Source organism: Bubalus bubalis, chromosome 1 (genome assembly GCF_019923935.1).
Source record: "Bubalus bubalis isolate 160015118507 breed Murrah chromosome 1, NDDB_SH_1, whole genome shotgun sequence".
Lineage (NCBI taxonomy): Eukaryota > Metazoa > Chordata > Mammalia > Artiodactyla > Bovidae > Bubalus > Bubalus bubalis.
The window spans coordinates 119,121,357-119,243,252 of NC_059157.1; the positions used below are offsets into that span (position 1 = coordinate 119,121,357).

Here is a 121,896-nt window from a genome sequence, read left to right on the forward strand (position 1 = left end):
GCTCAGACCTGGGTGAGTTCATGAGGGGAGAAGGGAGGGGCGCACCGCCTGGCCCCAGGTCAGTGGCGTCTTTACTGCAATTGTTTATTTCACTCCATTCCTAGACCTCTCACTCTCTGATCGAGTCAGGTGTGTGTCATGTTTGAACAGAAACAGGTGAGAAGCTGCCTCTAATGTCCAGCACGCATTTCTCTGAGCCATCTTCAGTGAGCAGTTTGGAGCCTATATTCCATGCCTTCTGCCTTTCTTGTTTGCCTAGACCTTGCATACCAGCTCATTCAAGCTAATCTGAGGCTCATGTATGCCCTCTGAAACTCATATGCCCTCCAGCCCAAATATGGGACTTTCAAAATCTCACCTCACTACATACACTCTATTCGTGTTCACTCCATTCTTGTACTCCTTAGCCCATCTCACTCCATTCCACCTCTGGTCCCACAAAAACCAGGACCCTGTGACCATATGATATATTGCATCATAGTCAACCCCACGTTTCCTTTTACAGGAAAAGTAAGTAGCTACAAGCCTATGTGGTTTAGAACAATGGTGTGACCTGAATGATTGCCTTAAACAAAGCATTAGAAAAAGTGCCTTTCTCTTAAACCTGGTAAGCTATGTAGTTCTAAGGTAGAGATCAGATTAGAAACACTACAGCTGGAAGACAAGTCACACACCAAACCCACAAGCTGTGTTAAAAATTGGAAGTGCAGAAATGAACAGCGTATAGATTATTTGATTGAGAGAAGCATACATCACCCAGTATATCAGAATCAGAGGACTGTGAAAGGCTGCTGCTGCTAAGTCACTTCAGTCGTGCCCGACTCTGTGCGACCCCATAGACGGTAGCCCACCAGGCCCCACCATCCCTGGGATTCTCCAGGCAAGAATACTGGAGTGGGTTGCCATTTCCTTCTCCAATGCATGAAAGTGAGAAGTGAAAGTGAAGTCGCTCAGTCGTGTCCGACTCTTAGCGACCCCATGGACTGCAGCCCACCAGGCTCTTCTGTCCATGGGATTTTCCAGGCAAGAGTACTGGAGTGGGGTGCCATTGCCTTCTCCAGACTCATATAACCCATCCTTTTAAAGAAAAGGTGATATTTTACAATAAGTGAAAATATGAATTCTTTTAGAAAGAAACTTGTTATGACACTTCTGGCAATAACTTAAGAGCTTGAAAATTTCTCCTAAAATAGAACATATTCTGTATAAAATATACACGCTTTTAGATTCAGAAGTGAGCTGACCTGAAAGTAAGGAAAATCACCAGATTTTCACTGTGGGATGCAGAACCCACAGATACTAATAGCTGAGCAGAGAACTTGAACATCTACAGATTTTGGCATCTGCAGTTGGTGCTGAAATCAATCCTCAGGGGATACTGAGAGTTGACTGTACTCTAAAAAAGGCCCAGGCATTTGTGGAAGAAGACTAAATAGAATTCTAAACACAAGAAAATGTAATTATTATAATTAAAAACTAAATGAGATGAGAAAAAAAGTAGATGGACATTAAGCATGAAATTAGGCACACTGAAGAAAGACATTAGTGAACTGGAATATAGACTTAAAGGAATATGCAGAGTACATGTGGAATCAACAGAAAAATAAAGTGCCAAAAGAAAATGATTGTAAACCAAGAATTGTAAACCCAACTAAAATATTACTTAAGAAAAAGAACAAAACAAAGACATTTCCAAACAAATAAAAACTGAGAACTTTTGTTATAAACAGAATAGTTACTAAAGGAACTTCTCAAAAAGAAGTAATTCAGAGGAAGAGGACAGTCTTTCCAGGAAGTGCTGAGCTTCAGGAAGAAATGATTTTCCATTTGGAACAAGAATTCCTTAATTAGTTCCAATTGTGGAAGATTTATATACAGATTTGTGCTACTTTGACAATTTTAAATGTAGTTCAAGGATATGAAAATAAATGTTAGAAGTTAAAGATTTTATTTTGCCACTTATTCATAGTAAATTTTTAGTTTTTTTTAAAAAGAGGAAAAGAAAGAAAAAAGAAAATAAAAAAGCAAGTGATATCATTTATAAGAAAATGCGTGTTTGAAAATACAAACTTATAGATTGGGAAGGAAGGAAAAAAATGTGTCTATTTAACAGCATTGAACAATCTGAAAATTCAATCACTTTTGCCTTAATTCAATCCCTCATCAGCCACATGTGACTAGTGGCCATTCTCTGGGATATTCCAGACACATAATACTCCTGTCATGAAGAAAGTTCTACCAGACAGCACCACCCTAGCACGAAACAAGGGCTCTGTCTCCTCACCTCAAAAACTGAGATAGTTTCCATCTCACAGGTTGTTGGTGACTATTAAATACAATGATGTCTGGAACAGAACAGATGTTGAGTAAGTGATGGTATTGCTATGGTGGATAAAAAGGACTCAGCAATCTTGGCTATTGGGATGTCCAGATGGTCCTCAGACTTTCACTCACTCTCCATGTTACCTTGGCTAGTTACCTGGGACAGCTCACTTCCCCAGCCTTGGGCCTTAGCACCCTTGTCTGGAAAACACAAGAGTTGGGCCAGATGCTGTTAATCAGTTCTGACATTCGAAGAGCCTATTAATCAAAGGACCTTTCAATGATAAATGATTAAATATTTTTTTTTCACTTTATCTCCTGCACAATAGGGCCAAATCATGCAAAATGTAGAGAAAAGGAACCAGGGGATATACATTTTTTTTTCTCATTTTTATGAAAGGTCCTAGATTTCTTGGTGAAATGTAACAATTAAAAATGATTCGCTCTTTCAACATAATGAAGAAGAAAGAAAGAAAAGTCAGGAGGTTGGCGGGAAGGGAAAAAATATGTAAATTCACAGGTTGACTCAACCTGTTCCAGCTGGCAGCTGGCGTGGTGGGGCTGGGGGACATTTGACCTCCATACATCTTCTGAACAAAGTGGGAGGGAAGGGCTTCCTGCCATCCTTTGTCATCAAGCAGGCCAAGCCTGGCTAATGGGAACTGTCACCTGGGCCTTTCCAGGTCAGAAACGAAGAACAGCAATTAACTCCTCTTGGAGGCTGGCGGCCCTGAGCTGGCCCTGCTAGGCCAGGTAGCTAAATCATTAAAGACACAGTTCTTTTCAGTGATAAATTGTGCAGGCGCGTGAAACCCGCTGTTGGCCATTAATCTGGGCTAATCAGGTTGAAAGTTGGGTTGTTTTATTTAGTAATTAACGGGTTATATGAAAAACATGATCCATGGCCTGGGGAGTGTCTATAGAGCACTGTCCTGGCAGAGAGAATGGAGGACCGCAGGGATTCTCCGGAGAGCCGCGCAGCCTGATGCAATTACAGCCATTGGCAATCGCTGAAAAATGACCCTGGCCTCGTATTGACACCCAGGAAAGAAACATTCCTACCAATAGCACAGGGGAGTCCTGAAGGCCGATAATTGCCCTCTCTCCCCTACCCCTCACTGCCACCGGCTAAGCCGGACGCCAGGTTTCAGAGATGCGTTGTGATCTTTAGGCACGCGCCACTCCCTGTGACTGTGGACAGCCTGGGTTTAAAAGGGGCTGGATAGAAAGTGGGGCCCTTTGCAGAAATGCAGCTCCCAGAAGGAAGTGAGGAAGGGGAGGGTGGGAGAGATGAATAGTTCTGGCTTGACATGTTGGCCTCTGGTGCTCAGAGATGACCAAGAAGGAAAGTCCACTTGGCAACTGGTTGGATGGACCTAGAGCTTGGGACTTGTGCAAGAGGTCTGGGCTGGGGCCGTGAGCCCAGAGACACTCATGGTCATCCAGAGAGGCTGCATTGAGAGCAAAGCGCAGAGTCCCAGCTCAGGGCCCAGGATGTGGCCCAGCTAGGGATCAGTGCCCACCTACAGTCCAGTCCCCCTCACATTGTTCCGCTGCCACTCTGCCTCCAGGACTCCCTCTTCCACATGTGCTGCACATCAAATCTCCAGGGACCAAGTGCTACTACTTCTACCTTCTAAATTCTCCTTCCACCCCCAGGCCTGCCCTCTGGGGCAGGGCACCAGTGCCTTTGCTTCAGAGTCCAATGCAGTAGTTACTTTCAAGTCCATTTCTGTTCTTACGTCCTTTGACTCAGTCTCTCCCATGCAATCAGGGTGATCTTTCTTAATTGCTGCTGCTGCTAAGTCGCTTCAGTCGTGTCCGACTCTGTGCGACCCCATAGACGGCAGCCCACCTGCCTCCCCCGTCCCTGGGATCCTGCAGGCAAGAACACTGGAGTGGGTTGCCATTTCCTTCTCCAACGCATGAAAGTGAAAAGTGAAAGTGAAGCCGCTCAGTCGTGTCCGACTCTTCAAGACCCCATGGACTATAGCCTACCAGGCTCCTCCGTCCATGGGATTTTCCAGGCAAGAGTACTGGGGTGGGTTGCCATTTCCTTCTCCAGTTTCTTAATTGCAAGTTCGCCTAAAACCTTTGGGAAGCTACTGAAGGATTTAAAGATAAAATCAAAATCCTTAACCAGGTGGCCAAGGTCTGGCACGATATCGGGGCCTTGCTGCCTGTCCAGCCCCTCTCCCCTCACCCTCTGTGACCCAGCCACCCTATGCTTCACTTCTGCCACACACCTACCTCTCGGATACCTTTTCCCCTTCCCACACCACGTTAGCGCCTACTGGACCTTTGAGTGTCAACTGGAACCTCTCTTCCGGGGTAACTCGCCTGGCCTCTCAAGCTGGGTTTGGAGACCTCCTGTGATTTCAGCCTTGTGCTTTCATGGTGCCCACCACTCTGTGGCCCTTGTCTGCTTCCTTCTGTCTCCCTCCAAGCCCTGAGAAAGCAAGGCCCACACCCATTGTGCTGTTTGCTAGTGCACTTCCAGCAACTAAAATTGTTCCTGACATAGGTGCTCAATAAAATCTGTTGCATGAATTAATACAAAAATTCTTTGAATCAGAAGGCTTCTTGGAAGACTTAGTGTATAAACAAGGAAACTGACCTCAGAGAAAGCCAATGGCATACTGGGTCATGTGGCAAATTAGTGGCGGATCTAAAAGGGATTGAGGGTCTCCTGACCACCCCAGGGGTCTCTCAGGCACTACCTTTCAATTCACATCTTCCACAGCTTTTCCTTTGGAAGATTTACTATTTAAATTCCTTGCAGAAGGCCCTTGACCTTGTGATCAACTTCAGCAGTTCCTCCAGATGAGCAGCCTGTAAGTGGGAATGGCTGACATTTGACGTAACAGCAATGACCAGAAACATTTAAGGAACACTTCTGAAAGCTCATGCTAACCTCCTAGGATCTTCTGGAGGCAGTTCCATTGACAGGTAAGAGGGAGTGTTTTTGAGCCAGAAATTTAAACTTAGGTTTAAATTCTGGCTCTACCTTCATGAGCTGTGTAACAGGGGATAATTTATTGGATCTTTCTGTGCCTTACCTTTTTGATCTATAAAATTGGGATATGGGAATTCCCAGTGTTAGGCCTCGGTGCTCTCACTGCTGTGGCCTGGGGTTCAATCCCTGGTTGAGGAACTAAAATCCTGCAAGTTGCATGGTAGAGCCAACAAACCAAAATGAAACGGGATAATAACACTAACCTAATAAATTATTGCTAATATCAAGTGCAATGCTAAGAATAATGGAAGATGGTGTTTCTTAAGGGCTAGATGCTATGCTAAGTCTTCTATGTATCATATCAATCTCCAGTATATTAGTGTCTTGTCTATCTTCTATCTATCTCAACATCTACATAGAATGACATACTACTCTTACCCTCGTTTGATAGATGAAAAAAAAAACACAGCACAGAAAGACTCAGAAATTTGCCCAAGATCACAGAGTCAGAAAGTGGAAAAGCCAGGACCAATTCACTTCTAACTACTGCCCCCAATTTCCTGTGAAGCCCAGTGCCTGAGTCACGTGCTCTAACCATGTTTCCTGCTATGAGTAGAGGCAACACCAGAAGGAACAGTTGAAATTGCATTTTGTCAAGGGCTTGGGTCATAGTATGTGCTCAATAAATAGTAGCTTGTAGGATTGTTATTAGCCTGAAGAGTCTGTGTGTAGGGAAGTGTTTCCTACTGCTTCTACCCTTTCTTTAAAAGGGACCTAGGAGCCCTTGTGAGGAAATCCCATTAGTGAATTAGGTCTCTTCAGAGCTATGGAAGGTATTCTGTTCATGAAAGGGCCAGTCCTCAATGGGTCAGGAGTTCTGGCTTCCACCCAACTGCTAAGTCAAGATGTGCTAGACTCTGGTTTCATCTCCTTACAGGTCTGAGGCTAAGTCTCAGGCACACAGACCTGATGGAGTGCCAGCTCAAAATGCCCAAGGTGCAGCCAATGGAGCCCCCACAGGACTGCAAATACCCATGGATGTCAACTGCAGAACATGCCCTGATGGCCCCTCTGCCCGTCCTGGGCCAGCCACACAACAAGGCAGACACTCCTACACTCCTACTGTCTCCTCCATCCAGAGGTAGCCTCTCCTCTAAAATGTGCATCTCTTGTTGGCCTTACTGCCTGGCTGAGCAAGGGAAGGGACCAGCCTTGTGGTTGGTCACTCAGGCGTGTCCAGCTCTTTGTGATCCCATGAACTGTAGCTCACCAGGCTCCTCTGTCCATGGAATTTTCCAGGCATGAATACTGGAATGGGTTGCCATTCCCTTCTCCAGGGGATCTTCCCGACCCAGGCATTGAACCTGGGTTGCCTGTATTGCTGGCAGATCCTTTACTGGCTGAGCCACCAGGGAAGCTAGTTAGGTCCAATTTCACAGGAACATCCCTGGTGCCGTTCTTGGCAAAGTGGGGAGTCACTGAACCCCAGAGATAGAAGGATGCTTGCATGGAGATCTTCTGTAAAGGTAGGTGTTATGGTATTAAGGTTGAGACCCTGGCCTCTGGAGGCATCCTGCCTGGGTTTGAGTCTGGGCTCTGCCATGCATCAGCTCTGTGACCTTAGGAAGGCTTCCTCATTTCCCTGTGGCTCCCTGTTCTCATCTGTACTAACAGGAATAATAACAATACCTACTTCCTAGAGCTCTGTGAATACTATGTGCAAGAACCCACCAAAAGCACAGTTGATCGTTGCACAACTGCAGGTTTGAACTGCCTGGGTCCACTTATGTGGATATTTTTCAATTAGTAAATACAATAGTACTCCACGGTCCATGGTTGGGTGAACCCACAGATGCAGAGGAACTGTGTATGCAGAGGGTGACTGTAAATGACACACAGATTAACACCCACAATTGACTGTTCAAGGGTCCATGGCATTTCGAATAGTGCTTGGAACATTGCGATTACTCAGTAAATGTCAAATTCTTTCCCTCGCACCCAGGGCAGGAATCCTCACTATGACTAATGTGCTGATTATGTCCACTTAACCACTTCTAATGATGAGAAGCTCATTGCTTTCCAAGGTACTTCTACTCTTGCTGGACATCTCTGATTATTGGGTGGCCCTTCCTTCTCTATGCAGCAATTAAAAAGTGCACATAAGAAACCTATATAAAGAAAGATATCCAAGATATATATATTTGGCTTCCCTGATAGCTCAGTTGGTAAGTAATCCACCTGCAATGCAGGAGACACTGGTTCAATTCCTGGGTCAGGAAGATCTGCTGGAGAAGGGATAGGCTACCCACTCCAGTATTCCTGGGCTTCCCCTGTGGCTCAGCTGGTAAAGAATTCGCCTGCAATGCAGGAGACCTGAATTCGATTCTTGGGTTGGGAAAATCCCCTGAAGAAGGGAAATGCTACCCACTCCAGTATTCTGGCCTGGAGAATTCCATGAACTGTATAGTCCATGGGGTCACAAAGAGTTGGTCATGACTGAGCAACTTACTGCTAATAATACTGCTATATATATTCAACGAGAAAGATCAAGTTGCAGAACAATACATGTATTGGAATAAAACTAGGATTTGCCCTGCTCAGCCCTAAGACAGTTCAGTGACTGATGAGAAACATTGGCCCTTCCCTCAGGGTAATTGCACTGCCTCCCCTCATGGTTTTAGGCAGGAGGGCAGGCTGGTAGGTAATGGAGGAGAGTTTCTCTTAGGGAGGTTCTGCTGATTAAATCTCCTGCTAAGTCGCTTCAGCCGTGTCCGACTCTGTGCAACCCCATAGACGGCGCCCCACCTGACTCCCCTGTCCCTGGGATTCTCCAGGCAAGAACACTGGAGTGGGTTGCCATTTTCTTCTCCAATGCATAAAAGGGAAAAGTGAAAGTGAAGTCGCTCAGTCGTGTCCGACTCTTCATGACCCCATGGTCTGCAGCCTACCAGGCTCCTCCGTCCATAGGATTTTCCAGGCAAGAGTACTGGAGTGGGGTGCCATTGCCTTCTCCAATTAAATCTCCTAGCTGCCTGCTAATCCTGTCTCAAAGAGGGTCAATCCCAGAGTTTGACCAAACAAAACTCACAGGCCACAGGAGTGGTTTAGATCATTTTTAAAATGAAGCTCGGGATCCAGACTGGAATTCTTGGATCTGTCATTTGAAAAATTCCCTAAACTCCTAAAAGTTGACCAAACATCTCTCGTGAAAAACTTAATGCGTGCTGTTGGTTGTTGTTTAGTTGCTAAGTCATGTCCGACTCTTTTGCAATCCCATGGACTGTAGCCCTACAGGCACCTCTGTCCATGGGATTTCCCAGGCAAGAATATTGGAATGGGTTGCCATTTCCTTCTCCAGGGGATCTTCCCAATCCAGGGATCAAACTTGTGTCTCTTGCATTGGCAGGCGGATTCTTTACCACTGAGCCACCTAGGAAGCTCCTTAATGTATTTACATCAGGACAACCCCAAATCATCTTCTCTTTCAGGACACTCCAGGGGTCCCAGTGAGAGCCTCCTCTTATCCTCGGGTGATGGCCAAGGCCCATCCACTGCACCAGCTCCCTCCCTAACCACAGAGGAGTCAGATTTCCTCTGTGCAACCACTACACCTGTGAAGGCTTGAAATGGTTTTACAACCAGTCCATTCTGAAGGAGATCAGCCCTGGGATTTCTTTGGAAGGAATGATGCTAAAGCTGAAACTCCAGTACTTTGGCCACCTCATGCGAAGAGTTGACTCATTGGAAAAGACTCTGATGCTGGGAGGGATTGGGGGCAGGGGGAGAAGGGGACGACAGAGGATGAGATGGCTGGATGGCATCACTGACTCGACGGATGTGAGTCTGAGTGAACTCCGGGAGTTGGTGATAGATAGGGAGGCCTGGCGTGCTGTGATTCATGGGGTCGCAAAGAGTCGGACACGACTGAGCGACTGATCTGATCTGATCTGATCTGAACCACTTTACTGGGGCTTCCTTGGTGGCTCAGTGGGTAAAGAATCTGCCTCTGATGTTCGATCTCTGGGTCAGGAAGATCCCCTGGAGGAGGGCATGGCAAACCACTCCAGTATTCTTGCCTGGGGAATCCCATGGACAGAGCTTGGCAGGCTATAGTCCATAGTATCGCAAAGAGTTGGACACGAATGAAGCGACTATCACAACCACTTCATTAGTAAGGAGAGAATGCTCATCTTGCCTACTAGCTCCACTTTGTAGGTCAGTGGAAGTTTGCAGACCTGGGCCATGTGATTATGCAAACCTCCATCATATTCATCATTCTATTCAGTTTTACAGTAAACCCATATAGGAGGTCTACTTGATCCCCATTTTACAGATGAAGACGCTGAGGCAGAGACAGGGAAGATTAACATAAGTGCACAGGCAAGCTTGCAACCAGGTCTCCCAGCTCCTCATTGCATGTTCTTTCTGGTCCCACTGGCCCCTTTGCAGTTTCATCCTTGCTTCCTATTCTTGTTCCTAAACCAATTCCTCTGCCCTCTTCCATCTACCATCCTTTGCTATCATGGAGAAGAGAAGTCTTTTAGGAAAAAGGACATCAAAAGAAAGTAAGACAGAACAGAACACTATTGGAAGCTCAGGACACAATAGCAGCAAATATAAACATAAGGCTTGTTCATCCTGTGACAGCACCAGATTGTCAAGTCTGATGCTCAGGGTCTGATGGAGAGTAGAGACAAGGTCCTCCTGATGCTATGAACTGGGCACTCTGCTCAAGGCTTAACAGAGGCTGGCTTTTCAGGAGGCTGCTGCTGCTGCCTAGTCGCCTCAGTCGTGTCTGACTCTGTGTGACTCCAGAGACCGCAGCCCACCAGGCTCCCCGGTCCCTGGGATTCTCCAGGCAAGAACACTGGAGTGGGTTGCCATTTCACCACAATGCAATTGAAGCAGAGGTTATGGAGATGGCCAGGCCTGCCCTTGGCCCTCAGTGCTCACCCCGAGGCCACACAGGAGATTTAGAGCCCTTAAGCTGTACTTTGAAGGCTGGCAGGATAGCCACCAGATAAAGGAGGCAAAGCCATGGACCACCACAGCAGCATCTCTCAGCAGCATCATTTATAATAGAGAGAGAGAGGACACCAGCCCCCAGGCAGTCCCTGTGCTTACAACTTCCTGCCCCCGGCCCCCATGCCCAACTCAGGTCCTCCACATCTGTAAGAAAGTGCGATGAGGCTGGTCTGAGCATCCCCTCATGGCTAGCTGGGACTGTACTCTGCAGTCTCCACCTTGGGATTGCCCTGGAGGGTGCCCGCTGCCCAAGGTAGACCAGATGACTTACAGGGACTGGCCTGAGCCAGCACCAATGGACCTGGGTAGGGAGGTGCCCCAGAGGGTGCCATCTTACACTGTGGCTGATGGAGACTGCAAATGGGACCTGTATTTTCTCTGGAGCATTTAAGCAGCTGAAAGCCCTAGACCAGCCTGAGAATGGGAAAAGTACCTGTCCAGCAGGCTAAACTTCCCAACTTAAAATACCAGCACACTGGGCATCCTAAGGGTGTGAGGTGGGGCTGGAAGCTCTCCCAAACTCCTCCTGGTTGAGAAGGTGAAGGAGGAGAGGTTTCCAGCCTGTCTTCCTTTTCGGCAGGTTTGCTCTTGGGCTTTCATTCTCACATCTGTGGAATGAGGGCCTGAAGGAACTTTCCAGTCTCTCCAGCTCTGCTCATCTATGACTCTAAACCCCACACCCGGACTTCCAAAATGTTGTGTCCGTCCCCAGACACAGTAACCTCAGGTGGACACACATGAGATTTTATCCTAGGGAGAGGCCGCTGCTTATCAAGGGTTTCCCAGCATCAAAAATGAGAAAATACCCTGTTTTTCTGTGACAGCCTAGAATGTGTCCTTATGGCCCCCAATTCAGCTGTACTCAGTTACTGTGTGATTTAATATAATAATTCAAGTTAGAGTTTTTACCTCTTTCCTTTAATTCTGCCAAAACTTTGCCTGGAGCACCCTGTAGATTCTTCCAGGTCTAAGAGCACCTGTTTTAGCTTCTGGTGCCAGGTTTCTTCCTGTTTCCCAGATTCCAGCAGCTGAGGTATGTCTTTTTTTTTTTTTAAAGGATATTCATAAACTTTTTCCCCCTTTTTTAAAAGTTGAAATATAGTTAATTTGCAGTGTTGTGTTAGTTTCAAGTATATGTCAAAATGATTCAGTTATATATGTGTAATTTAAATTACATATATAATTATATATACTTTTTCAGATTCTTTTCCATTATAGTTTATTACAAAATATTGAGTATAGTTCCCTGTGCTATACAGTAGGCTCTTGTTTTTTTTTTAAATCTATTTTATATATAGTAGTATGTGTCTGTTAATTCCAAATTCCTAATTTATGAAGATAAATTAGAATCATCATAAACTTTAAAAAATACATGGGAAGATGCATATGTAAGCAGGTACACGCAACCATACACATCCGTCCAGCTAATGTGCCCAGTACGCTCAGCGCAGGCCCTGCGCTGGGTGCCAAGCCATAGCCTCATGAGGGACGTGGACAAAACCTGCAAACAGAAACCATAAAGCAACGTCAGGACACGCCCCGTGCCTTGATCCTTGGTGCATTTGGAATTACATTTGAACCCAGAAGACATAATGCTCAAAGTGGAAAACTCATCTGCCAGTTCACAGGGCTGGGGGCAGGTCACTGAACCCTCGCTGGCAGCCGGCAGAGTCTCCCCTCCCACTGACCCGCCTGTCCCCTCGCTCACTGCTCTGATCACGTGCGGCTCCCTGGGGACCCCATTGTCTGCACAGATACGCTGGGGTTCATTTGGGAAACCCGGCTCTGGGAATGGAAAGGGAGACTTCAACCGTGACGTTGGACTTCTGTACCAATACAACTGTGTTTTGTTTGGGAGTTTTGTCTTTTTTCAAATAACACTACACAGAGAACCCTAAGAAAGTCCCCAGGCCGCGACAGACAGACACAGCATTTCCTTTTATCCCATCAGTCAGGGGGAAAAAGCGAGAAAGAGGAAAGAAAGGGAAGAAAGGAGAAAGGAGCCCCCGAGAGCCCCTTCCATGTCCTTCCCATCAGCCACGTGGGTTTGCACAATTAAATCTCAATAGCTCCTTCCAGGGCTTTGTCCCCTTACTGCCCATAAGAACGGTCACTCTGGCACTCAGTGACTCCCTGCTCCACACTGCAGGTCTCTCCCCAGCTTCTCCTTCCGGCTGCACCCAGCAGACTGACTCCGTTGGAGGAGTGTGTGGCACTCCCCACCGCAGGGGAGCCCACACCAGGCACGGAGCAGCCCAGGTTCCAGTTGGGAGAAACTGCCAGGCCCTGGAGAATGCAGAAAGCAGGCCACTGGCGTCTCTGGCCTTTTATGTGGCTGCAAAGAGAGTTCATCCTGAGTGGAGTCTAGTTTATAGCAGAAGTAAGGAAATGGTTTGTTTGGGGCTTTTTCCTATTAAGGACCCATCAGGAATCACATGCATTCACAATCATCTAGCATTTTCTGTTTTAAAAACATCCTGAACTTTCAATTTATCTGATAATAAAATTAAAGTCATGAAACTTAATACAAGATGTTTATTTTAAATCTGAAGCTATGGTTTCAAACAGGCCTTGGCCCTAGTTTGGAAAGAAAGAGAATTCAGAAGAAGGAGTGCAGATAGTTAGAAGGAGATCAAGAAGCTTCTCCGGAATGGATTCCCCACCTCCCCCTCCACTTCCATCCATCCTCTTCCTTTCCTTTGCCCCTTCTCCTCCTTCCTTGACTCTGTGGGTCTCTCTCTCAGGATCTTGTGAGTTCCACCACCTGCACAGAGCATTCTGGGGTTCTGTCCCTACCCCTCCTAGAGCATCTTCAACATCACCACAGCCCTGGGTACAGTATTGCACTCCATACCCACTGATGCTGCATTATCCCTTCTCTTCTACCAGAGTGGATTTGCCTACATGGCTTAACCATCGAAGACCAGAACTGCTTGCTTCCTGAAGGCAGGGGTGGGGTCTAAGATCCCCCTATAACCAGTGGCCTGCCATGTAATAGGTGTCCGGTGTGTCTGAGCAGACCTGCAGGTGAAGGAATGTGATGCTGAGTCTCTAATAGCTTGGCTTGGCTGCTTGCCACCCCAGACTCCACAAGGATATTGGCCGAGCTGGCTGGAAGCTGCTTCTGCCAATTTGTTCAACAAACAGGTATTCATTGCTATTCATTACATAAATACCCCCAATGAAAAATAACTCATTTAACCTTAAAATTCACATGGGGAGGCAGGATGGACTTGGAACGTGAGTTCACAGACCTTGAATTTGCTTTCAAACTGACCCACGCCACTGCTGATACTATTTGCTCATCTGTAGAATGGAGCTAGTAACAGCATCAGCCACCCTGCCTTCTTCTCTGTTTGTGAAGAGAATGTCTGTGAAGAGCACTTTGCAAAGAACATTTACCATATAAATGACTGCAAAGCAAGGTTCCCTGTGCTGGGAAGTGTCATTCTGTAAGCCATTGTTCTCAGTACTTAGAAATAGATTTGAGAATTAACAAAATTAAAGACTTGTTTTTAAAAAAGAATCTATATATGAAATTATGATCTCTCTGGTGCCAGGGGTGGGGTGGGAGGACATTAGGGAAGGGAACTGGGTGGATATGAATGCGAAATGGTAACCAGTTTTTCTGGAGCCAAGATAACGAGTGGGGTAACTTTGGACATGAAAATTGAGGCCATAGGGGCCTTGTGTGCATCTTAATGGAGCCCTTGAGGATCTCTGAGCACAGAAGTGGGGTGCTGTGAGCTCTGACTGGTCAGTGTGGCAGGACATGTTGGATGGGGAACAGAGACACTGGAGAGGGCTGGCTCAGCCCCACACAGCAGGAAGGGGACTCTGATGGTCACTGCCTGGGCTGGGGAGCGGGGGCAGCCGCAGGACACCAATGCTGGGTTATCTGTCATCCCAGGGCATCCCCATCCATACATGGCATTGAAGCTGCCATGGCTTGTCTGTTTCCCACACTGAGCCATGCGTTCCTTGAAACGGGTGTCAAGCAACATATGTGCCCAGCATCTGGCCAATGGAAGGTGCTAATAAATATATGTGTGGAATGAGAGTGACTTATATTTAGTGAGTTAGTGAAGTTGGGGTTTCTGCTTTGTGAGGGAGCTATATTTTCAATAATGTGGTCCCCTGGACCTTGTCCCCCTCCTCACCCCAGGATGGATAAGGCTCTGGGAAGTTTCCAACTGCCTCCCTTCAGACATTGCTTTGGCCCTTCCCATCTGACATAGGTCCCTTGGGAACACTAGACCAGGCTGGACCACAACCTACTCTTCACTGACAGCCATCAGGGCCAGATTTGTGGAGTGTCAGCTCTGCACTAGACCCTGGGTGTATGACACACATCATCTCATTTAATTCTACTTCATCTTTATGGAAACCTTTTAAAAGGGTTAGAACCCCATTAATTAAAGGTAGGAAGTGAGACTCAAAAAGTTCAGTAACTTGCCCAAGACCATACAGTAGACCAGCAGACCCAAATTATCATGCTGTGAACTCCTTAAGGTGGGATTGCCTTCTGTTCTCTATCCCCTGCACCTTAGCCCATGCGATGCAAGTCTGAGTGTCTGTTGAATGAATGACTGAGACAAAGTTCTGACTCCTTAGCTCAAATGTGCTCTGAGCCTTCATTGCCTCACGGGGAAATAACATGAAATGGATGGACTTGGTATGAGGTTAAAATGAATCCTGGCAATATGTTTGGTAAACAGAGCGGGTATGGAAGCCATGTGCTTTCCAGAATTCCTCGGATCCCAGATTGTAGACAATGCTCACACATATCCTTTTGAAGAGGTTTGGCCTTCGGAGCTCAACTCACTTCCTGTTAGGGCATATTTGTGGGTCTGATCTGATTCTCAAAACTGGCACCATCACCTGCCACCAGGCAAAACTTCCAGGAGAAGCTGAACAAACTCCCTTTATTTCCACAGCATCTGAAACCTGCTCACCAGCCCAGTCCACCACCCCACCCTGACCATACCTCCCAGCTCCCCCGTGGCCCTTTGTCAGGGAGCTCGGAGGAAAGGTTAACCGAAAGGGGGCCATCTTTGTTGCCAGAACAAACTAGCGGTGGCATTGCCATCTCTACCTCCCTGGCTGAAGTTTCAGCGGCTGCGGCCACACAGAGCAAGCTTTGTTCTTTTGTGAAAGTTCTAGTCCCAGTTTTGCTGCAGTGTTGTGGAATCTTCAGCGGGCCTTTGTGACCAAAGAATCCCCCCGAACAATAGGGACACTTCCTCCAAAGAGCCTGCTCCACCCTGGAGGGAGAGCCAAGGCTCCCAGGCTGCCTGGCTGCCCAGCAACTGTGGGTGTGGCAAGTTCCTTGAGGCCTGGGAGAAAAGGATAGCTTGGCCTCCACAGTGTCAGGCCTTCTCTTAGGCCAAGTCACAACCCAGAGGGAAGGCTGCCTCCAGCCCTCACCAACTGGGGCCAAAATCAGCCGCATCCACGTGGGGACAGAACAGGAGACCTAGACTCAGCTGAACTGTTTCTTTAAGAAGCTGGCTTTTCCTGCCTGGGGTAGCTGGGTCCCCTCTTGATCTAGAATCCCAAACGCATTCATGACCAAACAGAGAGTTCAACAGGGAAGGTAAGGGCAGAGAAAAAGTGAAACTTTATTGGGCATTTAATGAATGCCAGGTGCTATGGGAAGCACTTAAAAAAAAAAAAAAAGAAAGACATAGGGACTTCTTGTTTGGAAATTCGCCTTTCTACAATGAAGAGAAAAAGATGATCAAGAATAGTTCTGCCATACAGTTTTATACACCAAGTCTTTTTTTCACCTTATTAAATTATCTACTCTATTTAAAAAAAGAAAGGAATTCACCTTCAATGCAGAGTATGAAGGTTCGATCCCTGGTAGGGGAACTAAGAGCCTGCATGACATGGTGCAACTAAGACTGAGTGCTGCAACAAAGAACTGTGCACGCTGCAGTGAAGATCCAGCGTGGCCAAAAATAAATAAATAGACACACCATGCCATTTGTTGGAAGGTTGGAAGGCATAACATAGAAATGATGTCATGTGATCACAAATTGATAGGTATAATGCATTTTTCTATCAAGACATAATAATTAATATTTACTAAGTACTTACTACATCCCAGGTATTCTGTTAAGTAATTTATCAGCATTATTTCATTCCATGTTTATTTTATAAAGAAGGGACTATTATCATTCGTGTTTTGAAGATAGAATTTGAGGTTCAGAGAGGTTAAGCAACCTGCAGCCTATAAGCAGTGAGCTGGGATTTAAATTCATGTCTGTGCAACAGAAACACTTGTATTCTTTGTTTCTTTATTGAGGTATAACTGACATACAATACAGTGCACATATTTAAAGTGTACAAGTGGTAAGTTTCTGCATTTGTGAAACCATGACCAAAATGAATACAGTGAACTCATGAGTCCAAAAGTCCCCTTGTGCCCTTTACTTTCATCCTGTCCCCAACCACCCTCTGATCTTCTTTATACTAGTTTGCAATTCCTAGAAGGTGGGGTTCCTAGCAATATACAGTATGTCCTCATTTTTAAAAAAATCTGGCTTCTTTCACTTAGCATCATCATTCTGAGATTCACCCAGGTTGCATGCATGCCCATTCTTTTTACTTGATGAGTAGTATTCCATTGCATGAATAAACCAGAGTGTGCTTATCCATTTCTCGCTTGGTCGACATTTGGGTGATGTTCAGTTTCTGGCTGTTAGAAATAAAGCTGCAAAGAACATCTGTGTACAGATCTTTATTTAGACACAGGCTTTCATTTCTCTTGGGTAGACACCTAGGAATGGCTAGAGCATATGGTGGGCTATGTATTTAACTTTCTAAGAAACTCCCAACTGTTTTCCAATGTGGGCTCAGGCAACTCTTTTCCCCTTATGAGACTCAGTTTTCCTGATTGTGAAACCAAGCAGTCCTTCAGGGCCTTCCCAGGGACAGATACCCCATGTCCCCTGCCTCCTGTTTGTTAGAAAGCTTTAGCCTCCTAAGTCTGAGTTCCAAAGAATAAATTCAATCAGAAGTGAAAAAAAAGCCAAGACAAAGAACGGTCAATCAAGACAGAATAATACTAGTTTAGTCATAAAACAAAATCAAGGACCTTTAGTTTCACCTCAATGACTATAGAGAATATCCTTAGCCAGATCCTTGGGGTTTTTTTGCAGATACTAAAACCCCAAGTATGTGGAAGAAGTGAACTGTATGCTGACCACAAACATGCAGACTCTAGACCAGTTGGAACCAGAAGGTTGATGATATTGTTATTTTAATAACTTCCAAAATACCACACTGTTACCTCACCACCAACCAGTACAGAAAAAAGTCCATGAGCTGATCAGGCACCCTACAACCCTTACCCCTAATGTTGCCTTTAAAAACCCTCCCTGAGAGCTATCAGGGAGATCAGGTATTTTGAGCATGAGCTGCATGTTCTCCTTGCTTGGTGTTTCGCAATAAATACTGTACTTGCCTTCACCACAACCCAGGGTCTATAGATTGGCTTTGCTGCACATTGGGCAGCAGACCCAAGTTTGTTTCTTTACCTGAGAAGCAGCAGAACCCCTAGCTCTGGCACACTCTCTGTAAGCCTTTTCCACTGCCTGCCACCCCAGCCCACCACCGCCCCTACATACACACACAGAGGAAGGCTTCAGGAATGTAAAAGGAATAAGATATCTGTCACACAGCAGAGTGTATTTAGAGGCAAGATTCCAGCCTCCCTTCTCAGTCTCCCTGGTACAGTTTTCAGATAGGAGAATGGATCAGGTCCAGGACCAGAACACGTCAGGTATACTCCACTGGTGAAGAGAGAATCCTGAACTGACCTATCTCCTGCTGTTTCTGGATGGTGGTATAGAAGGAGGAGATGCAAAGAGGCACTGGGCAGGGCAGCCATCTCTTTCTTAGAACATGTCTCCAACCTGTGCATGGACCCGGGGTCACAGACAGTTCTCCTGTGCACAGCCCATCTGCCTCTTTAGTGGAGCCACAGACCACACACTGGCACTGGAAGGGCCCCAAGAGACTCAGACCAACTCTGTCCTTTAACAAGGCCAACCCAGATGCCAGAGTGCTGAGGGCCTTGCCCAAGCTAGGGTGGAGCTGAGATCTTTGCACGCTGCATTGTAACCACACCCTGCTGGATAAACACATAGTACCTTGGCTTCAGATACCAAGGGAAAGTTTCAGAAGCATGAGGTTCAAAACAGGTGAAAGCAGTTCGTGTTAGACTAGGATAGGTCTTCCCAGGTGTCTCAGTGATAAAGAATCTGCCTGCCAGTGCAGGAGCCGCAGGAGGAGCAGGTTTGATCCCTGGGTTGGGAAGATCCCCTAGAGGAGGAAATAGCAACCCCCTCCAGGATTCTTGCCTGGGAAATCCCACGAACAGAGAAGCCTGGTGGGGTCTTCTGGGGTCACAAGAGTCAGACATGACTTAGCGACTGAGCAAGCGAGGATAGGACAGGTTAGGTTAGTGGTCACCCTTGCAGGAGGCGATCCCGGGAGGGAGCCCAGGTGGGCTGTGGGTGCCAGAAACATCCAGGCTCTTGACCTGCTGGGTACAGGATGTGGCCGTTCCCATCAAACTGGACAGGTGACATGGTCCACTACATTTCAATAAAAATGTACTTTTAACAAACGAATGAAAAGAGACAGGAAAGGCAGTATGTGGCCTGAACATTGTCGGGCTGCCCCATGGCATGGAGGGTACTGTGTTTGGCACCCCCAGCTGTGCCCCTGGGAAGGGGCTGGAGGGCTGGCCGCCTGCACTTGTTGGCAGAGCAAACACCCAGGCCTCTGAGTGCACTGTCTCCTCTGTGTACACAGGGTGTTAGGCCAGGCTCCGCCGAGCTGCACTTCAGGGTGACAAAGACAACAATGCCACCATCTCGTAACTGTCAACAGCATCACTGTGCTCAAGGCTTTGTTCCAATGTTTGCGGAGCCAGAGGGCCAGGTCGCCTGTATGATATTGACTTAGATGCACCACTAACCAGCAAAAGAAGAGTGCCCGGGCCTGTGGGCTCAAGCCTGGGGCCTCTGGGATGTGCGTGGCCTTAGGGATGGTGCAGGGTCCTGGAAACCCCACCAGCTGGCTGTTGTTACTATAGTTACTGTTACTATTATCTTCCCAGTAAAGCAGGGAGTCATGAGTTTCCAGACTGTTGTGAAGACGCCCTCAAATCCTTTGTAATCCAACCTGCCAGATTTGCAGGGAGAGCTGGAAAGATGAAGCATATCTGGAACTGAAGTTTTTGGAAAATGGCAGTGGAAAGTTTTTCATAAGAAGTTTTCTTTTTTTATAGGAAAAAGAATTCTTCTTTTTCTCCTTAACAGGATCACACTCTATAAATGCCAAGCTTGTTAGCCTCTAGTCGAGTGTTTTACTGCTCCCAGTCATTTCTGAGTGAGACACTCTACCACTGACAAATACTGAGACCGCTTTGCAGAAACTCGTGTTGCCAGGGGAAGCCCCCGCTCCTCTTTGTGAGCCCCAGGCCTCAGGGCCGGCCGTGACCCGTGACCTCTGGCTCCCAGTCTTGCTGTCAGCGGGAGAAAGCGAGGGGCCAGCCTGTGTCAGCTGGACGAGCCAGGGCCTGGACACACCGCCCTGGGGCTCTGCTCTCCACGAGGTGCTGACCCCTTGCTGCAGGTGCCCTGTCCCCCGGGCGGCCTTGCTGTCCCGTCGGGTGACCAGAGGCTCAGACCTCTCTGCTGTCTGAGAGGGTTTCTCTTCTTCCCATTTTGTCAGAAGAGCTCTCACTCCGTGCCCTGCCCCTCCCTCTGCCTCCAGGCCCACACAGTCAGTGAGGCCTTCAGTAACCATTAATTTAGCCAATTTCCTGGGCCCCACCGTTCCCCAGGGACCCCACTTTGGTGGGCAGCAGCGGAACAAGACGCCCTGCTGTGTCCCCTTCCCTTTTAATTACACGGGGACAAGCTTCCTTGGGCGGGCTTTGGGAGGCAAGCCCCGAGCCAGCCTGGCTGCCCCCTACGAAACAAAGCACACATGTTCCAGAGAATTCCCTCCTCGCCTAATCCGGGCTGGGAAGAAAAGGGCTTTTCTTCTTGTTGTCAAAGGGGGTCTTCGATGCTAAGATACCATTTTGTGTCTCAAGTCATGTCACGGGACTTCTGCCTGGGCCTTGCGTCTGCTCTTTAGAAATGAAAGACACAGTCCGTGCTTCACCTCAGGACAAGTACCACTCCCCGCCAGGCCCACCCCAAAATACAGGGGCTTGGGGGCCAATAGAAGCAGGGAAACCTCCCAACTCCCGCTGTTCCTTTCTTATCCCAGCAATCTCGGCTTTCTGGACTATTTGCCCAAAGGATGAGTACGGAGGGCTGGGCCTCACCTGCTGATCTCAAGGGTCATGAATATTCTTATAATCCCCTGGAAAGAAGGACCCTTTCATTAAAGAAGCAGATTCCCCCTGGTGGCTTGGGGACCTGCCATCGCTTCCTACCTACCAGCAGCCTGCCTCCTCTCTGCTCCATGGCCTATGGGTCCCAGCTGGCTTCTTCAGCTTTTCCAGAGGCCCGGCTCTGCCGCTTTCCATTGTGAATCCATGTCCCTATTTTACAGGTGAATTGAAGAAAGTAACAGCAAAGATATTACAGACATGCAACCTGATGCCTAGAAAGGAGTTGGGTTCAGGCCCAGAGAAAAAGAAACTTCCTGCATTGCTGATAGTCACACACACTTAAACGTTTACACTTTACCTTGTTTGGCAAGAGGATTGAAGGTAGGTTTTGGAAATATCCGAGAAAATTCAGATGAAGAACTCAAAGATAAGTGCAGGGGAAGTAGCAAAATTAAATCAAGGCAGAGTGAAGTCAGTTAAGACATGTAAATGCAAAGTTCCATTCGTGAGCAAGGCTCAGCGGAGAATTTAGCTTCCAGCTTCCTAGCAGCCAAAGAAAAGGGAGAGAAATGGTTGACAGAAGGTCAGAGTACATCAGGCACTCAGGGGAAGCACAGGTCTTGAAACTGAGGCCTGACACATAGACACTATTGATACTATGTATCAAACAGATAACAAGTGAGAACTACTGTGTAGCACACCAAACTCTTCTAGAGCCTCAGTGGTGAAGGGATGGAAGGAAACCCACAAGGCAGGGGACATACATACATGTCTGGCTGATTCTAGAGCCTCAGTGGTGACCAGATGGGAGGAAACCCACAAGGCAGGGGACATACATACATGTCTGGCTGATTCTAGAGCCTCAGTGGTGATGGGATGGGAGGAAACCCACAAGGCAGGGGACATACATACATGTCTGGCTGATTCTAGAGCCTCAGTGGTGACGGGATGGGAGGAAACCCACAAGGCAGGGGACATACATACATGTCTGGCTGATTCATTTTGCTGGACAGTAGAAAATAACACAAAATTGTGAAGCAACTACACTCAAGTAAAAAAAGGATTCTAAATAAATAAAAACAATGTAATGTAAAAAAGAAGAAAAAAAAAAAACAAAAAAAAAAACGAAAGAAACTAAGGCCTGAAACTCTTTGCTCCCTACCCCATCCCTGGGAATGGCGAGATGATGAGTCTTCAAACAAAAACACTATGTACTGCATTGAAAATGTCATGTCTGGTTTAAGTTTCCTTAACCTGTGCTTTAAAATGGTTGAATGTACAACTCACACAGCAATGATTACTTCACTCACTAGACTTCCTTCTACTCTTGCCATTGTATTTAAAATATATCCTGCATTCAGGCTAAGCAACAAACAATTCTTATGGGGTTGGCATTGCTGCAGATATTTTAAACAAAGGCTCTGATCCTATCGCTAAGCCTTATAGTACAAAGCAATCATTTTCAAAGTTTTAATCTTTTAAAAAGTACTGTGCATGCCAAAGTTTTTGCTGATATGGGTTTATGTCTATTGATATTTAATATTTGATATTGATATATTAGAAACTGAAACATAAAAAATAAATATTTACTCTAATAAATTTTAAAAAATAAAATGATTCCATGTTTTAACATAAATTATATTTCTTATGAAAAACAAAAGAATGTAGTGACAAGAGTAGCCTTCTAAAAGTCCTTTGCAATCCTTTTAAATATCCAGCTTGATAGGAGATAAATGGATTCTTCTATCTGCTTCTAGATTCAGTCTGTTGCAATATGTTGCTTTGGTTGAAGGCGGTGAAGAAAACTTGGCCTCACACAATAATGGGATGAGATAAAACAAAGAGAATGGGAATAGCCTTTCCAGGTAATCGTGCAGCTTCCTTGATGCAACACCAACGCTTGCCAAATCAGTGAATGTATCCTCTGTGACATAAAACCCCTTGGTCCACCCCCTGCTTAGAGAGGAGCTTCCCGCCATGCCTGTTCTAGAGCTGATCAGAAAATACTGGTTTCCTTGGTTATGCAGATCTTCCGACTGACACATTTCTTTTGACAATAACCAAAAAATCGCATTCCTGGATACCATCTTCCATCTCATCAGAAAAACACTGAGAAGCTGTCAGACTCGTAATGTTTTTCCAAATTCTCATTTTGGCTTAAATGTGTCAGTTTTACCGTTGGTAACCAATACAGCAGAGGTTTTCCTTGAAGCGGCAGGTTCCCTCTTCTTTTTGAGAAAATATCTGCCTTATGAGTCAGCCTGAACTACCACAGTCTATTAGTCATTCTTTTAAGCAAAATGATATTCCTTGAAGAAAATGACAGTTTCGGTCCTAAGTCAAATAATTGCACAAGTACCTTTTATCAATATGACCATCATATTCTGGATTGCAAACAGTTTTTTATGTGACACTCCTAATTCGTCACAGGCTATTTAAAAAAATGTACTTAAGGGTTGAAATTAAATAAAGCTAAAAATCAAGAAAATACATTGATAACATAGCAATACAAATTAATAAAATGATGTTTACTATTTCATCAAGTCACTCTTTAACTGAACTAGCTTATTTTTTTGTTTTAAACCATGAGTGCATCTTAGTAAAGATGACACAGCACCCACTAGGACAGGTCGTGCCATTGTCTTGATTCATGCTGAGCGCTGTTACCCACACCGCTTTCACAGAGCCAGTGAATGTCGACATAGTGAAGAGAAGAACCACAATACCAGTGCTCTTATAACATCATGTTGACCCTGTGATTACTGAAAGGAGGTCCATGGACCACTCTCCTCAGCTGCTGATGTAGAAGACTAGGCATCTAAGACAGCAGTTACTCTAGAAGAGATTCCAGACACCAAAAAGGAAGAGGATTTCCCTCTGAAAAAGGTTTGTATCTTGAGCATAGCTCTGATAGCTAAAGGAATTAGCAATGTATCCTGTGTTGCAGTGATAAATACTTCAGAAATTTAGTGCTAGAATCAAGTTATTTGATTAAGGTTGGACAAATGCTTAAAAATAAGCCAATAACTGAAATGTACTCATTTCATCACAATGACTACCTTATATTTTAAAGATCAAGTGAGATAATAACTCTGAAAGCCATATCCCAATTCAGGGCAGTTTTATTTAGAAAAGGCAGTTTTATATCAAAATAGTATCAAAGGTTTTTACACATGTCAGCATTAGAAGGACCTTCAGTGAACAGCCAATCAAATCCTCATATTTTACTAATGAGGAAATTAATAAAGATGCAAAGGACATTCCAAATTATAGCAAATCCTGGTTTATGGCTGCATAAATGTTTTTTTGCCTACTGAAGTGAAAAGTTAATTATTTATACGAGATAGCAAATGAAAAAACAGAACACATACATGTGCTCACAACACATAAACTTGAGTAAACATACAGATAGCAGTAAATGTTACCATACCTTATACATAACTCAATGTCTACATAATACGTTTAATAAACATGAAAAGTTCACTCATTTACTTATTTAATATTTGTCACGTGCCAGATGTTGTGCTAAATGCTAGGGATAAGGAGATCCGTAACACTCGGTGTCTGCCCTTAAATATCCTCCAGTCCCATGAAGAAACGTGTGGATGAAGCAGCAATCCTAGTGCACTATGCTGTGTCAAGACAGACACACGTGCGGGTGCCAACGGGAAAGCAGCCAATTCAGGTGGGAGGCAGGGAGGAAGGGAGGGGGCACAGAAGCCTCCCAGAGGAAGTGGTGCTAGAGCAGGGTCCCCAAGGATGGGATGAGAGTTATCAGAGCAAAGAGGACATTCCATCCTGAGCAGTGTGTGTGCAGGAAGGCAGGCTGATTGCAGGAAGGTCTGTGGTTCTCCATATGGATGTGGGCTGAGTGGGGTGACTGGAATTGCTGGAGAAATGGGCAGATCCCATCCCCTGAAGAGCTCTGTGTTAAAGATTTTGAACTTTATTTGAAAGTTATCTGGAGACAGATTTAATCAAAAATGGTCATGTTTGCATTTTAGATTCTTCTTTCTGGCAAGAGTGTAAAGGATGCTTAAGAGAAGTGAGAATGAAGGCATGTGGCGGGAATAGAGATGAGCCGTGGGGCCATCTGAGGTGTGCAGAGACAGGAGGAAAGATACTGAGGTTAAAACTGTAGACATTGATGACTAGGTCTGTTGTTTGTATCAGAGACAGGGGGAGTCCTGGGTGTTTGTCTTGGCAGCCATCACAGTGCCTGTCACCAAAACAGTGAAATCTGGAGAAGGGATAGGTTTAATGAAGAAAGGGGTGCTTGCACTTTGGGCAAGTTGAGTGTAAGACGTCTAGGGTACATGCAAGTAGGGAGCTGGAGCTGGTGTTTGGTATGGAGAGAGAGGAACAGGATGCAACGGGAGAGTTTAGAGTCACAGCAATGTGGCTGGAAGTTGGGCAGGTGGGAGGAATGGAGGCAGAAAAGGAGAGTTCCAAGGGAGCACTCCGAGAAAGGCCCACCCTTGGGGGGCGGGGTGAACAGTCCTGACAACCAGCAGCCATTCTAAGATGGAGGACGAGGAGAAAGTGGGGTCACAGAAGGACAGAAGTCAAAGAAATGAGTTGACAGGGAGAGAGAGAGAACAGATGTCACAAAGTATTAACTGGCCTTAATGAGTCAAACAAAATAAGTATAGAAGCGTTTGGGGGGATTAGCACGGAGAAGCAGTGGTGGAGGCAGTGATGGCATGGAGGGGGGAGGCCCAGCTGGCAAAGAAAACGCCAGCTTGGAGTGAGTTAAAGGAGGAATATGGCGGTGATCTCTCTTTCAAGGAGCTTGGCTGAGAATGAAAGAAAGATAGTGTACAGTTTACAGATATATAGGGTTCACGGGAAATGATGATTTATTTCTAGATCCTGGGATTCAAGGACATTTTAAAAGTTAACTTGCTTTATTTCCAGATAACTAACTCTACACAAAGTATTCGGAAGACAGTAAGTTAAAGTGGTGGTATAAAATGGAGGATGAAGTGGAGGTATAAAGTGGTGGTATAAAAGTGGACAACGAAGGAAAACGTGTTCAAGTTAGAAAAACGTAAAAATAGCTAATTCAAGCAGGCATACTGAATACAATGCCCCAAATCCAAGTTTGCTTATACTCACGTGATAAAGCATGGCCTGTTAGCAGGCCCAGTAGGCAATACTGAGCCAGTCCCTTTGTGCCCCCGGGAACATGAGGATTCATACAGCTCGCACTGCGCCCTCCCAGACAGCCAATCCACAGTCTTCAAAGACCTACTGGGCCCTACTTCCCTCCCATGTTCCAGTGCAAATTAAGCTCGTGCCCTTCCCTCTGGCAGGTTAGAGATCTGGGCGTGAACTGCCTCCTTGGCAGTCAGGGGATCCCAAGACTGGGCGGCCCGGTTCCCGGTTCCCAAGGTCTTCGGTGTGGTGAGGTGCGGCAATGAGTCCCAGAAATACAAAAATGTTCTATTTGCAAACATTCCGGAGGGAGCTGGAACTTTCTTATCTACAACTCTCAAATGCCTGCCTTCTGAACTCACAGCCTCTCAAACTTCTCTGACGCCCTTTGCCAACAGCAGCTTCAGCCTCAGGCTTCCTGCTAAGTAGGCCATTTCTAGTGGAGAGGCAGTTTCCAGGGCGGTGGTTAACTGTACAGACACAAGAAGCCAGATATCCCAGGTGGAAATCCCCACTTCACCACTGATGAGCCAAGCAAACTGACAACTTGAACAACTCAGAGACTCCATTTCTTTTTCTTCCCCTCCTATCTATAAAAGGGGGGAAATACCAGAATCTAGCTCTCAGAGCTGTGGAAACCAACAGCGTTCATGGAGGTTAAGGGTTTACAGTAGGACCTGACACATAATCAGCACTTAGCAAACGTTTCTATCATTATTTAGGAGGATTTAGGGAAAACCTTGTACCCAGTTTGGAGGCAAATACGATGCTTTCCACTGAAAAGAGAATATAATCTGGAAAATGTCCTGTCCTGATTTAGCTGGACCAGGAGACATTTTTCTCTAGATTTGGGAAAACATTTTTAGATGCCAAGTGTAATCAATGGCAGAAACTCATAGGCCATCTGGGCTGGAGGCCTTCGGGAGCATCCCAGAGGAGGAAGGGGCTCTGCTAAGGCCACCTGTCACGGGGGCACAGAGCATGATTAGAAGCACAATTCTCTGGCTGCATGGCCTGTTCTCTGCCTTTGCTCTCCTATATATAACACACAGGTTCCAGACTTGAATGTATGTGCTTGTCGGGGCCTTGCCCTTCTTAGCAGCTGCCTTCTTTCTGGTGGAATTTCTCCAAGTAGAATTCTTTTTCTGGAACCAGTGATGAATTTTTGATTACAAATTCAGGAAACACACACACACACTCAGTATTCAATAGACTTTCCTTTATAACAAAGCATGCTTTAGTGAGTGAGGTGGTTTTATTCAACCTGTGCCACAAATAATCAATACAAAATACTTATTTAATACCAAGATTCTAGATTACCTCCTCCTTGCGCTCAGTTGTGTCCGACTCTTTGTGACCTGCCAGGCTCCTCTGTCCATGGGATTCTACAGGCAAGAATACTGGAGTGGGTTGCCATTTCCTCCTCTAGGGGATCTTCCCGACCCAGGGATCGAATCCGGGTCTCCTGCATTGGCAGGCAGATTCTTTACCACTGAGCCACTGCGGAAGCCCAGTACCTACCTCCTCCTCAATAAACCTTAAAAATAATGTGCTCTGAATACTCAGAATTCACTGAAAATATGAAAAACTGGCATGACAAGTGCTATGAGGTTCACCAGTGTGACTTTCAGAATTGAACAGTTTGATGTTTAGAATGAAAAGCTTTTATGTAAGTCTGTGCATCTTGTTCAGTGGGGGTTTTCCCTGAGCGCTGACTTGCCCAATCATTCTGGAAGTAGGGCATCCAGTTCTCCTTTTATGAATATACCTGCCTCTTTGCCAGGCTGCTCACAACATGAAAAGGAACTGCCATTTCAGAAGAGTCAAGGAGGGGAGGGAAGGGCTGTTTAGCACATGGCCAGCTCATCCAATACCTGCACTTTGTTCAAGGTTCTGTGCTCAAACTTACCTGGGATCCCAGAAAGACTTGGCCAACAAGCCAGTCTTGGGACTGCAGGTAGCCTCTCTGAGCCAGAGTTGAACTGCTGGTAACATACTCCCTTTAGTCCAGCCGCATCATCAGAGAAGCTCGAGCTCTGTGTATCTAAATGAAGCTAAAAACCTATGCATCTCTAAGAATGACTAGAAATCATATTATTCTCAGAAGCCCTAGTAATACTGTCACTCAAATCCATTGAGGCCAGAGGTGAGCATAAGGTTACAGTTTAAATCAGAGATTTCAAATGGTGACCCGGTAGTGTGGGTAGTGCGTTATAGATGTTTCAGTCTGACTCACACAGTAAGATTCTTAAAATCAGCTGCTAACATTTCAATGGAAGCTTTCACAGGACTCTCAGGATCCCCAACTTCTACAAAATGATTGGCTTTGGTGGTATTACATCTGTGTCCCCTGACATAAATCTTCATGGAACAGAAACAATACTTCCCTGGGGAGTCAGGAGGCAAGGGTTTCAGCTAGACCACTAATTGAACAAACTGCTTCTTCTCTCTGGGCCTCTTTTTTTCTTCTACTTTTTTTTTTTTTAAAAAACAAGAGCTATTGTTGTTCTAAAACTATAATTCATTTTCTAGATAAGCAAAGTAAATCTGAGGGTAGAAAAAAAAAAAAAAAAAGATACAATTCCTCTGGAAATCACACCATACTCTGTACAGTTAGCCAGGTGGTAGGAGGTTTTGAAAATGTTTCAGAATATATATAACTGTTAACACAAAAGATTATCCGAACTATAGGCACTGGTATATAAGTCATGGTAACTCAAAGAAAGAGGAAGCTATTTTTAAAGGACGAGGTGCTGGGTCTCATACACTCGGGAAGATGGAAGCTGCCCGCCACCAGATGCTGAGCATGCAGACTTGCTACATATCCATCTGCCATGGAAATTTCCCTGCTTCCACATTCTCATCTTGTCGTTCTGAGGTTGAGCATGCCACGCCTCGGCCGTGGAGGCTTTCTGCTCTGGTGGCTTCAGACAAAGATACCATTAACTCCCCAACCTGCAAGAAAATTATTTGACACAAAGGATTCCAAAATGTCCTCCTTTCCCCCTACAAGCCTGCAAACAAATGGTACAGGAATGAGGTCAGAAAGGAATCCCCCGCCTACCAGGCCCCTGAATTCATTTACCTACCTCAGAGCCCATTCAGGGGAAGGGGTGGGACTGGGAACAAGAGCCCCTTGGAGGCCAAGTGGAGTTTGGGGGTCGAGCGCTACATTACAAGATCTGACAGGCCTTTGCCAGCCTTCAGCTTCTTTGTGTCTCTCACATAATAGAGAAACACAAACTGAGCAGCACACGATCTGTGGTTACACCCTTGGACTGAGCACATTCTTTGCAAATGCTAATAGTATTGTAGCATCCTGTCACCCAGGAACACAAAAAAAGGATGTTGATTTTCACATGAACCAGAACACGCCCATTGTACACAAGTTGGTGACCAACTTGTAGTATCTGCACATCAAAAGCCCAGCCAATCACAGGGCACACAGCTGGCGAACTGCACCGATCAGGCAGCCTGGCCCAGAGAATGAGATCCAAATGCCCTGTCCCCTGCTACAGTGACAAAACACAGAACTTTTGAAGTGAATGGGCCCCCAGTTTCAGGATCCTGATTCAGTGGTGACCAGAGCAATTAGTATAATTAGCAAGAATGTCAGTGTCTCAGACATTTAAAAAGAGAAATCTGAATGTATGAAAATGGGAGTGGCCTCATGCTTCTGCTGAGAGTCTTCAATACAGCAGAGGCTGCAGAGGGCAGGGATGTTTAACTAGGCATTCCCACTAGTGGTTATCAGAGGGATAGAGAAGCTTGCAAGAATGTTGGCAGCGAAGTATTTATTATCTATTTCTATTCTAATAGTCCTGGGAAACTAGAAACTCTCAGGGCAAGAAAATTAAAGAATATATAAGATATTCCTGAAAATAAACTTATTAAAGATTGCAAAGGTTTCTGTTATAGCTTTCTGAAAGTGTTTAAGGCAGTCAAAATTTGGAAAAATAAAATATTCAATCAAGGTTTTGAAAACACGTTAAAATAATTCTGTATCTTAATAGTTGGGCTAACTCAAAAAGAGGATCTGTAGAGGTAAAATGGCAAAATTAACATGATTAAGATGTTGAGGGAAAACTGCAGAGTATTCATTTCCATTCCTACCACTTCAAGGTCTGGGATAACCCTGAGATTAGAACCCCCTCTGAATCTCAATATAACCTTGCCTCCCAGGGCCCTGTAGGGAACCACATCTCTCTGCAGGGCTTTCCATTCTCATGATGCAGCAGAAACCTCATATAGTTAGGGAAAGCCACCCTAGGGCATTTCTGTAAAGTTAGCTCAAATTGCACTTTCTAGGTATATCAGTGCCCTAATATACTCAAAATTTATAAATAAGTTCATTTTCCTAAAAGTATTTTTGAGAGCGAGCGAGCATGCTTTGGACAGTGGCTTGTATGTAACCAGATCTGTTTTCCAGTTTAGACTCTTATTCACATGAATGGCATTGGTTACTTAAAACTTTTCCAAGCCTGTTTTCTCATTTATAAAATGGAAATAACCCTGCCTGTGACAATGGATGCATAACACAGGATGTACTGGTTCCTTTGCTTTAAAGTTCTTTCTTCAAAATTTAAAAGGAAAGTCAAAGAAGTTTCATGGGATTAATCCTTGGAAAAGACAGAAGAGTGGCCTAAAGGGTTTCAGGGGGTTTCTAGATAGATCCCCAAAAGCTCACAGCCAGTGACAGTCCACTTCCCTGCTGTCCTTTCCATGGACACTAAGAGTCCTTCTGGGAGTCCTCCTCAGGATGTGTGGCCACCCCTGCAACGCTGTAGACTGAGGTGGCTGCACACTTTTCCTCCGAAACGCATCAAGCACCACCTCCTCCCATTAGTGTTGCTGCTGGCAGGGGGAGGCACGTTCTCCGAGAGCCGGTGTGTGCCTGTAGTCCCAGCTACTCGGGATGCTGAGGTGGGAGAATCATCTGAGCCCAGGAGTTCCGGGCTGTAGCGCACTATGCTGATTGTGTGTCTGCACGAAGTTTGGCATCGATATGGTGACCTCCCGGGAGTGGGGGACTACCAAGTTGCCTAAGGAGGGGTGAAACAGCGCAGGTCAGAACTCCTGTGCTGATCAGAAGTGTTGGCTGCATACCACCCGGAGCACCACTGACTGCAAGTGTGAGAACTTTTGACTTAAGCCCTCTAGGCAAATACAGTTCTTAATGGAGAAACAGTTAAGTACGGCATTTTTGTTAACGACCCATGATTACTTCTGTGTTAAGATGTATGGAAAAGAGAGATTAAAAATAAAAATGGAACACAAACTAAGGAAGCAGAGAAATGAATAGGTTCATTCCTTAAGAGATATGTCCAATATTTCCTGGTAGCTGAGGTAAAAAAACAGGTGAAGTCTTGAGTTCTCTTTGACAGAAGGGAAGCAGTGTATATGGGCTTCCCTGGTGGCTCAGACAATAAAGAGTCTGCCTGCAATGCAGGAGACCCAGGTTTGATTCCTGGGTCGAGAAGATGCCCTGGAGAGGAAACAGCAACCTACTCCAGTATTCTTGCCTGAGGAAGTGCATGGACGGAGGAGCCTGGCAGGTGACAGACAGTCCATGGATTCACAGAGTTGGACATGACTGAGTGATTAACACTTTTAAGCACTATATGCTTTGCTCGGGAGTGGGAAACTTGGCTGGTCCTGAACTATCTAGTAATCCTTAAAGAACCTAAGTGTTAATTGAGACATGTTATTTTACTTTTGCAAAAGGTGCTGTGTATTTTCTTCAAACAGGTGCATCATAAAATATTTGTGAAAGCAAAGGGCATAATATTAGATAAATTAATGTGAGTAAAGGTAAGTAGTTCAGGCAGTATTGCTTTCTGATTTGGCCCAATTTTCAGATAAACTTTAGCAAAACAAATGAGAAGATGGAGTTAACCTATTTCCTACATACTTTCTCACAAATGTTAGAAGTCTCACAAGCTTTTGGCAAGTGTTAGATCATGTATACCATGACCATAATTTTTCACAAGTGGATAAAATTCTAATTCTTGTATTGTTGCTATGATTTAGTTATTCCAAGAGACAGTTTCAAAATGGACATTCTTCTTTGAACTCTTAAGGAGAGAAACCTATATTCTAACTCAAGCATAAGACATGCCTCTCTGGAGGCTGCTGGCAGTTTTCATTGGATCTTCAGTGGGGTCTCTGGCCTACAATTTTTTAAATGACTTTTTGCAATTTCTCAAATACTTGGATAGGAACCATGCTACACATAAGTTAATTAAAAACAAAACAAATGATAAGAATTGTTTACCACACAGAATAAGGAACTGGTTTACAAAAACATTTAAAAGCTGTAGTTACCCCGGTCAGTGACTTGACCCCAAATAAACCTTAACACTGATCCTGTAGAATGTGAACAAAACCCACACGAAGGCTTCACAGGGTGATCATATACACATTCTCTGTCAAGCTGGTAACTCAACTCTCACTTCAAGATACACACTTAACCCACTGCCTTATGATGTACATCTTTTCTCAGCTTATTTTATAAAAGTGTCTTTAGGCTAAGTATCACTCACACTTAAACTCTGGACACTACTCTGCTTTTTAATCTCTGACAACTTTTATAGTACCTGTCTTAAGTTTTCTACATCTATCAACTTAGTCTAATATGTGTAGAAATTATTTATGACTTGTTATCACAAGTTGAATATTTTATTGTTTAAATTTAAATAGCAATTATTATTTTAAAACACACTTTGTAATTAAATAATACATCTCTATTATTTATAGGCATATGGTAGCTACTTCACTTTGACAAAGATGCTAATTCTTCAGCTGAAAGTATTGGCAGAAAACAGATAAATTACCCTATTAAGTCTTCAGGAAGCAAACTCTTCAAACTTTGACTTAGGAAGATCTTGAAGTACACAAAGGATGAATAGCACTGATAAGTGAAATAACTGTTAATATGATTGAAATATGTCCTTCCCTATAAATTTTCTAAAGGAATTTAAAGACTGTCTTAACATCTATTCACCAGAAAATATACCACACTCCAGCGACTGTGTGCCACTTATGGAAGCAATCGTGACTTTACAGACTCTTCCTGGTTTTGGCTTTAGCTAACCATGTGAATCAGGGAGAAGATACATCCACACTCTGTCTTATTTTATTTATGTATCTAATGATCACCAAATCTTAAGGTCAGCTGGTAAAGAATCCACCTGCAAGGCAAGAGACCCCTGTTTGATTCCTGAGTCGGGAAGTTTCGCTGGAAGAGGGATAAGCTACCCACTTCAGTATTCTTGGGCTTTCCTCGTGGCTCAGATGGTAAATAATCTGCCTGCAATGCGGGAGACCTGAGTTCAATCCCTGGGTTGGGAAGATCCCCTAGAGAAGGGCATGGCAACTCACTTCAGTATTCTTGCCTGGAGAATCCCCATGGACAGAAGAGCCTGCTGGGCTATAGCGCATATGGTCGCAAAGAGTCAGACACGACTGAGCAACTAAACACACACATGAGCAAAGTACTGGAAAAAATTCTATTTAAAAAAAAAAAGGGAGTTCGTAATTGGGTGGTGGATGGAATGCAGTGATCTTTAAAGTTCCTTCTGGTTCTAAGACTTAATGATGCCTTCTTAGGCAGCCTCATAAATGACTAAACAGGTTAGCATCATCAATGAAAATGATGGCCTTGGTAGCAAAATGCAATTAAAAACATTTAAAAAAATATATTTTACCAAAGAAAACACCAAAGTGTATTGACAAATATCAAGACATGAAAAAGCATGGTTAGATCATGAATTGCAACTATGCAATGTGAGACATGTGAAAGTCAAGCATTCCAAGAAGAGCCACATGTTAAGAGGCTTATTAGACCATGAATTTGGTTATACTGTGGAGCCAATTATCATCCTGGGTGCATAAGTTTCTCTCTCTCTCCCCCTCATTATAACAGAGACAACTTAAAAGATGATCTCCAATAACATGATTTCAGTGTCTTTAATTACTCATCTACACCAATGATTTTAGATCAAGCACAGGCAAAATATAAATTGCATTAACATCTACATATAGTGTGAACGTTTTAAAAAATAATACAAAGTTCATTCATAGTGCACAAATAAAAACAAGGCTAAGTTTTAAATATTTAAACACAAAGCCATGATTATTCAAAAGGTAAGCATATTTATAAGCACATTTCTATATTGCTGAAGTTCCTGAAACTATAGCATGTACCAGCTTAGAGAACCAAAACTGTAAAAAAAAAAAACACAAAACTTTGATCCCCTTTATTGGAAAACTAAAATGTATTTTTTTTAAGCACATAAATACATCTAAAATAAATAAAAATAAAATTATTGACTAGTTAAGGGATTTACCTTTTAAACCTACACTCTGAATCTTAATATCATATGCAAAATTCCCAAATTATAAGGTCAGGAAATACCACTCTGCAATGTTCCCTACTCATTATTACACTATTCATTTGTATCTGGAGGCTAAATAATTTGTGGGAAGGAGTGTGTCAGAGTCAAGCCTGGAAAGGGGATAATACAGAGAAAAGAGGACATAATTAAGCAGCTAAGAAAGGCTGACTGCTCCACTTGTAACCACAGCTCAGCTGAACTACGGTTCAACCGTGAGGCTGCAGGAGCCGCTCGTTTCCCATCATTCACTGCCTACATAGCTTCATTTCTTAAATTGATACCTGGATCGAGTACATTTTAAATCTATTTACAGTTGTTCAGTCTTCAGTACAGAGCTTTGTTCATTCTATTCCTTGCAAATTCTGTGGTGAAAAACAAAATGATTCTTGGTCTCATTAGAATTTAACTTTTGTACATTGAATTTGTTTCTATTTGTTATATTTTTATACTTTTGCATAGTGATTTGTTTACATTTGAATCATTTGTGATTTTTGAACTACTGACACAACAGTTTACTGTTAACTGTTGAGAATCTGAGGGTTTTTTTTTTTCTTTTAAAACATCCGATTTTAAGAAATAGCTTTTGGGTGGGGAGGGAAGCATGCTTAGTGTGAGATCAGCCATAAAGGAAAACAATATACAATCCATGAAAGAAGTCATATTACTGAGTAGGACAGGGAAATGTCCGGACTCTAAAATGGGATTTTTAATAACATTTTATTATTTATATATTTAAATCACAAATACTGATCTCAAAGAAATGGAGACATCTCCTTTAACCACCCCTTCTTAAATTTATAGAAAGAGGCGATAAAAGTACTGACTTAACATCAGCCTTTTGCTTGGGGGAAATCTGTAGAAATACAGCTGAGTGCATTTTTCCCTATCCATAGCTCACAGAAATAAACACGGTCCTTTTCCTTTTTAAAAATTTTTTAGCAATACATTCGTAGTTGTAAAGTTGCTGTGTTTTACAACTGCAAAAATATGAATTACTAACTGAATGATGTCTGCTTCAGTGAGGGTATTTACCCACTGGCCAGCACTAGTTGGAGGGAGTTAACAGTACGGTCACTTCTTAACCTCTGTACAGAACATCAGGGCACTCTGTTCCCTCTCCATTCGCCCACCCACTCACTCACTGTCCCTAGGTGTGAAGGACACAGAAATGTTCTCAATGACTCAGCTCCCAAGTAAAATACATTGCTACTCTCTGCTTAAAACTGCATCTACATCCTATCAAACAGTATACAAAAGATAATTCCTGAATTTTCAATTTCTGAAACATTTTGTGGTATCCTTTAACCTTGCATATTGTGTCAGATCTTGATAGAGATCACAATAAAGAATGTACTGATGTTAAATTTAAAAAAATGTGGGAACTGTTACCAAAACGTAATTCCAAGAAACTTAAAGTTTAGTAAACTGTAAAATAAAAACTGTCACAAAATGGACACTTTTATTAGAATACTAAAGGTGTAATGAAATGGCAGCAAGAAGCAGAGTTAAATGGCAAAGACATTGAAAGTCAAAAATGGCCTATTTCTTTGCTTTAAAGTCTTTTAGCCATTACAAAATATTTATTAAAAAAAAAAAAATGAAAATGATGTGAGGATATTACCGTAATTGAACTGCAATGAATTAAACTTTATATTTTTCTTTAAACATCCAGAGAAGAAGGGAATGGTCAACATAATTCTAATTGTTGAAATAATTTAAATGAAATATAATTCCATTTAAAACACAGTTTTATGAAAGAAGGCTTTTCCTGAGGCCTCAATGAAATGTTCGACAATATAGTCAATTGATTATTCTTAATCTTCTCCATCAAAATCCGACAGCTCAGTCAACAGGTAAAAAAAAAACAAACCACTGTCAACAAGAAAGCCTAGCTCAAGTATAAAACATCCAAAATGAATGAATTCAAATGGATAGAGAGAGTACAAAAACACCAACTGAAACAAACAGGTAAGCTGCTACTGACTTAGCTTCTAAAGCGACTTCTAAGCTGTCAATGAAGGGTTGAAATCTTTCACTGAATGTACACAGAACTGTAATACAAATTAACCTATTTGAAGAGTTTTTCTGTTAACTCACTTCCTTTCAAGTAAATATAAACTGAGCTATCCTGGTCAAATAGCTTCTGTACAGAGAACACTGCAGATACAGACAATAACTCAGCAGGTTACCATCATTTTATATACAATTGATAGCCTTTAGAAAATTGCCGTAAGTTTTATTTCAAAACACCTAACATTCTTTCTCTGGAAAAGAAATTACATCGAGTAACGTTGGCTAAAAAGTTAGTTGAACTTGTGCCACTAGAAATGAGACAACAAGCAGGAGTGCAAGTTTCTTATCTTCAAGGACAGCCTAATGGCCACACCACTTAAATTATCCCAATTTGTCACTTAAATACAATAAAACAGAATGTTAATGGCATTTCCACTGTTCTTCCATTCAAAAGGCAGCTGACTGTTAAAGTGCCTCTAACACACATAAATTATTTTTATTCCACGACTTTATTTTATGTTTAGAAAGGCAGAATAGCAGAAGGAAAAAAAAGGCAAGACAAAAGACTTTTGAGTTTTCTTTCTTCAGATGTATGCTGAGGTGATTATATGATGAGTAGGATTCTGTAAAAATAAACAGAATTTTCATTGGTAAATTTAGGTCTGGGGAGATAAATGTAAAATTTCTAAGTAAATTTTACTATTGTATGATCATAAAAATATTGAAGCTTAACTGCCTAATTTGCTAGCTTTATTAAATTTGAAATATCCACCAGAACAATAAAACAGTTTTATCAAATATGATGTATGAATCAAAAAATATTGGAATTCATCTTCACCAAGTATCAGTTATTAAAAATGCTCAGGCTGAGTAACTACATGCATCTCAAAACTCACTGAGAGGAATACAAATTCCTTAAGATGCCTGGCAACTTTTATTAAATGGTCAAAATGAAGCAAGGCTACAGTTTTGCCAGATTTATTCTTTTACTTTTTTTTTTCTAGCCTCGCCTGTGGCATCTGAGATCAGTTTCCCAACCATGGAACCTATTGAACTAGGCTCCCTGCAGTGGGAGAACAGTCTTAACCACTGGACCACCAGGGAAGTCCCAGATTTATTCTTTAAAGTGGATGTGCAGGATACAAAATAGATCATCTGTCCAACTCACAGATAAATATAACAGTTCACAGAGCCATGAATCCCAAGGGGTGGCAAGTGCCCTAGAGAGCAGAGACAGGTAGGGAACAAAAAAAGCTGGGACTGTTTTCCGGTACACAACCTGCCTCGTAGGACTGTCTCGGCCTTCACCTGGGACAAACACTTTGGTAGGAAAAGGCATGTTCCTGGCAGCAACAACCACTCCAGATGTCACAGTGACCAGCTTAGGTAAGTGACACTGACCTGGTTGGCTCTGGGCTTCCTTATTTCATTAAAGAGATGGAAATGCATCTGATATTTTTAATTGGGTTTCTGTGAATTCCACCCCCCAAAAAAAACTATATTTGTAAACAAAAGTATCAAGCAAACTCTGATGCTTATGAAGAGAATCTCCAAATCCAGAAGATTCTCAAATGTTTCTAACATTAACTACTGATAGTAAGGAACTATGACAATGAGGAAGACATCACAACATTTCATGGTTTTAAAAGAAAATTCTCGTACACTGAAATTGTATAAAACGTTTATGAGCACAGACACTTAAAAATACTGAATTATTTTTGGCCTGTGTGAAAGATGATTAATATTTAGTTTCTAGACACATTTTTGTATACATCCATATACCTGTCTTAGCTTATGAAAGAGAAACAAAGTAACAAAGCATTATTCTAAAGCTTTCTACTCCTTCCTCTCTCATTCATTGCTGGTGTACCGTTTTATGTGATGCTGGTCTGAGCTGTGCTTCCTTTTTCTAGCTTGCTTTCTCAAATATATTGCCTCAACAGTACAAGAAAATAGGCAGTCTGATTTAAGGGCCTTTTCTGGACACAGTGCAGCTAGGGAGAAAAACTTTCACATGTCTACTCCGTTAACTTCTGTGTTGCAAGCTGTTTACAGAGCAAGGACTCACAAATAAAGTAATTAAATATTTTAAATAAGTGATAAGGTCTTAATTATAGCACTTTCCCTTTCTCTTCTTCAATAAAATACTTCCTAATTATATTTTTCCAGCAATAATTAGCAATTAACTCTGCTATTAAGGGAAGTCTTCAAATATAATATTTTATTAGGCACTGCTTATAATGCCACACTACAGAATTAGACAAGAGCCCATACATTCAGAAGAGTCCTAAATTCTACAGCTGTCGAGTTATTTTAAATTAAAAAAGTTTATTTAAATGTTTTTAAATACTGAAAATAAGATTAAGAGCAATTATTAAAATTTTTAGTCAACCCAAAATAAAAAGCTTTGCAAGTGAACATATATGTGATTATTCATTGAATACGAACAATGAGAAAATGAGTGCAACAGTTCAATTCTTTATAAACAGAAAATCTATGAGCCACCAGCATATCATGAAATATTTTAGCTTTGTTCACCTTTTTTCTGTTCAAAATGAGTTCTAAGGGATATTTTTAGTTCAGCCACAAGGCGATCAAGTTATTCAAAGGAACATCATACATAAAAACTGTAGAATCTAGTTTTGGAAATTCCTGCTTAATTAATTTAATTACATTAAGATTATTATTAAGGAGTAAGTAGGATATAGTTAAGTAGAATGGTAAACTGTTAAAGTAAGTTTTAAATATAAATGTCAGTACCAATGCAGTAAGAGGTTTTTTTTACTCACTTATTATAATTTATTTCTCCTGATGAAGAGCTTCAATAAATGCATCAAGTTTTTCTTGGATTTCTCTAACTTTTTCTGTAGATATAAAAAGATAACAAATTAATTAAAAACAAATTTATTTCTTGACGGCAATGGTTTGGGATACTTGAACTACTTAGGAAAAGGGGAAAAATTACCTTCATATGACATACCATCTGATATCCAAATGAAGTTCAAAGAGATTATAGCAGTAGCCCTTCTAATAATTTTTTGGAAAGGGGAGGAGTGTAGGGGACAGATCCTTTTGAGAATCTAATAAATGTTGCAGATTCTTACACAGAAAAAGGCAAATATAGATATAGATACACATACAATTATGTGTATAATTTTAAGGAGTTGTTAAGATTCTCTGAGGTCTAACCAAGTACTCACAGTTAGCATTATCTGGAACAGAGGAAAATATAAAATAATGAAACCAAATTTTTTAAAATTAGAAGAGAATACAGGTGAGTATGTAACTGGCCTTCAACTAGAAAATGACTTTCTAGGTGTGAAGTAATAGGAAGAGTTAGAAAGATCAACCAATATGACCACATTAAAATGTACACTTTATATGTCAAAATGTCCTAACACTGAAAGACAAAAAAGAAACTATAGGAAGTACCTTCAACAAAAATGAAAAAGGCAATAACACGTAAAAAAAAAAAAATGTACTTTTCTTTCTGTGAATGAGGAAGGAAAATTAAAAACACCTGAGCCACTGAAGACAGATTTATTTTATTTGATTTCCGGTTTTCCCTTTAGGTGTTCAAATAAAATCTACAAATTCTCCCTGAAATATAAAAATTTCCTTCAAAATGTATTCACATGGCATGCCAATCTCCTAATATTAAAGGCAGAAAGAGTCATGAGTTATTCTACTTAAATACTAACTTAATCATGTAGCTCCTATTTTAAAACACAGGTTAGGCATGCTATTGAACTGTGGTGCTGGAGAAGACTCCTGAGAGTCCCTTAAACAACAAGGAGATCAAACCAGTCAATCCTAAAGGAAATCAACCATGAATATTCATTAGAAGGACTGATGGCTGAAGCTGAAGCTCCAATACTTTGGCCACCTGATGCGACTCATTAGCAAAGACCCTGATGCTAGGAAAGATTGAGGGCTAAAGGAGAAGGGGGGGATAGAGGATGAGATGGTTGGATGGCATCACTGACTCAATGGATGTGGGTTTGAGCAAACTCCAGGAGATAGTGAAGGACAGGGAAGCTTGGCGTGCTGCAGTCCATGGGGTCACAAAGAGTCGGACATGACTTAGTGACTGAACAACAACAGTAAGCATGATAACAAGTACTTTTATCCTGTTAACATAATATGTTAGTGAGTCAAATTATCAATTAAAGTGAAATGACTGGTTCAAAGTTGGTGACCTAAAGGCAAAACTGCAAAGCCTTCTACCTTCTATTCTTACTCTTACAATGTTTATTCTTTTTTTCAGCTTTTTTTATTTTTTAAAAACTGAAATATAATTGATTTACAACATTTGCATCTTTTACATTTAAAAATAAATAATCTGCAATCGAAGATATAAGTATCCTTTTTTATCAATGAGACAGCATTTGTGATGAGTAGCCAATAAAAACAACTGTTCTTTTGGTAAATTTTTGTTAGCACTGCAGGAACTCAGCATAGCCCACCAGAGTTGTATATAAAGAATGCAATGTTTTCATTTTCTTCTTCCAGTAATTTAGAACTTCTAATTCTTGGTATTAGACTGAGATGAATACACACCAAAAAAAGCCAGGGCAGAGGGATCCCCTATTATTTTAAACAAAGTATTTACTGAGAAAATATGTTACAGTTAAATGTAAGCAAGAATTCCTTGCTTCTATCTAAAAAAATCAGATTCTTGGAAATTTAGTTTGTACTTTTTGTAGTCTGTTTTTTTGTGTGTTTGTTTTAACTAGCAGTCATACCAGTAAACATCCTTCCTTTCACAAAAAAAGGCCATATTTTTTATTTTAAAAATTATTTCATATAGTTACTTAGAACAGTTCACCTATCTTCTTCACTGAACATTTACAGAGTTTCAGATACTATAGTTCAGTTGACGACCTTCTTTAGAGGAGGCTGGGAAATAAGGCAACAAAAGTTTTCTAAATCATCTCATAGAATTTTGGAAATGGATGAGGTCTTTAAAAAATCATCTAGTTTAAATAGCACAAAACATGGAAATCTCAAAGAAGTGTTCAGAGCCTTAGCAGCTCTCTAAACACTGTACTGAGAACTACTTCTACGTGGGAAAACTGTATTGTATGAAGGAAGTAAATCACAATCTATCTGCTCCATCATCTGAGTACAATCAGGCAGCTGAAGGGCCAGCTCTATCCATCCTTTGCCCCGTCAATGACCTCTATGCTCAGCTGGACAGACTATCTGTACAGTAGCATCACTCACAAGACACTGTTCACAGAAAGATCTACTTGTATTGACAGAGATCAAGAGCCACTCTGATGCATGTGCCTAACAGTGGAATCTGAATCAAATTCAAATTCTTCTAAAATTCAAGATAAGTGATGTTTCTCATAAAGTTTTTAAAAAACTAATTATATATGAAAACCTACAGAATAAAAAGTTACCAATTATCCCTTTAAAAAGTTGTTTTTACAAAATATTTTACCACTGGAACATCAAGACACTGTACCTCTGTGCCCTGAAACCTCAAGAATAACACAAAGAACACTAGTAAGTAACTAGGAAGTAATGGGAGGAGACGAGAGAGAAGAGGATAGAGGTAAAAGTTGAAAGAAAAAAGAATAACTGTGATAAATGTTTCCTTTTAATACTAAATTGGAAAACTCATTTCTTCATTTGTTCCTTCACTTATATAATGTACTTACTGAAGTGACATGGGGACATATGATACCCTGCCTTTACGAAGAATTCCTTGCTTACCTTCTACCTCTAAGTCTGTAAGTGTCTACTATGCTTTGTGTGATTTCAGATCCCACATTTCATTTGGTCCTCATATAACCCCACACGTTTCACTGCCAAAGACGAGGCTATTAAGCCTGGAGAGTTAGCCTTGTCCACCTTCCTCCAATTCAGAGACACATACCAGATCTACTACCATATGCAGATTCTAAATGGTAACAAAACAAATGCTATTATTGCAAGTGTATTTGTTGCAAGTTTTGCCTTCTGCAAAACAAGATATTTTGATAATAAAAACAGAAAATAAGATAGTTAACTGAGAACCTAAGTAATTCTGTGTCTAGGAATGTCTAAAAAATGTATATTATGCTATCATAATATCAATATTATGATATGATGAGTATTATTACTTCTTCCTCTTGAGATTAGATCTATACACATTTGGAGAGACCCTTGGAGAACAATATTAGGGCAGGAAACTGGACCAAAAAAGCTCAGCGTCTTCAGTGTCTACAACAATGTCTGACTTACTATACATGCTCAATAAATATTTGATAAATGAAGTTACCACAAGTATGGCATGGAGAATGACAGCTACAGGTTATCAAGAAGGGGAAAAGAAGCACTTAACATGCTTCCAGGATGTTATGTCAGGATCACAAGAGCTAGAGCAAGAGAAAAAGAGCTAGAACAAGAGGCAGGGTACATGTTGACAATGAAGATCAAGGAAAGATGGTGGGCTCCCAACAACACGGAAGAGAGAATACTCAGGTCTTAGAACACAATAGCAATTGGTGGGGGAGTGGAGGGAGGACTTAATTATTACACCTTACTTAAGAAGGCTAAAATATGATGACTATATAAGCACACACAAGCATGATTTCAAGCTTTGCAAGGAAGTTATATTACAAATAATAAGCAACATTATTTTCCATATTTGAATTAATTTTAAATTCTGATGTAAAGTTCCAACAATGTCTTGTATCTGGCTGCACAGAAAACTGAGTTATGCATAAAAATCAAGTTGGAATGTTAGCAACTAACACTTTTCACTTTCTGATCCTTCAAATTAATGTCTCACTATTACAGTGTTTTCAAATCCCCAAATCTTAACAGTATTTAATTTATCAACATTAGAATTTACTTTCCCATGGAAAAATGTGTATATATTAGCAAGGCTAATTATAGAGCAAACTCCTTTTTCTATTAAATATTTGCATTAAATATTTACATAGCTAGAGAATTCTTATAAATTTGTGATTTACTTGATAAACTAAACCAACTCAGGAAGAGATTAACAAACTGCTATTTCTGTACACTGAAACAGCCAATTCCACATGTAGTGAATACGGAGTCTACTTTCCATTTATCCAATGTTTACTTAAAAGATGAACAATTTCAAACATCAATTCATTGTGCTTCTTGATTGAGTCATGAATATTCCCATAATCCCCAACTCATAAACCATCAGTCTCAGTGAATGAAGTTCCTTCTCTTTTTTCTTTTCTTTAGATGACTTGACACCCATTCATGTTTAGGGTCTCTTTATCTCTACATGAAATGATACCACTACTCTCATTTTCTTTTTGAGTCTTCTGATACTTGTTCTAAAAGTCTCAAAAACACACTAATCTGTAATTAGGTTTTGAATACACTGTGAATCCGAAAGGCCAAACCCGGGAGAAGGTTCACTTCAGTGGTTAATAACAGTTTAGAACAGGAACAAAGAATCACGCACAAAACACTACCACATGAACCGAAATAAACCTTTTACAACTTTTGATGTTTTTAGAAAAAGCGTAGAGAAATGAGCTGCAAACTTATGGATGCAGTGTATTTTATACAAGCACACATCCAAAGATCCAAATGTTCCTTAAGAGAACTGTTTCATAACACACTGCATGTACATTTTCTACCAAGCTTGGGGACACCTTGTAGGTGAAATTTTGCTATAAAAAGCTATTCACTATGGGACTGAAAATTAAAGGAACACTTCTTATTATGTTACATATGCTGTTCCTGTACAGGCTTGCTTTTTATTAGACAATTACACTGTAAGTGCTCTTTAGAAATTCAGTGTTTAAAGGAATCATTTAGGGAAACAAGGAAAGAACACCAACCAAAAACAAGTGAATCCAGACCAGATTCAAGATTCTCAAAACTACACTCAAAATCTTAGAGTTAGCACCAGGAAACATGTATATCTTTGACAGCTGAAAGGAAGAGCCAAAGAGATACAAAGATACACATTTAAATCTAACACTTATCTTCTGAGTCCTGGCCCTTAGTTTTTTTTTTTTTCTCTTCCCTACAAATAGGTATGATTATTTTCAAACATATTCATTAATGAAGACAAACAGTAGACGTGTTTGTTACAGAAGAGGGAGGCGTCATCTCCTGTGTCCTGGGGAAAGCTGTTTGAGACTGGGACAGTAATCTCAAAGCTGGGAGGGGTCCAGACTTCCAGGGGTCTGTGAGGCAGAAACAGAGTTCTCTGGGTTATTTCTATTGCTTCAAAAGTTCAAATGGAAATCTTTGTTTGGGCTAGAATTACATCTACTCTTGTAACAATTATTTGTTTGAGCTGATTAAGAGATATATAACTGCAATTCTATGTTTCAAATTAAAAATAAAAGCATATTATAGACAAATTTCATAAAACATAGACTTCACAAAATGAAGTATACAAAAATGAAACGAGTGTCTGACAAAAAACAATGTTAGGAATCCCTGGTCAAAGGCTCCTAATAATCAATGGGTTATTTCATATGATTTTTATATAAATGAGACCATACTGTACTAACAGGCGTATGATAGTATGATCAGGAGAACTAAGTTTCTAGTCCTGGTTTTGCCTTTAACCTTACTATTGTGGACAAATCACAGTCCTAGTTTCTTTATGTATAAAATGAAGGAATATGTCTTAAAAAATTCAAAGTCTGTATTATTGTACTTTAAAACTTAGGACTGAAATGTACTATTCTGGTGTTATTAATAATTGCACCTTTTAAAACTTATTCATGGTCTTTTGTTCTTTAGCATCTTTTTATCTGATAACCTCAGATAGGCAGATGACACCACCCTTATGGCAGAAAGTGAAGAGGAACTCAAAAGCCTCTTGATGAAAGTGAAAGAGGAGAGTGAAAAGTTGGCTTAAAGCTCAACATTCAGAAAACTAAGATCATGGCATCTGGTCCCATCACTTCATGGCAAATAGATGGGGAAACAGTGGAAACAGTGTCAGACTTTATTTTTTTGGGCTCCAAAATCACTGCAGATGGTGACTGCAGCCATGAAATTAAAAGACGCTTACTCCTTGGAAGGAAAGTTATGACCAACCTAGATAGCATATTCAAAAGCAGAGACATTACTTTGCCAACAAAGGTCCATCTAGTCAAGGCTATGGTTTTTCCTGTGGTCATGTATGGATGTGAGAGTTGGACTGTGAAGAAGGCTGAGCGCCGAAGAATTGATGCCTTTGAACTGTGGTGTTGGAGAAGACTCTTGAGAGTCCCTTGGACTGCAAGGAGATCCAACCAGTCCATTCTGAAGGAGATCAGCCCTGGGATTTCTTTGGAAGGAATGATGCTAAAGCTCAAACTCCAGTACTTTGGCCACATCATACGAAGAGTTGACTCATTGGAAAAGACTCTGATGCTGGGAGGGATTGGGGGCAGGAGGAGAAGGGGATGCCAGAGGATGAGATAGCTGGATGGCATCACTGACTCGATGGACGTGAGTCTGGGTGAACTCCAGGAGTTGGTGATGGACAGGGAGGCCTGGCGTGCTGCGATTCATGGGGTCGCAAAGAGTTGGACACGACTAAGTGACTGAACTGAACTGAAGCTACTAGCAAAAACTGCAACCACAAATGATATTATTCTCATAGGACTGCAGAGTTCATTTTAGAAAGATGCATTTTATACTGTCCCCACCCCACCCCCTCCACCCAGGAATAGGACTGCTTATATGAATTATCTACTTACAAAGAAGTCTGTCATTTAAAATCACTCAGCAAGTGCTACACTTGCTATGTAATAGATGGCCATGAATATTCATTCATTGTTCACTCATTTATTGACAGGTGAGTGATCTGACTTAAGCAATACTTAATCTAAACATTAAAGATTATTTTAGGGACTTTCCTGGTGGTCTGGTGGCTAAGACTCCATGCTCCCAATGCAGGGGACCCAGGTTCAATCCCTAGTCAGGGAACTAGATCCCACATGCTGCAACTAAGAGTTCACATGCCACAGCTAGGACCCAGTGCAGCCAACAAATAAATAAATATTTTAAAAAAAGAAGATGATTTTAAAAGTTTTAGTTTATGTCAGACTCCAAAACAATATGATTTAGAAAGAAAGCTGCCATAAGGAAAGTCTGTGAAATAAATTATAATTTATGTTCTGCTTCACTGACTACACTGAAGCCTTTGACTGTGCAGACCACAACAAACTGTGGAAAATTCTTAAAGAGATGGGAGTATCAGACCATCTCACCTGTCTCCTGAGAAACCTGTATGCAGGTCAAGAAGCAACAGCTACAATCAGACATGGAACAATTAACTAAGTGATTCAAAATTGGGAAAGGAGTATGACAAGGCTGCATATTGTCACCCTGCTTATTCAACTTACATGCAGAGTACATCATGTGAAATGCTGAGCTGGATGAAGCTCAAGCTGGAAGCAATATTGCTGGGAGAAATATCAACAACTCAGATATGTAAATGATACCACTCTAATGGCATAAAGTGAAGAGGAACTAAAGAGCCTCTTGATGAGGGTGAAAGAGAATGGAAAAAGCTGGCTTAAAACTCAACATTCAGAAAACTAAGATCATGGCATCTGGTCCCATCACTTCATGGCAAATAGAAGGGGAAAAAGTGGAAACAGTGGCAGACAGTGGCAGATTTTATTTTCTTGGGCTCCAAAATCATTGTGGATGATGACTGCAGCCATGAAATTAAAAGATGCTTGCTCCTTGAAGAAAAGCTATGACAGACCTAGACAGCGTATTAAAAATCAGACACATCACTTTGCCAACAGGTCTGTATAGTCAAAGCTATGGTTTTTCCAGTAGTCATGTATAGATGTGAGAGATGATCCATAAAGAAGATCGAGTAATGAAAAATAGATGCTTTTGAATTGTTAGAGAAGACTCTTGAGAGTCTCCTGTACTCCCAGATCAAACTGCCAATCCTAAATGAAATCAACCCTCAGTATTCATTGGAAGGACTGATGCTGAAGCTCCAATACTTTGGCCACTTAATGAGAAGAGCCAACTCACTAGAAAAGATCCTGATGCCAGGGAAGACAGAAGGCAGGAGGAGAAGGCGGTGGCAGAGGATGAGATGGTTAGACAGCATCAATGACTCAATGAACATGAACCTCAGCAAACTCCAGGAGATAGTGGAGGACAGAGGAGCAGGCAAAGACAGAGGAGCCTGGTGTGCTACAGTCATGGGGGTTGCAAAGAGCTGGATATGACTTAGTGATAGAACAACAACAACATTCCTTCACCACAACCCAGTGTCAGTTGATTGGCTTTGCTGTACATAGGGCTAGGGGATCAGAGACCAATTCATAAACACCAGTAGGAAGCTCAAGACTAAATCGACAGCTTGTTTATAGCAAAGTATGCAGAACCCTCGAGAGCACCAATCGCATCTTAAGTTTCACATTATTCCATTGCCTGCATTTTCTCTTCCCTTCCACCCTTTTCATTTAAGTATTTTTACCTTTTGCACAGGGTAGATCTTTATAAGCTGCATCAAATTGTTTCAGGAATAAGGTAGGGAATTAGTAAACTAACAAGCTAGTTTGTAGAAAATACACCACAGGAAGCTGATTCATACAATATATTATAATACTCAAAAAATAATCTTTTTATACCAGCAGCGCTTTTAAAATCAGTAATTTAAGAACATTTTTGGGAAACAATATCACATACTGTCACCCTGCTTATTTAACTTATATGCAGAGTACATCATGAGAAACGCTGGACTGGAAGAAGCACAAGCTGGAATCAAGACTGCTGGGAGAAATATCAATAACCTCAGATATGCAGATGACACCACCCTTATGGCAGAAAGTGAAGAGGAACTCAAAAGCCTTTTGATGAAAGTGAAAGAGGAGAGTGAAAAGGTTGGCTTAAAGCTCAACATTCAGAAAACGAAGATCATGGCATCTGGTCCCATCACTTCATGGCAAATAGATGGGGAAACAGTGGAAACAGTGTCCGACTTTATTTTTTTGGGCTCCAAAATCACTGCAGATGGTGACTGCAGCCATGAAATTAAAAGACGCTTACTCCTTGGAAGGAAAGTTATGACCAACCTAGATAGCATATTCAAAAGCAGAGACATTACTTTGCCAACAAAGGTCCGTCTAGTCAAGGCTATGGTTTTTCCAGTGGTTATGGGATGTGAGAGTTGGACTGTGAAAAAAGCTGAGCGCTGAAGAATTGATGCCTTTGAACTGTGGTGCTGGAGAAGACTTTTGAGAGTCCCTTGGACTGCAAGGAGATTCAACCAGTCCATTCTGAAGGAGATCAGCCCTGGGATTTCTTTGGAAGGAATGAAGCTAAAGCTGAACCTCCAGTACTTTGGCCACTTCATGCGAAGAGTTGACTCATTGGAAAAGACTCTGATGCTGGGAGGGATTGGGGGCAGGAGGAGAAGGGGACGACAGAGGATGAGATGGCTGGATGGCATCACCGACTCGATAGACGTGAGTCTGAGTGAATTCTGGGGGTTGGTGATGGACAGGGAGGCCTGGTGTGCTGCGATTCATGGGGTCGCAAAGAGTCGGACACGACTGAGCAAATGAACTGAACTGAACAATCTCTATGTGAGAGAAAAAATAAATTATTTTCATTTCTGCTCAATTCTCAGAAAACTCAAAGATATAAATATCTATACTTAAAGTCATTATTTTCAGCAATAGAAAAAAACCATACATTTCTATACGATTCATGATTATTTTTTAAAAAGTTAGATTCTACCATAAGATTATAATCATCTCCTGTGAGTTATTTCATTCTGTATCCAGTACATAAAATATTCCATATTTATACAACTATCAACTCAAAATTATGATGAAAAAATATTTAGAAGTTATTTTATATGCTAACTCATTAACAATATATTGATTTTTTTCCCTCAAAAAAGCTTAAATAAATACAGTATTTCAGAGTAAATAATTTCTTTTTTTTGCCCACAGGAAAGCCTAAAAATCAATACAACAACTATGATATAGGTAATTAATTGGAAAAGCTAAAAAAGCACTAGCCTTAAGACCAGTAAGATATTCAGGCCCAAATAATTAAGAAAGTATAAAAATAATTCATCATTTCTTTCTTTCCTATTTTCTTATTCTTAAAAGCCTATTTTACTCTGAATTTTGTTAGGAGAGACGTTGAAACATTTTAAGAAAAGGAAAACCACCCAGGCAGCTCTTAAAGAGACAGGACATCATTTATCACTTGCAAAGACAGATTTATAAGAAGAGGGCCCCTTCTGTTCCTTTAAGACTGCCAAACAGATGGGAAGTGAATGGACAGTCAATGGGACAAGAAAACACATGGGAGGTGCTGCTCTATGTATGTTCCCAGCATAAGAAAGAGGTCAAGATTGTAACTGCATGACTGGATGCTGGAAAGGGTCTTTCTTCAAGTTGTTACAAAGACAAACGCTGTTCCTCATCCTGCTGTCAAACTGTTATAAATATTGGTTTGTCAAAAGACCTTCAGTTCTGAAGGTTTAAAAGGGAGGAGTAACAGATGAATGAATCATGAGAATGATTCTTAAACAGTCAGCTCATTAATGTAATTTTAAAAGTAAAAGAAAAAAATACAAGAAGGGAGAATGCAATTCTGATTTATGAACCAAACTAAAGTTTGTAGAACGTAAAGTATGGAATTAAAAATTGTAGACTTTAACAAAGTTATGAATTAAGTGAGATGAAAAACAAAAATGAAATATAATTTTATCTCTTAAAGAAAATGTTGCATTAGAACAAAGTATTATTAATTTTATCACAAGGAGAACTAATAGGCATTCATTTTTTTTTTTTAGGCTGATTTCATAAGCTTTCAGTTATTTCTCACTATAACCCTATAAAGAGGTATCATGACTGATACTGGTTTCATAAGTCAGAATAAGGCTCAAAAACAAAAATAACTTCAGAATTAATTTCATGCATTCACTAACTTAGAAAATCACCTTTAAATTATAATCATAATTTCTTCTACAGAAAAGGAATAATCATGAAAAAGCAATAAGCATGCACAGATTTATATGCCTGAGTTTTTGTTTTTTTTTGAAGAATGAAATCATTACATGTCTTTAGGAGACAAACTTATTGTTCTAGAGTTAGTGATTAGTTTAACTAGAAGAGCAGGGTCTGAAACCAACACATTGAAAAATAATATACAAAAGGAAGCCAAACTATATGAACTTGGTTATATACAGTCACCCACTAGCATAATCCCAGACTAAAGAGGAACAGAATCCCAAAACAAATCTAAAAAGATACTATCTCTAATACATGTTGTTAGTCCCAGCTTTGCCATAAAGATTTTTGTGTTCGGCTAAACCATTTTCCTCAATGAACATAAATTTTCCCATTTGAACAATGGGGATAATAACTTATAAGCCTTATATGCCTTTAAAAGGCAAACCTAAGAAACTGTGTAAAGTGTAAAGCTCTGTACACATTTAAAGGATATATAAAAAGTTCCAAGCAGGATTTGACTGGGATTCCAAAGTACCTAATGATGCAGCTACTCGAGAATACTTTCTTTTCCTAAAGCTTGCCTGGCCCATTGCTTTCTTGATTGTCAGCAGTCTCAGTGAGAATAAAAGGTTACAAAGTTAAGAAGAGAGTGGATGGTTTAAAGTGGAGGTAGCAGCCAAACCCACTCCAGTACTCCTGCCTGGAAAATCCCATGGACGGAGGAGCCTGGAAGGCTGCAGTCCATAGGGTCGCTGAGGGTCGGACACGACTGAGCGACTTCACTTTCACTTTTCCCTTTCATGCATTGGAGAAGGAAATGGCAACCCACTCCAGTGTTCTTGCCTGGAGAATCCCAGGGACGGGGGAGCCTGGTGGGCTGCGGTCTATGGTGTCGCACAGAGTCGTACACGACTGAAGCGACTTAGCAGCAGCAGCAGCAGCAGCCAAACATTCAAATCTTTTCCTGTTTGAAAGAGAAGCATGAATTGACCCCACAGTTTTAAGAAGCGAATGCTTCAAACATCTCTGAAGGAAGGGGAGACATAGTGAAGGCACAAGCACGTACAGGAAGTGCCAGGGTCCTAAATACAGATGGAGATTAACTTTAAAACAGTAATTTTTAGTATATGTTTTGTTACAAGATAGCCTCTGGAATACCTCATCTATTTAAAGTAATGAGCATCATAGTTTTTATTTTTACTAATGCTCCTTATTCCTCTCAATGAATCTTTTTGAAGTAAGTTTATATGAAGAAAAGAAAAAGAAATTTAGCCTGCTCTGATAGATGAGAAACCAGAAATAGGAGCAATGACAACAAACTGAAGACTCAGGGTATAGGTGGAAGTTAATCCAAGATCTCTTCATGAAAAATGTGTTCCAGATGTGTGACACAAATTATAGCCCTAAGATCACATTAAAAACTTTATTAGAATACACAGCTACAATGGTTATTTCTGGGCAGTGGCAATAGCTTAAAAAGTTCTGCCATCTATATTTTCTAATTTTACACAATGCATATGCACTAGTTCTGTGATTTAAAAAAAGATGAAAACAAAAACACCCAAAATTCTGACAGTTGTACTGGGTGAAAACAGGTACATATGACTCAGAACCGGTGCCATGCAGTGGTGCCATTAAAGAGAGAGACTAACTAATTCCTTGACCCAGAAAAAAAGATCTGACTTACAGCACTAAAACTAAAGGAATAGACCGAAAGAATTCTCTTAAGAGGAATTAAAAGACCATTTCCATACACCAGCTAACGAAGAAACAGACAAAATCTGTTATCTTTAGTAGGCTGCACAAGCTTAAAAACGTCACTAGTTCAACAAGAAAGGTTTCAATTCATTCACAGATGACAGATCCATGAAGGAAATGAGAAGAATTCAATGTGAATTTCCCACCACAAAGGATGATACATTAATGATCACTTATTATGTGGGCCCGTGAAATGTCTCTTGGTGTCACAATCACCAAGAGAAAGTTATTTGGGAAGGTATCTTTGGCCACCTCATGCGAAGAGTTGACTCACTGGAAAAGACTCTGATGCTGGGAGGGATTGGGGGCAGGAGGAGAAGGGGACAACAGAGGATGAGATGGCTGGATGGCATCACCGACTCGATGGACGTGAGTCTCAGAGCACTCCGGGTATTGGTGATGGACAGGGAGGCCTGGCGTGCTGCGATTCATGGGGTTGCAAAGAGTTGGACACGACTGAGTGACTGATTTGATCTGATCTGATCAGTCACTCTTAAGATTTATCATATCACAAACCAGCTTTTATCATTTCTATGAACATGACAGTTAAGAATATGAAATTTCTAAGGTAATTCTGAATTATGCTCATTTGGGCAAAGAAGCAGTTAAGGAATGTATAAAATGGTAAAGAAATTAAAATTCCTTTTGCCCTTAACGCCCTCCCTCCACAACTATTCTGAGAACCGTATTTTATAAAGATTACCAGTTCAGTATCCATCAATTTGTCCTTCAAGACAATTTTTGAAAAAAATTATTCATTTCTGCTTAATTTTATTTTTTAATATACTGTTACACATGTCAATGGATTGTTTCAGTTTGATTTAGTTTTCAGTGACTAGATTCCATTTTTCTCTCCATCTCAGAATGGCAAGAATAGTACAAAAGACATAATTTAAAAATAAAACAAATCAAAGTTTAATCCCAAATATAAAGATATTATTTCATTCTAAACTCTGAGGGAGTGGTAAGCATTAATAACAAGGGGGAAAACAGCCTAATTTCTAGTTTTAAATATGAGCACTGGCTTTTTTATACATATTAATATACACATAAACACATAACACAGTAACACATAAACAGAATCCACTTTAAAATGAGAACCAAAATTCAATTCATAAATTACTAAAGAGTCCTTTCCTATCCTTATTCTGACTTTTATCAGTTAAAAATGTGGCTTTTAAGCAAAACGAACACACTTGCTAGTAAAGCATTGAGTACCAGTAGCCTGTTTAAGATTTTAGAGAAATAAATATCCTTTTAATCTTGTACCAATTTATCAATATCCCTCAATGCTGTCCTTAAAAGACAGACTTAGTGCATGAAAAACGTGCTTGATTCTAAAAGCCCCATTTTGAGTCTAAATTTTCTCATCAATAACCTGGAAAGCACACAATTTGGACTCATCGTGTGGAATCATGCCTGTAAATAACTACTTCTCTTAACAGAGAGGACTCTCCCTGAGGATTACTTTATTCTTTGTGTCAACTCACACACACACTCTCTCTCTCCCTTTTTTGGGCTACAACACAAAGGCAGACTCTACTTCATCTCTGCAGACTCAAGGTAAAAATAACTCTTCACTCTCTTTCTTAGCTACTTTGTCAATTTGATTTTACTAGGAAAAATATTTCACAAAGGCAGAATTTAGAAACTCAACCACTTTTACCCTGAGAAGATGCCTGAAAGACCTCAAACACTGATAACATAACACAGGAAGCAGTTATTTATTCTGCAGTGAAGAAAAAAATTCCATTCTTTTTCAAATATATTCACATCTACTAACCATTCCAAAAAGTACTAAATATCAGAGAGAATAAAAATACTCCAATTGACCTAAGACTTCCTAATAAACACACACACAAAAATGAAAACGCTTTGGTGAATTGGGTGGGCCAGTGATTAGACATCACAGGTGACCTAGAAAGCAGGTGTTAGGGATGAAAGCTAGATCACAAAATGTGAGCAAAGGAATGTGTGGATACAGAGCTGAATGCAGGACATGTGAGCTGTTCCACAAGAGAAATGAGATGGCAGTTTCCTGGCAACACAGAGGAACGCTTCCTTAAGACGAGAAAGCTTCCTTTTCCCTCTCTTTTAAGTTAAGAGAAGTGGGCTAATGAAGAGTCTGTATTGAAGCAACATGATTCAACATTCAGCAAACATATACAATGTATGATTTACAAAGAAAGGTGAATTTACGAAAGAAGCTTATCATTTGGGCAGAAGAGATCATACGTAACAGACATGAAAAAAACTCTCTTAAATTGGTTATTTTGGTTGATCTACAGTTGTCTTTAGTGGGAAGCCTGCCTTATGCTCAATTAAACAACACTGGCAGTACCTCAGTAAGGTTTCTAACCACTGAAGGAAGGTAAAAAAGCAGAGAGGAGGAAAACACTAGCTCAGGACCAAGAGAGAATAATGACACAGAAGAAGGAACAGTGAGAGATATTAGAAAAAGAGAGACAAAGGGAAAAAGACTGCTTAGAAACATGCTAGAAGCCAGCAGAGATGAGAAACCAGTACTGAGGTTCTATAATTATTGGCCAAAACTCACAATAACAGTATTTATATATAAATGATGCCACAAGGATTATCTAGGTACCTAGAATTCTACAACTCAATACTATCCTCTTATCCTTTAAATCAAATCCCTTCAAAATTAATTTTCTTTGGTTATGTTTACAGAAACAAAATGGACATGCTACTACAGATGATGGTTCAAATAACAAATTTTCAGTAGTCACATGATTTATCACATTCTACTAAAAGAAGATACATGAGAATTTCATCCCAGTTACTAACTTGGCAGACTGTACTGCTGTAAACATGAAGAACTCTCTAGAGTACTGGTTTGAGGGCCTGGCATGAATAGCTGTTGTGATGCATGGCAAGAATCACCTACGGAGACTTGGCAAAATACGCATGCCAGAGCCCTGGCTCTGGGAAAGGTAGTTTAAACATGACTTCCCTTTTCTACAGTTTTAAGTTTCAGATTCTGAGTATAATCTTTCAAGGATAATTTTTAGTCTCACACTGCCGTGTGGCCGCTATTTTCATCCACAAAGGCCCTCAAAGATTCTGTAGGTATGGCAGAAGTTTAGGAATGTGGAGGAACCAATGAAAATTAAATTCAAGAGGTACCTATTTCTTTTTTCTAAATGAAGAACAAAATTATTCTTGCTGAAGCTTTTCTCATCTTGATATTTTCTGACTACTTTTTACCCAAGTTTTAACACGGTGTGAAGAAACTTAACTCTTATAAATTAGAATTATATTTTAGAGACAATGAAGGTACTTCTTAAACTGGAACAGCTAAAGAGCATTTCTCTTCAATCTTAGCTTTTAAATGTAGCACTGGATCATTCTGCTGTTGCTCCCTTTTTATGTAATTTATAAAATTAAATTATAAAGCCACTAGTATACTAATCATGAATAACAAAGTTTTCATTAAAAAAAATAATTCGTTACTGATAGCTCAAAAAGAAATTTCCATCTGTCATCTATATTTCTAAGTTTTTAGCATCAAAATTGAATCTCCTGCACACTAAGATACAAAACTTGTATCTTTACTCCATTCTAATTATCAAGAGAAAGCACAGAAAGGATAAGAGGAGACTGGGAAAGAGAGGAGATACAAAGACGAGCCCCACCAGCATTGTATACTCCCAAGAGAAACAAACTTTAGGATTCAAAAAACAATTGCTGGCTGTCTGGGAGATGCTCAGGCATCAAACAATAAAGAACAGTCAACAGAGGCAAGCGGCCGAGCACGCTGCTGCGACTGCTACTCTAATCCCCAGAGCTCTAGTAAAAAGGCCAGCTGTTGCCACCTCGCGTAGGGAGTCAGCAGAGCAAATTAACTACGGGAGAGAAAAGCTGCGGATATTGGAAAATTCTAATTTACCAGCCTCTTTAATCTATGCTCTTTTTAACATTAAGGGCATCAAAATTATCATTAAAATAAGCCTGTGCAATGGTAGCCCAAGTAAAAACTTTATGACTGTTTTCATATTTCATTAGTAAATGAGATGTAAATATGAAATATTTGGCTTTGACTGAAGCATATCTTCTCTTCATGTAAAATACAAGAAATATGAAGAAATATACTGAAGCTTATTATAAAACATCTCAACACTCCCCAGACAAGCTCAACAAAAAAGTTCAACTAAGAATAACAGCCATTATGCTCAAGTAAAGGTTCTGTATCTGTTACAGTTGGATCTTAAGTCTCTAAGTACAAACACACCAGACTGAAAAGCTGTGTCTAGATTTTGGGCAACTTAGATGCAACACACCTATGGGGGAATCTGATTGAGTGCACTTAGAGACAGGTCTACAAGTCATATAAGGAAAATTAACTTCCTTCAATGTTTACTGGTGCCGTTCACACTTTAGTGTTCTCCTACCCAGACTTCCCAATTCTGTGAAAGGTTTCACACTGTTTGAAAGTTTAAGCGGCAATGCTTTTGTGCTACAGGAAGCACACAGGATGACCATGACCATGATCGTAACTAGTATGTACATCTTTCTGACCCACTCTATAAGGGACCTGTAAACTATGGAAGTTTCCAAATACACAAGACCGTTTCATAGAATTATACTGTCTAATGCCTTGGGATTTTTTTCTCCCCTCAAAAAAATAGTTCAGCACAGTAAAAAACTTGAGCTCAAATCCTGGCTTTACCACTATGTGGGTGTTTTTAGGACTCTATTTCTTTATTATATATAAATGATAAAAAATGACTGTACCTATGAGAATATGAAAATGCGTTTTAAACACATAACCTAGTATCTGGCATAGGAAATGTATTTAAATATTAATTCATTTTCACAAGCAGAATCAAGTTCTGATACAAAAATGAAAAGGAATTTATTGTAAAATAAGGAGAGGAAAATCTAAATGACTGCTAATACCCCTTTAATTATTGGGAATCAGTGATTCTTTGATTATTTACACAAAGAATGAAAAGTATAACTTAGACTTCAGTGAATAAGAGTTGAAAAAGAAACCTAAGCTCTAAACTCCTTGCAACTGATATCAAAGTCCAAAAACTCACAATAATCTAGTTAACTGTAACTAGTTAATCTAGTTAATATGATACAATATTCATAGAGCAAACAACAAAAGAATCCCATGCTGTACTGATGAAACTCAGTTTAGCAACACTACCAGCAGCTGTTACCAGCGCCCAGACACTCAGTTTCTGGGCTAAAGTGGAGAATAAATTCTGAAAAAAAGTCTACGAGGTTTTAGCAATATTATTTTATATAATGACAATCATAAAATAGATCTTATAAATCGTAAGCAGATTATAGAAAAATTTTGAATTGAGCTATATAACATGCTGATTTTTCCCTCTCCAAAGAAGGCATTTTAAAATTGCAGTCTATTTCAATAAATAGATAGGACACACTATTAAAAATTATGCTGGGAATCCAAATGGATTTTATCTAAATTAATGTTGTACTTAATTATCTATAAAAAAGAAATCCTGAGAAAATATTCCCTACAAAATCAAAAGAATGTCATCAATGTCACAGTGGATACCAGGCAGTTGTGAATATGAGTAGACATTGTAAAAAGGGATTAAGGTGGAAAGATCGGTTATGTATTTTATTAAATTGTCCATGAGGTGACCCAGTCTTTCAATATCTTCAGAGGTGATGTTTTCAAAAGTCTCATTTTCTCTAATTTTCAAATGATCCCTAATCCTGTATCAGGATATATCCTTTTTAATCCTTTTCTCAGACTTAGGAAACAGTTTTAAGAATACCACAAAGAACATAATTTTCCTGAATTATTTACTGTCATTATGCCTCACAAGCCTCAATTGTATTGTGTGTTAGCTACAAATAAGATTTCCCTAAACAATCTCAATCTAACAATCAAACTTTTAAAATTGATAATACTGACATATGACTACCATGTAACCCTCAGATCCCCACCAACTGTCCCATTAACATCCTTCAGAGCAGAAAGATTCAGTTCAGGATCACATACATTGTATTTTGTTTTCCTGTTCTTGGTCTCCCTCAAGCTGGAACAGTTCCTCAGTCTTTCCTTGTCATTCACGATCTTGATACACTTGAGAGATTACAGGCCAACTATTTCGTAGACTGTGCTTTAACTTGGGTTTTTCTGATGCATCTTCATGATTAAATTTAAGTTATACATCTTTGGTAAGAAAATCACAGAAGTGACACTGGGTTCTTCTCACTGAATTCTCTAAGGTATCACATAGTTCTGATCTGACCATTACTGATAATATTATTTTAACCACTTGATTAAGGTGGCTATGACCAGTCTTTTCCAACATACAGTTACTCTTTTTTCCTTACACTGTCCTTCTTTACTTTGATGCCCAAATCGTCCTAGTGTTGGCTAGCAGGAGCCTCTGCACGTTGGCTTCTGTATCTTGTTGACATGTCCCTATCATCCTTCAACTACTTCCTTACTTTCTACATCCTCAAGACGCCCCAGGGTCCTCCTGACTTTTCCCTGTTCTACCGATGGAATCCACTGTGCTTCTAGAGTCTGGGTTCCTTGTATGACTCCTCAACCGATGAGCCTCCTAGGACTAGAAGAGGCAAATTCTTCTTTCATCTTTCTAATTCTAGTTTTGTGGCTTCATTTCAATATTGAACGTGGTACCTCTTCTTAAAATGAAAGAACATCACAGTATTTTTTATGTAATCATCTTAAAGTATCATCAGTTGCTGAACCTCCAAAGTAAAGCGGTGAAATGATTTGAAAATGGGCAAGCTTAAGACTGGCAAAATACATGATGCATCCAACTTGTACCAATTTCTATAATATTTCATCCTGTATTCATTTCAAATTGTAAAAAGCAAAACAAAACAGAGCCCTATCTGCTTCCCTTTCTCTAAATTTCATTAACCAACTTAACATATTCTAATTGAATATGCTATACTAGGAACTTTGATCTGTGTAATACAGTAGTAACCATTAAACTTTGAAAGTTTTCTGGCTGAAAGTATCCATGACCATATTCCCAAGTGTTAGACTGAAGATAAACAGTACGGAAAAGGTACTCTCAAGATTCTTTTTCAACTAATGGACAAAGTCATGTCTCATCTCCTTTAGTGTCACTGATGAGGCTGAGTCACTGGTCAAACACTTGCTTCCAAGGACATTACCTGGTACAGAAACATGATGATAATTATATATTTATATACACACACAAAAGTGGTAAGTCATTTCAAGGGAGTCATATGAGTACTTTTTCAGGAAAAACAGCAGGAAAACATAAGAATTGGCTTAACAGTACACAAATTTGTGTTAGCAATACGCTTTCTTTAAATAATCAAATTGGGAGTGAAAAGTGATGGGGTTACACAAGACTCTATTAAAGGGACTTCCCTGGTGGTCCAGTGGCTAAGACTCCAAGCTCCCAATGCAGGGGGCCTAGATTACACTGGTCAGGTCACTAGATCCCACGCTCCAACTAAAAGTTCGCATGCCCCAACTAAAGAGCCCACGTGCTGCAACTGAGACGCAGCACAGCCAAGTAAATAAATATTTTTTAAAAAGAAGACTATTATAAAACTTGAGAAAAGACACATCATTTTCTAATCACTTAAAAATGCATCTTCAGGTAAAACACATGGAAGTACTTCACTGTCTGATAACTATTTCTTAAGAGATATGAAAGAAATAGATCTGTATACACTGTGAAATTGATACATCTCTTCCTGAACAGTACTAATTCAGCATAAAATTATGAACCAGGAACTTACAAATGTTTTTTGAATCAATTTCCCTAACAAGCCTATAAAAAAAGAACTATTGTATTATCACTCTTTCACAGGAAGTTAAGGCTGTGGGAGATAGCCTGCCTAAGAAGTGGGAGACAGAGGATGAGATGGTTCGACGGCATCACCGACTCAATGGACATGAGTTTGAGCAAACTCCAGGAGATAGTGAAGGACAGGGAAGCCTGGCTCGCTGCAGTCCATGGGGTTGCAAAGAGTCAGAATACCACTGAGCAACTGAACGATGACAACAAAGTACATGGTAGCTCAGATTTAAGTACAGACCTGTGAGTTAGCACAAACTTAACTATACTGCCAAAGTGGCATGAAAAATTGAAAGAAGAGCAACAGGAGATGGAAACAAAAGTTAGAGTGAGGTATGTTTCAAAGAAAGATTACCTAAAGACAAGAAGGAAAAGGCAAGGAGAAAGAAATAAGCTGAGGTAAGCTGGGAGGAGAGAGGAGAGGACAAAACAGTGGAGGAGAACACACTACTCCAGCACAGGGCGGAAGACCGGAAAACTGCCTGGTTTTTCTTGGATGTACGTATCAGCTTAAAAACTGTTTTCAGATTTAAGTAACAGCTTACATATCAGCTTAAAAACTGTTTTCAGATTTAAGTAACTGCTTTCTGTTGAGCATGTGCTATCTTTTGGACATCAGAAAATTCATAGACAGTAAAGCTAAGTATACATTGAAAGGAAAAACTACTGTTTCTTGAAGCTAAAATAAGGGAAACTAAAAAAAAAAATAAAATAAAATAAGGGAAACTTATAAGGTTAATGCAAACAGAAGCAATGACCACTAGTATTTTTATTTAATAATATAAATCTTTCACGGATTTCCTTGGATTCAGAAGTATCTAAGTAAATCTTAACATGAAATCCAAACAGCTTAAAGTGAGGGATTCACTAGCACCCAGGAAAGAACCCCCTGACCCCTATACCCTGAAAACAAAGTGACAAAGTGACGACTAAGGCCCAGCGAGATTGGGGGCTGAGGGTAGGGAGCCATATCGTTCTGGTATATGTGTTAAAGCCAGACCAAGTTTAAGAGGGCATTCACATGAGGGTGTGGTGACCTGCCCAGTAGTGAGGAGAGGATTCGTGGAGGAGCGCAGGCAGGCAGTGCAAAGTGCCAAAGCACAGGCAGACAAAAATGGTATCTCTACAAAAGCATGGTCGGGATTCAGGTGAGGAAGAGTCCTTGTGTAGTTGGATAGGGAGGAGAGACGCCTGGCAGTGTCAGAGCATGAGATCAGTTAAAAGGACTCCCTGAGGAAGGGCATCCTGGCACAGAATGTCACAACTGAGATGAGGCGGAAAGGGTATTAACACAGGGGGAGAACTGTGGTGATGGCCTGGAGTCAGGTGAAGAGAACCTGAGCTGGGTGAGGACATTTGAACAATGAAGGGGACAGTGACAAGTTTAGTTACATGTAAGAGGACTGATCAAAATAAGTAAATATATTAAGGACACTAAGAGCCAGATTTCTCATTATCAGAAAAATGAATTATAAATACGGAAAAGGGGAGATTTCTCTGGGTGGTCCAGTGGTTAAGAATCTGCCTTCCAAGGCAGGAGATGTGGGTTTGTTTCCCAGCTGGGGAACTAAGATCTCATGTGCTGTGGGGCAACTAAGCCTCCATGGCACAACTGCTGAGCCCGCAAGCCAGAGCAAGAGGTCTTGCATGCCCATGTGCCACAACTAAGACCTGATACAGCCAAATAAATAAATATTTTTTAAAATTACAGGAAAAGAGAAAATTAGAATGAGCTCAGTATTTGATTAGGAATACAGCTATAAATATGTGTATATGTGCACATACACAAATATGCACACACATGCATATTTGTTCCCTTGCTCCACTGAGCACTTCTGGGAGCAGTCATATTTCAGTAACAATAAATGTATCTAGTTCCCAGCTCTTGATTTCTAAAGGCTGTGCTGTGCTTAGTCGTTCAGTTGTGTCTGACTCTTTGTGATTTCTAAATATCATTCTACTAAAAAGGGAAGCTGGGTCAGGGAAAATAAAAGATGCATATGGAGTATCTTGTGATATGGAAGGACACTATAAGGACAACAGGTGAAACTTGAATTGAGTCTAAAAATTAGATGTAGTAATTTATCCTTGTTAAAATCTTGATTTTGACGGCTGCTAGGAGAAAATTCTTGTTTCTAAAAAGCACACATTAAAATACTTGGAACTGATGGAACTTTACGACAGCAACTTTCAAACAGTTCAAGGGAAAAGAGCTTTTTGCATACACTTTTCTGTAAGTTTACAATGAAATGGAGAAATAAATGGACATGGGGAAGGTGAAAGGAAAAGGCAGTGAGATGGAGGGCAGGCAGGATTACTTACTGAGGTCTTCAGCCAGTTGAACTCGTTTGCCAGTAAGCAATTTTACCTTCTTCTCACTGTCTTCAGCAAAATCTTCCAATACCTCTTTAACATTTTTCTCTAATCGCCTGACTGTTTAAAGCAAATAAAGAAACACAAGAAGCACCATTTTTACAAACGTACAAGAATGACAAAGTTAACAATATATATGGACAGCAAATTCTTATTTTTCTCTTCATGGTAAATCTGTTCTTAAGTTCAGATTTCTCAGTTATAGGTAGAATCTCTACCTTATATACAGTACTTTATATATTCTCAGAGATAGTCTTAATCTTAAGCCCTAATATTTTTATGGAAGTACAGATTCCCCCAAATCCTAAGTGATGCTTAGCACCCCTTTCATACCAGAGTTTTTGGGTAATAAAGACTCCTGGTATGTTTATTTCCCTATTTCTCAATTATGATTTTATTTTCATTAATATTTTAAAGGCAAATTATTTTTGGTTTTTTTAATAAATCTAATTTTCAGGAAGTATTTTGGCATCCTTCTATTTAAAATGAACATTACTGTTTTTTGATGTCAAATCAGAAAGCGGTGCCTCTGTGGCTTACCTTCAGTGTTTGTAAGTTGCTGTCTTAAAGTATTTGCGGTGATAGCAAGCATACGCTGTATTCGCCAAAACAGGACAACATCATTGCATTCCAACTGAAATATGAGGTGGTTAAGATTACCAGATGCAATTTAAAAATGAAAACCACAATCATGAACCCATACAACTACTAAAGTCAGTACCTACAGCTTATGATTCAATATTCAGATTTACCTAATATACATATTCCTCTTATAGAGAGAACCTAGTGCTTTTTTTCTGTATAGATCTATGAAGTTCTGCATGATTTGGGTTTTATCCGCTGCACAGCTACATAGTTTTGATTTCAATGACAAAGCAAAGTAAACTTGGGAGGTAGAGCATTTCATTACGTTCTATACAAGTAGAAGTCCACAAAATATATCCTTAATTAGCATTTACTTTCAGCTAACAATCACATTATCTTAAATATGTCCTCAGGCTAACCTCTTTTCTTTGAATGTACACTCAAGCCATTTTTGAAATTCACTTGCATATGAAAATAAATTAGTGATATTTTAAAAAAGAAGCTTATCCTCTGGGTGAGGAGTAAAAGAGGGACAGGGATTAAGAAGTACCAACAACTATGTATAAAATAAACAAACTACAAGAATATATTGTACAGCACAGGGAAACATAGCAGTATTTTATAACAACTTTAAATGGAACATAATCTATAAAAATACTGAATCCCTATACTGTATACCTGAAACTAATATAATCTTGTAAAATCAACTATACTTCAAAAAAAAAAAGCTAGCATGCTGCTTCTCAAAAGAGGGAGACATAAAGCTTATTCTATACAGAGAGGTCTTTCCAACAATTGTGTGTTAGCTGCATGCGTGCTCAGTTGCTCAGTTGTCTGACTCTTTGTGGCCCCATGGACTGTAGCCCGCCAAGCTCCTGTCCGTGGATTTTCCAGGCAAGAATACTGGAGTGGGCTGTCATTTCCTCCTCTAGGGGATATTTCCAACGCAGGGATCGAACCCGTGTCTCCTGTGTCTCTTGCACTGTAGGCAGATTCCGTACCACTAAGCCACTGGGGAAGCCACATTCCAACAATTAAAATGATGAAAAAAACTTGTCAATTTTTACATTGTCACATTTAAACAAAAATTTTCTTTTAAGCTGCTAAAAAGAAAAACATTTTATGGATCTCAAATAGGACTGCTGATTAACAGAGCTCTTTCAGTACACTTTGAAAAGCATTTCTGCTTGCATGAAAATGCTCAAATACATTAGTCTACTGCCACCTAGGGGCTACCCTAGGTCCATGGAGTCGTAGAGTCATGTAACTGAACAACTAACACGCACACTGCCACCTAGGGGTTACTCTGTAAAATGTGACATTAAACTGTGCAATTGTCCATTTTAAGAACTTCATACAGTTCTTTAAAGAATTAAAGCAAAATTTTCGTGATATAAAGAAAGAATTATAATATGGAGAAAAAGCATGATAAAAATGTATTACATTATTATTTCCACTATGAAATGGATGATTATGTTATAAATATACACACATACAACATGTGGTGGCTCAGAGAATAAAGCATCTGCCTGCAATGTGGGAGACCCAGGTTCGATCCCTGGGTTGGGAAGACCCCCTGGAGAAGGAAATGGCAGCCCACTCCAGTATTCTTGCCTGGAGAATCCCATGGACAGAGGAGCCTGGCAGGCTACAGTCCACGGGGTTGCAAAGAGTTGGACACGACTGAGCGACTTCACCTCACCTCACCAAGGGGATTATAGGCTTCCCTAATAGCTCAGCTGGTAAAGAAACTGCCTGCAATGTGGGAGACCTGGGTTTGATCCCTGGGTTGGGAAGATCTCCTGGAGAAGGGAAAAGCTACCCACTCCAATACTTTGGCCTGGAGAATTCCATGGACTGTATAGTCCGTGGGGTCACAAAGAGTGGGATACAACTGAGCAACTTTCACTTTCAAGGGGATTATAAATTATTGTTTACTTCTGTATGTTTTACATTTACTTATTCCATTTACTTTCCAAAATGGAAAAGTATATCTTTCTAACATAAAGTTAATCCTCAAAAAAAAGTCTTTCAAAAGTAGCATAGTGCCTATTATACACACACAGTTTTATAAACACTGGAATGATAGCATGTAAAATGCAATTACTACCAAAGTGGCAAGTATCTTTGAAAAAAATATGAGTTAGGCTATTCTTTCTAAATAATGCATACTTTTTTTCTCAGAAGATCAAAAGACTTTAATGCCAAACCTCAAGGCTACTTTTAAGCACTTAAACAACTATCACTAAAAAATATTTCTCCTTGCTTTCGGAAACCTTACCTCAGAATCAACAAAATGCCTCTGGTAATAATAGAAGCCTCTTCGACAAAGGTTACAATGATTTAGAGCTGTTTTTAAGAAATGTCTTCTATAAACTTGGTGCCAAGTATCCTTAATCTAAAATAAAAACAAAGAAAACCAAGGCCAAAAAGTTACTGTATACCCTCCAGGTTGATCAAACACATTTTGAAAAGTCATATACAAAGTTTATTTATAAAAAATTAAAAACAACAGCAATGTTGTTATTCTGTCAACTGTTTATATCCATTAAAAATTTTGTTTCAAGATAAAGATTAGATTACTACTAATCTGACTCCTTAACAGTCTTTGTACTTCAAAATTTGTACTGTTTCTAACAAGCATTATTGTTAATAATCCAGTAGAGTAGACAGGGCGGGGATTATCTTCCCCTAGTTAGAATTGAGGTGTCTGAGGCAAACGAGGTTGTGAGCCTTGACTGAGGTCAGGGCTAGACTAGGAAGCTGGTCTTAGACCATGTCCATCAACCCAACAAGATTTCCTTTCTCATTATTAAATTTCATTGTTACCTCAGCAATATGATCCCCATCGTTTTATTACTATATAGTCTGTCCCAGTGTCCAAGGTTCTCTTACAGCACTGTCTTTTCTTGAGCACGACAACGGTAATGTTGAGTAAGTAAACAAGCGTCACCAACACCATCTGGCGGTTGGGAAGGGGGCTGAGTTTATACCACTTGTTAGAGGCAGCATTACTAGCTAATGGAGTAGAAATGTACCAGAAGTCACATCTCTTGACATCTAGCCCATCTAGATTACAGTACTTTGTTCAGTGAACATAGTTTCTCTTGGGGAAAAAACTGGTGTTTTCTTACTCACAGAAATTAATTAAGATATATAGCCAATCCACATCCCAAGAGATGGACAAAGTCCCTCCTACTGTATTAACCATTTATAAAGTTCAAAAGTACCCAACCAAACACAATTTATTGTTAGTGAGAGCTAGGACTAATGTGGATAAATTACATCTATATTCAACTAATAAGTGCATGTAATCACTAGCTTTAACTTCATTTTCAATTTATAAACAATGAGATATATAACAGCTTTATCTGTTTCTTTTCATCAGTTTTCTTTTCTTGTTCTGATCTCTGGCTAATTTTTTAAATAAGTATACTCTTTTCTCAAGTGCAGAAACACAAATAGCAAATACTTTTAAAAAGAATTTATGTGTGGCTTTGAAATTTCTAATGATTATTTTACCCACTAGAATTACTTTTCTAAATGGAATTCACTTAAGCTAATATTAAAATGAAGTTGATCCTTTACACCCTAACTAGGGAATATAGATCCAGAAACACAATTGCTTCTTAAAGACTTTCTCCAAATAAGCATCATGAAAGTAAGCAAATAAGTACTACTCTAAACTATAATTATATAGCGTCATATTTATTTTAAAAAAGGAAAAAGAGATAGAACTCAAAGACATTATCCAGTTTACTCATACACATCAAGTATGATTAAGATACATCTGACTGAAAAAACATACATATAAATGAACTATATTCAAGCAAAAATTTTATTTTGTAATCTGACCCAGTGTAATGTGGTGTAGAGATCTGAATGTGTTTTATCCCCTTTTGCCAGAACTAACTGCTAAATTTGCCCAGATACTTCCCTTTTCTAGGTCTCAGGTTCCCCATTTACAAACTAAAGCATTACACTTAAAAAAATAATACTGAGAATAAAATTTCAAATTTTTTCCACGCTCAAAATCACTGAATTCTTTTTGTCAGCAAAAGTACCCATGATCAAAATCAAATTAAGTACTTAAGTATCTAGGTAATATATTAGAAGTAATAACATTTTACTACAAGAAACAAAGACTTAGGAAGCAAACTCATGCTTTTCAGCAACGTTTATTACCAAGCTTGGGTCTACTTCTACTCCCCGTGATTCAAGGTTCTTTCGGACTGTCGTTATCTCATCACTCGCAAGGTAAGCTGGGTGCTCCTCATTACACTTCAGCATCTTCTCCAGTTCATTCTTGGTTTCATTGTGAACACACTTTGAATAAAAGAGGACTGTGTTTATTAGATAGTTCATGACTTGGCATAATTATAAAAACAGAGTCCCAATTTTAATAAATATATTACTTTGGCATGAAAGGTGACACACGCTCAATCATAACAAACAAGGAAGACCAGAACAGCATGGCTTGTGAATGCAAAACAACCTGGACATATGAAGGGCCACAGGGGGAAGGGGATTAGCCCTATTCACTGTATTTTACTTTGGCTGAAATGTTTTACTGTCCAAATTACAGACCCAGACACCTTACTATGCACTTCGTTTCTTGACCTTAGGGTTGAGTTCAATCTAGGAAAAAGTACCCTGTATACATGGGAAGAGATAATGTTCTATGAATGCCTTATATCTAAGAACTGGACGACTATAAGGCCCTGTGCCTGTTGACATAGTCTTTTTCTCATAAATTAAATATGAAAGTCATAGTTTTTTAAGTCTTTTCATTAAAAATCATTATTAGACTGCTTCTGTGAGGTATCTATCATTCTTAAATTCACTTCAAGTCTCTTCTAAACAATTATATTGCTTATAATCTCTTCACCAAATGAGGAAAACACACACACTAGTGATAACTTTGAAAGCAAAACTAGTGTATGGTGTCAAAGTAACTTTATATTTTCAGTTTTCCATTCTTTCCAAATTGCATGGTACAGGAAACTAGCTTCAAATTCACTGAATTACACGAAACAAGTTACTGCCATAGCATCTTGCCCATAAGAACAACACTTAAACACAAAGAAATGGTTTGTAAATGAAACTATTAAATACTATTCTCTGAAAACATGACACATTAAAAGACATTTAATAAAGAGAAATTTCACTGTTTTCTTAAACTTCTGCTATCTGGTCTGAGAGAGGAAGGAAATCTCTAATTATGACATCCTCCCACTCTTCCTGTCCTGTTTCACTTCCACTTGTCCACCTGTCCCCATCACACTGGGTGTCCAGACCACTACTCTCCTGTCTATCCTGACCAAGATTTCCATTAGTTTAGCTCAATGTGAGAATGCTTCAAAGGAATGGATTCCCCCCCACTCTCCCGCAGATTAAGTAAAAGTAACAATATAAAAGCAAAAAATAATTTTCAGAACATGGATTTCTCCTCTTCAACACAGGACAAACTTAAGTTTCTTTTCCTAAGTCCTGCCAATTCAAAAAGAAATGAAACTGTTACACAGCTATCTAAATTTGCAGTATGAGACTTTAGGAATATTCTCAATCTCTTCTAGAATCTGTTTCTCACTAAAACATCCAGGTATGAAGCCTAGACCAGTGGTTTTCAACTGGGAGTGGGAGGGTTAGAGAGATTAGAGGAGAACTTAATTCAGTGATTCTGACATGAAGCTTTGTTTTGAAAGAGAAAACAAAACATACCTATACAAACACCTCCCCTGTGATTCTCCTGTCACTCCCCTCTCCAAAGTATGGCCTCCATTCATCTATGGATCTTATGCACGCTGCCCTGAAACCCTAGAAAAAAGTTTCCTCTACAGATCCTTGCTTTGACCTTAAAACTACTGGGTTGGCCAAAAGGTTTGTTCAGGTTTTTCCTGTTGTTGTTTTTTTATGGAAAAACCTGAACGAACTTTTTGGTCAATCTAGTAATTCCCCTGCTTCTCTTTAAGGGATTCCTTTTAAGTTCAAGTTCCTGAGAAAGTAACATACAACCGGAACCATTCCTCTCTGAGAATGTTTGGCTTAAGCATATTTACAACTAGTTGCTGAAGTAAGTTCTGCCATCATTGGTTGTTCTAGACCTAATTAAGCCTAACTAAGCCTTACTCCTTGGAAGAAAAGTTATGACCAACCTAGATAGCATACTGAAAAGCAGAGACATTACTTTGCCAACTAAGGTCCATCTAGTCAAGGCTATGGTTTTTCCTGTGGTCATGTATGGATGTGAGAGTTGGACTGTGAAGAAGGCTGAGCGCCGAAGAATTGATGCTTTTGAACTTTGGTGTTGGAGAAGACTCTTGAGAGTCCCTTGGACTGCAAGGAGATCCAACCAGTCCATTCTGAAGAAGATCAGCCCTGGGGTTTCTTTGGAAGGAATGATGCTGAAGCTGAAACTCCAGTACTTTGGCCACCTCATGTGAAGAGTTGACTCATTGGAAAAGACTCTGATGCTGGGAGGGATTGGGGGCAGGAGGAGAAGGGGACAACAGAGGATGCGATGGCTGGATGGCATCACTGACTCGATGGACGTGAGTCTGGGTGAACTCCGGTAGTTGGTGATGGACAGGGAGGCCTGGCGTGCTCCGATTCATGGGGTCGCAAAGAGTAGGACACGACTGAGCAACTGAACTGAACCGAAGCCTTAAGGGTCAGACACCACTTTCCTTGGAGTTTATCTGCCTTACACCAGTTCTTTCTAATCAATGTCTCTTCCTGTCTCAAAGTCAGAAATCTCTGATGGATATCCTTGAAATTCTTTTTTGAAAGACTGCCTCCCCGCAGCCCATCTGGAGAGCAGAGGTAACTAACTGATGTACTCTGAACACAGGCAAGTGAGTGAGTGAGTGAGTGAAGTTGCTCAGTTGTGTCTGACTCTTTGTGACCCCATGGACTGTAGCCAGCCCGGCTCCTCCATCCATGGGATATTCCAGGCAAGTATACTGGAGTGGGTTGCCATTTCCTTCTCCAGGGGAACACAGGCCAGATCCAACCGTAATTCTGTCAACTTCATCAGGTTCTATTCAGTCTCTTCATGACTCATTTTCCCAAAAAAATCAAATTAGAAAAAGACAGGAGGAAGACTGTCTTTTCACTATTTTAAGACAACTGGGACTCAAGATAGTCAGCTTATGAAACAAGAAATGTGTAAACCAGAAAAAATAATAGGGTGCTGATCATATAATTAATATATATAATTCTTTTTAAAATGAAAACAAAAAGAAAAAAATATGTGATATATCATTTGGTAACTTTTTATTCTCTTTATCTGCTCTTTCAGTATTTCCACATTTGATGGTCTCATTTTGCTAATAATATGGATTCAAGAAAGGAAGAAAGGAAATGAATTGTACGCCACCTTTTCTTATCCATTACTTTCTTCATCTATGTATTTTGATTCTCTATTCTATTTACAATCTTTATTTAAGGAATTGACATAAGAAAGAGATAGTGGTGTAAGATTCAATGCTAATAGGAAAAGAAACCATAACAAGGAAGGAATAAAAATGGGTAGAGGGAGGATTTTAATGACTACACATTTTCCTATTTATTCACTTATAAAGTTACTTATATTTGCCTTACCATTTTGTTAAAGTGCTCATTAAATGTTTATAAAATGAATGAATTATATAATTCTACTTCCTGTCTGAATTTTTATACTTATTTTGTGAACACAGGAGCAAAAATGCAAAAGAATAAAATAACTTGAATAGACAACAGAAAATTTCAGTGATAACAGAATAAAAAGTTATATCTTTTATTCTAATCACATTTATTCTACATCCTCTGAAATCTTTATCATTTTTTTCTTCTGTTTAAACTTGAGTCTTTACTTTACCTCAAACACCTCAAATGAACAAAATAATCAATCACTCTTTTTAGCTACCTCACTTTTCAAAAAACTTTCTTTTGTAGTTTATTGTTTATTCTAAAGATTTATTATATTTTAGAAAGGCTGATATAAAATATTTGAAATTATTAAGTTTGGTCTAGAGGCATTCAGAGATTATATTTTAATGCCTGAATTAAAATGCTAAAGATTTGTTTGTTTTTACCTGTTCTTGAGTTCGATTCTTCCAGTATAACCACCTCTTTTTCCAATCTGGACCTACCATATTTTCAATTGCATTTTCAGCTAGAAAAATTAAAATAAAAATTTATCACTTACCAGGCACATAAAATGTAACTATCTTGCTTTCTTAACTACTTCAAAACACTGTGTCAATATAGTCAGTTGAAATAAAGAAAAAAATTATATGATTGATATGGAAGCTAAAGAATTTAATTTTATATGTTTAGAATCTATGAAAACTATAATTGCTTAAGAAGTTTCCATAAGTATAGTAGCAAATACTAAAGTAGTCTGAATTACAGCTTTTTAGAATATAATTACACATAAACATGTGTCCACTTTAACATTTTAGTAGTTACAAGCAGCTGACTGAAAAACTGCACAAATAATATTCAACTAGAGTAGTACTGACAAAGATCTTGAGATGTTAATATTTTTTTAACCAATGTTCACTCAAGTTAGATGACTTTCCACTGAGAATACTAAGAATTTAATAATCCACATTCCTACTTACTATCCTTGAGACGAGCCTGAAGAGCCTCTTCCATAAAATAAATAGCTGCATCCCATTGCTGTTTATCAGATATGGATCGATCTTCTAAAGCATTGTGTTGAATAACCCTCTGAAATAACAAAGAAAAACAACTACTTTGATTTATGTCTTGTCATCTTAGTAACTTTTTTCTAACCAACAGCTCAGCAAATATCCAAACTAAGAGATGTATCTACAATAATGTAAAAGTATGTCCCTCCCATGCAAATGCAGAGGGTCCCATTATCTGCCTGCGTCAGCATCCTGTATACTTCAAGCTACACCCTAGAATTCTGGTACTCAGGAGCTAATGGTTCAGATCGTATCTACTGCTTCTTTTTGCCGTATGACCTACGTGTTAGCATTTTCAAAAAAAAAAAAAAAAAGGAAAAGAAGAAGAAAAGCAATAAACATTATCTCACTGTTAATAGCAGTCGAAAATGTAATGGAAGGAGGCTTAAAAGGGCTACACAATCTTAAGTAAATGTGAGCTACTTATAAAAACTTGGCTTTCAAATCTTATACTTTTTAAATTAATGAATGAATGAAAATGGCACCATTCTCTCAGAAAACCAATCTTATTAAGATGCTTAACAAGAATGAATATGGCTTTCAAATATGAAGACAAACATTTCTTAAAAACAAAAACACCTTATAATTAGGATTAGCCCACAGTGAGATATGCATTTCCAGAAAACAGAGCAATCTTACCAACAGTTCCTCTCATAACTGAGTAGAACTAGTGCTTAATGAAGGTTTGACTATGGTGATGAGAACATTCTACATAACAAAAGATTTATCAGGTGATGAAGGTCAGGAGCCAGGCCTTTCTTTATAACTAAGAGTGGGAGTGTGTATCCCAGCTTTGCCAGTGACAATAATAGATATGCTTAAGAATGAAATAAAATGTTTACAAAATACACAGCCGAGCTTCTGGTACCATGTGAGCATCCAACACATTATGATTTTAGGAGTCTTAACATTTTGACTCAGTTCCACTGAAAACCAATGCATCTAATTCCTTTTGTTATCACTGAGGGTAAAATGAGAAGCAGCTATCTATAGCTCAGGCCCATGCAAATTTTGTGGAAGTTTATAGAAACCTGTTTACTGCAAGGTTTGATTTTTTTTTCTGAAATGATAGCCAAGGAAGAAATAGCAGAGGGTGATTTTAGAAGGGCAGAGAAATGTCAAAAGGCCGACTGCATTCTATAAATCTAGTTCTTCCCTTCATTATTTCCAGTATTTTCAGAACCTAATTTAAAACCATATAAAAATAGTCTCCTATAAAAGAATATCAATTTGAGAAATCATACAAAAACATGCGACTGGCACCCTAATACACAAATGACATACCAAGCTGTCCTCTGCAAAATCATTCCACTTGTGACGTTTAATACTTTCTTCCTTAACAGCCTCTTTGAGTTTATCAAATATGTCATCATGTTCTTTTCCTTTTGGTTCTGTCATGAAGCGGGAAAATTCTTCTTGTAGGGTCTCCCAAGCTACCTAGAATGATTTAAAAGAAAAAAGCTGTATTTATATTCATACTTTCATTTAATATATAACAGGAAAAATAAACACATGAATGTAAGCCAGGTAGCTGTGATAAATCAGTCTATCAGAAAATACATTATGAAATCACATTTTTAAAAAAAGATAGCAAATATAAACTCGGCCCTAAAGACCTTTTACTAATAGCTGGTGGGATAGATTTGGCCTACCAATACGTTTTGCTACAACACATATATGGCCTCCTAAATTTTAAAAAATTAGTAACCAACATTTAAAAACTGAGAGACTTCATATAAAATCTGTTCCCAGTCTCACTTGAACTGTCTAGCAACACGGGCCCACGTTCTACACACCTCTGCCCACTGGAGCAGAGAAAGCACGCAGCCCCCATCAGCCACCAGACTCAGTTCACTTACTTATTTATTTCACTCTCTACAACATCTGAGTTTGCCTGCCTCTTTCATACCGTAAAAAGTTTTAAACTTCTTAATGATTTAGTCTTTTTCACATCTTTGTCCTTATGCAAATATATGAAGCAATGTGTCAACACTTTCAAACATAGGTGAGTACTATTGAGTTTTGTACTATTGCTAACTCCCAATGACCTGAACAGTGAAACGAGAGCACAGTGTCAAAAGCAATTAAGAACTAAACCTATTTAGGACTGTGTGGGCTAGTTACTGTTGTACTTAATATTCTGCCCTCTTCATTTTAAACATGAAGAAAGGATGGCATAAAGAAGGTGACTGTCCAAGAATACAGAGTGAGGTATTAAAATCTGTTTCCTGACCTTCAGCAGGTTCACATCCTTCTACCACACCTAGGTGTGAAGGGAGAAAGTAGCAAAAGAGAGAGTCACTTGCCATTTTTATGACTGCTTCCACTGCTTGAACCTTAGGATATGAAAATACTCTATCATGGGACATGGCCCACGTCAGGGCCAGTTGTGAGAAGAGGTGGCAGCAGCTCTCTAATTACTTTAGGGGGAAATGTGTTGAGACCAGGGGTCAGGAACACCTGAAGGCAGAATGGCTGCAAGAGTTCTTAGAAAAAGAGACTTGAGGAAATTGAGCAGAGATGAAGAAGCAAAGACTGGCAGGATAGGAGAGGGTAAAATACACTTGAATAAGTGGACACTGACATTTTGTTTCTACTAAGTATGAAAAACAAAATTATTTTTAACATGGATTCTAATTTTCACACAGAGGCAGAGAACACACTGACTCTGATCTACAACAATCACTCTTCAGATAACGTGCGTGGTAAGATCAATTTGGATGATAATGGTCATCATTATAAAGCAGTTGGCATTTACTGAGTGGTTACCATGGACCATACACTGTCTACGTATTCTATATATGTTAACTCATGACTCCTTATAACAATGTTTTATGTAGGCCAGGTTTTCACCCTTATTTTAGAGATGAGAAAACAGAAACATTACTAAGCAAATAGCCCGAAAGTGCTAGAACCAAGGTACACAGGTATCAGAAATGCATTCTCTAAGAGGAAAGTGTAACTTTCTTATATTCCTAGTCTAACCTTTTGGCAGGGTCTTAACTAAGGAAACTATTTAATTAAAATTGAATCCTGCAGAAAACAAAGTTAAACCCTTTCTTTATGGCATATCTAACCACAGAAGAAGTTAAAAATATTTCACACCCAAGCAAATTTTGCTGGTTTTGTTAAATGCCACCTTTGGAAGGAGAACCAATACCCTCACACCAACACCATAGCAATTAGCAAATTTTTTAATAGTGGTAACTGATAGCAGCATTAAGGTTAATCCCAACACAGAGATCAGGAATAAAGAATAAAAGGAGCTTAAGAAGCAAAGGAACCATAGAGGCTGTGATGGGAATAAATCATAAAAGTCACAGCTCCTACTCTCTTCAGATAATGCTTCTTACCCATTTAATTAAATTATATCCTAACCTCGACTGCTTTATTAGGAAGCTGCTTATCAGTCCACTGTTTAAGCTTGATATCCACTGTCGTATTAAAAGTCCCAGAATTCATGGTCTGTGCAGCTGGAAGATAGATGTTTTCAATCACATGAGTTGATACTCTTTCCCACAAAGACTGCTGAAGGATTTCTTCCCTGAAATTAAAAAAAAAAAGTTCCAAGAACACCAAATTCAAACATAATATCAAGTTTTTATAAAGAGCTTCACTGAAGTATCGTTAAAGTTATCATTGACTTACAGTAAGTTGCATGTATTTAAAGTTCTGACATACATACATGTCTGTGCATCACAGTAATCGAGATAATCAACACAGTCATCATTTGCAAAAGTTGTAATCACTAGATTCACTTTCTGTCACTACAGATTGTATTTTCCATAGCTTAATGTAAATGCAATCATATATCATATACTCTTATTTTGTCTGTCTTCTTGCATCAGCATAATTATTTTGAGATTTATCCATTACATTGCGTATATTAGTATTTCATTTCCTTTTTTGCTGAGTAATAGATGGTTGGATGGCATCACTGACTCGATGGACATGGGTTTGGGTGGACTGCGAGAGTTGGTGATGGACAGGGAGGCCTGGCGTGCTGCGGTTCATGGGGTCGCAAAGAGTCAGACACGACTGAGCGACTGAACTGAACTGAATATTCCATTACATGAATCTGTTTACTTATTCACCTTCTGATGAACATTTGGGTTGTTACTAGTTGTTGGCTATCACAAATACAAGTTTGTGTATGACACAGACTATTATTCCTCTTGGACAAATAGCTAGGAGTGGAATGTCTGGATCATACAGTAATTATATATTTAACTTTATAAGATACTGTCAAACCGTTTTCCAAATTGACTGAACCACTTTACATTCCCAGGAGAGGGGTATAAAAGTTCTAGATCCTCTACATCTTGCCAACATTTGGTATTATTAGTCATTTTCATTTTGTCATTGTAATAGGTGTACAGTGGTATCTCAGTATGGTTTTAATTTGCATTTCCCTAATGACTTGAACGGTTCTATGAAGACCTACAAGACCTTTTAGAACTAACACCCCAAAAAGATGTCCTTTTCATTATAGGGGACTGGAATGCAGAAGTAGGAAGTCAAGAAACACCTGGAGTAACAGGTAAATTTGGCCTTCGAGTACGGAATGAAGCAGGGCAAAGGTTAATAGAGTTTTGCCAAGAAAATGCACTGGTCATAGCAAACACCCTCTTCCAACAACACAGGAGAAGACTCTACACATGGATATCACCAGATGGTCAACACCGAAATCAGACTGATTATATTCTTTGCAGCCAAAGATGGAGAAGCTCTATACAGTCAGCAAAAACAAGACCAGGAGCTGACTGTGGCTCAGATCATGAACTCCTTATTGCCAAATTCAGACTTAGATTGAAGAAAGTAGGGAAAACTACTAGACCAATACAGGTATGACCTAAATCAAATCCCTTATGATTACACAGTGGAAGTGAGAAATAGATTTAAGGGCCTAGATCTGATAGATAGAATGCCTGATGAACTATGGACTGAGGTTCATGACATTGTACAGGAGACAGGGATCAAGACAATCCCCGTGGAAAAGAAATGCAAAAAAGCAAAATGGCTGTCTGGGGAGGCCTTACAAATAGCTGTGAAAAGAAGAGAAGCGAAAAGCAAAGTAGAAAAGGAAAGATATAAGCATCTGAATGCAGAGTTCCAAAGAATAGCAAGAAGAGATAAGAAAGCCTTCCTCAGCGATCAATGCAAAGAAATAGAGGAAAACAACAGAATGGGAAAGACTAGAGATCTCTTCAAGAAAATTTAAGAGATACCAAGGGAACATTTCATGCAAAGATGGGCTCAATAAAGGACAGAAATGGTAGGGACCTAACAGAAGCAGAAGATATTAACAAGAGGTGGCAAGAATACACAGAAGAACTGTACAAAAAAGATCTTCATGACCCAGATAATCACGATGGTGTGATCATTCACTTAGAGCCAGACATCCTGGAATGTGAAGTCAAGTGGGCCTTAGAAAGCATCACTATGAACAAAGGTAGTGGAGGTGATGGAATTCCAGTTGAGCTATTTCAAATCCTGAAAGATGATGCTGTGAAAGTGCTGCACTCAATATGCCAGCACATTTGGAAAACTCAGCAGCGGCCAAAGGACTGGAAAAGGTCCGTTTTCATTCCAATCCCAAAGAAAGGTAATGCCAAAGAATGCTCAAACTACTGCACAATTGCACTCATCTCACATGCTAGTAAAGTAATGCTCAAAATTCTCCAAGCCAGGCTTCAGCAATACATGAACCGTGAACTTCCAGATGTTCAAGCTGGCTTTATAAAGGCAGAGGAACCAGAGATCAAATTGCCAACATCTGCTGGATCATGGAAAAAGCGAGAGAGTTCCAGAAAAACATCTATTTCTGCTTTACTGACTATACCAAAGCCTTTGACTGCGTGGACCACAATAAACTGTGGAAAATTCTGAAAGAGATGGGAATACCAGACCACCTGATCTGCCTCTTGAGAAATCTGTATGCAGGTCAGGAAGCAACAGTTAGAAATGGACATGGAACAACAGACTGGTTCCAAATAGGAAAAGGAGTACATTAAGGCTGTATATGGTCACCCTCCTTATTTAACTTCTATGCAGAGTACATCATGAGAAACACTGGGCTGGGAGAAGCACAAGCTGGAATCAAGATTGCCGGGAGAAATATCAATAACCTCAGATATGCAGATGACACCACCCTTATGGCAGAAAATGAAGAGGAACTAAAAAGCCTCTTGATGAAAGTGAAAGAAGAGAGTGAAAAAGTTGGCTTAAAGCTCAACATTCAGAAAACGAAGATCATGGCATCTGGTCCCATCACTTCATGGGAAATAGATGGGGAAACAGTGGCAGACTTTATTTTTCTGGGCTCCAAAATCACTGCAGATGGTGACTGCAGCCATGAAATTAAAAGACACTTACTCCTTGGAAGAAAAGTTATGATCAACCTAGATAGCATATTCAAAAGCAGAGACATTACTTTGCCAACAAAGGTCCGTCTAGTCAAGGCTATGGTTTTTCCAATGGTCATGTATGGATGTGAGAGTTGGACTGTGAAGAAGGCTGAGCACCGAAGAATTGATGCTTTTGAACTGTGGTGTTGGAGAGACTCTTGAGAGTCCCTTGGGCTGCAAGGAGATCCAACCAGTCCATTCTGAAGATCAGCCCTGGGATTTCTTTGGAAGGAATGATGCTAAAGCTGAAACTCCAGTACTTTGGCCACCTCATGCGAAGAGTTGACTCACTGGAAAAGACTCTGATGCTGGGAGGGATTGGGGGCAGGAGGAGAAGGGGACGACAGAGGATGAGATGGCTGGATGGCATGACTGATTCGATGGACATGAGTCTGAGTGAACTCTGGGAGTTGGTGGTGGACATGGAGGCCTGGCGTGCTGCGGTTCATGGAGTCGCAAAAAGTCGGACATGATTGAGCGACTGAAATGAACTGAGTGACTAGTAATTCTGAGTATCTTTTTATGTACTCATTTACCTAATATTAATACACACTTTATATGTGTTGACTGTGGAGTCCAAAACTGTACACTTCTTGGTACAATTTTAATAATTTATCAGCACAGAGCACAGAGATGTTATGGTATATTGCTAAGTAAAATTGCTCAACATTTCAAGATAATATAAAGGATGAATAATCAAGTTGAAAATTGTATCTTAAAAGACATCTTAGAACACAGTTCTCTAAATAGAAAAAAGAAAATTATTTTAATCAAGAAAAAATTTGTAATCTCTAGAAAATATTTATTCAGATTCGCCAAAATTAATCTCTACTGTAAAGTAGTGCTACAACATACAAAAACACCCTGCTTATCGAATGATCAGTTTTAAAAGTAATCTCACCTTTTAGGATACAGTTACAAAGCTCAGGGTAACAGAAACACCCTCTTCTGTCCAAAAGCCAAACTGTACTTTTTTTGGTTGAGAAGAGTCAACACTTCCTACTGTGCAAGTTGACTCATATTCACTCAACATTTTGTGTAACATTAAGTCTATTGGGTCAATGAGTTTAGCTGCTGGTTTTCCTTTGCTAATTTTCAGGTCTTTTTTCCATTACGACCAGAAAACAAAAGTATGCAAGGGAGGCCCAAACAGGTGATGATGAAAAGGTATATACACATCCAGTTGTAAAATAAGTCACAGGGATATAATATACAGCATGGAGAATATGACCAATAATAATGTAATAACTTTGCATAGGGACAGATGGTTACTAGACTTACAGTGATTGTTCCATTATGTATGCAAATGTCAAATCACTATGTGGTACACTGAAACTAACATAATACTGTATGTCTACTATATTTCAATAAAAGCAGAAGGGAGGAAGGGAGGGAGAAAGGAGACAGAGAGAAAGTGTGAGGAGAGGATGCACACTGAGGGTCAGAAGGATAAAGTCCATTTAGTCATGGCGATAATGACAGATAACAGGAGAATTTTAGGAGCAAGATGGAAGAAAAGAAGCTTACCAGGGTCATCTATTCAGGCAACTTTAAACACAAACTCAAGACTTCTGAAAGATGAACAAAAAATCAGCAGTCAGCCTCTGACCACGAAGGCCTTTCGCTGCTCCTGCTGCAGTCTGTGACAAGACTCTACAACCCATACACCTTTTCAAGGAGATTGTAACAAAATTCCAGACCATCAAATTCTGACAAAACTTAGGTAACTTTTTGCAAAGGACCCTCAATGATTATCTTCAAATTCTGCTGCTTGAAGCTCATTAGCTTAACGTGCTTCAGTGTCAGGAAGAGGAAGCTACATTCTCCCAATCCCACAACCTCTCTTCCAAATCATTAGTCCTCAGCTTACATTGGCCAATTCCCCAGTGAATGTTCTAGGTAACTGTAGGCTTCTTCTCTACTCTAAGTTTTGCAATCATACAGGGATTCGATTCAGTTAGTTCAGTCGCTCAGTTGTGTCCAACCCTTTGCGACCCCATGTACCACTAAAACACAAAATACAGTTACCATTATAGTTCTATTTATTACCCTCTTCATCTCCCAAACTTTGCCTATATATTCTTTCCTTTAATGAAAATTTTTTTTCTTTCTTCTTTTAAAGCATAGGACTTACTCCATAAAATAATTTAAAATCAATACAGAAAAAGAAGTCCTCCATAATTTCTCTTTCACTGAAAGTAAAAGTGTTAGTCACTCAATCGTGTTTGCCTCTTTGTGACCTCATGGACTGCAGCCCATCAGGCCCTGCTGTCCATGGAGTTCTCCAGGCAAGAATACTGGAGTGGGTTGCCATGCTCTCCTCCAGGGGATCTTCCCAACCCAGGGATCAAACCTTGGTCTCCTACACTGCAGGCAGATTCTTTACCATCTAAGCCACCAGATGATCACTATACACAGCTTAATTTATCATTTAAAAAAATTTAATGCCTACATTACTATTTGTGTGTTGATGCAGGTGATATTACACACACTGCTTAATTAATACAGTATAAAGCTGTATAGTACATGGTTTTCCATGTTAACATCCTATATTTTTCAATGGCTGCAGAGCAATCCACTCTACGGATAAATCAAATATTATGTAATTCCAAATAAAAACCTAGTTTTCAATTTTTTTACACTTATACTATCACTTCTATCCTCTAGGTAACCTCTCAAATATCTCAAAAGTGTAATCTCTTCTCCATCTGCACAACTACTATTCAAGTCACTATTCTCTTCTCATCTAGACTATCTCAATAGCCAACCATCTCCTTGCTCAGTTTTCTCCACCTGTATTCCACTCCCCCGACTACAAAAATCTTTCTAAAATGCAAATCTGACCTAAACTCCTCACTGGATTTCACTGCTTGTAGGATAAATTCCAACTTTCTGAACATGGTTTCTAAGGCCCTTAATCATCTATATTTTGTTTATACCTACATTTGTTTCATCTTCTGCCTCTTGCTTCTTCTATGTTAAAACCATAAGTAACTGCCTTAAGTTACCCATGTCATTTTTCTTGCTCTCATCTCTTGGCCTCTGAAATATTCTGGTCACTGGCTTACCTAGCACCTATATATTCTTTAAATCTCAGATTATAAGAACATTTTTTGATTATCTACACCTGAGTTAGGGTGCTTAACTATGCATTCCTATTTTCCTTTCATTCTTTTTTTTTTTTTTCTTTCATTCTTTTAACTTCAACAAAATAAACTTAATACTTCTCACCGAAAAATGTATGCATACCATGATACCATTTTTTTAAGTGTATTTCTATAAATCCAGCCAGTTATCCTTCTAAATAAGGATAATTATCTCCTGCTAGTGTACATAATCAACTCCTAATGATCAAGTGACATATACTATGTGAAAATGCTGAGAGTATATTTCTCACTATAATGAATCATAAGTCAAATCTAAACTGCCAATAACTTCCTTAAAATGTAACTGAAGTACAGTAGACAAAAAACTTGTAAGAGTGCTTCTGGATCACCAAATACAGATCAAACAGTCTTCTGACTCAAATAATAATAAACATTATAAAGGTGTATCCTAAAATGTCACATAAGACATTAAGCAGCAAAAAGATACTACCTAATACAACATAAACTATGTCACAAAAATAAAACATTTTGGGTGCAATGCAGTTGATATCAATGTGGCACGAACAACTAAGATTAGGACCTGCTATTTTGATCAATGTTTGTGTTAATCTATAGAGTCTGGGGAAAAACAGGGGTGGTGATGAAAAGATCCAGCAACTCAAAGAATAAATCTCTAGCAACCAGATGTCCTAGTTCTCTCCTTGCTGGCTCAATAGGCAATCTGACAATATAGTTTTCTTGTGCCTCCACAATTCATTTCGCCACCCATGCGTTTATCTTCTAGGCTCACTTAAGTGTAGGTATACTTTGATTTAAAACTCTTCTGTCCAAACAAAACTAACCATTCCATTTGATGATGCCAGAAATTTACAAAGGCACATTTTTCTCCATAAATAGTATTACAGTTGTTATAGTTTTAAAAATTACTTTTTTTGGTATATTATCCTCATACAATCTAGTAAGGTCAATAGTATTATTCATTCTGTATGTATATATGTATATGTTTACATGCACACACACACACATCTATCTCTGGCAAACTTCAAAAGCTGGATGACTTACAGAAAAGCATTGCTGTTTAATTGCTAAGTTGCGTCTGACTCTTTTGCGACCCCGTGGACTATAGCCTGCCAGGCTCTTCTGTCCATGGGATTTCCCAGGTATACTGGAGTGGGTTGCCATTTCTTCTCCAGGGGATCTTCCCAACCCAAGGATAGAACTCGCATCTCCAATAAAGATAACAAATTTGTTGTGTTGTGTATGTGTGTGTGTGCACTTTCCTCATGGCTCAGATTATTCAACAAATAGAGGTAAGATCAGAATTCTTTTTTGGACAATGAGAAGAGATTAAAAATAGGCAAATTTTGATTACTTTAAGAGAGAAAAGAGATTTTACTTTAAAATCAAAATCAAATTTTGATTACTTTAAGAGATTACTGAGGAAGAAAGGGCACCAACATCGGGAAACTAGCACAGAATATAAACTTCAGGAACGGATACTACTGTCTGTGTTCAATTTTGATAATCTCCAACTGAGCATATAAAAGTTACAGAAAAAAATATTTATAATAAATGGCAGTAAAGACAGTTCTACTCTGAAGTTAATAAATTCTTAAAATACTACAGATTTCATTATGAAGGTAATTTTTATATGTTATTTATTAATTAAAATACAGATTATAAAAACTTAAAGGATATTTATATATAGCTTACTTGAGATACATGGACCCTAGTTTGGTTACAGTGCCATTCCAACATATTGACATAAAACATAAATTGAAGATGACAGTTGGCCTTAAAAGCAATTTGCATGAGTATTTTTCAAAAGAGTACATTTACTTGCTATTTTTAAAAAATCTCAAATAGGATTCATTTTCAAATGTGATTCGCACAAAACATATTAAGACACATCACAAAAGCACCGGTGTTCTTATGTAGATATGAGACTTTTAAAATAATATACTCTTCTCCTTTTACAAATCAATTTTCTCTGTAGTTTTGTTCTTTATGTGTGACCAAACAAGAACAACTAGTTTTTGACAGACTGATACTTAGCTAAAGCATGATTTAACATAACTTTTACCTAAAAGATTTTACAGAAATCAAAATTATGTATTTTTTAAGTATAAGTAAGGAAAAACCTAAGATGAATTAAGATTTCAAAAGAGCATGGAGAAAGCTATCTTTCAGAATATCTCTTCTCAGAGATACTTAATAAATACCTAATTCATTATAATTAAAATATTTAATTGGTTAGACTAAAATAGTGGTTTTATTTTATAAAAAGACATTTTTATGTTCTTGTCTGTTAGTACTAAGTGCTTGGGGGATGAGCCAAGGCTACAATAAATCACTGCCTTATCAATCTAAATTTTAGTACTCCATTATAATTCACATAGTAAAGTCTTTGAGAAAAGGTCAAATACTCACCAATGTTTTGGGGTAACCTGGCTCAGACTGATAACTTCATCGAGGATTTCATTTTTAGCTTTTTCAAACAGTTCATTCTAGGCAACATAGATATAAGTAAGTAAGATTTTCATAAGACAGTCAATTTGCCCTGCCATGATTTTCAGGGATAACTAAAAGGAAAGCCTGTGACAGGCTCCTGGCTGGGCTTAGGTCTGAAGCATCCATGACCTGCAAGTAATGCTCTTCTCTTCTAGACTCTTTTCAGGAATGCCAATAACCAGATAAGGACACAAAAACTGACACAAATGCCCACCTTATTCACTCAATTCTGAATGTAGCTTTTCATGTAACATTTGTTTAGGTAAGTTTTTCATGTAATGTTATGTGACAGCTGTCAACACATATTAATTTTAATATAGTAGTGACAGTATCTAATGCTATTTTACAACTGATGGCATTTTAAAATAAAGGAAAACCAATACTTAAGTCCTATTAACTTAGAATAGTAAAAAGGTTAAAAAGCTGATGTATCATTTTTAAAAGTTTATATTACATAAACATGTTAATTTATGACCTTGAAAGAATAGTCTTCAACTTCTCAGAAAAAAAATTTTTAAATACTTGTTTGCATATGCTAGAATCCCTAATTGATTTTTAATATTATGTAATGATTTAAATTATTGTAGAAGTGACAACTGTTCCTCCAAATGTATTCCTGTAACTCTAAAATTAGTAATCATGGTTAAAAACAATTTAGCTTACCAGATTTTACTCATTAACTTAAATTCTGTTAGAGCACAATATTAAATTAGATATACACAAAATCCACAAGGCACACAAATATTACCCGGTCAAGTTCTCGCAGCCGAGGATAGTTATTCTTCCACTCAGTTTCAAGGTTAAAACGTGTTGCTGAGGAAGAAGGAAAGATGCTCAGGTTTGAGGAATCTCCTTTGTTCCAGACACAGTGGTTAAAGGCTATCTCACATATCCAGTATATTAACTGAATTTCTGAATGTGCACTGATAGCTCCTGAGTACTCTGGGCTTTCAATGTCTGCTGCTGCTAAGTTGCTTCAGTCATGTCTGACTCTGTGTGACCCAATGGACAGCAGTCCACCAAGCTCCTTTGTCCACGGGATTCTCTAGGCAAGAATACTGGAGTGGTTTGCCATGTCCTTCTCCATTTCAATATCTCAGAATCTGCATTATTGCAACAGTTTTCCAAAGTAATCCTTTTGACTTTAGTTTTTCCATTTTCAATCCACAGATCACATAGCTGACACAATTTAGTACAGCTGCTAAGAGCATGGGACTCTGAAGTCAAGTCACCAACTCAACTCTGATTTTGAACTCCATTCAAATCCCAGGTCTATTATCTGTTACTGTGTGATGCTGGGTGCGTTATTATTTAGGCAAGTTATTCTCTGTCTCAGTCTGCTCTTTGGTAAAATGAGAATACTACAAGATTGCTGAGGGACTAATGGGCTACATAGGTAGGATTTCCTACTGAGAAAACGGGAGGGTATACCCTTGCCAAATGAAACTATGGAAGCAAGCAAAACCATGCAAAAGGAAGGCCTGGAATTCAGGAACCAGTACAATATACCTCAAAGTACACTGGCTGCTCTGCCTCCCAACACACTTCCTCTCATTCCTCTAACAAGGCGGAATCTGAGTTCTCTGTAGTTTTCTAGGCTCTTTCTCTCAAACATTATTGCAAACTTTCTGTTTAAACTTTGTAATGTGCTCCTAGGAATTGTTCCTCTGAAAGGAAAAATCCTGCTCTCATACAACTGAAGATTGGTATTTTTCCATTTCCCATATACTATTATAATAAATAAACAAAATGGAAGTCAAGAATCTGATGGATGCCTAAGTCTGTTAGGCAATAAAATACATAAATTTGAGAGCTTATTTTAAAAACCCAATGTACCTTTGAAACTATCAGCCTGTTGTTCAACTGACTCTCGTACCATTTTCCAAAAGCAGTCTGATACAGCAAGGCTTAGATTTCTTGTAGTTACCTGGTGTGCCTTTAGCATGCTTGTCCTACAAAACAATAACCAGAGTTAAAGTACATTAAAGTGGCAGAAAGGACAATACTATCACCAAGTTCAAGAATGTGCTTGTTATAACCTAATGAGAACCACCACTTAATTGCTTTATACTAGGGCTGTCCAATGAACTTACCACGATAAAGTAATCTATATCTGTGCTGTCCAATACAGCAGCTACTAGTCACATGGGTTACTGACACCTTGAAATGTGTGGCTAGTGTGACTGAGAAACTTTAGTGTTCCTTTAATGTTAATCTGAATTCAAACAAGCACACAGGGTTAGTGACTACGGTAATGAATAGCTTAGTTATTGTTGTTGTTTAGTCACTAAGTAGTGTCCAGCTCTTTGAGACTTCATGTACTGGAGCCCATCAGGCTCCTCTGTCCACTGAATTCTGCAGGCAAGAATACTAGAGTGGGTTGCCATTTCCCTCTCCAGGGATTCTTCCTGACCCAGGGATTGAACCCACGTCTCCTGCTTGGCATGCAGAATTCCTTACCACTGAGCCACCAGGCAAGCCCTAGCACAGTTCTACCCATATCCCAAAAGATAATTCTCAAGACTATGGGTGAAAGGTCTGCCTTGACTTACTATACTAATATAGAGGAAAACACACTCTTCCAGCTCAAGACTCTCTACATGTTACAATGTTTTAAAATTCAGTTGCTCTTTAGCATTTCCTTTTTGCTTTTCTGTTAGTATCTTATTTTCTGTTAACATCTGTCAGTATCTATTTAAGGACATCTCTTTGACACTGCCACCTCTCACTCCCAACTTTCCCCAATACTCTGAGAAATCTGGACACGTATTTAAAAATAAGTGTTGATTTTTTAAAAATCACCTTGTAAGTGAAACAACTTAAGAGGCACTGGTGTTGTCTCCAGTGCCCATATGCCAAGGGGCAGTTGATTACGACACAATGTTTTGTACTATGTGATAAACTGCTCCCAACTGTGTCCCAGTAGTCTTGAGGACTTGCTTACTAGATACAGATCACTGTTTGAGAATTCATCTCTGGAAAGTCAACGTTAAACTGACAGCTATAAGAGAAACTTTTAAATTGAAAACAGCTGAAGTTACTCCCTCACTATCAATTCTTTAAATATTTCAACAAGATACTTACTTTAGGAGTTTTGAATTCTGAAAAAATTCTTCTTCATAGTCTCTTATAGCTTCAATGCTTTCAGAGCTGTTTCCTAGGGAAAGATGGTGGTAAAGTTCTAAGTTCATTTTTATTATTTGAAAAAAACAAAAAACTGTAATGATCCATCTTTGCATACCTTTTCCTGTTACAACAGCAAAATAACCTAGAGCTTTCATTGGGAAGAGTTTTCCTTCAATTATCTGCTGAATCTATTTTTAAAAGTAGGAAAAAATAAACATGACATGTGAGTTTACATAATTTCAAAGCATAATATGCTATTTAGAAAGCAAATTTAACAATGCTGCATATGTATATGTTTAGGTAAATGTATGTCTGTACAAGTGCTGAAATGTATTTGAAATGCTATTTGAGGAAAAAATAAAACACATTTAATTTTGTTATATTAAAAATGTATTATTAAAACATAAGTACCAACATTAGAACTTGGAATGATGTACAGTGGCTTAGAGTCAGGCCTTAGTTTGAATTTCTGCTCTGTCACTAACTAGGCATGTGGCCTTAAGTTCCTTAACTTTTCAAAATGGTCGTTGAAAAGAGTATATGATATTTAACACAGTGCCAGGCATGCAGATGCAATCAGTAAATGGTAGCTACTATTATTATTTCCCCAATATCTAAATTCTAACAAAGTTGGATGGTCTTTTTTAATTAATTCTGAAAAAAAAAAAATTGGATCCATTGGTCCTTAACTCTTTTGGGTCAAATCTCTTTTTCTAAATGTAATAAAAAGTGCAGACTCTGTCCCCAGAAAAATAAACATTTGCACAGATCTATCATTCACATATAATATAAAAGAATTCATACTTCCAGAAACTCATTCAGATAAACATTGAGGTAAGAACCCCTCTTCTAAGTAACATTCTTAAGCTAATGCTAAATCTTTAGTGTAAAAAGAAAAGACTGATACAAGCTTCAACTGTATTCAAAGGAAATGCAAGCTCATTACCCTAAAGAAGAGAAGAAAATGAAAGAAAAGATGGGAAATGGGAAGGAAGCACAGAAGTTTGCTTCTACCTCACTTTCCCCCTTCTCCATATCAGGACCAATACTGCCATGGCAGGCCTTCTCCTTGAAAACAGGGCAAAGCTAAGGTCATGGAGACTGCAGAAAAGAGTTAACACAGCAGGCTGAGATTGCTGTCCTCAGAAAGGCCTGCTTGTCCTTGGCTGGCATCTGTGAACTTAACTGGTAAACAATTCCCTACATTGTTACAGAACTTTCCCTAAATAACAGTGGCTTATTGTGCAATCAATGTGGTTTATGAACATCTGCTTTCCTTTGGGCGTCTGGAATTTGGGTATTTGTGGGTGCCTATGTGACCAGCCCTCGATAAAAACCTTAGGTGCTGAGTCTCTAGTTAGTACCTTGTTGGTGGAGGCTTAAGCATTTCCTGTGTGACTCTACTGGGAAAGGACTCTTGGAAAATTGAGCCTGGTTTCCTTCAGACATCATCTCTTGCATCTCCTTCTTAGGTATAAGTATGACTATGTACTGAGTCCTATGAGTCTTTCCAGACAATCAGTGAACCTAGGGGTGGTCTCTCTTGGGAATTCTTACACAGAGGCATAGTCCCACAAATTTTCAGATTTGTGAGAAAAAGAGAAGTTCTAAACAGAAGCACAAGGGATGGCTACTTATATTTCAAGCTCTTGTTCTATGGGGGATGAAGTTATAATAATAACAATGGATGATAGCCACAATTTACGTAACACTCTCATGCTAAGCTCAACCACTTTACAACAAACATTTAACTCAATAAACCTTCATAACCTATGAGATGTGCTTGTGCTTCGCTGCTCAGGTATGTCAGACTCTCTATGACCCCACAGACTGCAGCCCGCCAGGCTCCTCTCTTCATGGGATTCTCCAGGAAAGAGTATTAGAGTGGGCTGCCATTCCCTTCTCCAGGGGATCATCCCAACCCAGGAATGGAACTCAGGTCTCCTGTGCTGCAGAATTTTAGTACCATTAATATTTTCATTTCCAACAGGTGACAAAGCCTAAAGCACTGAAAAAGTGAAATAACTTACCCAATGTTACATAGCAACAGCAGAGCAGATGGGAAACTAAAGCAATCTGGCTTAGTTTGTGCACTTTCACCCACTTTTACATTATGCCTTCACAATTAAGAAGAGCGCATGCCCTAGCAAAACTTGCACACAATGGTACCTTGAAACAAAGTTCTTTCCTTGTTAAGGGAGGAGGAGAAAATGGACACGGAACACCATGCACAGATGTCATGTGTGTGTGTTTGCGTGTATGCTCAGGGGCTAAGTTGTCTGACTCTTTGTGACCTCATGGACTGTAGCCTACCAGGCTCCTCTTGTCCATGGAATTTTTCAGGCAAGAATCCTTCTTCAGGGGATCTTCGCAACCTAGGAATTGAACCCGTGTCTCCTGCATTGGCAGATGGATTCTTTATCACTGAGCCACCAGGGAAGCTCATATAGAAGTCACAAGAATATCAGAAATGAAAATAACCCTAGAGATAAACTAGCCTAATAGACTGGATTGTGCTCTTCCTGGATGCAGAACAAATTAACAAGATTTGCCCAAGGACATGTAGCCAGCTGTTGGTAGAGCATGGATAAGAATGCTGAGCCCAGACACCCCATCCAATGTCTTCTTTATTATGAACATCTGCCACACACTCTTTAATCAGTTAAGAAAGGTAATGTTTATCTGAATAAAAAATAAAAAAATTTAAAACAAAGAATAACATAAGTAATGTCCAGAAGGAATTTAAACCGTCACTAGTTTTACACTAATTTATGAATATTAACTAATGTTAAAAAATACTGCAATGAGGTTAATGACTACGTCAGCCTACAAAATTTAGAGTAAGCAACATTAGTTTTAAGAATTTGAATCAAACTAGTTATAACTGTAGAATTACACTTAAACCTCAATTCTGCACTTACATAATTTACTATAACTTTACAATACTTTGCTTTTTTAATGAAAACCAAGAAAAATCCCTTTACTACTTTTATTTCACAAGGAAATCTTCCCCCCCCCATTCAGTTTCTGTCATAACAAAAGTTTGCATAAAGAATTTGCCCTCACCCGGCTTGGACTAGTCACATTTTTCTCTGCCAGGTCTACTTTGGTCAAAACAAATATTGTCCTTCTTCCATGAGGATCCATTTGACTGACCAAGTCTGTAACAATGCTGCGTTCAGCATCCACAGATCCATCTGAAAATAAATTGAAAAATGACACTGTAATAGCTACAAAGTGGGCTTTAAAAACTTCAAGAAGCTACATCTTGTGTCTAACCCTATAGTAAAATCATCTTTCTTAATATTTTATCTTAGTTGTGAAAAGAAATTCTAGCCAATAAGAATTTCTATGATGCCTACACAGGGAAATTCATCAAAATATCACCAACCTCAATTCTACTTATAAAATGAACAGGAGGAGAAAATAAAACATTTGTTTTATATGTTTATGTAAAGTGAAGTTGCTCAGTTGCGTCCAACTCTTTGTGACCCCATGGACTATAGCCTACCAGGCTCCTCCGTCCATAGGATTTTCCAGGCAAGAGAATTGGAGTGGGTTGCCATTTCCTTCTCCAAGGGATCTTCCTGACCCAGGGATCAAACCCGGGTCTTCCATGTTGTAGGCAGACACTTTACCATCTGAGCCACCAGGGAAGCCCATGTTTATGTAACACATATGTAAAACAAGCCTTCATTGCTAAATAAGGAAGAATACTAGTGCAATTAAAATCTTTCAATAAGATTTACCTTGAATACATAGTATGATGGCATTAGGGTTCTGCATGTAAGCTTTGCTGATACTGAAAATAGTTTCCTTTGTGTCAGGAGCCATCCCTGATGTCACAGTCTTGAAGAAAAAGGTTTTAAAGGTCATTATAAATGTCTGCCACAACAGAATAAGATAAGATACATGTTTTGTATACACTTACATTAATCACACCTGGTAGGTCAACAAGCACCATCCTCTGTAGTCCAGGACCTTTTACATTTAAGGATATGGTCTGTTCAGGGAAAAAAAAAAATCCAAAAGCCAAAAAACTAACTGAAAGGCAGCTTGTTAGGAATTTTTTTGTTGACACATATCCTGAAAATTCTTTATCTCATTCATTTAGATATGCGGTTCAGAAAAAAGTTATGCTTTTTCTGATCATGGGAATAATTATTTCATAAAACTTTCCCACAAAATGAAACATTCTTTGGAATATTAAAAAAAAAAAAAAAAAAACTATCTTTGAACTGCTTCAATCTAAATAATCAATGCTAATATCATGATTTCAAATCATAAAATACTGGATTTCCATAAAACATGGTTGAAATGAATTGCAGCACTTACCTCAGGGCTAACAGTACAGCCTTCTTTCACATTTTTCCGCATTCGGAGTTCTATTTCATGTCTTAATGCTGCAAGCTATCAATGGAAAAATAACAAAATCCTAAGAAAACTGTCAGTTAAATATTCCATTTAGTTGTCTTTTGTAAGTTTACACAGATTATAAAAAATTACACATATAAACCTCATACGAAACCTACTTACATCTTCCTCTTTAGTAAGATCAAACTCCCGAGAACTATCTTTAAATAAGGCCACGTGATGAGGGCCTTCACTGAGAGTCACCTGAAATTAACAGAAAATTGAGAATACTGTATTTACAATTTCTATTAATTCCCACAGTACTTACATGGTTCCATTTCCCAGTCAATGTTATACAGAGTACCAAGCACAAAACCATCAATCTCAAAACGTGAAAAACTAAATTTTGCATTGCATATCAACAGTAAATTTAGGTAACAATTCATTTAACATCTATTTACTGAGAGTTAAATGTGTCAGAGGTTGTAGGTGTTCTTCATCTCCACTCACTCCCTAGGCGATCTTATCCATTAGGGAGTTAACTACCACCTTTAGATGTTTGATTATGACTCCTCCCTTTCCATCTCTAGTCCAGATCGCCCTCCAAACTTGCACATCCAGCTGCTGCTTTTTTAACATCCCAAAGGCAAGCCCCAAACTCCTGATCTTTGTTCTTGTCTGAGGGGTGACTTCTACTAATTTCTACACTAGGAATAATTCCAAACGCTACATATCAATTCTTTCGTCAAAATTCTTCATTTCAACACAATGGACAAACTTCGTTAAAGTGATTATTTCCCGGAAGAACTTCGTTTGGCTTACCTTTTTCTTTTAACTGAAGTATGGTTAACAAACAGTATTATGTTAGTTTTGGTGTACAAAACAGTGATTCAACATTTAAATACATTAGACAATGATCACCACAGTAAGTCTATTGACCCAGAGGGCCTATTTTCTTACCTTAACTGGAGAACGTGTCATCATCTCCCCAGACCCTCTAGGAAATATTCGTGCCTGAGCAATCATTTCCAACACACTAGTTTTTCCAGCACTTTGATCTCCAACCACAACAACCTTACCACAAAATAAATACCACATATTCATATTTTTTGATACGAACTTAAATTCAATACATTTGGAATGCTGCTGAGAATTCGTCTTTAAAAACTGTCCAGTTAAATGATTTTAAAATATCCAGAAAAAAAAAAAAGATTGTTTATACATGGATGTGTACTGAAAATAAACAGTAAAACATCAATTGGATCCATTATATATAGCCAAATTTTTATTACTAATGCTAATTTAAACTACTAGTTTTAAAACCAGATTAACATTACTATTGCATAAATCTCTTTCATAGCTAGTTTACTCTTTACAAAGACATTTTCAATTCTGTGAGGTTATATTTCTCCTATGTACCTAATTTTATCTACCAAGCAGGAATTTTAATATCATAGACATCATGCATATATAATGCCAAATATCTGAAAGCCCTCCTGCATTATGCATAAATATAAGTAAACTAATGGACCAAAACAGTCAAACAACATTCAATGCTTGAGACATCACCTAGAACACATGAATATTATAGAGAAAATTTTGTCTTTGTCTTTATGTATACACACACACGTAACTTTTTAAAAACTAATGTGCTTTTCTGCTAATGGGCAATTTCACTGTGTACTAATTTTTCACTTACCCTTGGCAGATGATCTTGTGTATTATAACTGGCATCATAATCAGACAGAACGTCAAGAACTTCAGAATACATATCAATCAAAGATTTCTATAAAATTCAAAAAATCAGTATTATAAAATACAGAAAACATTTTTAAAAACCCACAGATGTGTCAGGATAAAAAAGCTGATAAATTCAAAGAGTTCCCATAATTATATTGAGTAAATGTAAAACAGCATAGAATAAAATTCCACAGCTTCTTATCCAATTTATTTCATGAGACACTGATTTAACACAGTATGTTAATTCAGGATTTCCTAATCTTCCAATTAAACACTAAAAGAGGGAGGTTACTGTTTAACATTGAAGAGCTAGGGGCTTCCCTGGTGGTCCGGTGGCTAAGACTCCCAGCTCCCAATGCTAGGTGCCCTGGATGGATCCCAGAGCCGGGAACTAGGTCCCACATGCCCGCAACTAAGAATCTGCACACCACAACTAAATATCCTTCACGCTGCAACTTAAGAGCAACTAAGGATCCCACATGCTAAAACTAAGGACCCGGGGCAGACAAATAAATAAATATTAAAAAAAAAAAAAATACTGAAGAGCTAATATTAAGTGCCCAACAAAGAAAGACCATTAACACTCAATAAGCCAGGTACCAACTGAAAGGAATGTTTGGTTTATGTGTCAGAGAGGGAGAGAGAGACTGAAGAAAAGGTAAAGTAGAGAAAGAATCACCAAAATTATTGTTAAATCAGTAAGGACGAGTAGTGTATACTGATAACTGGGCAGACTAAAACATGAGAGCACCAGGAGCAGACATCCTGTATTGTTCTCTCAGTAAAACCAGGGTCAAACAAGTTTTCTGGAAAATAACAAACTTCAAGTATTTTGAGGAATGACTGAACATATAAACAGGCCTGGGAAAAAGGCTACTACCAAGCATTTAATAATTAAAGGTAAGTTTTAATACCAAAGTAGGAACAAAATGAGGGCCTGAAGTTCCTTTCATCTCTTAACACCTACAAGTAATTAAAAGGAAAGCAACTATTATCCCTTCGACCTAAACAACAAACTTTTCAAATCTTCATTACTATTTCACTTAATGAGAGAAAATACAATTGCTCAGGTAAATTCTCAATATTCATTAACACTTGGATGTGACTTTTCCAACTGCCACATATTGGCTTATAAATAAAGTCATACTAGTATTATGCAGTTGCAATTTGGAGTCAGAACTACTAATACATGTTGGTTAAACCAGAACTGTATATCCTTGGACCTTGGCCACAAAATGCATGTGTCATGATTTATTGAAGTTTTGCTACATATACCTTCTGTTTACTTATATGACATTTAGGTTAAAAAAAGAATTACTTCAATTTAATGTAGCACATACAGGTTGTTTAGTGGGGAATAATAATATTTAATTTGCTGATAATGGTAATTATCAATGTGCTGATAACAATACCAGCATGTTTTTTCAAAAATTCTTTAAAATGCTTAAGGAACCTTCCAGAAGAAAATGTTAACTATTGTAAAACTGAAGAAAATGGGCTCTTCATGCAGTGGCACTACAAGTAAGGCAATAAAGAGGGCATATGTAATTTTCTATTAACTTACTGATTTTACAGCTGCAGAAATGAAGTAAGCCTAGAAGTAAAGTGTTAGTCACTCAGTCATGTCCAGCTCTTTGCAATCCCACGGACTGTAGCCTGCCAGGCTCCTCTCTCCATGGAGTTCTCCAGACAAGAATATTGGAGTGGGTTGTCATTCCTTTCTCCAGGGGATCTTCCCCACCCAGGGATTGAAACCAGGTCTCCTGCATTGCAGGCAGATTCTTTACCACCTGAGCCACTGGGGAAGTTTCAAATATTTCAGAAAAAAATAAATTGATTCACTGATTCACAAGTATGAAGAATTTATGGATCTAGTAAAAAAGCAAATGTTTGGAGACTATAATTTACAAAGTCTTTAACAAAAGAGGAGACCTCCCTTTCCCCCAAGGGCATAAGATTAGAAAGAAAAGGATGACAGAACCCTTTGCAGTTCCTTAAAAACTGGTATTGATGAAGACACAATGTGAAGTGGCAGTTTTGAGAGCTAACAAGACACACTTAAAATACCTTAAGCTTTCTATGATGGATGCCTTTGTCATCTTTCTGTAATACTAATTTTCTCAATTCTTTGTTCTCCTTTTCTAGCCGTTCCAAGATTCTCTGGTACTTTAACTGCAACACAGTAATACAAGTAACTTCATAAGAGACCAATTGGTTAAAAAATAACATTAAGTATAAATTAAAATCTTCCTTGATCCTGAAGCACTTAAAATGAATTATTTCATTTAAAAGTTAACTATGAAAATGTTGAACAAAATAATGATGAATATTATCTCAAACAATGAACTTCATAGTTTTCTGTTATAATTGGCATCTTATTGGAAAATTCTTTGCTGTTTATGTTGAAGAAATTAATAAAAATACTAAAAATAAAAGGAGTTGAAAAGGCAAGCTCTTAAGTATACTCTATGAAGCACTATTTCCTGCATCAAAATTTTAAATCTTCAGTTAAGGCACATTTGACAAAAATTCAAATTTTCTTTATGCCCCTAGATTATTTTATTAAAATGGTATAAAATAAAAATAGCTAACGGTACATGACCATGCGTTACATGACAGGCCCTTTACTCAGTGTTTCACCTGTATTAACTCCTTTAAGGCTTCATGTGAGGCCAAGGTTATACAGGTTAAGAATCAGAGGTTAGAGATGCTTAGGAGCCTATCCAAGGTCACATAGTTTTGAATATAGGTCTGAGTTGAGGGTCCAAACTCTTTTAAGTTTTGGTAAGTTTCTATGACCAGAGATTACACATTATAATTTTTAAAATATTGACATAAGAACAATTTAAAAGACTAATATGTTTATACAAGCTTTTTTGTCAAATTAGATGCTTGGTACACCAATAAATGTGATCCTTTTCTAACTAGTCTGTTTATACTCGATTATTTCTTCTATAAACATTAACCATGTTCAGAAAATTATTAAGAATTACTCTTTCTTACAACCAACTGGAGTTTTAAAAATTTTATTTTCAATTGGAGGACAATTACTTTACAATATTGTGTGGTTTCTGCCATACATCAACATGAATCAGTGATTGGTATACACATATCCCCTCCCTCCACAACCTCCCTCCCCATCCCACCAACTGGATGTTTTTGTCCAACTTTACAGTAACATGTCTTTTGTTAATGGAAAGAAAGAAATGGAAAATTTTTCTTGGAAAATATGTTAGGCTGTTACAATCTTCCAAGCACAAAGTAAATAACAAGAGATCATGGCTTTATCCTCAGAGAATGTCCAACTTAGGATCAATTTAAGAAATTATATGAGACAGGTAGAACTATAGGCTAGTTTATATTATAAATATATTTTTACAGAAATTGTTCATTTATATTCAGTAACAGTACACACAACAAACTTCTGGTAGTTATCTAAGAATTAGACCTATGCTGTCTAATACAGATGGTAGCCACTGGCCACATATGGATCCTTAGCACGTGAAATGTGGCAAGTCTTCACTAAGGTGTGTGTTAAGAATAAAATACACATCAGATTTCTATAATTCAGTAAAAATACATAAATACCACATTAATATTTTTATACTAACTAGATCTATAACTATTTTAGATCTACTTTGTTAAATATATTATTAACATTAAAATTTTACCTATTTCTTTTTACCCTTATTTTAATGCAAAAATTTTAAAGTACATATAGTCAACTGGACACTATTAATATAGGTAATGCCATTATTATATCATGAATTCTCCATAAAGTACTTTCATCAATGCCTAGCACCTTCCAACAAATACAAAGATTGATATCAATAGGTATATATAACGGTGGTAGGATTTCTACTGGTTCACTTGGTAAATACGGAATCAATTATGGGGTCTACATTTTCTGGGGCTGGAAACACTCTTTAGTATATGTCAGTCTGCAGGCTTCCTACAGAGATGTGCTACTGGGCCATCATGCAAAGTTCTAGGCCAGTAATTCTCAAACTTAAGAACTCATCAACATCACTTGAGGGTTTTTAAGAACAAAGACTGCTAAGTTCCATATCCAGAGTTTCTGTTTCAGTGCATTTGGGATAGGACCAATAATTTGCATTTCCAACAAGCTCCCAAAGAGTATTACTGATGCTAATGCTCCAGAGATCACATTCTGAGGCCAGTGATTCTTAATCTCTGGCTGCAGACTATAATCACCCAGCTGTGAAGCCATAACAATGTTAGGGTTGCTCAGAGCACACTTGATTCTAACATATAGTTGAGTATAAGAATCAATACATAGATATTAAGAAAACCTGAGACTCAACATACACTGGTTCCTAATTTCATTCAAATTGCTTTGTCGTACTTTTCCCTAAAGAGAGACCTGATGAGTCTTTTTAATTTAAACTGAATTACCACGTATCATTGTATCTATAGAGAATAATTAATGATAGAGTGGATAACGTGGCAATTTTTCACGAGAATGTTCTCTACTCGATTACATTGCACAGAACAAGTCTTTAAAATAATAATTGTATCATCAACTATAAGGGAATAACTCTTTAAAGTAGTGTCAGAAATATTAATACCTTTGGAAAGATTATTATCTGATTGGGTTTGGACTTTAGATAACTGTGATAGATTCCACTCCAATTTCTTTTAACTGTTACTCTAATTAGCCAATTAATATAAAAATGCAAGCACAGGTTTATATAAGAACAAGTCACTTTCCCCAGTCTTTTCTGCCATAGTCTTCCTCTAAAATTAAAAGCATAAGATTCACTCAACAATAGGTTTTACACATAAATGAGTTAATTAAATTTATCAAGTTCCTTCATTATTCCTTATTTCTCAATTAGCTTTTGCATTTGTAGGGGCATCTATGATAATAATAAGGTTCTATCATTAAATCACTACAAACTTTGCTCAGTTAAAAAGATAAATTCCCACATCACCAAATTTAGAGTATAAGACAAACTCTTTGGTTCTTTTTACCTGACTATGAATTATATTAGTATTACCTGAGTATGCAGAAGCTCTTCTTGAAGTTGGTCAATTTTCTCTTTGTCTGACACCTAAATATTTAAAATAAAATTTTTTTGAGTAGAATTATGTTTATATAGAATATACAGTAAGTTAACTTTTTAAATAAACCATTTTTAAGAGTAAAAACTATACACTTTATATGGATATTTAATCAAAGGAAATTTTAAATCAAATGCTTATTTTAAAAAGTAATCTTATTCATCAACAAAAACAGCTCACGAAAAGTTTATATAAATGAAAACCTTAAAAGGAAATCATCTTCCTATTGCCGTTCTAGTTATTTCTTATGACTGGCTTGTTAGAAATATAGATCGACACATACATTTACTAGGTCCTTGACAGGTTGTTTTGTACTCAAGCACAGGGACTTGGATGCTTGAGAAATAAGGCACTGAAATCCTTACAATAATGTTTTCAGAAGTCAGACGCGTTATAATGTACAGCTACTGAAAAAATTCATTGGTCATAGTTTATCTTTTAAGCAAACACTTATCCATTTTCATTCCGTAAGTAGGAAAGTGTTTAATATATGCAAAGAACAACTGCATTTTCAGAGCTTTAAGTGGAGCCAGATGCTTACGTTTTAAATTTAGTTCCACTGCAAGATCTTCTTACCCATAATAAAGCGATTGCATCAGAGGCAGTGAAGTTGAGTAAAGCAAACAAAATTGATTTGAAAATAAAACAAAAGTAGGATAAAATCCACAGGTATTAGGGAAACTACTTCTAATTATTAGTAATGCTAATAGTTCTAAGATAAGATATTTAAAATAAAGAACTTTATTCTATGACAGGCTTTAAAGTAATCACAATCCTAAATATAAAACACAATAATCAATTGCAATTAAAATGATGTCATTTATGACAAATCTATATAACTGCTTTGACTCCTTAGTGAGATACCAAAGTTGCCATTCTCAATCTTAAAATAATTATCTAATTTCTGTACTCAAAATTTTTAAACATGATTTTATTCCATAGGAGACAAAAATCAAGTTAAAACTCAGGTAAATCTTTATTCATCCTGATTTCACTGGCTACTTAAGCAGCCAAGACCTCATGGTAGCAAATACACATGAAAATATTCTAAATGATTTGCTTATTGAAGTGGACATTAATAACTCTTATCCATGCAATAAAATGTTATTTTGAGGTTTTAATTCCTATTTCTAAATGCTTTCTCAAAATTCCCCCCAAACTTCTTTTAAATAAAAATGACAATACTTGCTAGAAATGATAGGTACATAATCGATAACTGCTTTTTCCTAAAAAGCCTATGTCTAAAAATTTCAAATTTTATTTTGCAAATGAGAAAAATGCAACATAAAACAAACTTTGTATTACTGCTTCTCACTCCAATACAGCAAGCAGCAACTTGTGGATAGAAGCATTTTTCATATGACTATGTGTTTGTGTAAAATGGACAAGAATTATTAATCATCTCCTAAAATGTGACAAAACAAGCATGTTGAGGAGCCCACAACCCAAAGAACAAAATCCTGAAGGCCAATGAAGAAATTAATTCCATATTTTGATCATATGGCATGACATCACACTGTAATAATGGGATCACAAAAATTGTTATGCAGATTATAATCCCAATTCATCTGGAAAGTTACTCAGATTTACTGTTCCATTAAATATTCATCCAACTGAAGTTAAAGTAGTATGAAATATATAAACAGCATTAGTATAGGATGTGAATACTTAATGATATCATGCAATATAATCTAAGTTACAGTAGAAAATCCAACATATCTCTACAACTGGGGCAATAATTAAGAAAGCAATATAGTTACACAAAACAGAAGGTTTATACAAGCCAAGGACTATAAAGGACTAACCTTGACAATTTGGTAAAATAAAAAAGATATATAAAGAATTAAAATGATATAAGGTTATTAGAATATTACAAACACAATTTTTATGCTAATATTAGTATTTAGTAACAACTTTTTAGGAGTATTTAAATTTATCATGTGCCCTTCTGGCGTGACTGTTAGGAATAACTCATGCATAGTTTCAACAATACACTTCCTATCTGCTTAACATTAAATTAAAAGGTTAATACTATATTATATAAAAGGTTGATGATGAGTCAAGAATTAGATCTAGGATTTTACAGGAAACAAGATTAAAACCTTTAGGTTCACAAAATAAATCTTAAAGATTAGTGATAAGATACTTTGACATATTTTGAGAGAATAATACATGCTATTGTTAGTCTATCACTTATTTGAAGTCTTAACTAGCAACCTGGGATATATTTTATTTTGATGCACTTTACTAGTAAAATTCAGCTACTTACAGTAAGTCCTTGTCCTATTGTTTAATATATTTAGTTTTTATTATGAAATTAGTTCAAAACTCACCCTGACAGAAATGGGTATCAATAGTCTTGAAACCAGAGCTTTCCTACAATTCCAGGGCTGTAAAACTGATGGAGAAAGAGCGGAACCCTCTGCAGAAACAAGCTAAAGCTGAAAGAGAAAAACCTTTACTAGCTCCTAACAAAAGCAAGCCTGATTTTTAAATTTTAAGTATTTCTTCCTACTAAGCAATTGTAGCCATTCTGAAATATGGAGTATAGGACTCGCAAAAGTTTCTATGTCTGCGTACATACATTCACAGGAGGCAAATCTACCAATGGCAGTTTTAATCTACTATCTCTGCATGAGTTCCTCTGCTTGGATGATACAGGGAAAATCTACTAGCTGCTACCAATAAGATATAAATAGGGATTTCCCTGGAGGTCCAGCGGTTAAGATCCTTGGATAGGGTGCGGGTTTGATCCCTGGTCAGGGAGCTAAGATCTCACATGCTGCACAGTATTACCAAAAAAAAAAAAAAAAAAAAAGAAAGCATTAAAAAAAAAAAAAAAGAAGGCCTACTAATATTTTCAATATGTAGTAGGAAAGAATCATCAAAAAATGACAAAAAGTAGCTGCGGTTTTGTACCTCAAGTAAACCTCAAATGCCTGGAAAGATAGAAGTCTCATCAAATTAGCACTTTGGTCATTATGACAATGTAAGGCTGAAGTCACCAGTGTAACTGTAAGGGGAAAGGAGGGAAGATACAGCAAGGAAATCATCTTTAAGGACAGTGAGAGAATGATACTACTATAGAGGTGCACAAATTGTTTTTCGTCTCATTTACTTTCACACAAGGTACGTGGGCAGGAACAAGCCCCGTTTTGTGCCCTTCTAAGTACATCTTAATAAACAAAACAGACAGAGGTACAACCCTGTCAGTAGCTGTTTCACAAACATGGAAAGAGTGAGGAATAAAAGGGTTATATATGGATAATCCAATGAATATTAGGAAGAGGAAGGATAACTCTAGGTCTGAAAAAAGGCCCCAAATGAACACTAACCCTCGGCAGTGTAGAAAATAAACAGTATCCACTACTGCTTTCATTTAAACTGTCAGATTCAATAGGATATTTATAATCTTAAACTGTATCTTAGAATCTTAAAATAGCAGATCTATGGGGCTCACTGTAAATTATTTAACCATTAAGAAAAAAACAAGATCTACTGGTCCTGAAAACAAGAGCTATATTCATATTTCTAACTAACACACCAAAATGTAACAGTTTCTTTCCCTCTTTTTTGTAATGAAGTTAAGGACAGAAGCTTAGCCTGAGCATCCAACTTGTTAGTATATTTAAGTGGTACTCTGAACAGCATGAGGAACAGAGAATGCTAAAGCACCATTTACACTAAGTCCTCCTGTGATTTAACACAAGTAGGAAAATAATTTGTTTTCTATTTCCACCTATATTATTCATTTACTGAAAGCTAAAGGACATATAGCAGTTGATTTCACAGCCATGGAATTGAGAAAAGCCAGGAAGCAACACTGAAAAAATAAACTATGATTAATACTATACTAACCACCACCAAACGCGACAGGGTTAGCCAGCAGGATCATTTCACTAATTATCTGTAATACTGGTTGATTTCAATATCTAAATGTACAGGAAACTAATTATATGACTGGATCATTTTTCTTAAGATTTGTACCTAAGTGTAAAACTTTTCTAATATATGTAACTAGCTGATGTCAAGATTTTACAATAAAATTTTTAAAAATCATTTTAAACACTTCATTTGACTCTAGTCTCTTTAGGACATTAACCTGTGGATCTACATTATAGGATCATCTAAAGCCAAAAGCATTATTTTTAAGGATTTCTTGGTGATAAGCAAATATTTGCACAGTGTTACACTGAGTTTTATTAGAATCTGTCCTTTAGTGACCAGAATTATATCAAATTTCCAATGTTCAATTTTTCAGTAGACAAGGTGAAAATCTGTGCTGACTTTGTTAATAAATGTCAAAAGTCTTATTACAAGTTAATCAAAGTATTTAAGAATAACTGTCCAAATAGTTTTCTTTTGTAGGAAAAAAGAATTCTCTGCTGAATCATTTTAACTAAAACAAAACCATTTCATTCTTTAATTTAACATGGTCATTCACAGGAACCCTTTTCATTTTAGAAGTGAAAACTTAGAGAATAGACAAGTTGGCCACAGATTTAGGGTAACTCAATAACTGGGCCAAGTAAACCACAACTCACAATTATCTAAGTACAAGTCCATGAACCCTCACAGATAATCTAGTTTTCAGAAAATAAATTACTATGTTTAATATTTTGGGTTTGTTTGCATACTCCAGAAAGTTGCATATCTGTATTATCTTTCATATTTTTATCTTGTCAAAACTAATTTCTCACAATTGTAGTCCATGAATGGATTAAGGTGACGTGATATTGGTAGAAATGGCTGATTAGTGTAAACAAATCAGTAGCCCCCTTAAACCATCCATCACCTTGCGCTTCTGTTGGGCATAGCTCGTGCTATACTGGCCAGCAGCTCTGCGTGCTTCCTCTTCATGCTCTTGAATTTGCTGTTGTAAGAGAATGAGCTCACCAAGCAGACCCTGCCATGAGTTTACAGCCAGGAGAAGAGGAAAATTGGGGAGGAGAACAATGTTAAACCAAAGGGTACAAAAAAGGAACAGATGTAAGTTAGAGAGGAATGGGGATAGCTTGTAACAAAAATGGAAACTCAGTTATGTACCTTTAGAGCCACTATATAACTGGGCTCTGTACCACATTTCCACTTTTCCCCTCAGTAAAATTATGTCTCAAATATACAACACCACAGTCTAAAAAGTGAAAAGGAAAATGCAGTAAGTGACTGTTTGGTGAATAAAATGAGCCAGATATAATATCAACATACAGTAAAACCTAGACTAACTGGAATGCTCAAGGAAGGTGGCACTACAGTTAACTAAATGAGTAACAGGAAAAGTGAGAAAACAAATACTTTGACCCTTATTTTTGAACTGCCAATATGAACCAGTGTTATGTTCCTGACTTGATACATAGGGGGCAAAAAAAAAAACCCAAAACTGATTTTTCAAACGTTGATATACGGTCCTGAATCTAATTCTCAACTGTTCAAGTTTCTTAAGACTAAATGGAGAATATATAATAGCTTAATTACTTATTAAATCATTATTTTTAAGTAAGTATTTTTCCTTGATATCTAATGTCTTCAAGTAAAGATCCCTTAAGGAACTTCCCTGGTGGTCTAGTGGTTAAGACTCTACCTGCTTCTATTGCAGGGGGGCGTGGGTTCAATCCCTGGTCCAGGAACTAAGATTCTGCAAGCCATGTGGCATGGCCAAAAAGTAAATAAATCAATAAATATCCCTGAAAACTTAGTTTTGAGCATCAAGTTAATCAAGGTTTTACATTAATTCAAAATTTTACATGCCTAAACACATAATCTTATTTGATTAAAATTTAAGAGTTTTTTTAATTAAAAAATGTTTGAGGTACAGTTTTAGTTTTATACAACAACAAATTAAGAAGTGTGACTGAATTTTCACTTTTTATGAGCTGTTCTGACATTAAGTAAAAACAGCCTCTGAGAATATAACCAAGGGTACATTAATTACTAAAGCACAAGTTCCATTAAAGAACATAATTAAAATATGGAGATAATACAGTTGTTGCAAAAACAAAAAAGAAAAAAACTCATTTTGGACCTATGTACAAAGTAATCACCGTTTCTATGCTAAAATCTCATTCCATTTATAATAATGAAATGCTCATCTAATGCAGTACATTCACTTGTTGAATGAAACTAAAATACATGTCATTTTCTATACAGTGTTTTTAATTGCTGGTCTATTAGATAATCAACTTCAAGAAATGTAGGAGAAGTAACAACTGGGAATTGACAATGCTATGAACCTTGTATTTTCTCAATGAGAAACCCTTAAAAGGTAAAGTTGCAATGAAGTCACCCTTTAATCTTCATAAGAATAGTTTACCTGGGAGAACAATGGGCTCAATTTTTACCAAGTCATAAAAATTAAAAGTTAGGAAAATTAACACTCATTAAAATAATCTAAGTTAGGAGTTTCAAACAGCCTCAGAGCTTTATAAATAACTGCCAAAAATATTTTATTTTCTTTAATAAAATCATAAAGCTTCTTAAAATGAAATACTAATTGTTACATTTACATTTTAATTAGACTCACCCGGAAGCTTAATAAGTTAGTTTATATAATCCAAACATTCATATAAATAAAAAAGTTTAGCAGAAAAGAAATAAATACAAAAAGAAAAGCTGTATTATAGTACAGCACTTTAAGGGAAATATTAAAAAACAATTAGGGGAATTTTTACCTTGATTCTTAGGTTTAATACATTAAGATGTACCAATATAATGAAACTGGTTGACTTACTATAAATCAAAGGATGAAACTAGTTGATATTTCTGCATGACAAGTAAGAGAACATCAAAGTGGCAAGTAACATAACTGAAATTTCGACATTTGTTTCCAAATTCAATAGTACAAAATATACTTATAAAAAACTGCAGTAATCTTTTAGATATATTCTTTTTTTTTTTTTAGATATATTCTTTAAATAAACATTTTTATGGTCATTGATAAATCTAAAAGAAATGCAACGTCAACTCACTAGCCTCATCATTTGCATAACTTTTTATGTCCTTTTCTTTCATTTCATGTATCCCTGCCTTTCATCAGGCAGAAAGAAATTACCCAGCTCATTTTTATTCAGTCATTTATCATAATAGCTTCTACTCATCTAAGTGTTAGATTTCTCAAAATAGTTGTCTTTTAAAGAAGGCATCCCATGTTGGCTTACACATTAATGTGCCTGTGCTTTAATGAACATAATCCCCATTATTATAGTTTATAAAATGCCAAAGCAGTAGAAAATATTCCACACTTCTAAACTGTGCTGGTCTCTCATGCACAGGTTTCTTATTTATTGATAACTTAAACACCCCTCTCTAATCCATTGCTTACATGTATATACAAACTGTATGGTAAATACTCTAACATCTATTAAAGTGTAAGAGAAACATCCTCCTTCTAGTGACACCTCACTTTCCTTCCAAGTTGTTACTGAAGCACTGTTATGTGAAGGTAGTTGAAATTAACTGTTACCTCCTGAAAAAAGTAGGAAGAAAACAAGAATTAGACACAGAAAAAAACTACTTACACTATACTACACAACTATAAATGGTTACTTTTATTTTAGGCATCACATCTCACTTATCTAAGCACTGCTAGGCTAGCTTTTAAAGCCAAGGCCATGATGAATAAGGAGGAAGAAAAATGTGTGTGCCTCCTGTGTAAGATACATCCTTATATGAACAAAACATTTAATAAATATTTTCCCAAGGTCAGACATTTTAATCTCAAGAAACAGCACATAATTTTTAAATGATATATATTAAAAATGCAGTAATTGTGGTCTATAAAAATAGTTATTGTAAACAACCACATGTGATACACTCTCAAAACATCTCTTGGTTACTATCAGTTTGACACTGCTGCTCTCATGGTCCCATATTGCATGTACAATGTTCTCGGGTTTTTAAAAAAGTATAGTGTCAGACCAAGAAAATCAACTCCAAAAACCAAGACATAAACTGAAAGTGCTAAAAGACCTCTAAAAGTTGATGGTTATTTTTTAAAACCTTGAAATTATGACTCATTTTTACGTGAATACATTTAAAATTCTGCACTTTGGTAATTCCCTGGTTGTCTAGTAGTTAGGACTTGGAGCTGTCACTGCTAAGGTCCTAGGTTTGATCCTTGGTGGTCAGAGAGCTAAGATCCTGTAAGCCACAAGGCATGGCCAAAAAAATAAAAATACTGTATCTTTAACAGTATTCTAAATATTAATAGCAGAGCAGGGTCTATACTTTGTTTGTTTTTATACCTAGCACATAGAATAAGGTCTTGACACTTCAGGTGTGTTACGGCCAGCACCTAGGTTAGGGCTTGGCACATGTTTGTTGCAAAAATACACAAAGTTTATAGCATAAAATCCAAATTGGGTTTCCTAAAAATTGCTTACTCTGTAAATAAGCTAAACATCAACCCTACAATCCATTTTTCCCACTTATCACAATTTCCAGAACACACTCAACAGGAAATAAGAAAAGAAGAAGAAATTAATATGCTGTTAACTTATGCAACAATTCAAAGTATAAGATAATAATATCATCATATAAATATTTATTGAGTTTTATTATGTGCCAGATCTTGCACTGAAGGGCTTTACAAAATGCCCACACTAACCATTATCAGGTAGCATGCCCCCTATTACTGAAGAGGAAACCAAAAACTTGGAGAAACTAAGGAACTTATCCAAGGTCATACACCTCAGAAAACCGGAAGGGCAGGGTCTGAACACAGTCAGTGTGAGCCCAACGTCTGCACCTGACAGCATCCTGTGAGCTCTACAGTCTCACTGGTTTCAGAGTCTTTGACCCTTCAGGTTCAATCCACACGTAAATAAGGAAAATGGTAAAACTACAACACTTCAGAGGACACACGTAAATTACTCTTTAGAGAAGGAGCTGGCAAACTATAGTGGGCTGGCTGAGCCCATAGGGCTTGTAAACCTAAAATATTCCCAATCTGGACCTCTAAGAAAAAGCTTGCCAACTTCTGTTTTATTAGTTTGGGGTCCAGAAAACAACTTTGTGAAAGTAAAAACTTCTTTTCCGTTCCACTTAAAAAATATTTCTAGGCACTAATCTACTTTTCAAAGTTTGAATAATTCTGCTATTAGCTATAAAGATCTATTTTCCTATTTTTCTCCCTCCTGCTGCTGCTAAGTCGCTTCAGTCGTGTCCAACTCTGTGCGGGTCCGGCAGCCCACCAGGCTCTCCTGTCCCTGGGATTCTCCAGGCAAGAACACTGGAGTGGGTTGCCATTTCCTTCTCCAGAGCATGAAAGTGAAAAATGAAAGTGAAGTCCCCTGCAACCCCAGGGACTGCAGCCCACCAGGCTCCTCCGCCCATGGGATTTTCCAGGCGAGAGTACTGGAGTGGGGCGCCATTGCCTTCTCCTTTCTCCCTCCTAGTAATATATAATTCTTCTCAAGATATTCAGAGCCAATCACAATATGTTTAATATTGGATATCAGAAGAAAATAAGTCTTTCGACTTGAATTATTTAACTTGCCCCAATCAGAAACACCACATCCTATTTCACTATTTGGACAATTTCTACAAATGATAATTTTAGAAGATGGACAAATCAGTCTATTACCAATAGTTTTTATCAAAATTACAATTTCTACCAAATCCCCTTTGTTCTAAATTATTACACCTAAAGACAGTGTTATGTACACAGTATATATTTAATGTAAAAAAACATAAAAATGCAATATGCTTATTATTTAAGAATAAAATAAGTATCTAATCATGTACAGTTGCTAGCCGTTAGCTGCTCAGCAAACTTAAGCTTCCTGAATCTGTGGCTTCTTGATGGTGCTGGTTCTGAGAATTTCATTTTGCCAGTTTACATCATTTGTTGCATGAGGATTTCCAGAAATGTAAATCCCACTTAAGCAATACTGCTTTGTTACAATTCAGAAATCCAAGTACATGTGCTCCTTCACATTCTTTTTCTCCTCAGTAGTTGTTCAAATATTGAAGGCCAAGAGAAATTCACAGGTAATCAGAGCAAAAACACACATTACATAAAAATCTGGGCCCACTTTTGTTAGCATTAGCCAAATTTACTTACTTTAAATTAGCCTTTTACCGAGTTAAATCAATTGACAGATTTTTTTTTTTTTTTTTAAGAGTTCAGCAATATCCTACATGCTTTGAGAACAGAGATTTTGCGACAGAAACAGCCCATTAAATACTAAGAATGGAACCCAAAGTAAATAGTGTTTCATCTGTCTGACGTCTTAAATGTTAAGAGTATAATCATTGGGACTAAAATGGTTACAGAAGGCTTCATGAAGCTGGACTTTGAGGATGAGGGAAAATTAGGCACAGAAAAGGGAACAGAGAAGTGGGGCGGGGTACGAAATAAGTAAAGCCACACAAATAAGAATTACAGTAACATGTGGGAAGGAAGAACATTACTATTTAATGATTATTTTTAAAATAGTAACAACACTTTATGATTTGGACTTCAAATATTTTCTATAAATTATAAATGTACTTATAACCTTCAGAATAATATTCCCTACTTCTGTGAGATGTTTATGACCAATCAGAAACATGATAGAACAAAAGCACAGATAATGTCTCATTTAACAAATTTTCACTAGAACACAACAATGTTACTGAATCTAAAAAGAGGAGATACACTATGTGGTCCCGTTACTATACATATTATGACTGAATACAGAAATCTGGGGATTTACAAACCAGGTAAGCCCGTTAACACTCAAGAAGGCTTGCCACTCCAATTCTGAATTTGCCTTCAGATATTCAGGTCTCAAAAACATTATTAAGTTCACACTAAGGGCTCTTTCCAGTATTTTTATATAGTGGACACAAGTTTAAAATATTCTGATTAAAAGCATTTACTAAAATGTAGTTTCAGTACTTTTCCATTTTTTATCAAAAATACATAAAGAACTTTTGATTGACATAACTACTGCCCACAAACTGAATAGATATAAACCTAGGCAAAATCAAAGAAATTTGATTGATGTTTAGTTAGCCTGTGCAGCATTACGTGGAAATATATGCTTTTTGACTTGCTGAAGACCTCAATTACAATTTTTCAGAACACCTAAAGTCTAACAACTCCAGACTGGGAACCACAGGTAATCTATTTTGTTTTCATTCTGTTGACTCAAGTCAATCGACCTCTGTGTTCCTGCAACTCCCTGTCACTTTCACTTAAGCTGACTTACAAAGGCTCCTAACTGTCCTTCTACTCACCAGTATTTTTCCAGTATGTTCTCTTATTAAAAAGAACAAGTTTTTCTTTTTAGTTCTATTCACAGAAATGTTTTTTATTACATTAAAAAAAATCCAATTCACATTTACATTTCTAAGATAAGTCTAGCTAGAAACTTTGGTATAAACCAGTCGATCATTAAGCTAAGTCATGACTTCACTTTTAAATCTTGGGGCTTTCAAACACTAGACTAAACCAATCAAAAAGGCACCACCTGAACTCTGGCTACCATTCTGCTGCTGGTAAGTCGCTTCAGTCCTGTCTGACTCTGTGCAACCCCATAGACGGCAGCCCACCAGCCTCCCCCGTCCCTGGGATTCTCCAGGCAAGAACACTGGAGTGGGTTGCCTGGCTACCATCCTACCACCTCTGATTATTGCCCAAATTTTCAAATTTGATATTTTAGAGTAATTTCAAAGAGGTTTCTGCTAAGGTCTCCCTGTCCATGCTTACATTCAACCATCCATTTACAGACAAGTTTCTTACAATCCATGTATCTGCATCTTGTCTGAGTAGTTCATTATTTTCAAACATCACAGGTACACAGTTAAGCCTTGAAAAAATGCTGCATATTAATAAAATTCAAAACCACCAGTTGATGCTGACAATACTTTCTCTATATAGTAAATATTTATACTACATTTAATACTATCTGATTTAACCTATGAAAATGGCTTAACTAGAACTCGATGTAGTATTTATAACAAATAGTTGGAAATAACTGATGAGTTTTTAATGGAAAGATAATCACCATAAACTATGGAAAAGTTTAAAAGAAATAGTCTACAGCAGTATTTATCTTCAAGCAAACTGAATTATAAAATAAAGCAATAAATTTGCTCTCATGTCTACTGTATAAAATAAAATCTGTAAATATAAATTTTCAGAGATTAGTTCTCTTGTTTCTTCTATACTGCGGAGCTCCTGACCATTTATCAATTACTACTACTCATTTATCACTTTAGCAGGATTATAAGGGAATTATCTGTCAGGTCCAAAACAGGCAGGCTTCTCATGAACCAAAACAATCATAGGCCATGTCAGAAAAGAACAGAGATGCAGGCCTCGCATAACTGATCTAGGCAACAAGAAATCCTGTCACTTGAAAATCATACTACCACCTCTGTTAACAGAGGATCCTTCTCCTCAGATACATTCGTTTCTCTCTGCACATTAAATCTACCTGCATCAAGGGTCAAGCCTTTGGCTCAAAAAAAAGTTGATCATCAAAGGCTAATTTCTATTCAGATTTTTCTTCCCAGTAGCATGCATAGTCAAGGGTGTCCCTGGTCAAAATAACACCAAGGGTAAAGGAAAAGGAAATGGAAAAGGATATAAAAAATGATCAAGTTAAAAAAATACACACACATCTTGAAAAATGTTTTCTCCAAAAGATCAAGTTAAAAGACCAAAAAAAAAAAAAAAATCTTTTGAAATATAATTGACACGTGGAATATCATGTAAAAAGTTCAAAGCTGAAGGATAGGAAACCAGATGGAAATCTACACAAAGGAATTATTTTCTTTCTGCTTCCCCCAAAAGCCGTGAAATTATTTACCTCAATGCATTAAAACCACAATAACCTTCATTATTTAATTGTTAAATGTTTGCATTTAATTTTTAAATGTTCATAGAGTATTTTCCAGATATCTATTTATCTAGGTATTATTTTGAAAAAAGCTTTCAAGGAATCACTTATTTTACAATTTTGAAAAGATAAAAAAAGTGAAGATTAAGACAATATCAGGCTAACATGAATATAAATACACAACAATGCATGTTACTCTATATCAGCAAATCTCCTAAAACTTTATATGGATTTTAAAGCATGTATGGAAATTAGCATATCCTAAATAACTCCATACATTAATTTTGTTGACTACCAATGTAATAGAAATCTATATCCCCCAGTAACAAACTTGTTATTTCCTTAAGATTTCTCCTAAGTATATATCATGAAACATTGGTATCTAGAAGATATTTCATGGAAAAAAGGGTTTTGTTGGTAAATATATTTAGAAAACTCTGCATATTTTGACGAATCTCGTACAGCTTCACAATGCACATGCATATATCAAAGTCTGAGAAATCCTAGAGAAAAGAAGCCTGCTTGTTTTATTTATACGTTTCCCCCCACACATATTTAACAACAAAACCCTTTGTTGCAGAAACCCTGGAAACTAATATTTCTCAAATATATTTGAGGGAAATCGGATTATCCAATTATATTTCCAGAACTGTTGCATAAATGCCTTGCATTTTGTACCAAGAATAATAACAATACCTCCATTGAATAATTTTATGTTTGCTTCTCATATGTTACCATTTTAAAATCTTCCAGGGTAGGTAAAAACTTAAAAAAAATCTTTCAAGACTATCTATGTGAAGAGTGCTCCTTTATACTTACCTTTCTATAACGCTTGTCACTTTCAGATCCAGGATCTGTCGCTCTAAAGGCCGTTTCTCCAGGTGAACCTTAAAGATAAATATTCAGTCTTATAAATTCTCCAGTGAAGCCAAAAGTCTAAATTAAATTCCATATTATATTTAGTCAGTTGAAAGGTAAGTGGATTTTTAGAGCAAAAATCATTTTAAGAAACAAAGTGGTAACCTAAGAAAAAAATTTTTCAAAACCATTATAGGACCTGTTTAACTAATTTTTAAAAATGTCACTGAAAAGTACAATTAAAAAATAAGAATCTTTGATAAGATTATTTTACATAAGAGTACTTACAGTTCGGCCATACACTACTGCCGTAAGAGACCACATACAGTAAAAAAAAGTAAAAATGTCAACTGTGACCAGACAGATGAGACAAACTAAAATGACTTTGTTTCAATTATGAGAAAAAACCAGATCTGGTTCAAGAAAATAGTTTAATTAAGCAAACTTTCTTTTTAACAGTTTTAACCTTATAATATAGATACATACTTAGGAATTTTAGTTTTATCACAAAATAATTATTTTATTATTTCCACCTAAATTTAGGATAATGAATTTGCCCAATATAATTCTGACATTTTAAAATTCAGTACAAGCAGCATTATAAATTTGGTCTGCAATTTTATTTGCAACTAGTTTATTAGAAGCATTTAAAAGACATGTTAAGATCAGCAAAAATATCTGTTTACACACCTAACAAGAGAAGTAGGTCAGAAGCTTCTATGACTTCACTAACCAATTTGTGACCTGTGAAAAATCAGCAAAAGGGGAAATAGAAATGTAAAATTTAACAGAAATGAGCAAACAAAGATGTCTGAGACCTCAGATTTATATTATGGTAGGGCAGAATTGGGCAAATACACCAGGATTGACCTTAGTAAATTCTACTCATAATGGTCCATTATAATTAAATGTTTTAAAATTGGCTCTAATCAATTATGAAAAGCAAACACACAGGAAGTCTCATCTGCTTGTCAAGAACAAGTGACTTACTTTCCCCTCACTGACTAAAGCCAAGATGTTTAAGTTCTTGAAAATCTTCATTTTGCTGGGCCAAACAAAAATTAAAACCACGGGAACTTCCCTGGTGGTCCAGTGATAAGACTCTGTTTCCACTGCAGGGAGCGTGGGTTCAATCCCTGGTCAGGGAACTAAGATCCCACATGCTGTGCAATGTGGCCAAAAAATAAAAATAAATAAATTAAAAAAATTAAAACTATGGAGCAAAAAAATTTTGTTTTATCTTTCTAATAAAAAAAACCTGGCCTTTATTTGTACTAAACATTTTCATTTAAAAGATGGAAAATATGAATGTATCTTAAGTATCTTTCCTCTGTGTTTCCTGATATTTTAAATGAGATCGAACACAGGTCTTTCCTTACCTGTGGTGAAAAAGTCCTTTAGTAAGCTGAGGCTTTCAGCAATCTTGTCAAAGTCAGGCGCCAATTTCACAAGGTCCTCTGAATTAGGAAGGGCTTTTCTAATTTTCTCTGAAGAAAAGAAAAGGATAGTCTCCAAATTAAAATGTGACTACTGAACCATTTATACAATTTAAATAATCATATACAAACTTAAATAGTTTTCCATTTTTCTCTCTATTCCAACTATAACTGCTACATGTATCTGAAACAATGTGTTATTCTGATGATATTCTATAAGCCATGAAAAATTTTTAAAAAGACTCAAACATATGGCTTAGATATTTTTGATTCATAAGTTAAATGCCTTGAGACAGAAACAAGGTATAAATGTTAACACTGGATTGGAATCAGAAGTACTTTAAAAAACTTTTGTAGCACCTGGCCCAAATTCTAAAAAAGTAATGTCAGTTTAAATTCAAGAACAGAATTTCATTACTTCTCTTTCTCCTTTTATGTTACCATTTCGAAAAAACTGTATGAACCCAAGACAAGCCTTTATTTTTGCTAGCCTTATTTATAAAGTGACCAAGTATTATTTTTTGTTTACAAATACTCAACAATTCTGTCCAAGTTTGGTACAGCTTTACAGTGTCTTCTGATTCAAGAAGGGCTTTTCTAACTTTCTCTGGAGAAGATAAAACACAAAGTTTCTCAAAATAAAAATATGTATTAGGTCTTATTCTAAATGCAATAAAAGCATTAACTTGTTCCATCTTCATGGAAATGCTACAAAACAGTTCTCATCAGCCCCATTTTACAGATAAGGAATGGAACACAGAGATGTAACAGGACCTGTGCACCCAGCAAAGTGAGGCAGTCAGGTTTAAGCCTAGGTAGCCTAGCTTCAGAACTGAGGCTCATAGCCATTACTGTGAACTGAATTTATCAAGTTAAAAAGCTCTCCTCATATATGTTAGAAAAATAATTTGAAGGCATGCTTTTCCTGTATATATCTTTATCAGTGCAACAATCTTTAAGAAAGTGTTGTGAATAGTGCATGCAGAGATTAAATCCATCCCTGCATACACCTAAGCTAAAGTCTAAAAAAAGTCTACACAAAGTCTATAAAGAGAGACCTGAGGAAAATAATTTCATCAGACAATTTTTTTTTCCCCTAAAGATCACCATGACTTACTGGCAACCACAACTATCAAATATACCTGTTTCTCATCTACTACTAGAAAAAGGGAACAATGGCAGACTAACAGGAGAAATTACTCTGGCCACTAGCAGGCTTTTAAGGAACTTGGTAATAAAAAGTAGAGGTAACCAAGGTACTCAAAGAGAGTTAGTTAGGTGAAGCTGTTCTGAGTAACATACAACACTGAAAATGATGTTCAAGAAGGCTGCTTGGCAGCGTAGAAAATGCTGACAAATGTGTTAGCTAACAAAAGACAAGAAAGCAAAGTGTTTGTTCAGTATGACTATACATTTTTTAAAAAGGAAAGTAAAACATTAACCACATACACAAAATAGGTACAATTAAAAGAAACTACACTGGCAGCTGTATTAAAGTGATGAACCAGTGGATTATTTTTGTTTCTTACCAATTTTTCCTCTGCTAGTCTATCACTTTCATTATGAAAATAAAACTGTTGCAACCTTAAATTTAGAGTTAAGGAGCTATCTCAATACAACTATTTTTCTTTCCTAAAGAGACAACCAAGAAAAGTATTCTAATGTTGATACAAACCCAAATCGATATACTCATCAATCTCCCACACAATGTCAGGCACAATCCATTTATAATCACTAAGGTCAGGTATCATGTCTTTCCACTGATCAAAAGTCTAAAAGATAAGAAAGTATGCCAGTCAAATGATCTGAATGCCATATAAAATATAAAGAAAAACTAGCTAAATTTATTTTGTTAAAACTTGCTAAGCTGCTAAGAGTAATGTATTATGTTCACAATTTTGAGAAACAAAGTGGCCTTTGCTCTTCTAAAAATAAATTAACAGACAAGTGTATAAAGCATGTAAATGTTTCTTTGCTAAATACAAAAAATGGAAAAATTCAAAATACACTTTTATTTCAAATAGGTTTCATGATTTGACTTTAAACATGATTCGAAGAACAGAGGGAAGACAAACCAGGCATCAGGAGACCCTGCCTGGTCCCAGAGTTGCCACGAAGTGGCTGCAGGAGCATGCCACCTAACTACCCTTCCTGGGCTACTAAATGGCAGAGCTGCAAATCAAACCAAGGTATTCTCACTCCCAGGTCCGTGCTCCTTCCATTAGGCCATTCTCACTTCTTATAATAACTAAGATTCTGAGAGCATTTTCCTATTAGCACCATTAAAACAGTTTAGCACACGACAGAGACACATGATAAATGTTTAAACATCTCATTATATTCTACTGCACTAAAGAAAAATGACATACGCTATGAAACTTTAAAATATTTGCTGGAATAAGTGGAAAAGCAGTAGCAAAGTGAAACTCACCTTTTTGGCTGTATAGCCACCCCCGACAGCAGATCCGAGTATGAGATACCGGAGTTTCAAGAGTCTTGCTGCTAATCTGGCTGGCCAAAAATTCCTGTGGGGCTGGTAGCCATATTTAACTGGAGAAAGTTTCAGTTTACGTAAAGGAAGGCTAGTTAGAGAGGAGAACTGCTGCAATGACGTCCTTAATTGAGGTCTCTGAAGCTTTAAGGTAGGATGATGTGTATGATAAATACTTCGTGAAACCAGATGTAGTTTTTGTAGTGGTAAACTTCCTTTTGTTCCAGAGCTGTGTTTCACTAAGGATTGGCAGACCTCACTGAAAGAAAAGTAGGTGTGGGAGAAAGATCAGACAGGGAAACAATGTAAAGAAATAATATTAACAAAGCAATATGCAAAAGGGAAAATACACAGGGCACACCTGACCAATTACACCCTGTCTCACGATAGCGCATGGGCACTAACCATTTACTGTGTGCCAGACGCTGCTGCAATGGGAGCTAACTCAGCTAATCCTGCTGATAATCCTATGATAAAAGTACCAGGATCATCCCCATTTTATCAACAAGGAAAAGGCAGACAGATATAAATAAGTTACTAAGGTCCCCACTGATGTAAGAAGTAATGGAGGGACTCAAACCTAGACAGAGGACTCCAGAGCCTGTCCCTTGATTTACTATATGTGGGTAATGATCATGGCCCCAAAACTCCAAACTAAAGGAAAAAAGAGACTTATTTTATTAGCTGTTGACATCTACTTGCTGTCAATAAATTTGAAAACAAAATATCTTTATTTAGTGACATATCCGACCTAGACTTTACCACTGTGATCATTTTGAAATGGTATAGAAATACCAAATCACTATGCTGTGCAATAGGACCCAATGCAGTGTTGTAGGTCAATTATACTTCAAAACCAAACATTCACACTTAGAAAAGAGATCAGATTTGTGGTTATTACAGGCATGGTGGTAGAAGGGGAAAATGGATAAAGGCAGTCAAAAGGCACAAATTTATAGTTCTAAGGCAGAAAGTGAAGAACTAAAGAGCCTCTTGATGAAAGTGAAAGAGAAGAGGGAAAAAATGTTGGCTTAAAGCTCAACATTCAGAAAATTAAGATCATGGCATCTGGTCCCATCACTTAATGGAAAATAGATGGGGAAACAGTGGCTGACTTTATTTTTCTGGGCTCCAAAATCACTGCAGATGGTGACTGCAGCCATGAAATTAAAAGACGCTTACTCCTTGGAAGGAAAGTTATGACCAACCTAGACAGCATATTCAAAAGCAGAGACAGTACTTTGGCAACAAAGGTCCATCTAGTTAAGGCTATGGTTTTTCCAATGGTCATGTATGGATGTGAGAGTTGGACTATAAAGAAAGCTGAGCGCCAAAGAATTGATGCTTTTGAACTGTGGTGTTGGAGAAGACTCTTGAGACTCCCTTGGACTGCAAGGAGATCCAACCAGTCATCCTAAAGGAGATCAGTCCTGGGTGTTCATTTGAAGGATGGATGCTAAAGCTGAAACTACAATACTTTGGCCACCTGATGCGAAGAGCTAACTCATTTGAAAAGACCCTGATGCTGGGAAAGATTGAGGGCAGGAGGAGAAGGGGATGACGAAGGATGAGATGGTTGGATGTCATCATCGACTCGATGGACATGGGTTTGCCTGGACTCTGGGAGTTGGTGATGGGTAGGGAGGCCTGGTGTATTGTGGTTCATGGGGTCGCAAAGAGTTGGACACAACTGAGTGACTGAACTGAACTGAAGATAAATACTAAGACTGTAGTGTACAACAAGATAAATATAATCAGCACAGCTGATGTGCTATATATGAAAGTTAAGACAGTAAATCCTAAGAATTGTCATCACAAAAATGTTTTTTCTATTGAGTCTATATGAGACTATAGCTGTTCACTAAATTTATTTCATAATCACTTCATGATGTATTTAAGTTAAATCACTATGCTGCTCACCTTAAACTTATACAGTGATGTATGTCAATTATATCACAATAAAACTGGAAAAAAAGATGTGTTATAATAGCAAAAAATAATGTTGCCACGAACCCACCTGCATATACAGGAGACGTGTTCAATCCCTGGTCTGGAAAGATCACACATGTTGGGGGACAACTAAGTCCAGCACTACAACTACTGAGCCCATGTGCCCTAGGGCCCTCACTCTAGAGAGTAGACCCCACTCACTGCAGCTAGAGAAAGTCCTGTGTGGCAACAAAGACCCAGCACAGACATAAATAAAATGACTAAAATTTTCTTTAAACAGAAAGAAAATAAACGTGAATTATGGATGCACTTATACAAAAAGGGGCACATAAACTTTTACTTTTAATCACAAAAGTTCCAGTAGCTTACAACATCTATTCTTTGCCTTCTCATGTCTCACAATCCAGAGATGGTTCAGGGATGGAAATTAAGAAATAATTAACACCTCAGGTACCAGGCTCCCCAGAAACAGAAAGAGAACAAAAAACACCCCAAAGAGAAAAGGATCTAAATGCACATGTTGCTATCTGAGCTCTTCCCTCTTGTTCTTCCTGGTAGAGAATGAAAGTCTCCTACCAACAAACATACACTTGATTATCTTATTCAACACACAGTCATAGTGCTTACTACAGGCCAGGCCCCGCTCTAAAGAATTAAAATATTTCATTTAATTACATGGGACTAGAAATATCTTAAGAAAAAGGAATCGAGGAACACTGAAATTATGTTGTGAAGAAGGACAGTGACGGGAGAGGGGTATGTAACTGACAGGCATTATGTCAGATGTTTGCACAAATGCTACTGTTAACTCTCAGAAAAACCTGGTAAGGATCCTTATTTTTCCAATTTGCTTTTTTAAACTGTGTCTCACCTAAGGTAGAATGACTAGTGACAGTGGAAAAGAATTTGAATATATACTTCTATATTTAGGCTAAACTAAAAATCAAATGTGATGCAAAACAAGGCTCCCCGACCTTCACTCCAGAAACCATCTATTCTCATTTATCCATCTTCTTTTAACCTAAGCACTGTTTCCTAGCATGTAATTATTTTTTCAACAGTTTTATGCAAATACTTATTGCACCTAAATAAATGTTGGTCATTAGTCTTCTTACACGTCTTTGAGTATGTACTTAGATATACATGTCAAAGAATGTTTGTTTAAAGAGTAAGAATCTAAATGTACTCCTTCATAACATTCACAGGAACTACATCAAAAGACAAACTCCAGAACACAGGGCATCTGACCTTCCTCATCTCTACTTGGGCAGGCAGCTAAACTGTGCAGTCAACATAAGATATCTTAAATCATGACTATGGAGTCAATAGTAACTTTAGAAACAATTTAGCTGATAGAATCCAACTGAATAAATAATTATCAGTTGATATCTAGTTTGTTTCTAAACTCAATTTTTAAAGCATTCCCTAAATATCTTAATCAATTCAACAAAGTGTGCTATTTTCTGAAAAGTCTTTCCTGTTCTTATTTAAAGAAAACTAAATATATTTCCCCAGTAAATACTGAGAAGTAGAAATAAAAAGGTTGTAAATAACTTAGTTTCGTACCAAAGGCTGTGGATATACTCAGAAATTAAAATTCCATGAGGTCAGAAGTAACTTACCCAAGTATTCTAATTGACTAAAACTACAACTATTGTATGCTTTTTTTCAGTTTTAAATTTAGACTCAAGGTTAATCTATATAAAGCAAATGGATTCCATCGCTTACAAACACTATAAATTACACCACTTAAAACACTCCTAAAAAAAATCTTCAGGACAGGTGTTTAGAGACTGAGTTAACTCAGGAAATCAGGTTTTTCCAACTTTGCTTGATACATGTTACTTCTCATCAAATGCCTGCCAACAGTGAGTTAAATCTGAAGGTATTTAAGAACATTAGAACACAACTACGTGTAAAAATTAGAGCCAAATTTAATTTCATTAAAATGCGCATAGTAACCCATAGAAATGTAAATACTTCTATCATTTTCGGTTTAGGATTAAGTCAGACCAGGTCAACAATAACACGGTTATTAGAAAAGTGGCGCTACATTGACCACCTCACATCCAAAAAGCAACTCTCCCTCCATGAACACTGAAAAGAAAGCTATTAAGAAAATATCTCTAATCACCATCTCTGACACTGTATGCGTCACTGCTCCAAATCTGACTCCATTCATGTTCTTCAGCGGACTAAGGAAAGAGGCAGAGTCCTCTTTACCCGGACAGAACAGCTCAGGTACCTGCAAAGGCAATGTAAACCTAGCGTGGAGGTAGAAGAAAAAGACGCGGAAAAGGTGACACATGGATAGCAAGCACCATAGAGCCCAGAGAGAGAGGGGACAAAAACCAGGGGCGACCAGAGACAGAGATAACAGCGAGGACAGACGGGTGAAGGGGCAGGCACAAAAGGACAACAGAAACAGGCCAAGACTGAAATGGGCCCAGAATCTTCCGAGAGGAATAGGGACAGGGGCCAGTACTGGGACCAGCATCTCAGGTAAACCCACTCAGGGCTCCTGCCACTCTGGGACCTCAAAAATATCCCGGAACCATCTAACTGCCCTCCGCCTGGCCTGAGAGTTATCTGCACACTCTGGAGGTAGTGATGGGGCAGCCCCGTTTTCTGGACGCCCCAGAAATAACGGAGCCAGGTCGGAGCCCGGACTTACCAGGCCACGGCAGCCCGGCGTACTCGCCACATTCCGCCGGCGAGGAGGTCACACAGGCGCCGAGGCGGCCAGCGGGGAGCCCGGGTGTCAGCCCCAGTCCAGCTCCTGCTCCGGGAATGACCCAGGAAGAGGCCCGCAGCAACAAGGGCACAGAGCAGCTTCTGCGGCCCTCCCAATGGCGAATGGACTTCCGTAAGAGCCTGCTCGGCACCCGTACTTGGTCCGTCGGCCAAACCCCCACCCCGCTCTTCCAGGAGGGCAGCAAAATCGGTCCGGCGGAGGACTCGCGCATGCACTCAAAGCTTCTGTAGGAACCACTTTATTTCCCCCTCCCCTTTCCCCTCTCCGCCCTCTGTTTCCGGGGTGGAACTGGGAACTTGTGCCTCTCAGGTTAAATTCTTGAGGAGCAGACGGGTGAAGGTGTAGGGTAGGGAATGAAAGGCGTGAAATACAGGTGATAAATTTTCACTGGGTGGCTACCAATTTAAGAAAATTTAATATTGCTTGAGCATAGAGGAGGCTAGGGAATACGGGACGAGTTAATACAGGGATAAAGCAATAGAATAATGAAAACCCACTGCTGCCTGTTTGCCCTGCTCCTTTGTATGACGTCTTTGTTTAGGAAGAACTTTCATAAGTTTAGAGCAATCTCGGGAGGCTGAGAGGAGCATTGGACAGGTTAAATGCTTTAGAATCTGAAGGAGATCCAAGAGAAGCTCATGAATTAGGCGAGCTGAAGGCTTGATACATGCATGTGCAGTTTATAAAGGCATCAAAAATAATTTTATTCATTCACTCCTTAACTGGCAGTCATCTGGCTTTTAATCTCACTAATTTGTTGATATTGCTGTTGTCAAAAGTCACCAACAATTCCATATTGCCAGTGATTACTGGACTGCTCCACGTTCAGCTCAGAATAATGGATACTCAGCACTCTCCTGGGTTTCAGGACCCACATTAACTTTTTCTCCAGGACCTGCTACTCCTCAGTCTCCTTTGTTGTTTCCTCCTCCTAGCATTTCAATGAAGGGTTCCAGATCTCAAGAAATCCTGGACCCCATCTCTATCTTCATTATCTCTGCCAGTAGTCTAAGGCAGTTCTATAACTTTAAATATCTTTTTTCCCCTTACAGCTCTTACCATTCTATGTTTTATGTGGAAATGGGCCCATACGAGGGACATGGCCTGTGAAAGGTAGTGAAGTCAATTAGTGGTATAGCCAGAACCAAAATCAAAGGGCTGGGTTTAAAACTAAGAGCACTTAGTTTTAAGGACTCTGCCCCCACATATGCTATACACAAAGAAAATTCCTTTGCCCTTAATTATCAGAACCCACAATGGCTGACTATTTTTGGGGGCTCCAAAATCACAGCAGATGGTGATTTCAGCCATGAAATTAAAAGACGCTTACTCCTTGGAAGGAAAGTTATGACCAACCTAGACAGCGTATTAAAAAGCAGAGACATTACTTTGCCAACAAAGGTCCATCTAGTCAAGGCTATGGTTTTTCCAGTGGTCATGTATGGATGTGAGAGTTGGACTATAAAGAAAGCTGAGCACAGAAGAATTGATTCTTTTGAACTGTGGTGTTGGAGAAGACTCTTGAGAGTCACTTGGACTGCAAGGAGATCCAACCAGTCCATCCTAAAGAGATCAGTCCTGGGTGTTCATTGGAAGGACTGACGTTGAAGCTGAAACTCCAGTACTTTGGCCACCTGATGCAAAGAGCTGACTCATTTGAAAAGACCCTGATGCTGGGAAAGATTGAGGGCAGGAGGAGAGGGCAATGACAGAGGATGAGATGGTTGGATGGCATCACCGACTCAGTGGACATGAGTTTGGGTAAACTCCGGGAGTTGGTGATGGATAGGGAGGCCTGGCATGCTGTGGTTCATGGGCTTGCAAAGAGTTGGACACGACTGTGAGACTG

General features: G+C 38.4%; 1 protein-coding gene across 7 annotated transcripts; it reads right to left on the reverse strand.

The window, feature by feature from the left end:
- Positions 1–33,777: 33,777 nt before the first annotated feature.
- OPA1 (OPA1 mitochondrial dynamin like GTPase) lies at positions 33,778–120,271 on the reverse strand. Of its 7 annotated transcripts, none has more exons than XM_006059760.4 (31): positions 119,967–120,271; positions 115,283–115,601; positions 114,527–114,623; positions 112,795–112,902; positions 112,106–112,159; positions 111,377–111,444; positions 102,526–102,636; positions 97,667–97,720; positions 94,713–94,817; positions 92,605–92,691; positions 91,866–91,979; positions 91,089–91,169; positions 90,888–90,962; positions 90,484–90,555; positions 90,302–90,401; positions 89,619–89,749; positions 86,668–86,740; positions 86,511–86,583; positions 85,263–85,378; positions 84,175–84,239; positions 83,346–83,422; positions 74,780–74,945; positions 72,686–72,838; positions 71,312–71,420; positions 70,781–70,860; positions 66,891–67,031; positions 64,987–65,103; positions 62,661–62,754; positions 62,070–62,180; positions 39,022–39,096; positions 33,778–36,855 (listed from the first exon to the last, which is right to left on the reverse strand). In XM_006059760.4, exons 1-30 carry the CDS (start codon positions 119,996–119,998, stop codon positions 39,032–39,034), a joined length of 3,048 nt encoding a protein of 1,015 aa, XP_006059822.2. In that variant the 5' UTR covers positions 119,999–120,271; the 3' UTR covers positions 33,778–36,855; positions 39,022–39,031. The 7 variants fall into 7 exon arrangements, with proteins under 7 accessions (XP_006059822.2, XP_044799412.1, XP_044799406.1 ...); XM_044943477.2 differs by having other exon boundaries at positions 39,025–39,096; positions 102,526–102,654; XM_044943471.2 differs by having other exon boundaries at positions 102,526–102,654.
- Between the last annotated feature and the right edge of the window lie 1,625 nt (positions 120,272–121,896).

What these genes read in the sequence shown, in the direction of transcription:
- OPA1 (XM_044943477.2), bottom strand. Translation starts at nt 119,998, where the DNA reads ATGTGGCGAGTACGCCGGGCTGCCGTGGCCTG. An exon ending in GGCTGCGAGAACTTGACCGG is followed by an intron (nt 83,423 to 84,174) that starts GTAATATTTGTG and finishes TATGTTGCCTAG; the next exon opens with AATGAACTGTTTGAAAAAGC. An exon ending in TAGAAGTAGACCCAAGCTTG is followed by an intron (nt 65,104 to 66,890) that starts GTAATAAACGTT and finishes TTTTTATTTTAG; the next exon opens with ATTAAGGATACTTGGCACCA.